The sequence below is a fragment of the Oncorhynchus gorbuscha genome, linkage group LG03, assembly GCF_021184085.1.
Source record: "Oncorhynchus gorbuscha isolate QuinsamMale2020 ecotype Even-year linkage group LG03, OgorEven_v1.0, whole genome shotgun sequence".
NCBI lineage: Eukaryota > Metazoa > Chordata > Actinopteri > Salmoniformes > Salmonidae > Oncorhynchus > Oncorhynchus gorbuscha.
In genome coordinates this window covers 86,987,656-87,131,509 of record NC_060175.1, presented here as the reverse complement: position 1 = coordinate 87,131,509, position 143,854 = coordinate 86,987,656, and the positions used below count along the sequence as shown (strand labels likewise).

At 44.8% G+C, this 143,854-nt stretch overlaps 6 protein-coding genes and 1 non-coding gene across 14 annotated transcripts; 4 read left to right on the top strand and 3 right to left on the bottom strand.

Moving 5' to 3' along the window:
* Nucleotides 1–42,094: 42,094 nt before the first annotated feature.
* On the top strand, nucleotides 42,095–88,271 carry LOC124022712 (nucleolar protein 4-like). Its single transcript, XM_046337421.1, has 11 exons — nucleotides 42,095–42,610; nucleotides 61,175–61,330; nucleotides 67,748–67,859; nucleotides 69,403–69,512; nucleotides 78,241–78,382; nucleotides 82,294–82,580; nucleotides 82,717–82,902; nucleotides 83,409–83,597; nucleotides 86,248–86,367; nucleotides 86,619–86,829; nucleotides 87,289–88,271. Exons 1-11 carry the CDS (start codon nucleotides 42,269–42,271, stop codon nucleotides 87,507–87,509), a joined length of 2,076 nt encoding a protein of 691 aa, XP_046193377.1. The 5' UTR covers nucleotides 42,095–42,268; the 3' UTR covers nucleotides 87,510–88,271.
* Nucleotides 88,272–101,647: 13,376 nt separating this feature from the next.
* ppdpfa (pancreatic progenitor cell differentiation and proliferation factor a) lies at nucleotides 101,648–105,177 on the bottom strand. The gene is made up of 4 exons (XM_046337420.1): nucleotides 104,998–105,177; nucleotides 103,047–103,228; nucleotides 102,715–102,808; nucleotides 101,648–102,551 (listed from the first exon to the last, which is right to left on the bottom strand). The coding sequence occupies exons 2-4, from the start codon at nucleotides 103,177–103,179 to the stop codon at nucleotides 102,425–102,427; spliced, it is 354 nt and encodes a 117-aa protein (XP_046193376.1). The 5' UTR covers nucleotides 103,180–103,228; nucleotides 104,998–105,177; the 3' UTR covers nucleotides 101,648–102,424.
* Nucleotides 105,178–105,593: 416 nt separating this feature from the next.
* trnae-cuc lies at nucleotides 105,594–105,665 on the top strand. Its single transcript has one exon. It is a non-coding gene; the product is annotated as a tRNA-Glu (tRNA).
* A 113-nt stretch (nucleotides 105,666–105,778) lies between these two features.
* LOC124022644 (tumor protein D53 homolog) lies at nucleotides 105,779–111,648 on the bottom strand. Of its 6 annotated transcripts, none has more exons than XM_046337418.1 (9): nucleotides 111,178–111,640; nucleotides 110,592–110,707; nucleotides 110,203–110,351; nucleotides 109,042–109,143; nucleotides 108,361–108,387; nucleotides 106,873–106,917; nucleotides 106,710–106,745; nucleotides 106,512–106,560; nucleotides 106,303–106,394 (listed from the first exon to the last, which is right to left on the bottom strand). In XM_046337418.1, coding segments are annotated over exons 1-8 (489 nt in total). In that variant the 5' UTR covers nucleotides 111,191–111,640; the 3' UTR covers nucleotides 106,303–106,394; nucleotides 106,512–106,559. The 6 variants fall into 6 exon arrangements, 3 of the variants coding, with proteins under 3 accessions (XP_046193375.1, XP_046193373.1, XP_046193374.1); XR_006836561.1 differs by having other exon boundaries at nucleotides 106,310–106,394; nucleotides 106,677–106,745; XM_046337419.1 differs by lacking the exon at nucleotides 106,710–106,745 and having other exon boundaries at nucleotides 105,779–106,394; nucleotides 109,042–109,108; nucleotides 110,273–110,351; nucleotides 111,178–111,648.
* Nucleotides 111,649–111,886: 238 nt separating this feature from the next.
* On the bottom strand, nucleotides 111,887–116,739 carry LOC124032124 (dnaJ homolog subfamily C member 5-like). Of its 2 annotated transcripts, XM_046344249.1 has the most exons (6): nucleotides 116,584–116,739; nucleotides 115,417–115,469; nucleotides 115,098–115,235; nucleotides 114,727–114,940; nucleotides 114,316–114,487; nucleotides 111,887–114,139 (listed from the first exon to the last, which is right to left on the bottom strand). In XM_046344249.1, the coding sequence occupies exons 3-6, from the start codon at nucleotides 115,211–115,213 to the stop codon at nucleotides 114,033–114,035; spliced, it is 609 nt and encodes a 202-aa protein (XP_046200205.1). In that variant the 5' UTR covers nucleotides 115,214–115,235; nucleotides 115,417–115,469; nucleotides 116,584–116,739; the 3' UTR covers nucleotides 111,887–114,032. The 2 variants fall into 2 exon arrangements, with proteins under 2 accessions (XP_046200205.1, XP_046200206.1); XM_046344250.1 differs by lacking the exon at nucleotides 115,417–115,469.
* A 624-nt stretch (nucleotides 116,740–117,363) lies between these two features.
* On the top strand, nucleotides 117,364–126,645 carry LOC124032123 (glucose-induced degradation protein 8-B homolog). Of its 2 annotated transcripts, none has more exons than XM_046344247.1 (5): nucleotides 117,364–117,438; nucleotides 120,240–120,373; nucleotides 120,571–120,767; nucleotides 123,211–123,408; nucleotides 125,380–126,645. In XM_046344247.1, exons 2-5 carry the CDS (start codon nucleotides 120,247–120,249, stop codon nucleotides 125,551–125,553), a joined length of 696 nt encoding a protein of 231 aa, XP_046200203.1. In that variant the 5' UTR covers nucleotides 117,364–117,438; nucleotides 120,240–120,246; the 3' UTR covers nucleotides 125,554–126,645. The 2 variants fall into 2 exon arrangements, with proteins under 2 accessions (XP_046200203.1, XP_046200204.1); XM_046344248.1 differs by lacking the exon at nucleotides 117,364–117,438 and adding an exon at nucleotides 117,663–117,801.
* Nucleotides 126,646–126,791: 146 nt separating this feature from the next.
* On the top strand, nucleotides 126,792–142,208 carry LOC124032122 (solute carrier family 17 member 9-like). Its single transcript, XM_046344246.1, has 13 exons — nucleotides 126,792–127,273; nucleotides 132,840–133,037; nucleotides 133,220–133,359; nucleotides 133,449–133,548; nucleotides 133,692–133,816; nucleotides 134,139–134,235; nucleotides 134,413–134,509; nucleotides 134,671–134,758; nucleotides 134,861–134,895; nucleotides 139,910–140,025; nucleotides 140,169–140,224; nucleotides 140,495–140,524; nucleotides 140,654–142,208. The coding sequence occupies exons 1-13, from the start codon at nucleotides 127,140–127,142 to the stop codon at nucleotides 140,821–140,823; spliced, it is 1,386 nt and encodes a 461-aa protein (XP_046200202.1). The 5' UTR covers nucleotides 126,792–127,139; the 3' UTR covers nucleotides 140,824–142,208.
* The last annotated feature ends 1,646 nt before the right edge of the window (nucleotides 142,209–143,854 follow it).

The window sequence follows — 143,854 nt, the reverse complement described above, 5'->3', positions numbered from 1 at the left end:
CCTTAAACCACCCTTCTGGTCAACAGGAGTAGATTGCTTCGGCCCCTTGATGATCAAGTTAGGTCGTCGTATGGAAAAGCGCTGGGGCATTCTATTCAAGTGTATGACAACCAGATGTGTCCACCTGGACCTACTGGAGAGTTTGGATACGGAAGCCTTCCTCATGGCCCTACGGCGGTTTATCTCCCGACGGGGGAAACCCTACGAGATCCTGGCTGACATAGGTACGAACTTCAAGGCAGGAGAAGCCAGGTTGGAGGAAGCCTTCAAAGCCATGGAACCCAGCTTCCAGGATCAGCTGATGGACCAACAAATCTCATTCAAATTTAACCCTCCAGGCGCTCCTCATTTTGGAGGAACATGGGAGCGAGAGATCAAATCTGTAAAGACGGCCTTACGAGTCGTACTAGGGGACCAAACTGTCACTGAAACGGTCTTGAGGACTGTCCTGATAGAGGTGGAAGGGATTCTGAACTCCAAACCCTTGGGATATCTCTCTGCAGACATCGCTGACCCCGATCCGGTTACACCGAATATGCTCTTGATGGGACGCCGAGATGCGTCACTTCCTCAAGCCATGTATGCTGATACCAACCTCGTCGGCAGACGCCGGTGGCGACACAGCCAAATCTTAGCTGACCATTTTTGGGCCCGATTCATTCGGGATTACCTACCAAGTCTACAGCACAGAGTGAAATGGCCAGCCTGGAAACTGGCCAAGTAGTAATGATGGTGGACCCTCAGCTGCCTCGAGCCTCCTGGCCGGTGGGCCGTATAACTAAGACCATGCCTGGGACCGATGGTCGTGGTAGATCAGTGGAAATCCAGGTGAAGAACCGGACATATATCCGGCCAGTTGCCCGACTGATTCCTCTCCCTGAGATAACAGAGGATGGGGAGCAATGAGCCTTTTTGAGGAATGTGGAAATTAACAAATTTCCGGGGTGGCTGTAGAAAAGGCCCATGGAGTTGGTGGAATACTCCTTTAATTAATTGCCATTTACTCAGCTGGGCCAGGGGCGCTTTAATTAGGTCAGGTGGAAATGTCCTACAGATCTCAACTCTATAAAAGGAGGAAATTGCCATCGCCTGATCTCGATGCTTTCTCTTCCCTAAATCCATCTGATCCAGAAGTTCTGTGCGTCCATGAATCCACGTAAGTCCACCGACTCTTACCTTTCATCTGAATGATCTGTGGTGATCGGGAGAGTGGGCCATTCAGTTATTGTTTATAGTTATCACCGCGGAGCGCGGCTTGGAGCGCACGCTTCAAACATATTGTGTAATGTGAATTGTTAATAATGACTGCTATGATTTGATCTTTGATTATTAATTTGATTGTATACATGTTATTTGTTTCCTTTGTGATGCAGCACAGACTACCAGTAAATATACCACTTTATGGTTAAAGGAATTCCTGCCTCAGTCTCATACATTCCTCTGTCACCTGACACGTGACCACCTGTTCACCTTCACTGTCAGTCATCCTACCTGTCCAGCAACCCACACAGATTCCACTAATCTTTCAATGGTTTTAAGAAAACCCCTGGCCCTGGGGGGGATGAAACCCCTGTCAAACTGCAACTACCTTATATTTGTGTCATGTTTTGTCATTGATAATTCATGCCTTGTCCCTGTTCTTCCCCTTCTATTCGTTTCCCTCTGCTGGTCTTATTAGGTTCTTTCCCTCTTTCTATCCCTCTCTCTCTCCCCCTCCCTCTCTCACTCTCTCGCTCTCTCTTCTCTCTATCGTTCCGTTCCTGCTCCCAGCTGTTCCTATTCCCCTAATCAATCATTTAGTCTTCCCACACCTGTTCCCGATCCTTTTCCCTGATTAGAGTCCCTATTTCTCTCCTTGTTATTCGTTTCTGCCCTGTCGGTTCCTTGTCTAGAATTCACCGTGCTGTGTTTGTGTATCGCCCTGTCGTGTCGTGTTTCCCTCAGATGCTGCGTGGTGAGCAGGTGTCTGAGTCTGTTTGGTTCAAGTGCCTTCCCGAGGCAACCTGCTGTTCACCTGCTGTTCAAGATCGAGTCTCCAGTTTGTCCTCGTCATTTCGAGTGAAAGTTGTGTTTTTTTGATTGTATTTACTTTACTGGATTAAAGACTCTGTTTTCGCCAAGTCGCTTTTGGGTCCTCTTTCACCTGCATGACAGAAGGAACCGACCAAGGAATGGACCCAGCGACTTCAGACGCTCGTAACAATGCCGTGGAGAACCTGGCCGCTCAGGTTTCCGACCTCTCTGGACAGTTCCAGAGTCTTCGTCTCGTGCCACCTGTTACTTCCTGGCCTGCCGAGCCTCCAGAACCTAGGGTTAATAACCCACCTTGCTACTCCGGGCAGCCCACTGAGTGCCGCTCCTTTCTCACGCATTGTGAGATTGTGTTCTCTCTCCAACCCAACACATACTCTAGAGAGAGAGCTCGGGTTGCTTACGTCATTTCACTCCTTACTGGCCGGGCTCGAGAATGGGGCACAGCTATCTGGGAGGCAAGGGCTGATTGCTCTAACAAGTACCAGAACTTTAAAGAGGAGATGATTCGGGTTTTTGACCGTTCAGTTTTTGGTAGGGAGGCTTCTAGGGCCCTGGCTTCCCTATGCCAAGGTGAACGGTCCATAACGGATTATTCTATTGAGTTTCGCACTCTTGCTGCCTCTAGTGAGTGGAACGAGCCGGCGCTGCTCGCTCGTTTTCTGGAGGGACTCCACACAGTGGTCAAAGATGAGATTCTCTCTCGGGAGGTTCCTTCCAGTGTGGACTCTTTGATTGCTCTCGCCATCCGCATAGAACGACGGGTAGATCTTCGTCACCAGGCTCGTGGAAGAGAGCTCGCATCAACGGTGTTTCCCTGCTCCGCATCGCAACCATCTCCCTCCTCTGGCTCTGAGACTGAGCCCATGCAGCTGGGAGGGATTCGCATCTCGACTAAGGAGAGGGAACGGAGGATCACCAACCGCCTGTGCCTCTATTGCGGATTTGATGGACATTTTGTTAATTCATGTCCAGTAAGAGGCCAGAGCCCATCAGTAAGCGGAGGGCTACTGGTGAGCGCTACTACTCAGGTCTCTTCATCTAGATCTTGTACTACTATGTCGGTCCATCTACGCTGGACCGGTTCGGGTGCTACATGCAGTGCCTTGATTGACTCTGGGGCTGAGGGTTGTTTCATGGACGAAGCATGGGTTCGGAAACATAACATTCCTTTCAGACAGTTAGACAAGCCTACGCCCATGTTTGCCTTAGATGGTAGTCATCTTCCCAGTATCAGATTTGAGACACTACCTTTAACTCTCACAGTATCTGGTAACCACAGTGAGACTATTTCTTTTTTGATTTTTCGTTCACCTTTCACACCTGTTGTTTTGGGTCATCCCTGGCTAGTATGTCATAATCCTTCTATTAATTGGTCTTGTAATTCTATCCTATCCTGGAACGTATCTTGTCATGTGAAGTGCTTAATGTCTGCCATCCCTCCCATTTCTTCTGTCCCCACTTCTCAGGAGGAACCTGGCGATTTGACAGGAGTGCCGGAGGAATATCATGATCTGCGCACGGTCTTCAGTCGGTCCCGAGCCAACTCCCTTCCTCCTCACCGGTCGTATGATTGTAGTATTGATCTCCTTCCGGGGACCACTCCTCCTCGGGGTAGACTATACTCTCTGTCGGCTCCCGAACGTAAGGCTCTCGAGGATTATTTATCTGTGTCTCTTGACGCCGGTACCATAGTGCCTTCTTCCTCTCCGGCCGGGGCGGGGTTCTTTTTGTTAAGAAGAAGGACGGTACTCTGCGCCCCTGCGTGGATTATCGAGGGCTGAATGACATAACGGTTAAGAATCGTTATCCGCTTCCCCTTATGTCATCAGCCTTCGAGATTCTGCAGGGAGCCAGGTGCTTTACTAAGTTGGACCTTCGTAACGCTTACCATCTCGTGCGCATCAGAGAGGGGGACGAGTGGAAAACGGCGTTTAACACTCCGTTAGGGCATTTTGAGTACCGGGTTCTGCCGTTTGGTCTCGCCAATGCGCCAGCTGTTTTTCAGGCATTAGTTAATGATGTTCTGAGAGACATGCTGAACATCTTTGTTTTTGTCTATCTTGACGATATCTTGATTTTTTTCACCGTCACTCGAGATTCATGTTCAGCACGTTCAACGTGTTCTACAGCGCCTTTTAGAGAATTGTCTCTACGTAAAGGCTGAGAAGTGCTCTTTTCATGTCTCCTCCGTTACTTTTCTCGGTTCCGTTATTTCCGCTGAAGGCATTCAGATGGATTCCGCTAAGGTCCAAGCTGTCAGTGATTGGCCCGTTCCAAGGTCACGTGTCGAGTTGCAGCGCTTTTTAGGTTTTGCTAATTTCTATCGGCGTTTCATTCGTAATTTCGGTCAAGTTGCTGCCCCTCTCACAGCTCTTACTTCTGTCAAGACGTGTTTTAAGTGGTCCGGTTCCGCCCAGGAGCTTTTGATCTTCTAAAAGAACGTTTTACGTCCGCTCCTATCCTCGTTACTCCTGACGTCACTAGACAATTCATTGTCGAGGTTGACGCTTCAGAGGTAGGCGTGGGAGCCATTCTATCCCAGCGCTTCCAGTCTGACGATAAGGTTCATCCTTGCGCTTATTTTTCTCATCGCCTGTCGCCATCTGAGCGCAACTATGATGTGGGTAACCGTGAACTGCTCGCCATCCGCTTAGCCCTAGGCGAATGGCGACAGTGGTTGGAGGGGCGACCGTTCCTTTTGTCGTTTGGACAGACCATAAGAACCTTGAGTACATCCGTTCTGCCAAACGACTTAATGCCCGTCAAGCTCGTTGGGCGTTGTTTTTCGCTCGTTTCGAGTTTGTGATTTCTTACCGTCCGGGTAGCAAGAACACCAAGCCTGATGCCTTATCCCGTCTGTTTAGTTCTTCTGTGGCTTCTACTGATCCCGAGGGGATTCTTCCTTATGGGCGTGTTGTCGGGTTAACAGTCTGGGGAATTGAAAGACAGGTTAAGCAAGCACTCACGCACACTGCGTCGCGCGCGCTTGTCCTAGTAACCTCCTTTTCGTTCCTGTTTCCACTCGTCTGGCTGTTCTTCAGTGGGCTCACTCTGCCAAGTTAGCTGGTCATCCCGGTGTTCGAGGCACTCTTGCGTCTATTCGCCAGCGCTTTTGGTGGCCGACTCAGGAGCGTGACACGCGCCGTTTCGTGGCTGCTTGTTCGGACTGCGCGCAGACTAAGTCGGGTAACTCTCCTCCTGCCGGTCGTCTCAGACCGCTCCCCATTCCTTCTCGACCATGGTCTCACATCGCCCTAGACTTCATTACCGGTCTGCCTTTGTCTGCGGGGAAGACTGTGATTCTTACGGTTGTCGATAGGTTCTCTAAGGCGGCACATTTCATTCCCCTCGCTAAACTTCCTTCCGCTAAGGAGACGGCACAAATCATTATCGAGAATGTGTTCAGAATTCATGGCCTCCCGTTAGACGCCGTTTCAGACAGAGGCCCGCAATTCACATCACAGTTTTGGAGGGAGTTCTGTCGTTTGATTGGTGCGTCCGTCAGTCTCTCTTCCGGGTTTCATCCCCAGTCTAACGGTCAAGCAGAGAGGGCCAATCAGACGATTGGTCGCATACTACGCAGCCTTTCTTTCAGAAACCCTGCGTCTTGGGCAGAACAGCTCCCCTGGGCAGAATACGCTCATAATTCGCTTCCTTCGTCTGCTACCGGGTTATCTCCGTTTCAGAGTAGTCTGGGTTACCAGCCTCCTCTGTTCTCATCCCAGCTTGCCGAGTCCAGCGTTCCCTCCGCTCAAGCGTTTGTCCAACGTTGTGAGCGCACCTGGAGGAGGGTGAGGTCTGCACTTTGCCGTTACAGGGCACAGACTGTGAGAGCCGCCAATAAACGCAGGATTAAGAGTCCAAGGTATTGTTGCGGCCAGAGAGTGTGGCTTTCCACTCGCAACCTTCCTCTTACGACAGCTTCTCGTAAGTTGACTCCGCGGTTCATTGGTCCGTTCCGTGTCTCCCAGGTCGTCAATCCTGTCGCTGTGCGACTGCTTCTTCCGCGACATCTTCGTCGCGTCCATCCTGTCTTCCATGTCTCCTGTGTCAAGCCCTTTCTTCGCACCCCCGTTCGTCTTCCCTCCCCCCCTCCCGTCCTTGTCGAGAGCGCACCTATTTACAAGGTACATAAGATCATGGACATGCGTTCTCGGGGACGGGGTCACCAATACTTAGTGGATTGGGAGGGTTACGGTCCTGAGGAGAGGAGTTGGGTTCCGTCTCGGGACGTGCTGGACCGTTCACTCATTGATGATTTCCTCCGTTGCCGCCAGGATTCCTCCTCGAGTGCGCCAGGAGGCGCTCGGTGAGTGGGGGGGTACTGTCATGTTTTGTCATTGATAATTCATGCCTTGTCCCTGTTCTTCCCCTTCTATTCGTTTCCCTCTGCTGGTCTTATTAGGTTCTTTCCCTCTTTCTATCCCTCTCTCTCCCCCTCCCTCTCTCACTCTCCCGCTCTCTCTTCTCTCTATCGTTCCGTTCCTGCTCCCAGCTGTTCCTATTCCCCCTAATCAATCATTTAGTCTTCCCACACCTGTTCCCGATCCTTTTCCCTGATTAGAGTCCCTATTTCTCTCCTTGTTATTCGTTTCTGCCCTGTCGGTTCCTTGTCTAGAATTCACCGTGCTGTGTTTGTGTATCGCCCTGTCGTGTCGTGTTTCCCTCAGATGCTGCGTGGTGAGCAGGTGTCTGAGTCTGTTTGGTTCAAGTGCCTTCCCGAGGCAACCTGCTGTTCACCTGCTGTTCAAGATCGAGTCTCCAGTTTGTCCTCGTCATTTCGAGTGAAAGTTGTGTTTTTTTGATTGTATTTACTTTACTGGATTAAAGACTCTGTTTTCGCCAAGTCGCTTTTGGGTCCTCTTTCACCTGCATGACATATTTGTTCATATAAATTATATTTAGACTAGATTAAGAGGGGGATTTCCTCTACCCAGACACATAGACAACAACCGATAGACAATATAATTCACATGGCTGAGCTTTGTTTATGCATGTTTGCATCATGCAGACCTATGCAACGGTAGACCTTATAAAATATTTACTCACGTCTGTCATCACTATTATGTTGATTGATTAATTCCAGTTAATAATATTGGATTAAAAACATATAGGCCGCCTAGCCAGCCCAATTTTGAATATAAACTAAATTTGATCACATTCACATTTTCTCCTGACACACAAATGGACTATAAATACATTATGTTACCAATTAGTTTACCCTGACCAGATGGACACGCAGAGGTTGAACCTCGCTTTTAATTCGCACCTTTTCTGCACCTTTTCCGTGTTCTTCAACAAAAAGTTTACAACATTTTCTAGTGTTGGCCATTCTACTATTCTGGCGGAGAAAACTGCACACGTGCTGGTAGCTAATGAAGGAAAATTTTAATAAATTGCACTAACTGGACACAAAAATAAAGTTCTAAAACCAAGAAAACAATTTATAATATACCTCTTCCATCTCCTGTATTTTAAAAAAACGAATTTGAATTGAATAATATCCCAAAAATTCTCACCTATCACTATTCACTCTTAATCTCTATCCAACAATGTCACCAAGATTCTCAACACATATAAACCCCATAATACTCTGTGGCACAATCCCAATACAACACACTAGGTTCATTCTCTGATCCTAATTTTATGATTGGATGGACAACATGTCAGTTAATACTGCAAACAATTTGATTGATTGGAGGACGTCCTCCTGAAGTTGTCATAATTACCATGTATGTCTATGGAAGGGGTGAGGCCTACGAGCCTCCTAGGTTTTTATACTGAAGTCAATGTAGCCAGAGGAGGATGGAAGCTAGCTGTCCTCCGGCTACACCATGGTTCTACCCCAGACAGTGCTTTTGAAGTTAGTGTATACCTTAACTGCAAAACAATGTATTTCAATCAATTATTTGGTGAAATATAAATATTTCGTCCTCACCAGGGTCTTGACCTGACTGCAGTTCAGCATCGTAACGGATTTCAGTGGAAAAATGCTCACCTTCAATGGCCACTAACACACTGAAGAAGTGTGCTCTTCATGGATGAATCCTGGTTTCAACTGTACTGGGCAGATGGTAGATGTTGTGAACAGAGTGCCCTATTGGTGGGGGGGGGTTATGGTATGGGCATGCATAAGCTACGGACAACGAACACAATTGCATTTTATTGATGGCAATTTGAATGCACAGCGATACCGTGACCAGATCCTGAGGCCCATTGTCGGGCAATTCATCCACTACCATCACCTCATGTTTCAGCATGATAATACACGGCCCCATGTCGCAAGAATCTGTACACAAGATCTGTAAACTGAAAATGTCCCAGTTCTACAATGGCCTGCATACTCACCAGACATATCACTTGTTGAGCATGTTTGGGATGCTCTGGATCTACGTGTATGACAACGTGTTCCATTTCCCACGAAGTTCACACAGCCATTGAAGAGGAGTGGGACAACATTCCACAGGCCACAACCAACAGCCTGATCAAATCTATGCGAAGGAGACGTGTCGCACTGCATGAGGCAAATAGTGGTCACACTATTTGTAAAATCTTTGAAATTGTTGTAAGTTTGTGTTTATATTTTTGTAGAGTCTTACTGCTGTAAGAACATTCAAAGATAAATATACAACGCAGAGAACTAGAGATCAAGAGAACTAAATATCAATAGAACTAGTTGTTTTTCTCTAATAGAGAACTAGAGATCTGTTATGCAGGTGAATGAGGACCCAAAAGCAACTTGGCAAAAACAGAGTCTTTAATCCAGTAAAGTAAATCTACAATCATAAAGCATAATTCCACTCGTAATGACGAGAACAGACTGGAGACTCGATCATGAACTGCAGGTTGCCTCGGGAAGGCACTTGAACGTAGCAGACTCAGACACCTGCTCACCACGCAGCATCTGAGGGAAACACGACACGACAGGGCGATACACAGCACGGTGAACAATAGACAAGGATCCGACAGGGCAGAAACGGAAAACAAGGGGAGAAATAGGGACTCTAATCAGGGGGAAAGATAGGGAACAGGTGTGGGAAGACTAAATGATTGATTAGGGGAATAGGAACAGCTGGGAGCAGGAACGGAGCGATAGAGAGAAGAGAGAGGGAGGAAGAGAGAAAGAGGGGAACGAACCTAAAAAGACCAGCAGGGGGAAAACGAACAGAGGGAAAAGCAAAATGACAAGACAAAATAAGACAAAACATGACAGTACCCCCCCACTCACCGAGCGCCTCCTGGCGCTCTCGAGGAGGAACACTGGCGGCAACGAAGGAAATCATAGATCACAAACGGTCCAGCACGTCCCGAGAAAGAACCCAACTCCTCTCCTCAGGACCGTAACGAAAAACGATAAAAAGGGAAACTAGGGTACTACTCAAAAAAAAAAAAAATGAGACACGGGTAGAGAACTGAAAGCTTTAGAGCAAACAGGACCAAACAGGCCAGGAGAGTAACAACTAGGGACAGACTGAGACACAGCAAGGGCAGGAACAAGAACAGGAGAGATGCGACGGCAGGGAACAGACTGAGACCCAGCAAGACCAGGAGCAGAAGCAGAAAAAAAATTACCAGACTTCTTCTGCGCGCAGTCTGAACACGCAGCCACGAAACGGCGCGTGTCACGCTCCTGAGTAGGCCACCAAAACCGCTGGCGAATAGAAGCAAGCGTACCCCGAACGCCGGGATGGCCAGCTAACTTGGCAGAGTGAGCCCACTGAAGAACAGCCAGACGAGTAGAAACAGGAACGAAAAGAAGGTTACTAGGACAAGCGCGCGGCGACGCAGTGTGCGTGAGTGCTTGCTTAACCTGTCTCTCAATTCCCCAGACAGTCAACCCGACAACACGCCCAACAGGAAGGATCCCTCGGGATCGGTAGAAGCCACAGAAGAACTAAAGAGACGGGATAAAGCATGAGGCTTGGTGTTCTTAGTACCCGGGCAATAAGAAATAACGAATTCGAAACGAGCGAAAAACAACGCCCAACGAGCATGACGCGCATTCAGTCGTTTGGCAGAACGGATGTACTCAAGGTTCTTTTGGTCAGTCCAAACAACAAAAGGAACGGTCGCCCCCTCCAACCACTGTCGCCATTTGCCTAGGGCTAAACGGATGGCGAGCAGTTCGCGGTTAGCCACATCATAGTTACGTTCCGACGGTGACAGGCGATGAGAAAAATACGCACAAGGGTGGACCCCATCGTCAGTATCGGAGCGCTGGGACAGAATGGCTCCCACGCCCACCCCGACGCGTCAACCTCAACAATAAACGGTTTAGTGACGTCAGGTGCAACAAGGATAGGAGCGGATGCAAAACGCTTCTTGAAGAGAACAGGACAACAATCATACGACCGGTGAGGAGGAAGGGAGTTGGTTCTGGACCGACTGAAGACCGTGCGCAGACCATGATACTCCTCCTGCACTCCTGTCAAATCACCAGGTTCCTCCTGAGAAGAGGGGACAGAACAAACAGGAGAAATAGCAGACACTAAACACTTCACATGACAAGAAACGTTCCAGGAAAGGATAGAATTACTAGACCAATCAAAAGAAGGATTATGACACACTAGCCAGGGATGACCCAAAACAACAGGTGTAAAAGGTGAACAAAAATCAAAAAGAAATGGTCTCACTATGGTTACCAGATACAGTGAGGGTTAAAGGTAGTGTTTCATATAATATACTGGGGAGAGGACTACCATCCAAGGCAAACATGACCGTGGGCTCCCCTAACTGTCTGAGAGGAATGTCATGTTCCCGAGCCCAGGCTTCGTCCATAAAACAGCCCTCCGCCCCAGAGTCTATTAATGCACTGCAGGAAGCTGCCGATCCGGTCCAGCGTAGATGGACCGGTAAGGTAGTACAGGAACTTGACGGAGAGGACCGTCTAGTAGCGCTTATCAGTCGCCCTCCGCTTACTGATGAGCTCTGGCCTTTAACTGGACATGAAATGACAAAATGACCAGCGGAACCGCAATAGAGACCGAGGCGGTTGGTGATTCTCCGTTCCCTCTCCTTAGTCGAAATGCGAATACCCCCCAGCTGCATGGGCTCAACACCTGAGTCAGTGGGAGAAGATGGTAGTGTCGGAGAGAGGGGAGACACGGTTAACGCGAGCTCTCTTCTATGAGCTCGGTGACGAAGATCTACCCGTCGTTCAATGCGAATAGCGAGTTCAATCAAAGAATCCACGCTGGATGGAACCTCCCGAGAGAGAATCTCATCCTTAACCTTAGCGTGGAGTCCCTCCAGAAAACGAGCGAGCAACGCCTGCTCGTTCCAGTTACTGGAGGCAGCAAGAGTGCGAAACTCTATAGAGTAATCCGTTATGGATCGATTACCTTGACATAGGGAAGACAGGGACCAGGAAGCTTCTTTCCCAAAAACTGAACGATCAAAAACCCTTATCATCTCCTCTTTAAAGTTCAGATAATTGTTAGTACACTCAGCGCTTGCCTCCCAGATAGCTGTGCCCCACTGCCGAGCCCGACCAGTAAGGAGTGATATGACGTAGGCAATCCGAGCTCTCTCTCTTGAGTATGTGTTGGGTTGGAGAGAGAACACTATATCACACTGGGTGAGAAAGGAGCGGCACTCAGTGGGCTGCCCAGAATAACATGGTGGGTTATTAACCCTAGGTTCCGGAGGCTCGGAAGACCCGGAAGTAGCTGGTGGCACGAGACGAAGATTCTGATACTGTCCTGAGAGGTCAGAGACCTGAGCGGCCAGGGTCTCAACGGCATGCCGAGCAGCAGACAATTCCTGCTCGTGTCTGCCGAGCATCGCTCCCTGGAACTCGAGAGTAGAGTAGAGAGAATCCATAGTCGCTGGGTCCATTCTTGGTCGGATCCTTCTGTTATGCAGGTGAATGAGGACCCAAAAGCAACTTGGCGAAAACAGAGTCTTTAATCCAGTAAAGTAAATCTACAATCATAAAGCATAATTCCACTCGTAATGACGAGAACAGACTGGAGACTCGATCATGAACTGCAGGTTGCCTCGGGAAGGCACTTGAACGTAGCAGACTCAGACACCTGCTCACCACGCAGCATCTGAGGGAAACACGACACGACAGGGCGATACACAGCACGGTGAACAATAGACAAGGATCCGACAGGGCAGAAACGGAAAACAAGGGGAGAAATAGGGACTCTAATCAGGGGGAAAGATAGGGAACAGGTGTGGGAAGACTAAATGATTGATTAGGGGAATAGGAACAGCTGGGAGCAGGAACGGAGCGATAGAGAGAAGAGAGAGGGAGGAAGAGAGAAAGAGGGGAACGAACCTAAAAAGACCAGCAGGGGGAAAACGAACAGAGGGAAAAGCAAAATGACAAGACAAAATAAGACAAAACATGACAAGATCAATGGAAGTAGTTGTTTTTTAGTTCAACATCTGTTTAGAATCTGTGTAGGGGTTCTAATTTGAACTCATAGCTATGTGTGGCAAGTTCTCATTGGTCCAAACTATCTATACATTGAAGCCTGAAACGGGATACTTTTTATTTGGCCATTGGCCCGATTTTACTGCAATGAATTCTAATCGGTCAACCACATGCTAGGTTTTGGTATAAATGTTGTTCAGTGGAGAAAAAAATGAAAACAGGAAAGATTCAACATTGACCAACAACTATTATTTGTTCTCTTTGAATAAATATATTTTTCTCCCCCGATCTGCTTTGGGGTCTGTGTCGAAGAATAACATCAACTGCTAACACATGGTGCCTTGACCCGGATGACCTGGTCTTGACCAAAAAACTCATCAACTGTGTGTTGATCCAGGAGAAAAAGGGAGGGTGGCACCCAACCCATATTGGGAGTCAACTCTTGATCTCCTGATTGACTGCATATTGCTATGTGATTCTAGACCTACATCATCTAAAAGAACCAAATCACGTTAATATTTTCTAAGTGCATGCAATTAGTGATACATATCGGTTAAAGCCCTATCAGTTAAAGGGGCGGCAGGTAGCCTAGTGGTTAGAGCATTGGGCCAGTAACCAAAAGGTTGCTGGATTGAATCCCCAAATCCCTGAGCTGTCAAGATAAAAATATGTTGTTCTGCCCCTGAACATGGCAGTTAAACCACTGTTCTCCAGTAGACCGTTAATGCCCTATCAGTTATAAGGGGTGGCAGGTAGCCTAGTGGCTAGAGCGCTGGGCCAGTAACCGAAAGGTTGCTGGATCAAATCCCTGAGCTGTGTGGGGGTTCATTTCTTTACGATCAAATGAGGAGAGACAAACGTATCACACAAGTCAGAGTTATACTAAATCTTTAATCACGTATTTCAATCAATTATTAATAAGGGAGCAGGTCAATAGAATGCACACATTTAAAGCGAATCGATTAAGTGCTCTACGATAATGATGGCTGGACATGGCTGGTCAACGATTCATGGTCAAATGATTCGTTGAGAACCACCTCTTTCAACCTACATGACGAAAAACAGATATATAAAATGGGTCACAAGGTTAAGATTTGTATGAAAGATACCTATAATACATAGCAGACAGTATCTGCTGTGTCAACAGTTTTTTTAATATATTTTTTTTAACCTTTATTTAACTAGGCATGTCAGTTAAGAACAAATTCTTATTTTCAATGACAGCCTAGGAACAGTGGGTTAACTGCCTGTTCAGGGGCAGAACAACAGATTTGTACCTTGTCAGGTCAGGGGTTTGAACTTGCATCCTTACAGTTACTAGTCCAACACTCTAACCACTAGGCTACCCTGCCGCCCCCAGTTTCATTGTGTAGAGACCAGTGTCTGGCCCCCCGACTCCAAACTGGAACCATCTCTTCCAGGTACAGTATAGAACAGAAACATTAACTCATGCTCTGGAATGCTCTTTAGGTTTTATCACCCAAAAGACATGGTAAATCTTGTCTGTCAGTGTTATCTCCCAGAGGCCCATCCTCAGTAGAACACACACACAATTTTACATTTACATTTAAGTCATTTAGCAGGCGCTCTTATCCAGAGCGACTTACAAATTGGTGCATTCACCTTATGACATCCAGTGGAACAGCCACTTTACAATAGTGCATCTAAAATCTTTTAAGGGGGGGGTGAGAAGGATTACTTTATCCTATCCTAGGTATTCCTTAAAGAGGTGGGGTTTCAGGTGTCTCCGGAAGGTGGTGATTGACTCCGCTGTCCTGGCGTCGTGAGGGAGTTTGTTCCACCATTGGGGGGCCAGAGCAGCGAACAGTTTTGACTGGGCTGAGCGGGAACTGTACTTCCTCAGTGGTAGGGAGGCGAGCAGGCCAGAGGTGAACGCAGTGCCCTTGTTTGGGTGTAGGGCCTGATCAGAGCCTGGAGGTACTGAGGTGCCGTTCCCCTCACAGCTCCGTAGGCAAGGACCATGGTCTTGTAGCGGATGCGAGCTTCAACTGGAAGCCAGTGGAGAGAGCGGAGGAGCGGGGTGACGTGAGAGAACTTGGGAAGGTTGAACACCAGACGGGCTGCGGCGAGTTGTAGGGGGTTTAATGGCACAGGCAGGGAGCCCAGCCAACAGCGAGTTGCAGTAATCCAGACGGGAGATGACAAGTGCCTGGATTAGGACCTGCGCCGCTTCCTGTGTGAGGCAGGGTCGTACTCTGCGGATGTTGTAGAGCATGAACCTACAGGAACGGGCCACCGCCTTGATGTTAGTTGAGAACGACAGGGTGTTGTCCAGGATCACGCCAAGGTTCTTAGTGCTCTGGGAGGAGGACACAATGGAGTTGTCGACCGTGATGGCGAGATCATGGAACGGGCAGTCCTTCCCCGGGAGGAAGAGCAGCTCCGTCTTGCCGAGGTTCAGCTTGAGGTGGTGATCCGTCATCCACACTGATATGTCTGCCAGACATGCAGAGATGCGATTCGCCACCTGGTCATCAGAAGGGGGAAAGGAGAAGATTAATTGTGTGTCGTCTGCATAGCAATGATAGGAGAGACCATGTGAGGTTATGACACAGCCAAGTGACTTGGTGTATAGCGAGAATAGGAGAGGGCCTAGAACAGAGCCCTGGGGGACACCAGTGGTGAGAGCGCGTGGTGAGGAGACAGATTCTCGCCACGCCACCTGGTAGGAGCGACCTGTCAGGTAGGACGCAATCCAAGCGTGGGCCGCGCCGGAGATGCCCAACTCGGAGAGGGTAGAGAGGAGGATCTGATGGTTCACAGTATTGAAGGCAGCCGATAGGTCTAGAAGGATGAGAGCAGAGGAGAGAGAGTTAGCTTTAGCAGTGCGGAGCGCTTAACAATAGTTAAGAATACTCTATTCTGTTGCATAACACAACCATTTGATGCATTTGATGCAATAAAAGTATTAGAGCGTAATCTTGCAATTTTTTCACCATAATCCCCCATTTTGAGAATCCTCTCAACTTCAGATATAATTACAAGATTTAAGAACATTCATTCACATGTAGAAAATGCATATATTCTACATTAACCAAGAAGTATAAAAGCAATAACTCATTGCATGGGTTCCAGCATGGGTTCCAGCACTGGCTCAGCCTCATTCCAAGAAACATAGCACTGTCTTGTCCATTCGTCAACCAGTATACCAGCAGCATAAGAGAAGTTTAGAACAGATCTCTCCCCATGCTCACTCCACGTGGACTCCTCTCACACTCCTGAGAAAAGACATGAGAGAAAAGCAGTTGAAAGCTTAAATCAGATGCTGTACACCGGTTGCTGGTTTCAAACTCAGTTCTCTCGGTAGAAGTGGTGCGTGCGGGCAGGGCCGTATTGAACGCCTTTGTCACTCTTCTTCAGCCAGCTAGAGGGGGGTTTTAGGTACACACACTGTTTGGTCCAATTATCTCTTCCATGCATTAAGATACCGTATGATGTCACTTTTCTTGATAACCCCGAAAGGACAGATCAGAACAACAGTTTAGTTCAGTTCATTAACGATATGATAAATTATTACTTTTACCAATTATTCTTAATACAAATGTCTAAACATAAGTCAAAGAGAATAACAGCACATTCTATTGAAACTATTCTTTCAAATTGGCTTATACTCCCCATCACACTGTCAACTTCATCACAGAGCCACAGGATCAGGAAGTTAGACCTATAACCCATCAGGAATAGAACAGAACAAACGACACAACAATACACTCCTTCACATATCACTCCATACACTCCTACACATGTAAGTCGCTCTGGATAAGAGCGTCTGCTAAATGACTTAAATGTAAATGTAAATGTAATGTGAACTTCAATCCAAAACCTCAGAGGACTGTTCCCTTCCCCATGTTTTACACATAACTCCCCATGTGAGTAATGTGTAAAAAAAACACTACTGGTCAAAAAATAAAACAAAATTACAAAAAAACAAATCAAATTAAAATCACTACTCTTAAGAACTCCATAAAGAAAAATAATTGTACCCATATGGTCATAGGAAAATAGATTTAAGGCAGTAATAAATAAAAAAGTGGCAGTAATAAAACCTCTCTTGAAAAAGCCAAACCTTGACCCAGAAAATATAAAAAACTATCGGCCTATATCGAATCTTCCATTCCTCTCAATTTTTTTAGAAAAGGCTGTTGCGCAGTAACTCACTGCCTTCCTGAAGACAAACAATGTATACAAAATGCTTCAGTCTGGTTTTAGACCCCATCATAGCACTGAGACTGCACTTGTGAAGGTGGTAAATGACCTTTTAATGGCATCAGACCGAGGCTCTGCATCTGTCCTCGTGCTCCTAGACCTTAGTGTTGCTTTTGATACCATCGATCACCACATTCCTTTGGAGAGATTGGAAACACAAATTGGTCTACACGGACAAGTTCTGGCCTGGTTTAGAGCTTATCAAATCAAATCAAATCAAATGTATTTATATAGCCCTTCGTACATCAGCTGATATCTCAAAGTGCTGTACAGAAACCCAGCCTAAAACCCCAAACAGCAAGCAATGCAGGTGTAGAAGCATGGTGGCTAGGAAAAACTCCCTAGAAAGGCCAAAACCTAGGAAGAAACGTAGAGAGGAACCAGGCTATGTGGGGTGGCCAGTCCTCTTCTGGCTGTGCCGGGTGGAGATTATAACAGAACATGGCCAAGATGTTCAAATGTTCATAAATGACCAGCATGGTTGAATAATAACAAGGCAGACCAGTTGAAACTGGAGCAGCAGCACGGTCAGGTGGACTGGGGACAGCAAGGAGTCATCATGTCAGGTAGTCCTGGGGCATGGTCCTAGGGCTCAGGTCCTCGGAAAGATATCAGTTTGTCTTTGTGAATGACAAATCAACTGTAAATTTCGGTGTTCCTCAAGGTTCCGTTTTAGGACCACTATTGTTTGCACTATGTATTTTACCTCTTGGGGATGTCATTCGAAAACATAATGTTAACTTTCACTGCTGTGCGGATGACACACAGCTGTACATTTCAATGAAACATGGTGAAGCCCCAAAATTGCCCTAGCTAGAAGCATGTGTTTCAGACATAAGGAAGTGGATGGCTGCAAACTTTCTACTTTTAAACTCGGACAAAACAGAGATGCTTGTTCTAGGTCCCAAGAAACAAAGAGATCTTCTGTTGAATCTGACAATTAATCTTAATGGTTGTACAGTCATCTCGAATAAAACTGTGAAGGACCTCGGTGTTACTCTGGACCCTGATCTCTCTTTTGAAGAACATATCAAGGCTGTTTCAAGGACAGCTTTTTTCCATCTACGTAACATTGCAAAAATCAGAAACTTTCTGTCCAAAAATGATGCAGAAAAATGAATCTATGCTTTTGTCACTTCTAGGTTAGACTACTGCAATGCTCTATTTTCCGGCTACCCGGATAAAGCACTAAATAAACTCCAGTTAGTGCTAAATACGGCTGCTAGAATCCTGACTAGAACCAAAACATTTGATCATATTACTCCAGTGCTAGCCTCCCTACACTGGCTTCCTGACAAGGCAAGGGCTGATTTCAAGGATTTACTGCTAACCTACAAAGCATTACATGGGCTTGCTCCTACCTATCTCTCTGATCTGGTCCTGCCGTACATACCTACAGGTACGCTACGGTCACAAGACGCAGGCCTCCTAATTGTCCCTAGAATTTCTAAGCAAACAGTTGGAGGCAGGGCTTTCTCCTATAGAGCTCCATTTTTATGGAATGGTCTGCCTACCCATGTGAGAGACGCAAACTCGGTCTCAACCTTTAAGTCTTTACTGAAGACTCATCTCTTCAGTGGGTCATATGATTGAGTGTAGTCTGGCCCAGGAGTGTGAAGGTGAACGGAAAGGCTCTGGAGCAACGAACCGCCCTTGCTGTCTCTGCCTGGCCGGTTCCCCTCTTTCCACTGGGATTCTCTGCCTCTAACCCTATTACAGGGGCTGAGTCACTGGCTTACTAGGGCTCTTTCTTACCGTCCCTAGGAGGGGTGCGTCACTTGAGTGGGTTGAGCTTTCAGCTCAACGATGGTGTCGCTACTGGGTAAGTTTAAGGGGTGAATGGAGCACATGGGGATGTGGTCATCCTGTCTGGGTTGGCGGCCCCCCTTGGGTTGTGCCGTGGCGGAGATCTTTGTGGGCCATACTCGGCCTTGTCTCAGGATGGTAAGTTGGTGGTTGAAGATATCCCTCTAGTGGTGTGGGGGCTGTGTTTTGGAAAAGTGGGTGGGGTTATATCCTTCCTGTTTGGCCCTGTTTGGGGGTGTCATCGGGTGGGGCCACAGTGTCTCCTGACCCCACCTGTCTCAGCCTCCAGTATTTATGCTGCAGTAGGGGGGGCTAGGATCAGTTTGTTATATCTGGAGTACTTCTCCTGTCCTATCCAGTGTCCTGTGTGAATTTAAGTATGCTCTCTCTAATTCTCTCTTTCTTTCTCTCTCTCTGAGGACCTGAGCCCTACGACCATGCCTCAGGACTACCTGGCATGGTGACTCCTTGCTGTCCCCAGTCCACCTGGCCGTGCTGCTGCTCCAGGTTCAACTGTTCTGCCTGTGATTATTATTATTTGACCATGCTGGTCATTTATGAACATTTGAACATCTTGGCCATGTTCTGTTAATCTCCATCCGGCACAGCCAGAAGAGGACTGGCCACCCCTCATAGCCTGGTTCCTCTCTAGGTTTCTTCCTAGGTTTTGCCTTTCTAGGGTTTTTTTCCTAGCCACCGTGCTTCTACACCTGCATTGCTTGCTGTTTGGGGTTTTAGGCTGGGTTTCTGTACAGCACTTTGGGATATCAACTGATGTACGAAGGGCTATATAAATAAATTTGATTTGATTTAGTGAAGCTATAAAAGTAGCGAGGCTATAAAAGTAGCGAGGCTACATACAGACACCGGTTAGTCAGGCTGATTGAGGTAGTATGTACATAGATAGTACATGTAGTTAAAGTGACTATGCATATATGATGAACAGAGAGTAGCAGTACCGTAAAAGAGGGGTTGGCAGGTGGTGGGTGGGACACAATGCAGATAGTCCGGTTAGACAATGTACGGGAGCACTGGTTCGTCAGCCCAATTGAGGTAGTATGTACATGAATGTATAGTTAAAGTGACTATGCATGTATGATTAACAGAGAGTAGCAGCAGCGAAAAAAGAGGGGTTGGGGGTGGCACACAATGCAAATAGTCAGGGTAGCCATTTGAACAGGAGTCTTATGGCTTGGGGGTAAAAACTGTTGAGAAGCCATTTTGTCTTAGACTTGGCACTCTGGTACCACTTGCCATGCGGTAGTAGAGAGAACAGTCTATGACTGGGGTGGATGGGGTCTTTGACAATTTTTAGGGCCTTCCTCTGACACCGCCTGGTGTAGAGGTCCTGAATGGCAGGCAGCTTAGCCCCAGTGATATACTGGACCGTACACACTACCCTCTGTAGTGCTTTGCGGTCAGAGGCCGAGCATTTCCCGTTCCAGGCAGTGATGCAACCAGACAAGATTCTCTCGATGTTGCAGCTGTAGAACCTTTTGAGGATTTAGACCCATGCCAAATCTTTTTAGTTTCCTGAGGGGGAATAGGCTTTGTCGTGCCATCTTCACGACTGTCTTGGTGTGTTTAGACCATTCTAGTTTGCTGTTTGAGTGGACACCAAGGAACTTGAAGCTCTCAACCTGCTCCACTACAGCCCCGTTGATGAGAATGGGGGTGTGCTCCGTCCTCCTTTTCCTCTAGTCCACAATCATCTCCTTAGTCTTGGTTACGTTGAGGGATAGGTTGCTATTCTGGCACCACCCGGCCAGGTCTCTGACCTCCTCCCTATAGGCTGTCTCATCGTTGTCGGTGATCAGGCCTACCACTGTTGTGTCGTCTGCAAACTTAATGATGGTGTTGGATTCCTGCCGGGCCATGCAGTCGTGGGTGAACAGGGAGTACAGGAGGGGACTGAGCACGCACCCCTGGGGAGCTCCAGTGTTAAGGATCAGCGTGGCAGATGTGTTGCTACCTACCCTCACCACCTGGGGGCGGCCCGTCAGGAAGTCCAGTATCCAGTTGCAGAGGGAGGTGTTTAGTCCCAGGATCCCTTAGCGTAGTGATGAGCTTTGAGTGTACTATGGTGTTGCACGCTGAGCTGTAGTCAATGAATAGCATTCTCACATAGGTGTTCCTTTTGTCCAGGTGGAAAAGGGCAGTGTGGAGTGCAATAGGGATTGCATCTGTGGATCTGTTTGGGTGGTATGCAAATTGGAGTGGGTCTAGGATTTCTGAGATAATGGTGTTGATGTGAGCCATTACCAACCTTTCAAAGCACTTCATGGCTACGGATGTGAGTGCTGCAGGTCTGTAGTCATTTAGGCAGGTTGCCTTTGTGTTCTTGGGCGTGGTCTGCTTGAAACATGTTGGTATTACAGACTCAATTAGGGACATGTCCGGAGCACACGTCTTGGTAATCCGTCTGGCCCCGCAGCCTTGTGTATGTTGATCTGTTTATAGGTCTTACTCACGTCGACTACGGAGAGCGTGAACACACAGTCGTCCAGAACAGCTGATGCTCTCATGCATGCCTCAGTGTTGCTTGCCTCGAAGCGAGCATAGAAGTGATTTAGGTCATCTGGTAGGCTCGTGTCACTGGGCAGCTCGTGACTGTGCTTCCCTTTGTAGTCTGTAATAGTTTGCAAGCACTGCCACATAAGACAAGTGTCGGAGCCGGTGTAGTATGATTCAATCTTAGCCCTGTATTAAAGCTTTGCCTGTTTGATGGTTCGTTGCAGGGCATAGCAGGATTTCTTGTAAACTTCCGGGTTAGAGTTCCGCACCTTGAAAGCGGCAGCTCTACCCTTTAGCTCAGTGTGAATGTTGCCTGTAATCCATGGCTTCTGGTTGGGGTATGTACGTACAGTCACTGTGGGGACGACGTCATCGATGCACTTATTGATAAAGCCAGTGACTGATGTGGTGTACTCCTCAATGCCATGGCAAGAATCCCGGAACATTTTCCAGTCTGTGATAGCAAAACAGTCCTGTAGTTAAGCATCTGCTTCATCTGACCACTTTTTAATAGACCGAGTCACTGGTGCTTCCTGCTTTAATTTTTGCTTGTTAGCAGGAATCAGGAGAATAGAGTTGTGGTTGGATTTACCAAATGGAGGGCGAGGGAGAGCTTTGTATGCGTCTCTGTGTGTGGAGTACAGGTGATCTAGAATTTTTTTCCCTCTGGTTGCACATTTAACATGTTGATGGATATTTGGTAGAGCTGATTTAAGCTTCCCTGTATTAAAGTCTCCAGCCACTAGGAGCGCCGCCTCTGGGGGAGTGGTTTCCTGTTTGCTTATTTCCTTATACAGCTGACTGAGTGCGGTCTTAGTACCAGCATCTGTCTGTGGTGGTAAATAAACAGCCAAGAAAAGTATAGCTGCGAACTCTCTCGGCAAGTAGTGTGGCCTGCAATTTATCACAATATACTCTACTTCAGGCGAACAAAGTCTAGAGACTTCCTTAGATTTCATGCACCACCTGTTGTTTACAAATATGCACAGACCGCCTCCCCTCATCTTGGAGTGTGCTGTTCTATCATGCCGGTGCAGCGTATATCCCGCTAACTGAATATCAATGTCGTCATTCAGCCACGATTCCGTGAAACATGGGATATTACGCTGTCCTGATATATAGCTTTTTTTTGCCATAAGATACGGTTGCAGAAACATTACGTACAAAATAAGTTACAAATAACGCAAAAAAAACCCCACATAATAGCACAATTGGTTGAGCGCCTGTAAAACTGCTGCCATTTCTTCCAATGCTATTTTGGACTACTGCAATGGACAATGTGATAGTGACAGGCACATTACCTCCAGGAACATCAGCACAGGTGGTGGAATTGGTGGCTTTGACAGAAGCATGCAAACCGGCTGAAGGTGTTACCCATGATTTTGGAAAAATATGGAAAAACAGAGGATTCATGACATCACTGGGCGCTCCTGTGAAGAATGGACCAGAGTTGATGGCGCTACTGAATGCTCTCCAGTTGCCTGCACAAGTTGCAATTATGAAAATGAAAGCACATGGAAATAATATTTACAGACAAGAGTAAAGGTAATGACCTGGCTGACAGAGCTGCCAAGGCAGCTGCCAAGTGAACACATCTGTCACCTAAACTGATTAGGAAATGCACCTTGGATGCAACACATTAGAGACATGCAGAGCAATGCACCAAAATATGAAGTGTGGGAATGGATGGCTGCAGTGAAAGAACTCAGTCAAGAAGGTGTGTGGAAATGCAACCTGAAATATGTTGTCATGTTTGTCAATTATTATCATGTCTTGTCCCTGTGCTCCCCATTCTATTCGTTTCCCTCTGCTGGTCTTATTAGGTTCTTTCCCTCTTTCTATCCCTCTCTCTCCCCCTCCCTCTCTCACTCTCTCGCTCTCTCTTCTCTCTATCGTTCCGTTCCTGCTCCCAGCTGTTCCTATTCCCCTAATCAATCATTTAGTCTTCCCACACCTGTTCCCGATCCTTTCCCCTGATTAGAGTCCCTATTTCTTCCTTTGTGTTCCGTTCCTGTCCTGTCGGTTCCTTGTTTAGAATTCACCGTGCTGTGATTGTGTATCGCCCTGTCGTGTCGTGTTTTCCTCAGATGCTGCGTGGTGAGCAGGTGTCTGAGTCTGTCTGGTTCAAGTGCCTTCCCGAGGCAACCTGCTGTTCACCTGCTGTTCAAGATCGAGTCTCCAGTTTGTCCTCGTCATTTCGAGTGAAAGTTGTTTTTTTTTGTTTGTATTTACTTTACTGGATTAAAGACTCTGTTTTCGCCAAGTCGCTTTTGGGTCCTCTTTCACCTGCATGACAGAAGGAACCGACCAAGGAATGGACCCAGCGACTTCAGACGCTCGTTACACTGCCGTCGAGATCCAAGGAGCCATGCTCGGCAGACACGAGCAGGAATTGTCTGCTGCTCGCCATGCCGTGGAGAACCTGGCCGCTCAGGTTTCCGACCTCTCTGGACAGTTCCAGAGTCTACGTCTCGTGCCACCTGTTACTTCCTGGCCTGCCGAGCCTCCAGAACCTAGGGTTAATAACCCACCTTGCTACTCCGGGCAGCCCACTGAGTGCCGCTCCTTTCTCACGCAGTGTGAGATTGTGTTCTCTCTCCAACCCAACACATACTCTAGAGAGAGCTCGGGTTGCTTACGTCATTTCACTCCTTACTGGCCGGGCTCGAGAATGGGGCACAGCTATCTGGGAGGCAAGGGCTGATTGCTCTAACAAGTTCCAGAACTTTAAAGAGGAGATGATTCGGGTTTTTGACCGTTCAGTTTTTGGTAGGGAGGCTTCTAGGGCCCTGGCTTCCTTATGCCAAGGTGAACGGTCCATAACGGATTATTCTATTGAGTTTCGCACTCTTGCTGCCTCTAGTGAGTGGAACGAGCCGGCGCTGCTCGCTCGTTTTCTGGAGGGACTCCACGCAGTGGTTAAGGATGAGATTCTCTCCCGGGAGGTTCCTTCAGATGTGGACTCTTTGATTGCTCTCGCCATCCGCATAGAACGACGGGTAGATCTTCGTCACCGGGCTCGTGGAAGAGAGCTCGCATCAACGGTGTTTCCCTGCTCCGCATCGCAACCATCTCCCTCCTCTGGCTTTGAGACTGAGCCCATGCAGCTGGGAGGATTCGCATCTCGACTAAGGAGAGGGAACGGAGGATCACCAACCGCCTGTGCCTCTATTGCGGAGTTGCTGGACATTTTGTTAATTCATGTCCAGTAAAAGCCAGAGCTCATCTGTAAGCGGAGGGCTACAGGTGAGCGCAACTACTCAAGTCTCTCCATCAAAATCCTGTACTACTTTGTCGGTCCATCTACGCTGGACCGGTTCGGGTGCTACATGTAGTGCCTTGATAGACTCTGGGGCTGAGGGTTGTTTCATGGACGAAGCATGGGTTCGGAAACATGACATTCCTTTCAGAGAGTTAGAGAAGCCTACGCCCATGTTCGCCTTAGATGGTAGTCATCTTCCCAGTATCAGATTTGAGACACTACCTTTAACCCTCACAGTATCTGGTAACCACAGTGAGACTATTTCTTTTTTGATTTTCCGTTCACCGTTTACACCTGTTGTTTTGGGTCATCCCTGGCTAGTATGTCATAATCCTTCTATTAATTGGTCTAGTAATTCTATCCTATCCTGGAACGTTTCTTGTCATGTGAAGTGTTTAATGTCTGCCATCCCTCCCGTTTCTTCTGTCCCTACTTCTCAGGAGGAACCTGGCGATTTGACAGGAGTGCCGGAGGAATATCATGATCTGCGCACGGTCTTCAGTCGGTCCCGAGCCAACTCCCTTCCTCCTCACCGGTCGTATGATTGTAGTATTGATCTCCTTCCGGGGACCACTCCTCCTCGAGGTAGACTATACTCTCTGTCGGCTCCCGAACGTAAGGCTCTCGAGGATTATTTGTCTGTGTCTCTTGACGCCGGTACCATAGTGCCTTCTTCCTCTCCGGCCGGGGCGGGGTTCTTTTTGTTAAGAAGAAGGACGGTACTCTGCGCCCCTGCGTGGATTATCGAGGGCTGAATGACATAACGGTTAAGAATCGTTATCCGCTTCCCCTTATGTCATCAGCCTTCGAGATTCTGCAGGGAGCCAGGTGCTTTACTAAGTTGGACCTTCGTAACGCTTACCATCTCGTGCGCATCAGAGGGGGACGAGTGGAAAACGGCGTTTAACACTCCGTTAGGGCATTTTGAGTACCGGGTTCTGCCGTTCGGTCTCGCCAATGCGCCAGCTGTTTTTCAGGCATTAGTTAATGATGTTCTGAGAGACATGCTGAACATCTTTGTTTTTGTCTATCTTGACGATATCCTGATTTTTTCTCCGTCACTCGAGATTCATGTTCAGCACGTTCGACGTGTTCTACAGCGCCTTTTAGAGAATTGTCTCTACGTAAAGGCTGAGAAGTGCTCTTTTCATGTCTCCTCCGTTACTTTTCTCGGTTCCGTTATTTCCGCTGAAGGCATTCAGATGGATTCCGCTAAGGTCCAAGCTGTCAGTGATTGGCCCGTTCCAAGGTCACGTGTCGAGTTGCAGCGCTTTTTAGGTTTCGCTAATTTCTATCGGCGTTTCATTCGTAATTTCGGTCAAGTTGCTGCCCCTCTCACAGCTCTTACTTCTGTCAAGACGTGTTTTAAGTGGTCCGGTTCCGCCCAGGGAGCTTTTGATCTTCTAAAAGAACGTTTACGTCCGCTCCTATCCTCGTTACTCCTGACGTCACTAGACAATTCATTGTCGAGGTTGACGCTTCAGAGGTAGGCGTGGGAGCCATTCTATCCCAGCGCTTCCAGTCTGACGATAAGGTTCATCCTTGCGCTTATTTTTCTCATCGCCTGTCGCCATCTGAGCGCAACTATGATGTGGGTAACCGTGAACTGCTCGCCATCCGCTTAGCCCTAGGCGAATGGCGACAGTGGTTGGAGGGGCGACCGTTCCTTTTGTCGTTTGGACAGACCATAAGAACCTTGAGTACATCCGTTCTGCCAAACGACTTAATGCCCGTCAAGCTCGTTGGGCGTTGTTTTTCGCTCGTTTCGAGTTTGTGATTTCTTACCGTCCGGGTAGCAAGAACACCAAGCCTGATGCCTTATCCCGTCTGTTTAGTTCTTCTGTGGCTTCTACTGATCCCGAGGGGATTCTTCCTTATGGGCGTGTTGTCGGGTTAACAGTCTGGGGAATTGAAAGACAGGTTAAGCAAGCACTCACGCACACTGCGTCGCCGCGCGCTTGTCCTAGTAACCTCCTTTTCGTTCCTGTTTCCACTCGTCTGGCTGTTCTTCAGTGGGCTCACTCTGCCAAGTTAGCTGGTCATCCCGGTGTTCGAGGCACTCTTGCGTCTATTCGCCAGCGCTTTTGGTGGCCGACTCAGGAGCGTGACACGCGCCGTTTCGTGGCTGCTTGTTCGGACTGCGCGCAGACTAAGTCGGGTAACTCTCCTCCTGCCGGTCGTCTCAGACCGCTCCCCATTCCTTCTCGACCATGGTCTCACATCGCCTTAGACTTCATTTCCGGTCTGCCTTTGTCTGCGGGGAAGACTGTGATTCTTACGGTTGTCGATAGGTTCTCTAAGGCGGCACATTTCATTCCCCTCGCTAAACTTCCTTCCGCTAAGGAGACGGCACAAATCATTATTGAGAATGTATTCAGAATTCATGGCCTCCCGTTAGACGCCGTTTCAGACAGAGGCCCGCAATTCACGTCACAGTTTTGGAGGGAGTTCTGTCGTTTGATTGGTGCGTCCGTCAGTCTCTCTTCCGGGTTTCATCCCCAGTCTAACGGTCAAGCAGAGGGCCAATCAGACGATTGGTCGCATACTACGCAGCCTTTCTTTCAGAAACCCTGCGTCTTGGGCAGAACAGCTCCCCTGGGCAGAATACGCTCACAATTCGCTTCCTTCGTCTGCTACCGGGTTATCTCCGTTTCAGAGTAGTCTGGGTTACCAGCCTCCTCTGTTCTCATCCCAGCTTGCCGAGTCCAGCGTTCCCTCCGCTCAAGCGTTTGTCCAACGTTGTGAGCGCACCTGGAGGAGGGTGAGGTCTGCACTTTGCCGTTATAGGGCACAGACTGTGAGAGCCGCCAATAAACGCAGGATTAAGAGTCCAAGGTATTGTTGCGGCCAGAGAGTGTGGCTTTCCACTCGCAACCTTCCTCTTACGACAGCTTCTCGTAAGTTGACTCCGCGGTTCATTGGTCCGTTCCGTGTCTCCCAGGTCGTCAATCCTGTCGCTGTGCGACTGCTTCTTCCGCGACATCTTCGTCGCGTCCATCCTGTCTTCCATGTCTCCTGTGTTAAGCCCTTTCTTCGCACCCCGTTCGTCTTCCCTCCCCCTCCCGTCCTTGTCGAGAGCGCACCTATTTACAAGGTACATAAGATCATGGACATGCGTTCTCGGGGACGGGGTCACCAATACTTAGTGGATTGGGAGGGTTACGGTCCTGAGGAGAGGAGTTGGGTTCCGTCTCGGGACGTGCTGGACCGTTCACTCATTGATGATTTCCTCCGTTGCCGCCAGGATTCCTCCTCGAGTGCGCCAGGAGGCGCTCGGTGAGTGGGGGGGTACTGTCATGTTTGTCAATTATTATCATGTCTTGTCCCTGTGCTCCCCATTCTATTCGTTTCCCTCTGCTGGTCTTATTAGGTTCTTTCCCTCTTTCTATCCCTCTCTCTCCCCCTCCCTCTCTCACTCTCTCGCTCTCTCTTCTCTCTATCGTTCCGTTCCTGCTCCCAGCTGTTCCTATTCCCCTAATCAATCATTTAGTCTTCCCACACCTGTTCCCGATCCTTTCCCCTGATTAGAGTCCCTATTTCTTCCTTTGTGTTCCGTTCCTGTCCTGTCGGTTCCTTGTTTAGAATTCACCGTGCTGTGATTGTGTATCGCCCTGTCGTGTCGTGTTTTCCTCAGATGCTGCGTGGTGAGCAGGTGTCTGAGTCTGTCTGGTTCAAGTGCCTTCCCGAGGCAACCTGCTGTTCACCTGCTGTTCAAGATCGAGTCTCCAGTTTGTCCTCGTCATTTCGAGTGAAAGTTGTTTTTTTTTGTTTGTATTTACTTTACTGGATTAAAGACTCTGTTTTCGCCAAGTCGCTTTTGGGTCCTCTTTCACCTGCATGACATATGTAGTGCCAAATGCACTCTTACCCTACTTGGTGACACAGATCCACTCTTTTGACACATTGGTGTGGATAAGATAATTAATCGCTTTGTGGGCAAATGGTGGAATCCTAGTGTGCGGAAAGTGGCTGACATGGCAAATTACAACATTTGTATGGAAAACAACACCAAGGGACGAGGGAAAGTACAGACACGACGAGCGACTGCCCCACCAGGATCCTTCATAAATCTACAGCTTGACTACATCACACTGCCCAAATATAAAGGGCCGGGAGATGTGTTGGTTGTTGTTGATTGTTTCCCACGATGGGTTGAAACCTACCCTACTAGGAAAGGAACTGAACAACACACAGCCAAAATCCTGATTCGAGAAGTAATTCCCAGATGGGGATTTCCGGACCAACTAGATTCAGACCAAGGCACTCATTTCACAGGAACAGTTTGTCAGGAGGTAGCTCGTCTTCTGAATATAGACTGGCAACTACACTGCCATTACCATCCTCAATCAAGTGGTCAGGTAGAACACACAAACCGGGTTTTGAAAGAAAGACTGTCAAATATGCATCAAGAAGGGATAACGTGGCTGGATGCATTGCCTATGGTCTCATGTAGTATACGGGGCACTCACAACAAAACCGCAGGTTTGAGTCCATTTGAGGTTGTCACAGGTCGACCCATGTCACTACCAGGCACGTCAGATTTTAGAAAGGCAGACGTACACATTGTGAGTGACACGATGCTTAACTACTGCATACAACTTTCTAATGCGGTAGGGGATGCAGACAGACAAGTGAAAAAGGCATGGGGAAAAACACTCGAGGGGAAACATGCCATAGTGCCAGGACAGTGGGTGATGGTAAACAAATACGTAACAGAAACATTAGGGACAAAATGGGAAGGTCCTTATCAAGTTTTGTTCATAACGAGGTCAGCAGTGAAAGTACAGGGCAAATCACAATGGATACATGGCACTCATTGCAAGGTTGTCCATTTTGATCACAAAGTGGAGCCTGGAGAATAAAAAATGAATTGTTTAGCTGTCGGGGGCCGATCTCGGGTGAAGAGGCATAGTAAGCCAATCAGAACCTGATAAGCTTTTATTTTGTACACCGCAGTCATCATGTTAGGGATATCTTCCAAATAATCGGGACATGCTTACTTATGGAGATCTAAGTGAAATATACATTTTTCCTGATACCAGGACATGTTAACTTTCACTCTTTTTCCCTCCGTTACAGATGACGAGGCTGCAGCAATATCCCCTGACCCGACTGCACCTAAAACAATACAAGGTCACCGGTGAAGTGTTTGTTAGAGATGTCCTTATCAACCAGTGGAACAGAAGAAGAATTCCTCACTACCGGCAGGCTGTCAGAACATACTCTCTAATAGTTATCTATGTGGGACTGATACCGGTGTGGAACAGCCGGTCAATCTTAAAGGACTCTGTGAATGATTACCTTGCCAATAGGATGATTGAATATTATTGTCTTGCAGACAAGTGGAAGATGTTAGAAATTATTTGTCTTGTAAGTTTCCTCCTAATACAAGATGTGGGTGGTGTTTTAATTTCTAACACAGAGATGAAATCAGTCAGAAAGAGTAGATTCACACAAACATAAAGGAGTCACACAGAAGGAGGAAGATTCGCACACCATGAAGAGTAAGCAAGGTGAGATCCATTTTCATGCATTTGGAAAGGAGGACACTAAATGTGATGTGGCTGCAACAGCCTTCGTCAGTGTTTTTAAAGTTAAAACAGTGCCACAACAATGACCCGATTATTAAACACTACAGAAGGTGGCTTATCACTACCCAAACTGCGCATGCAGCTCCCCTGTCCAACACAACCTGAGTGTGTTAACCCACAGAGACTTAATAAATGTGTGTTTAGCCATTGCTGTAAATGATTTGACTTTGAGACAAACACATGGTGCCCAAACACAGTTTGTTTGCTTGGCTGTGGTAGGCTTCTAAGGCAATAGTCTGTAGGAAAAGTTTGAATTAGCAGTGTTACTGTAGACATTGCTAATGCATACCATCAAAGAGTGAACTTTAAATGGATACTGCGAGATTCTGGTAATTAAGACATTTTTATACTTACCCAGAGTCAGATGAACTGGTGGATACCATTCTGGGTATGAAGAAAAACAGCTTAATTGTCAGAATCTTGCAATATCCCTTTAAGAAACAGAGGTAAGTATGTGGGCCTAGGTAATAACTTCTTTCAAACCCTCAGTTAAATAGAGAGGGAGGTGGAAGAGAATGGGTTGTATTCGTTAGTGCGAGAAAAAGGGAAGGGAAAGGGAGAGTCTTAAAAGGAGAGAAAACAGAGACAGGAGTCAGAGAGAAGGAAGGGTTGTGGTGTAGGATAATGCTTTAAGGATAAGCACTGACAGGTGCAATCAGACATGTCACATGTCCAGGCCAAAGTGGTTGTTAGTGTGACCATGGGGGGTCACTATAAGCATGTCACAACCAATCAGGGAGCTAGATTAGGGGTGAGGGGAGTGTTTGTGTCCCCACCACAGTGAACTTGTTATTGCCACGGATCAGAGCTGGGATTGACAGGGGAGAAGGGACAAACACAGGTGGCTGCGACAGTTGAAAAAGAGAGCCATGATAAAGTGTGAAAGTGTACCTGTGTATGTAAGACAAGCAGATGTATGGACATCTAAGTGGCTTTTTGTATGTACAGTATGAGATTAGGTAAGAGGAAGGGAAAGTTTGTGGCATTTGCATCATGTTTGTAGAGTAAAGAAATAACTTCTTATTAAAAAAAATATTATGAACAAAGGAGTAGTGAGGAAATGCAATGAACCCTTCACGCATCTGACAGAATTGGAACATATTCTTTGGTAAATATTTTTTCACAGGAAGTACACATAGGTATAGTATAAATGTTTTCTGGTAGGCCTTCTAACTGACCAGGAAGACTATTTCTTGTCCAACAGGATTTGTGATTTATTGTCTTGAGCTTGCCAACCCTTTCTACCAGGTGTTATGTCAAAGTTTAATGTGCTCTGGTAAGTGCGGGCAGGGTCACCAGGGTCACACACACACTTATAATATGTTGTGCATTATACCCTTCACAATGGCAGTGCAAAGAGAGTGTAAGGGGTTGGATTTGGCTTCACAGGAAGTGTGGAAGGTATGGTATGTGACGGGTTGTAAAACATTGGACTGTCTTTCCACTGGGATGGGGTTCAGAGGGGTCAGAAGCAGGAAAACGTCTACAAACTGAAACACAATTTTTCAGATCATGAACATTTGTATATAAATCGAATCACATTAAATCAAATGATATAGGTCACAAAGACATATTTAGCAGATGTTATTGTGGGTGTAGTGAAATGGTTTTGTTCCTAGCTCCAACAGTGCAGTAATATCTAACAATTCACAACAACAGACACAAATCTCAAAGTAAAAATGTTTAATTAAGAAATATATAAATATTAGGATGAGCAATGTTGGAGTGGCATTGACTAGAACACAGTAGAGTACAGTATATACATATGAAATTAGTATAACAGTATGTAAACATTATTAAAGTGACCAGTGTTCCATTATTTAAGAGACTGGATATTCCATGTCTATGTACATAGGGCAGCAGCCTCTCAGCTGCAGGGTTGAGTAACCGGGTGGCCAGCTAGTGATGGCTATTTAACAGTCTACTGGCCTTGAAAGATAAACGTTTTTTCAGTCTCTCAGCCCCAGATTTGACGCACCTGTACTGACATCGCCTTCCTGATGATAGCAGGGTAAACAGGCCGGACGCTGACATCAGGTGCTGTAAGTGTCCCGGTGATACTTTGGGCAAACTGCACCAACCTCTGGAGAGCCCTACGATTGTGGGCTGTGCTGTTGCCATACCAGGCGGTGATACAGCCCGACAGGATTCTCTCAATGGTGTATCTGTAAAAGTTTGTGAGGGTCTTAGGGGCCAAGCCGAATGTCTGTAGCCTCCTGAGGACATAGCTTTGCAGCCTAGAAAGGGACTTGATGCACACCTCAAAGACCTCCATGGCTCTGAGTCTCAGTTACAATGGGAACCACACAAGTCCCCCAAAAAGTACAGCCTGCACACATGCACATGCATGCACTTGAACACACAGTCCTCGCATTTTAGACTTCACTAAGACTTTAGGATTGTTTAACAGTGCCATCTATCGTCTTGGGTTCTGACTCACTTAATTCAATGAAACCCACGTTGTTGTATTTACACAGTATTGTAGGTTTTCCCCCCATGGTGAAATAAAATCACAGATGTTTTAAGAATTGTGATTCCCATGATTATATATAGATCAATTAAATATATAATACAGATGATAGAAAATATAATATTTATTATCAAATGTATTATCTATCCATTTTTATCTTTTGCTATTCTATAACCTTTTATTTCACACATTTGGCAGAATAAATCGGAAAGATTATCTGTAATGTCCAAATACTAGAAGTGAAAATTCTATTTCTCTAATGGCCAGAAGAAACTGGAGAATCTCAATGCAGGTGTTATTGGCTGAGTGTTTGCTGCATGGGTATAAATAGAATGACTGTATGTGTTTGTGGGGTTTTATCAGTTTGAAAAGTGTAGCTCTTCCAATTCAACAGCCTATGACACCTATTGCTTACTCCTTTCTCTCCTCTCCACAAAGTGCTTCCTGCGTATTAATATCGTGTGGTTTCCAACTGAAGATTCTTCTGTAGTCTATAGAGCAGAGCTAAGGCCCCCTCTTTGTGTTATCAGCCTCTCTGGGAGCGCAATTAGAGTTGAGTAAACAGACCCAGAGTTAATCAGCCTATAAGAGTCTCTTAAACAATCAGAGCCCAGCCCATTAACAGCTGCAATGGGGTTGGGGGAGAAATAATTGGCCTGCAATATATGCTCTAGCTCTTTGTCTTTGTGACACACACACACACACACACACACACACACACACACACACACACACACACACACACACACACACACACACACACACACACACACACACACACACACACACACACACACACACACACACACACACACACACACACACACACACACGTACACGCAAGAACAAGCACACACACACACAAACAATTACCAGACTATGCTCAAAGGTATTCAATATTTAATTTTGTTCGAAAGCATGAAAATAAATGTTCAAGCATAATTGTCTATATCTCCCTCTCTCCCATACCTCTTTTCGCTCCATGATTAACCAGGCCTATCAGCCTCTATGGTCTGTCATTTCCTGTTACTTAGTTACCAGTTGCCATGATTTGCCTGGGCCGTTTGTGTTTCCATGGTAACTGTGCCCATTCTGTTGTCTCCAGGCTGCATACTGGCTTTGCTGTCCCAATGGTTATGCAGGTGAAGGAGGACCCAAACGCGACTTAACAGAAACAGAGTTTATTAATGCTCAAAACCGAATAACTGAAATCCTCTAGATAGTAGAGGGGAAAACAACTGGAGAAGCGGCCACAGACTGCAGGTCGCTTCGGGTAGGCGCAGGCCGTAGTCAACTGAGACACCTGCTCACACGCAGCGTCTGAAGAAGGCACAAAACACGACAGGACAGGGTGATACACAATCACGGCAAAAAACACGACAGGACAGGGCGAAACGCAATTACAGCATGGAATACAAAACAAGGAACCGATGGAACAGGAACGGATCACAAAGGAATAAATAGGGAGTCTAATCAGGGGAAAGGATCGGGAACAGGTGTGGGAAGACTAAATGATGATTAGGGGAATAGGAACAGCTGGGAGCAGGAACGGAACGACAGAGAGAAGAGAGAGCGAGAGAGTGAAAGGGGAGGGGGAGAGAGAGGGATAGAACCAAACAAGACCAGCAGAGGGAAACGAATAGCATGGGGAGCACAGGGACAAGACATGACAATAAATGACAAACATGACAGTACCCCCCACTCACCGAGCGCCTCCTGGCGCACTCGAGGAGGAATCCTGGCGGCAACGGAGGAAATCATCGATGAGCGAACGGTCCAGCACGTCCCGAGACGGAACCCAACTCCTCTCCTCAGGACCGTAACCCTCCCAATCCACTAGGTATTGGTGACCCCGTCCCCGAGAACGCATGTCCATAATTTTATGTACTTTGTAAATAGGTGCGCTCTCGACAAGGACGGGAGGGGGAGGGAAGACGAACGGGGTGCGAAGAAAGGGCTTAACACAGGAGACATGGAAGACAGGATGGACGCGACGAAGATGTCGCGGAAGAAGCAGTCGCACAGCGACTGGATTGACGACCTGGGAGACACGGAACGGACCAATGAACCGCGGAGTCAACTTACGAGAAGCTGTCGCAAGAGGAAGGTTGCGAGTGGAAAGCCACACTCTCTGGCCGCAACAATACCTTGGACTCTTAATCCTGCGTTTATTGGCGGCTCTCACCGTCTGTGCCCTGTAACGGCAAAGTGCAGACCTCACCCTCCTCCAGGTGCGCTCACAACGTTGGACAAACGCTTGAGCGGAGGGAACGCTGGACTCGGCAAGCTGGGATGAGAACAGAGGAGGCTGGTAACCCAGACTACTCTGAAACGGAGATAACCCGGTAGCAGACGAAGGAAGCGAATTGTGAGCGTATTCTGCCCAGGGGAGCTGTTCTGCCCAAGACGCAGGGTTCCTGAAAGAAAGGCTGCGTAGTATGCGACCAATCGTCTGATTGGCCCTCTCTGCTTGACCGTTAGACTGGGGATGAAACCCGGAAGAGAGACTGACGGACGCACCAATCAAACGACAGAACTCCCTCCAAAACTGTGACGTGAATTGCGGACCTCTGTCTGAAACGGCGTCTAACGGGAGGCCATGAATTCTGAATACATTCTCAATAATGATTTGTGCCGTCTCCTTAGCGGAAGGAAGTTTAGCGAGGGGAATGAAATGTGCCGCCTTAGAGAACCTATCGACAACCGTCAGAATCACAGTCTTCCCCGCAGACAAAGGCAGACCGGTAATGAAGTCTAAGGCAATGTGAGACCATGGTCGAGAAGGAATGGGGAGCGGTCTGAGACGACCGGCAGGAGGAGAGTTACCCGACTTAGTCTGCGCGCAGTCCGAACAGGCAGCCACGAAACGGCGCGTGTCACGCTCCTGAGTCGGCCACCAAAAGCGCTGGCGAATAGACGCAAGAGTGCCTCGAACACCGGGATGACCCGCTAACTTGGCAGAGTGAGCCCACTGAAGAACAGCCAGACGAGTGGAAACAGGAACGAAAAGGAGGTTACTAGGACAAGCGCGCGGCGACGCAGTGTGCGTGAGTGCTTGCTTAACCTGTCTTTCAATTCCCCAGACTGTTAACCCGACAACACGCCCATAAGGAAGAATCCCCTCGGGATCAGTAGAAGCCACAGAAGAACTAAACAGACGGGATAAGGCATCAGGCTTGGTGTTCTTGCTACCCGGACGGTAAGAAATCACAAACTCGAAACGAGCGAAAAACAACGCCCAACGAGCTTGACGGGCATTAAGTCGTTTGGCAGAACGGATGTACTCAAGGTTCTTATGGTCTGTCCAAACGACAAAAGGAACGGTCGCCCCCTCCAACCACTGTCGCCATTCGCCTAGGGCTAAGCGGATGGCGAGCAGTTCACGGTTACCCACATCATAGTTGCGCTCAGATGGCGACAGGCGATGAGAAAAATAAGCGCAAGGATGAACCTTATCGTCAGACTGGAAGCGCTGGGATAGAATGGCTCCCACGCCTACCTCTGAAGCGTCAACCTCGACAATGAATTGTCTAGTGACGTCAGGAGTAACGAGGATAGGAGCGGACGTAAAACGTTCTTTTAGAAGATCAAAAGCTCCCTGGGCGGAACCGGACCACTTAAAACACGTCTTGACAGAAGTAAGAGCTGTGAGAGGGGCAGCAACTTGACCGAAATTACGAATGAAACGCCGATAGAAATTAGCGAAACCTAAAAAGCGCTGCAACTCGACACGTGACCTTGGAACGGGCCAATCACTGACAGCTTGGACCTTAGCGGAATCCATCTGAATGCCTTCAGCGGAAATAACGGAACCGAGAAAAGTAACGGAGGAGACATGAAAAGAGCACTTCTCAGCCTTTACATAGAGACAATTCTCTAAAAGGCGCTGTAGAACACGTCGAACGTGCTGAACATGAATCTCGAGTGACGGAGAAAAAATCAGGATATCGTCAAGATAGACAAAAACGAAAATGTTCAGCATGTCTCTCAGAACATCATTAACTAATGCCTGAAAAACAGCTGGCGCATTGGCGAGACCGAACGGCAGAACCCGGTACTCAAAATGCCCTAACGGAGTATTAAACGCCGTTTTCCACTCGTCCCCCTCTCTGATGCGCACGAGATGGTAAGCGTTACGAAGGTCCAACTTAGTAAAGCACCTGGCTCCCTGCAGAATCTCGAAGGCTGATGACATAAGGGGAAGCGGATAACGATTCTTAACCGTTATGTCATTCAGCCCTCGATAATCCACGCAGGGGCGCAGAGTACCGTCCTTCTTCTTAACAAAAAGAACCCCGCCCCGGCCGGAGAGGAAGAAGGCACTATGGTACCGGCGTCAAGAGACACAGACAAATAATCCTCGAGAGCCTTACGTTCGGGAGCCGACAGAGAGTATAGTCTACCTCGAGGAGGAGTGGTCCCCGGAAGGAGATCAATACTACAATCATACGACCGGTGAGGAGGAAGGGAGTTGGCTCGGGACCGACTGAAGACCGTGCGCAGATCATGATATTCCTCCGGCACTCCTGTCAAATCGCCAGGTTCCTCCTGAGAAGTAGGGACAGAAGAAACGGGAGGGATGGCAGACATTAAACACTTCACATGACAAGAAACGTTCCAGGATAGGATAGAATTACTAGACCAATTAATAGAAGGATTATGACATACTAGCCAGGGATGACCCAAAACAACAGGTGTAAACGGTGAACGGAAAATCAAAAAAGAAATAGTCTCACTGTGGTTACCAGATACTGTGAGGGTTAAAGGTAGTGTCTCAAATCTGATACTGGGAAGATGACTACCATCTAAGGCGAACATGGGCGTAGGCTTATCTAACTCTCTGAAAGGAATGTCATGTTTCCGAACCCATGCTTCGTCCATGAAACAACCCTCAGCCCCAGAGTCTATCAAGGCACTACATGTAGCGCCCGAACCGGTCCAGCGTAGGTGGACCGACAAAGTAGTACAGGACTTTGATGGAGAGACTTGAGTAGTTGCGCTCACCTGTAGCCCTCCGCTTACAGATGAGCTCTGGCTTTTACTGGACATGAATTAACGAAATGTCCAGCAACTCCACAATAGAGGCACAGGCGGTTGGTGATCCTCCGTTCCCTCTCCTTATTCGAGATGCGAATCCCTCCCAGCTGCATGGGCTCAGTCTCAAAGCCAGAGGGGGAGATGGCTGCGATGCGGAGCAGGGAAACACCGTTGATGCGAGCTCTCTTCCACGAGCCCGGTGACGAAGATCTACCCGTCGTTCTATGCGGATGGCGAGAGCAATCAAAGAGTCCACATCTGAAGGAACCTCCCGGGAGAGAATCTCATCCTTAACCACAGCGTGGAGTCCCTCCAGAAAACGAGCGAGCAGCGCCGGCTCGTTCCACTCACTAGAGGCAGCAAGAGTGCGAAACTCAATGGAATAATCCGTTATGGACCGTTCACCTTGGCATAAGGAAGCCAGGGCCCTAGAAGCCTCCCCACCAAAAACTGAACGGTCAAAAACCCGAATCATCTCCTCTTTAAAGTTCTGGAAATCGTTAGAGCAAACAGCCCTTGCCTCCCAGATAGCTGTGCCCCATTCTCGAGCCCGGCCAGTGAGGAGTGAGATGACGTAAGCAACCCGAGCTCTCTCTCTAGAGTATGTGTTGGGTTGGAGAGAGAACACAATCTCACACTGCGTGAGAAAGGAGCGGCACTCAGTGGGCTGCCCGGAGTAGCAAGGTGGGTTATTAACCCTAGGTTCTGGAGGCTCGGCAGGCCAGGAAGTAACAGGTGGCACGAGACGTAGACTCTGGAACTGTCCAGAGAGGTCGGAAACCTGAGCAGCCAGGTTTTCCACGGCCTGGCGAGCAGCGGACAATTCCTGCTCGTGTCTGCCGAGCATGGCTCCTTGGATCTCGACGGCAGTGTAACGAGCGTCAGAAGTCGCTGGGTCCATTCTTTGATCGGTTCCTTCTGTTATGCAGGTGAAGGAGGACCCAAACGCGACTTAACAGAAACAGAGTTTATTAATGCTCAAAACCGAATAACTGAAATCCTCTAGATAGTAGAGGGGAAAACAACTGGAGAAGCGGCCACAGACTGCAGGTCGCTTCGGGTAGGCGCAGGCCGTAGTCAACTGAGACACCTGCTCACACGCAGCGTCTGAAGAAGGCACAAAACACGACAGGACAGGGTGATACACAATCACGGCAAAAACACGACAGGACAGGGCGAAACGCAATTACAGCATGGAATACAAAACAAGGAACCGATGGAACAGGAACGGATCACAAAGGAATAAATAGGGAGTCTAATCAGGGAAAGGATCGGGAACAGGTGTGGGAAGACTAAATGATGATTAGGGGAATAGGAACAGCTGGGAGCAGGAACGGAACGACAGAGAGAAGAGAGAGCGAGAGAGTGAAAGGGGAGGGGAGGGGGAGCACAGGGACAAGACATGACAATAAATGACAAACATGACAATATTTTTATTTGTTTAACACTTTTTTGTTTACTACAGGATTCCATGTGTTATTTCCTAGTTTTGGTGTCTTCACTATTATTCTACAATGTAGAAAGTAGTCAAATATAGAAAACCCCGTGAATGAGGAGGCGTGTCCAAACTTTCGACTCATACTGTATATTTTATAGAAATAAGTACATTTAAAAACATAATTAGATGAACTGAGATTGTTTGTTTGATTTCGCAACCCTGAGCTCGCCACCATTCCAGATCAGTAATCTAAAGTCTGGTGGTCCAGAAGTTAGATGACTAATTTCTGGTCCATGATACCATGTCTGAATAAACAGGTAACCCAATCTCCCCCACCAAACTGATAGCAGGAGTTCTAAAGAATGACCTCCAGGTGGCAGCAGTCAACAGATCGTCTCTCTGAGAGTGGTGTATCATATGGAGAAGATCAGCACAGAAAGAAGAAGGTGCACTTACCAGTATGTTTGGGATCAGCACGCAGAGCAAGGTTAACTTGTCATTCTAACTGAGACTGATTCAGCAGCCTCTTATTCTCTCATTCAGTCTCACACTGTCTGTCTCCATCCATCTCAGCCACACTCTCTCTCCTCTCTCTCTCTCTCTCTCTCTCTCTCTCTCTCTCTCTCTCTCTCTCTCTCTCTCTCTCTCTCTGTGTCTTTTTCTCTTTTGTTCTCTCTCTCTTTCTCTCCCCATCGCTCTCGCTCTGTCTCTCTCTCTCTCTCTGTCTCTATGTTTCTCTGTTTCTCTCTCTCTCTGTCTGTCTCTCTCTCTCTCCCTCACTGCCTGACACACTGTAAGCTCAGCCTGTCAGTACCAGAGTCACCCCTGGCCACCCCCGGGGTGGAGAATTGTAGTGGGGGATAGTGGCAATAATCCCAGCACCATATCGCCTCATTAGGAGTGAGAAAGTGTGACTTCCCACCTGCTGAACCTCATTTGATTGTGGAATGGGGTGCTGGACCAGGTTAAAGGTCCTCCCAGTCAGAGGTCTTGTCTTGTGTGCGCACGTGCCTGTGTGTTTGTGTCATGTATACTCGCCCGTGTCTGTGCTCAGTGATGGTGTGTCTATGTTTAATCCAAATTCATTTCAGGTTCAAGTATACCAAACCCACACACACGTGCCTTTGGTTATGTGATTTATCAGATTGAGCAGCCTTTACATCAGTGTTCCTGTGACATCAAGAGTTAACAAACAAGAAATACTGTGAAACAACTTGGCATCTCAAACCAGGTCCCTAGCAGATGCTGGGACTTATGTAGCCTTGAGCCGGGCCATTCAGTGGGCTGGCTAATCCACTCAACCTTTACTAATGCAGGCCAGTCCTGCCAGAGAGATATGTATCAAAATAATACCACATTAAGAAACTAAAAGAAATAGTCTCATCTGTGTGCGGCTGGGTAAAACTCTCTCTCTCTCTCTCTCTCTCTGTCATGCAGGTGATAGAGGACCCAAAAGCGACTTAACAGAAACAGAGTTTATTCAAGTCCAAACAGGGAATAACAGAAATCCTCTAGTCTGTAGAGGGGAATAACAAGAGAAGCGGCCACAGACTGCAGGTCGCTTCGGGTAGGCGCCGGCCGTAGTTGACAGAGACACCTGCTCACACGCAGCATCTGATGAAGGCAAAAAACACGACAGGACAGGGCGAAACACAATCACAGCACGGTGAATACTAAACAAGGAACCGACGGGACAGGAACGGAACACAAAGGAATAAATAGGGACTCTAATCAGGGGAAAGGATCGGGAACAGGTGTGGGAAGACTAAATGATGATTAGGGGAATAGGAACAGCTGGGAGCAGGAACGGAACGATAGAGAGAAGAGAGGGCGAGAGAGTGAGAGAGGGAGGGGGAGAGAGAGGGATAGAAAGAGGGAAAGAACCAAATAAGACCAGCAGAGGGAAACGAATAGCATGGGGAGCACAGGGACAAGACATGATAATAAATGACAAACATGACACTCTCTCTCTCTCTCTCTCTCTCTCTCTCTCTCTCTCTCTCTCTCTCTCTCTCTCTCTCTCTCTCTCTCTCTCTCTCTCTCTCTCTCTCTCTCTCTCTCTCTCTCTCTCTCTCTCTCTCACACACACACACATTGTTATTTGGTCAAGGACCTATTGAATGAGTTGACGCTGTTCATTATTCAGTGTTAGGATATGGAGGCGAGAGCAGAGGGGTGGTATTATTGTCCAGAATTCCGTTGTGTGTTGGTGTGAGTCAGGGAGGGAGGATGGAGAGATGAGGATGGGGCATCCCACCTCTGCTGCCCTGCTGTCATGGCAACAGGAGCAGTCTCCACCAGCAGCAGTCCCAGCATGGTTCTACAGAGGCCTCACACACATATGGACACAGAGAACACACTAGAACATTATAGGACACTAGCCAGGCGAATGCCAAAACATAGAGAGCATTAAGAGCATTTTTACCTCAGATCGGAGTCTATTGAACTCCATGGATTTTCTTCTGGTCAATGTGTGTGGAATAACACATAGACAGACAGAGTTGATACTTTACATGCTCGTGAATCTCTCACTGTAGGCTATGTGCAATAGTTATAATTTTTGGGTGGGACAGATGCACAATTTATATTTCCTATAGGTCTATAATTCAATCTTCTGTACGGACCAGATCTGATATCAGTCTATTTTCGTGAGTGAAGATAAGAGACTGTTTTCTCATGACCACCAAATTAACAGTGTATATTTAAGATGTCTTATTCATATTTGAGGAAATTCTTCAAAGAATCATAGGTCTTCATTGATGCAGAGGCGTCGTCCGTGTATCGGACATTCTACGATTAGGCTGCTGCCTATATAATGCACCTTGTAATTCCCTTACAGATAACGCCTTTAAATTAACCAAAAATGCTTGGTTTTACAGGTTGCCTTTATATCCTATTGCTTCTTTGAGAATATAATTTCTACGGAACGTCCTATAGGCGGTTCGGGATGGTGCACGCGCAGGTCCCATTCAAACAGGTGGGAAGCAGGGAAACATCCCCGGTGCGCGTGACTGGTTGTGATGATGGGATAGCCTACATGGCTCAATACCGAGTAGCCTAAATGTTTGAGAATTGTCACGGTTTTCACTTGAGTCTGCATTGAGTCTGGTTTTCCCTCATCCTTTGTTCTTTATTGTTTAGTGAGCACTGTGTTTTTTTTTATCCATATCTCAGCTTCCAGTCAAGAGACGATTTACGCACAGGTGGGAAATACCCGCTCTATAGGACAACCCCCTCCCTCAATTCCTCATCGGAATATGTGAGCAAGTGACATTTTGCCGTTGCGGTTCGGGACAGCAGGCAACGCGTCTCCGCAAACAGGTGTGCAGCTGCTGCCCGAATCAGTTTCCTACGCCTTTAATCCAGTTTAAGGAGAAATCATCCCATTTGCGGAACCATCCTCCTCGACGCGGGACGGGCAGAGGAGGGGTACATCTGCATTTTAGTAGCCTAGCTATTATAGCCTATTATTTGAAGGGACAAACGTGTTACAAGAGCGAACGCTATGGCAACAAAAAAATCATCATGCACTGATATAACGAAAAGGAGCCAGAGTCCCGTCGTTTTAGAGGTTGAGATGTTCCGTGAATTTCAGGACTGGTGCCTCCGGACATATGGGGACTCGGGTAAAACAAAGACCGTCACCCGGCGAAAATACAACAAAATCATGCAGACATTGTTGCAAAACGAAGAGTCGGACAGCATGTATGTCGACAATAGTCACATCAATGCTAAATTCAAATTCTGGGTGAAGTCGAAAGGGTTTCAGGTCGGGAGCAACATCCTCGGGGAGCACAAGAAAGGAGCGTCAGGGAAGCCGGTCCTATATGTCCCGGTCAAGTCAACGGTAAAGTGTGCGTGTTTGTGTGTGTATGCGCGCGGTCGCATGACACGTCCCATGCCATCAGTTAAACCTAGGTTATTTGATTTCACCACAACCACATGTACCTGTCATAGGCTATTTGATTACAACTTTTCAGTGTTTGGTTTTCCCTCCTCACCCTAACCTATTCACAGACTCTAACCTATTCCGACTCTCATCCTCTGAACAGAGCAGTCTTACTCCCATCCCCATCAGCTGCCATAGCAACGCCGGTGCATAAAGAGGCAAAATCGCCAGTGTGGGGTATCTTTCTGTGCTCGTCTCGCGAATGACTTGGTTAATGTTCTGTTAACGAATCGTTATCATTATTTTTTTATTATGAAATGTAACCTTTATTTAACTAGGCAAGTCAGTTAAGAACAAATTCTTATTTACAATGGCGGCCTACACCGGCCAAACCCGGACGACGCCGGACCAATTGTGCGCCGCCCTATGGGACTCCCAATCACGGCCGGTTGTGATACAGCCTGGATTCGAACCAGGGTGTATGTAGCACTGAGATGCAGTGCGTTATGCTACTAAGCAGTATTTATGAGTTAATAGCCCATTCACAAAACAATGATAAAAAGTAGGCATATATCTAGTAGCCTATGTCTGGTCCAGACTCCTGCCATGTAGGACAATTGAGTGAACGCGCATACTTTGGGTGCCAGCAGCGTGCCCAAATGGGGGATGTCGGGGGGTTGGTATGTCCCCTGGAGGAAGGAGGGCATTGTATGGAAGGTGCAGGAGAGGGTTTATAGATTATCCAAATATTTGATCATGTTCACCTTTACCTTGTATGATAGCATAAATCCACAAAAGCCATCCTATTTTCAATGGGGATGGCTAATTGTGCACCATAAGCCTTGAACATCCGAACCTAAATGTATTGTAAACATTAGCATATTTTTTTAGTTTGAATGTCTTGAACTAATTGACAAAAATTAATTTCTATTGACAAGATGGTCATGCTATGAAAAGCAAAACTATCTATAGTTACAGTAGGATATGTGTGCACCCCACCACTTAGCATTGTCCTGTGCAGGATAGATGCAGATCGGTCCACATGCACTCCTTGCGCTGGTACACTACATTGCATGTATTTTTATGACTTTCTCCCCCTTAGTGCATTTATTCACATTCATCAAACGTTCTATTCTGATGTTAGCTTATAGGTAGATAACAGTGATATTGCATTTGTACAGTGTTTGACATGAGCGCAGTAACCGTGCGTATTTGGTCTTTGAGGGTCTCAGGCAGGAACAAAAGTGTAGGCTATTCAGCATCAGTATAATAGCATCCTCCCTCCATTAAAGTTAAAACCACTTCTGTTTAGGATTTAAATTCGAATGATTTCACCATTTGATCATCTCATACAATAGACATTGATTTGGATTTTGTTCATCCTGTGTTAATCTAAGGTGATAATCTAAATGATTTATTTAGGTAGGCTATTTTTAGGGTTGGAGATGGATGGATAGCCATTCTGATACAGTGATTGTCTAGGATGACTGACCAAAGGTTAAGAATACATACACCATTTAGGCACAGTATAGTAGAGGTTTTGTGTGTGTTCAGTGTCGATTGAGATTGCCACCATTTTAAATGATGCCTTCAGGGAATCACACCAACCCCCACCATGGTGTTGGGTCAAGCTCTCCAAGGACCCTTAATACTAGTGTGAACAAAAGACTCAAATTACAATATCAGTACCACTAAGGTGTGGGTTATTTAACTGATTCTTCCTCAGGTGTGTTACCTGTGTAAATGCATAGCCTTTATTTTTCTGCTTAATTAAACACTTATTTCCAATAGCTTATATTGTTTTCATGATAAAGCCTCTTGGCAGGTGCATCTAGAGTTTGAGATTTAGTTTTGTTTGTCTTTATTTTTTTCTGTCTTTGATGATGGAGTGTTACATTCCCTTTTGATGATGGCGCATTACATGACCTTTTGATGATGGAGCGTAGCATTACCTTTTGATGATGGAGCGTTACATGACCTTTTGATGATGGAGCCTAGCATTACCTTTTGATGATGGAGCATAGCATTACCTTTTGATGATGGAGCATTACATTACCTTTTGATGATGGAGCGTAGCATTACCTTTTGATGATGGAGCGTTACATGACCTTTTGATGATGGAGCGTAGCATTACCTTTTGATGATGGAGCGTAGCATTACCTTTTGATGATGGAGCATTACATTACCTTTTGATGATGGAGCGTAGCATTACCTTTTGATGATGGAGCGTCACATTACCTTTTGATGATGGAGCATTACATGCCCTTTTGATGATGGAGCGTAGCATTACCTTTTGATGATGGAGCGTCACATTACCTTTTGATGGTGGAGCGTTACATGGCCTTTTGATGATGGAGTGTAGCATTACCTTTTGATGATGGAGCGTTACATTACCTTTTGATGGTGGAGCATTACATGGCCTTTTGATGGTGGAGCGTTTTTATCTATCTGCTATTTTACCAGGTGAGTTGACTGAGAACACGTTCTCATTTGCAGCAACGACCTGGGTAATAGTTACAGGGATGAATGAGCCAGTTGTAAACTGGGGATTATTAGGTGCTCGTGATGGTTTGAAGGCCATATTGGGAATTTTATCCAGACACTGGGGTTAACACCCCTACTTTTACGATAAGTGCCATGGGATCTTTAATGACCAAAGAGAGTCAGGATTACCCGTTTAACGTCCCATCCGAAAGACAGCACCCTACACAGGGCAGTGTCCCCAATCACCCCCCTGGGGCATTGGGATATTTTTTTTCCTTTTTTTTAGACCAGAGGAAAGAGTGCCTCCTACTGGCCCTCCAACACCACTTCCAGCAGCATCTGGTCTCCCATCCAGGAACTGACCAGGACCAACCCTGCTTAGCTTCAGAAGCAATCCAGCAGTGGTATGCAGGGTGGTATGCTGCTGGCGTACCGCCAATGCCAATGTTATTTTGATGATGGAGCGTTACATTACCTTTTGATGATGGAGCGTTACATTACCTTTTGATGATGGAGCGTCACATTACCTTTTTCTTTTGTGTTTGTTATCGATGACATGATAGATTTTTGAGCAACAACATTTATTACCCAAAGGAATCAGTCTTTATGTGTCATTATGTCACATTATAGTTATTAAATGTCCCTTTTTTCAACACTTTATCAATCTTACATTGCTTGTGGGCCACAGCCTTTTATTTTGACACAGATTGATGTCCAAGGAACAAACCCAGAAATGGCTAAACTGAAGTCAATCTGTAAGGGCCAAGTTTGTAAATGTACAGTAACTTGATCTACAGGACTACAAGGTTGGAGCCTGGGCAGGGAACAATGTTTTACTCCATGCATGAGTGAGAAGAGCATGCAAATCATGTTATAGAGGACTATGTGGGATTTACAGTCCTACTAAATGAGAGTATTCCTGAATATCACATATGTAATTATTGATGGGAAAAAGCAGTGAACTCCCCCATGTCCAGCCCCCACCTGTGCAAAACTCCACAACAAAGAGAGAAACATAAGCAAACACAAGGCAGTAATTACAGCATTAATTAAAGTAGGAAGTAGAAGGTCAAATAGTGAAATTGAGGTACAATTAGACATGAGAAAGGTCCATGTGTATCAATGTGAGTGTGGAGGGGGTTTGTGTGTCTGTTCTCTTGTCTGTCAGCCAGTGGTATGTCATCCTGGACTGTTCCCTTAATGAGTGGTTGATAGTGTATCATTTGATTTAACGGTCATGTGCTATCAGTCCTCAGATCTCCTTCTCTTCTTCATTCTCTCACTCTGTCTGCTTCAGGCCTACGCCATGTGCCAACCAAATAAATACACACAAGGTACGCCTAGACCTGCCCTCCCTCTCTCTCTCTCTCTCTCTCTCTCTCTCTCTCTCTCTCTCTCTCTCTCTCTCTCTCTCTCTCTCTCTCTCTCTCTCTCTCTCTCTCTCTGTCTCTCTCTCTCTCTCTCTCTCTCTCTCTCTCTCTCTCTCTCTCTCTCTCTGTCTCTCTCTCTGCCTCTCTCTGTCTCTCTCTCTGCCTGTCTCTGTCTCTCTCTGTCTCTGTCTCTGTCTCTCTCTCTCTCTCTCTCTCTCTCTCTCTCTCTCTCTCTCTCTCTCTCTCTCTCTCTCTCTCTCTCTCTCTCTCTCTCTCTCTCTCTCTCTCTCTCTCTCTCTGTCTCTCTCTCTCTCTCTGCCTCTCTCTGCCTGCCTCTCTCTCTCTCTCTCTGCCTGTCTCTGTCTCTCTCTGTCTCTCTCTGTCTCTCTGTCTCTCTCTCTCTCTCTCTCTCTCACACACACACACACACACACACACACACACACACACACACACACACACACACACACACACACACACACACACACACACACACACACACACGCACACACACACACACACACACACACACACACACACACACACACACACACACACACACACACACACACACACACACACACACACACACACACACACACACACAGACAGAGAGAGAGAGTACAAAACCACAATGCCCAATGCCCCCCGGGACCACTCCTGTGTGGTGGGGGTGTGTTTCCACAGCATGTGCGTTGGTGGCCTCTCTGCAGCTGCTCTTGGGGTCTGCCAAGTTTCACTGTGGGGTCTAAACGAGGGGGTGTGACCGGGGATGGCATGGTGGTTGATGGGCAGAAAGGAACCTGTTTTCAGTTGGTGTAAACACAGAGATAGTTATACAGGTTTGCCCAAGAGTGGAAGGAAGGAGACAGATACTGACTAAAGGGAATTGTGGATTTAAACAGTTTTGCAGCATGGGCCTAGTGTAATCTTAATTTCAGACAGTTGATGTGATTGTATGGAATCTCTATCTCTCTTTCACACTCTCTGTCTCTGCCTATATCCCAGTCCTCTCTCTTGCTCTCCGTCTGTATGACTAATGCTGCATTTAAGTCATGTCGGAAACTGAGACATCTCCGAATTGGTTACTAATTGTAGAACGATGATACCCGAGTTTCCAACTTGGGAAGTTTTAGAATCAACCAATAAGAAGCTCTAGCAAATAAGTTACGTTCGTTTTAACTCGGTAGTTCCGAGTTTCCGAAATATGTAGTGTTGTGTTGGCTCTCGTGTCCTGATGTGTGTTTTGTCCTATATTTTTATTTCATGTATTTTTATTTTTAATCCCAGTCCCTGTCCCCATAGGAGGCCTTTTGCCTTTTGGTAGGCCGTCATTGTAAATAAGAATTTGTTCTTAACTGACTTGCCTAGTTAAATACATTTTAAATGAAAAACTAAAATGTTGTGAACGCAGCAGAACAGCCCGTGCTTAGAGAATCCAGCAGGACTCAGTGTGGGGATGCAACTTCGTTTAACTCTCATTATGTCGTGATTAGAGCCCAAGCAGAGAGGAGGTGAATATAACCATAGATAGACCATGGCACGGTGAGACGCTCTGCAGTCATAGACTACTGTAGACATGCACACTGTAATGGTACATTCACACACCATTATTACTTCATTAATTCATACCGGCCTGTTATTTTTAGTTATACATTATTATTAGCAGATATAAAATACTCTGCCACCATATATAGTATAGTCTAACACTAATCTGGTTTGCACATATAATCATTTATTCAGCAATAGGTGTGCCCTCCATTTCAAAGAGGAATGTTGTGTTAATTTCTCTTTTGTTGCTCAGAGTATGGCAGTGAATTCTTTTTAATGGATGAGAGCTGTTGTTTTTTGTTGCCATGCCAACAGCAACCTGTAAATATCTCTATCCCTCATTCACAGTCTGGGTTTGGTAGGACTTTCTCACCACACACAGCACAGCCTTAGGCATGGGACTCCATATGTAAGCTACCCTTGTTGAGACTAAGGTTGTAGGAAGTGCTGTCATAAAGGACATAAAGGTTTAATTGAGGTCTTAAACACTCTGTAATCCTGTAACCCAGTGAGCTGTAAACCAGTGAATATATTATTGTAACTTAATGAAAGACAACAGAAAGAAAAGGCTGAGCGGTGTTGGAGTAGTTGAGTATGTCCCCCCCCCTGAGGCAGACATGGAACGGAAATTAAGTACGAAATATTTGTGTTCTGCCATCAAAATGGAGCATGAACATCATCATTATTATCTGATTAATTATTCCACTTCTCCTGAGATCTCCCCTCTGTTAGAAGGGCACAGAGTCAAAAGAATAGTGCTCCTTTCATTCAACAACATTTGCATTAATGCTAACAGTTTTGCATGGCACAACTCCAGCATAATCTAGCCATTGTTTTATCCCCCCTGTTTAGTCTCTATGGATTGTCACATGGGTTATTAAGTCTACACCAAATGCTGAATACTTTACCCAAAAACACCACTTCACCACACCTGGCGAGATGGGGGAGAATTTACCTTAAAGCGGCAATCGGCAGTTGAAACAATAATAAAGTGTTCTCCCCACCCCTGTTTCTGTAAAAAGCTGCGGGATAGGGCTGGAGAAATGTAACCACTCTCATATTCATAGACTTAACTATGGGTGCAAGGACTGGCCATCCATGATATACTGTATAGCATAATTATAGCTTTAACCATGTTTTGAGGCTATATAATGTTTGTTTGCATTTGCTTTGTATCAAACCTTGGAGTGAAATAAGTTTATTTTTTGGGTTCTGATGGGGAACGACAGTTGAACTAAGCTCATGAAACATTTATAGGTTAATATCATGGGGTGGCAGGTAGCCTAGTGGTTAGAGCGTTGGACTAGTAACCGAAAGGTTGCAAGATCCCCAAGCTGACAATGTAAAAATATGTAATTCTGCACCTGAACAAGGCTAGGCTGTCATTGAAAATAAGAATTTGTTCTTAACTGACTAGCCTAGTTAAATAAAGGTAAAACAAATATTCTTCAAGAATAAATGGATACATTTAATTAATTCAGATGTCCAAAAATGAATGAAGCAGATTGCCCCTTTAATATAAAAAGGACAAGGCATTATAATAAAGACTGCTTTTGATGTTGATGTTTCTGCAACAAGGCCTCTCTCAAACCATATCTCCAATTTACCTACTTTTTTAGTAGTGATTGTGTGCTGTGGTTATTTGAGTGCTTCTTTGGCCATGGGGGAATGCCTCTAGGGCCTCCTCAATCTGATCCCTATACAGTTAATTTTACACATAATAAAAATAAATATAATAAAATATATTGAATTTGGGCCCTCAGTTTCCCCTAATAAATTATGTGCAAGGTTCCTCTGCTTTGGATGTAGATGACACACATAGACACACAATTTAACCACTTTTTTGTGTGAATGAGGCCTCTTCTAGGACAAGGGAATTTGATAGCTATACATATTTGAAGCCAATGTGTTCCTAGCCTTTTGATAATATTTTTGTAATTAATCTCTAGTAAGCTGTGCATGGAGTGTGATATCACAGTGGGTTCATATGTGAGTGTGTGTGTTTTTGTGTAAAAATATGTATGTTACTGTGTGTGTGTGTGTGTACAAAGAGGGGGTCGTTGATCGCCCTGCTCGGTTTTCCTCCTCTAAGCACCCTCTCTGTTGCCATGGAGAGACAGTTCTTTGCTCCCATAGGAGGAGAAATTAACACAATTTTTAACTGGTCTGGAGGCCTCGCCCCTGTGTGGGAGAGAGTTTGAGCTCTACTCCAGATCGCAGCACACACACACACACACACACGCACACGCACACGCACACGCACACGCACACACACACACACACACACACACACACACACACACACACACACACACACACACACACACACACACACACACACACACACACACACACACACACACACACACACCTTGTGGACTATGCTGAATAAACAGACAGAGGAGCATTTAAACACAGAAACATGAGCATGCGCAAACGCAAATGCACACAGACACAGACAGACACTGACACACACACACACACACACACACACACACACACACACACACACACACACACACACACACACACACACACACACACACACACACACACACACACACACACACACACACACACACACACACACACACACACACACACACACACACACACACACACACAGCCTTACGACTCAGTGTTGAATCTTACTACTACACTCTGTAGTACTACTGTAATTTTCTTATGCAGTAATAGGACCAATATTTAACAAACTACATCAGAGTAACATAAATAGAAAATATATAGTATTATGTAGTAATAACACAATGATAAAAGGAATGTGTTAGGCCCAGATTGCAGAAGAAATGTGTAGTACATCAGAATGTTCCATTTGGGGGTGGTGACTGGAACATCAACAGAGTCTGGAGAACAGAGTGAGCAAAGGAACAGGGAGAAAAAAAGAGAAAGGGAGGAAATAAAGGAGGGTGGCTGACAGAAAGAGGAGAGGGTGAAGGTACGTATTAAAAAGAGGGTCAAGGAGATTATGTTTTATATCTTTTTCACCCTATTAGGTTGTCCTAGTCCCTTAGTCCCTTCCTCGCTGTGGCACCCCCCTTCTACCCCCTCCCCGCTGAGGACACTAGGGCTTTCCTATTTATGCATCTATTACCTCGCTGACGGGTTTACCACGATGAGATGGGACTTTAAAAGGCGACCTGTTGTCACATCTGCAATGAGATAATATGAGTCATTGGCGCTGTTGAAACAGCCATCCTTTACCACAACTGTCCTTCTTTATTTCTTTAACCAACTGCATTGAGGCGGCAGGTAGCCTAGTGGTTAGTGTTGGACTAGTAACTGAAAGGTTGCAAGATCAAATCACTGAGCTGACAAGGTAAAACTATGTCGTTCTGCCCCTGAACAAGGCAGTTAACCCACTGTTCCTAGGCCGTCATTGAAAATAAGAATGAATTTGTTCCTATCTGACTTGACTAGTTAAATAAAGGTAATAAAATATATAATTACAGCTATCTTTTCATGTACTGTAGCTTTTTATATCTCATAATTATTCATTAGTTTACACATAAACTACCAGGCAAAAGTTTTAGAACACCGACTCATTCAAAGGATTTTCTTTATTTGTACTATTTTCTACATTGTAGAATAACAGTGAAGACATCAGAACTATGAAATAACACATATGGAATCATGTAGTAACTGTCCAGGCTCAGGAGAAGACCCAGACCCAGACTGTTTCGAAGTAACAAACGTTTATTACAAAAAGAGGGCAAACGACAGGTCAGGGGCAGGCAGAGGTCAGTAAATCCAGAGCAGTGTCCAAAAGGTACAGAATGGCAGGCTCAAGGTAAGGGCAGGCAAAGGTCAGTAATCCAGGGAGGTGTGACAAGGTACAGAACGGCAGGTGGGCTCAGGGTCAGGGCAGGCAGATTGGGAAAAAAATGGGGAAACTAGAAAACAGGAACTAGAGAAAGACCGGATCAAGGGAAGATCGCTGGTAGGCTCGACGAATCAAAACGAACTGGCAACAGACAAACAGAGGTGTAAATGCACTGGGGATAATGGGGAAGATGGGCAACACTCGGAGGGGGTGGAGACAATCACAAAGACAGGTGAAACAGATCAAGATGTGACAGTAACCAAAAAAGTCTTAAACGAATCAAAATATATTTTATATTTGAGTTTGGCTGCTTATCCTTCACTCTGCTGTCTGACTCATCCCAAACCATCTCAAATTGGTTGAGGTCGGGGGATTGTGGAGGCCAGGTCTTCTGACGCAACATGCCAACACTCTCCTTCTTGGTCAAATAGCCCTTGTACAGCCTGGAGGTGTGGCACACTTAACCAGCATGGCTACCACAGCATTCTGCAGCAATACGCCATCCCACCTGGTTTGGGCTTAGTGGGACTAGCATTTGTTTTTCAACAGGACAATTACCCAACACACCTCCAGGCTGTACAAGGGCTATTTGACCAAGAAGGAGAGTGATGGCATGCTGCGTCAGAAGACCTGGCCTCCACAATCCCCCGACCTCAACCAATTTGAGATGGTTTGGGATGAGTCAGACAGCAGAGTGAAGGATAAGCAGCCAACAAGTGCTCATCATATGTGGGAACTCCTTCAAGACTCTTGGAAAAGCATTCCAGGTGAAGCTGGTTGAGAAAATGCCAAGAGTGTGCAAAGCTGTCATCAATGCAAAGGGTGGCTATTTGAAGAATCTCAAATATAAAATATGAAACACTTTTTGGGTTACTATATGATTCCATATGTGTTATTTCCAAGTTTTGATGTCTTCACTATTATTCTACATTGTAGAAAATATTCAAATTAATAAAAACCCTTGAATGAGTAGGTGTTCTAAAACTTTTGACTGGTAGTGTAGCTATACTGTACCTGTAGTATTGCTGCTGGTGGTATTTGAGACAACATATAACTGTAAATCCTATGATGTATGTGGTGTGATCGCTGTAGGGCTTTATAGTGTTTGCTCTCCCTACTCCATTGAGGATAAAGTGCCCTTTCCATTTGAAATGTTTGCTGTGTTTTTCTCCCTTCCTCTCTCCTCTGGCCTGTCTGTGTGACCCAGCTGCCTCCAGCCCCCCGACTCGTCTGTGTGCAGGACTGCTCTCTCCTCTGGCCTGTCTGTGTGACCCAGCTGCCTCCAGCCCCCCGACTCGTCTGTGTGCAGGACTGCTCTCTCCTCTGGCCTGTCTGTGTGACCCAGCTGCCTCCAGCCCCCCGACTCGTCTGTGTGCAGGACTGCTCTCTCCTCTGGCCTGTCTGTGTGACCCAGCTGCCTCCAGCCCCCCGACTCGTCTGTGTGCAGGACTGCTCTCTCCTCTTCTCCGCTCTCTCCTCACCTCCTGTTCTCTCCTCCTCCGATTCAACCCCTCCAGTCTCCTAGCAACAGAGCTGTTTGGAGCGGGACAGGGAGAGGAGAGAGAGAGAGCGAGATAGGAGGGGATGGGGAGAGCAAAGTCCTATGGGATTAGAAAGATGGGGAGAAAGAGAGAGGGGAAGAATGAGAGAGAGAGAGTTGGAGTTGAGTGTTGATAGGTTTATGTGGTGATGGTGATTAGGGCTGCTGACATCTCTTCCTCCTGTAAAACGCTGTGATGCTGATGAGAACACATAGTTACACAACCATTCAACAGCTGGTCTCCTCCAGCAACGCAACATACACCTTGTGGACTATGCTGAATAAACAGACAGAGGAGCATTTAAACACAGAAACATGAGCATGCGCAAACGCAAATGCACACAGACACAGACAGACACACACACACACACACACACACACACACACACACACACACACACACACACACACACACACACACACACACACACACACACACACACACACACACACACACACACACACACACACACACACACACACACACACACACACACACACACACACACACACACACACACATCCAAAATGGATGGCTGTATTGACTCTGGGTTGATTCCTGCCAAGGGTGATGGAATCTTTGCTGTACCACAGTTCACTCAAAAACAAGGAGGCATAAGAGGCAACAACAGCTATTGGAATCTTAGTTAGTGAGATATAAAGTGTTGCTGTGTTAGAGGACAATAGCAGATCTAACACTGGTAGATGTCCAAGTATGTGCAGTACAGAAGCATCCTAGGTTGTATTATTATTTGGAGAGAATGCAACAAAAAAAAATAGCTCACTCACTATTTCTGTCCTGAATAATGATGATGTCATCAGGAAAATGAGACAGGAGTGATGATGATCAGGATTGTTAGCATTATCATTAGGCTATTACATTTAGAACATGCTGACAGGGAAGGAGAGTGGCGAGAGAGAGAGAGAGAGAGAGAGAGGAGTGGGGCCGGATTAAAACAAACCTGCTCTGGGAGCTGGTTTTAGTTGCCATGGCAACGATCATTACCTTGCACTTGGGAGAGCAGGAGGAAGGAGAAGGGGAAGAAAGAATGAACGGGACAGAGGGAGCGACGAGGAGAAGGACACAGTTGGAGGAAGAAGAGAGAAAGAAACGTCAGATAGCAGGAACAGGATAAAAATGTCTAAGGAGAGAAAAATAGTGAGATTCCTCAGTGATGCAAGAGGAGAACTTTCTGAACTCTGGACCCTCCTCCGGGAACACTAGAACACATCCCCTGACATCTCACAGCTAGTCACAAAGCACAGCTTTTGGAACCTACATTTGTGCTGTCTACCAGGAACTCAACTAGATGGATATAATATTCCATTATTTTGTATCAATGACCTCATCTTCTATTCAGAGCTATAAACCATGCACATAAGCCTCAGTTCACATGTTCTTTTGTTTACATAAAACGCATTTCTCAAGGAAATAATACACCAAATCAACCTACATGAGGAAGTTATAAAGAATAGAGACAAATGTAACAAGGAGATACAGAAAAGTTGAGGGAGAAAACCCAGCGGTGACCACGCGAAAGAAAGCCCATGTGGTGGGTAGGCTATTAAGCAGAGAGGCCGCTGTCGTAGCTATGTGAGTTCCAACCACACCTGCCCGAGAGAGAGAGAGATTGTGGCAGTTTCTATGGTTACGGGGTCAGCTACATGGGAAGCAGGGTAGCTGCTGGGGGCTGGCTGTAGGAGTAGCTTTCTGCATTGGACAGGACTAGAGGTGGTGTTATTTTTAAACACTGACTGCAGGGGTGAGGTGGTGTTGGTGGTGCCCATCAAATGAAGCCCCAGACATACATCTCACTCTCTCTCTCTCTCTCTCTCTCTCTCTCTCTCTCTCTCTCTCTCTCTCTCTCTCTCTCTCTCTCTCTCTCTCTCTCTCTCTCTCTCTCTCTCTCTCTCTCTCTCTCTCTCTCTCTCTCTCTCTCTCTCTCTCTCTCTCTCTCTCTCTGCAGTGGAGCAATCTCAAGAGTGTGTGTAACAGAGAAAGAGACTGACTCTGCAGGGGTGAAGAAGCACTGCTAAGGGGAAGCTAATCTGGCAGCTAATTCCCTAAACACAAAATAAATCAGTACCCACCGCAGTACACGAGACCCAGTGCTATCCCCAGTCTCAGCAGTGCTCTGGACAGTGAGTGGGTGATGATACCAAGAGCCAGAAGCAGCAGCCTGGATCAGTGACATCTGTCAGGAGACACTCTGTTAGGCTAGCCCCAGACACAGACAGGCAGCCAGCCTATAGAGCTGGGATCTACATAGACACAGACAGGCAGCCAGCCTGTAGAACTGGGATCTACATAGACACAGACAGGCACCCAGCCTGCAGAGCTGGGATCTACATAGACACAGACAGGCAGCCAGCCTGTAGAGCTGGGATCTACATAGACACAGACAGGCACCCAGCCTGTAGAGCTGGGATCTACATAGACACAGACAGGCACCCAGCATGTAGAGCTGGGATCTACATAGACACAGACAGGCAGCCAGCCTGTAGAGCTGGGATCTACATAGACACAGACAGGCACCCAGCCTGTAGAGCTGGGATCTACATAGACACAGACAGGCAGCCAGCCTGTAGAGCTGGGATCTACATAGACACAGACAGGCAGCCAGCCTGTAGAGCTGGAATCTACATAGACACAGACAGACACCCAGCCTGTTGAATTGGGATCTACATAGACACAGACAGGCAGCCAGCCTGTAGAGCTGGGATCTACATAGACACAGACAGGCAGCCAGCCTGTAGAGCTGGGATCTACATAGAAACAGACAGGCACCCAGCCTGTGGAGCTGGGATCTACATAGACACAGACAGGCAGCCAGCCTGTTGAGCTGGGATCTACATAGACACAGACAGGCAGCCAGCCTATAGAGCTGGGATCTACATAGACACAGACAGGCAGCCAGTCTGTAGAGCTGGGATCTACATAGAAACAGACAGGCACCCAGCCTGTGGAGCTGGGATCTACATAGACACAGACAGGCAGCCAGCCTGTAGAGCTGGGATCTACATAGACACAGACAGGCAGACAGCCTGTAGAGCTGGGATCTACATAGACACAGACAGGCAGCCAGCCTGTAGAGCTGGGATCTACATAGACACAGACAGGCACCCAGCCTGTAGAGCTGGGATCTACATAGACACAGACAGGCAGCCAGCCTGTAGAGCTGGGATCTACATAGACACAGACAGGCAGCCAGCCTGTAGAGCTGGGATCTACATAGACACAGACAGACACCCAGCCTGTTGAATTGGGATCTACATAGACACAGACAGGCAGCCAGCCTGTAGAGCTGGGATCTACATAGACACAGACAGGCAGCCAGCCTGTAGAGCTGGGATCTACATAGAAACAGACAGGCACCCAGCCTGTGGAGCTGGGATCTACATAGACACAGACAGGCAGCCCGCCTGTTGAATTGGGATCTACATAGACACAGACAGGCAGCCAGCCTATAGAGCTGGGATCTACATAGACACAGACAGGCAGCCAGCCTGTAGAGCTGGGATCTACATAGAAACAGACAGGCAGCTAGCCTGTAGAGCTGGGATCTACATAGACACAGACAGACACCCAGCCTGTTGAGCTGGGATCTACATAGACACAGACAGGCAGCCAACCTGTAGAGCTGGTATCTACATAGACACAGACAGGCAGCCAGCCTGTAGAGCTGGGATCTACATAGACACAGATAGGCACCCAGCCTGTAGAGCTGGGATCTACATAGACACAGACAGGCAGCCAGCCTGTAGAGCTGGGATCTACATAGACACAGACAGGCACCCAGCCTGTAGAGCTGGGATCTACATAGACACAGACAGGCAGCTAGCCTGTAGAGCTGGTATCTACATAGACACAGACAGGCAGCCAGCCTGTAGAGCTGGGATCTACATAGACACAGACAGGCAGCCAGCCTGTAGAGCTGGTATCTACATAGACACAGACAGGCAGCCAGTCTGTAGAGCTGGGATCTACATAGGCACAGACAGGCACCCAGCCTGTAGAGCTGGGATCTACATAGACACAGACAGGCACCCAGCCTGTAGAGCTGGGATCTACATAGACACAGACAGGCACCCAGCCTGTAGAGCTGGGATCTACATAGACACAGACAGGCACCCAGCCTGTAGAGCTGGGATCTACGTAGACACAGACAGGCACCCAGCCTGTAGAGCTGGGATCTACATAGACACAGACAGGCAGCCAGCCTGTAGAGCTGGGATCTACATAGACAGACAGTAGCACTGGACATCTCAGGAGAGCTGACCCAGTGGTGATTTTTCCTGCACCCTGTTTGAGTTGCTCCATATTCTTCTCTCCTGTGTCCTGATCCATATTACTCTGCTGAATCATACTCACTGTTCTCAATGCTTGAATAAGAAAGCTATCTTGTTAACATTAACACTACGAGCCCTGCATCAGCTAATAGGGGGTTAGGATATTTTCAGATTTTCATGACTGTTATGTTTCAGATATATCTTTCCATATAGAACTGATACACACACGTGCATGTGTAAAGGACATCACACTGCTTGCTTAGTGAGTACACTCCCTCCCGATTGGGCTCACAGTTGGTGCGAACTCTGTACCTCTGCTTTGCTAGCACACTTGACCGCCCTCCTGAAGTTCTTACCAGTCGGCGCCACACTAAAAGCTAGCTATTTGCTGTCGATAGGGGGGACATTTCAGGCTGAGGAGTGTGTTTCACACATCAAATCAAATCAAATCAAATTTATTTATATAGCCCTTCGTACATCAGTTGATATCTCAAAGTGCTGAACAGAAACCCAGACTAAAACCCCAAACAGCAAGCAATGCAGGTGTAGAAGCACGGTGGCTAGGAAAAACTCCCTAGAAAGGCCAAAACCTAGGAAGAAACCTAGAGAGGAACCAGGCTATGTGGGGTGGCCAGTCCTCTTCTGGCTGTGCCGGGTTGAGATTATAACAGAACATGGCCAAGATGTTCAAATGTTCATAAATGACCAGCATGGTCGTATAATAATAAGGCAGAACAGTTGCAACTGGAGTAGCAGCACGGTCAGGTGGACTGGGGACAGCAAGGAGTCATCATGTCAGGTAGTCCTGGGGCATGGTCCTAGGGCTCAAGTCCTCCGAGAGAGAGAAAGAAAGAAAGAGAGAATTAGAGAGAGCATAAGTGGGGTGGCCAGTCCTTTTCTGGCTGTGCTGGGTGGAGATTATAACAGAACATGGCCAAGATGTTAAAATGTTCATAAATGACCAGCATGGTCGAATAATAATAAGGCAGAACAGTTGAAACTGGAGCAGCAGCACGGCCAGGTGGACTGGGGACAGCAAGGAGTCATCATGTCAGGTAGTCCTGGGGCACGGTCCTAGGGCTCAGGTCAGTTGAAACTGGAGCAGCAGCACGGCCAGGTGGACTGGGGACAGCAAGGAGTCATCATGTCAGGTAGTGCTGGGGCATGGTTCTAGGGCTCAGGTCCTCCGAGAGAGAGAAAGAAAGAGAGGAGAGAATTAGAGAATGCACACTTAAATTCACACAGGACACCGAATAGGACAGGAGAAGTACTCCAGATATAACAAACTGACACTAGCCCCCCGACACATAAACTACTGCAGCATAAATACTGGAGGCTGAGACAGGAGGGGACAGGAGACACTGTGGCCCCATCCGAGAACACCCCTGGACAGGGCCAAACAGGAAGGATATAACCCCACCCACTTTGCCAAAGCACAGTCCCCACACCACTAGAGGGATATCTTCAACCACCAACTTACCATCCTGAGACAAGGCTGAGTATAGCCCACAAAGATCTCCGCCATGGCACAACCCTACGGAGGGCGCCAACCCAGACAGGATGACCACATCCCCATGTGCTCCATTCACCCCTTAAACTTACTCAGTAGCGACACCATCGTTGAGCTGAAAGCAACTGTAGATCTGGGTCACGGCACCATCTGTAACAGAAGACCAGCTGCGAGTACCATTTCCTCCCAAGTTGGACGTACCTGATGCGAAATTGTGACCTCTGCCTCGCTAGCACACGTGACCACCCTCCTCAAGTCTCTTACCAGTTGGCGCCACACTAAAAGCTAGTGCTCACACACACCCTTACAAAAAAAACACATGAAACAAATCACGTGAAAAATAAAAAATACATCTATATCATATGAGTGAGACGTGGTTCTGGGACAAGTGTGAAGTTTCAGCTTTTTTTCCCTCATGAAAAAAAAGTTCCACCTTTTCCTTTTTTTTCCACTGGTTTCTTTTTAACCACATTCAGCTACATCAGGTCTCCCATCCATGAACCATGCTTACCTTTAGAGGCAAACTAGTAGTGGGATGCAGGATACTATGTTTCTGGAATGAATTTGCCAAAACGTGCAACTGGAAAAAAGACAGCGAAAGCAAAGGCCAGTGTAACCTAACCAAAGATGGGGAAAATTGCAGGAAAGAGGGAGACGTTTTATTTAATCATGTCATCATTTTAAAAAATCAATGATTACATTTTTTAGGGCAACCATTTATATTTTATTTGTTCTCACATTTCGAAATTATTTCCTTGAAATGTTTTGTTTTTGCTATCAATATTTTGGGTTTTATGTTTTGCTTTCAATATCATTATTTTTGTTTGCAATAGTAAGAATTTTGTTCTCGACTTCAGAAGTTTGCTTGATATTAATGGCACAAAAGTAACTCACTCACTAGAAGATTGCACCATATAATAACACTATTACGGCAATCCTTAATTGAAACAATAACAAAGTGTTTTCCCCACCACAGTTTTAGTAACAATCTGAGGGATGAGACTGGAGAAATGTCCTTCTCTCAACCAGTACACTACACTATGGATGTCCATGATAACGAAATGATACTTTTAAGCATGTTTTTAGGCTATGCAGTGGTTGTTTACATCTATTTTGTTTCAAACATTGTAGTAAAACATTTAATATGTTGGGTTCTGATGGGATGTAACAGTTGAATTAAGCTCAAGAGGCATTTATACATTATATTCTTCAAGAATCAACGGGTACATATCATTCATTTATATGGATGTAGCAACTAAAGATGACCCCTTTGACAGGCAGTGACCTTCATACAGCAGAACTATGTCACCATTTGCACATGATCCATTAACCTACCCCCCAAACATGTATTCGGTCGACTGTTCTGCAAATGTCCTGCAAAATCGTTGCCTTTGCCCACATTTGGGCTTTTTAGATGTGGTCACCCCAATTCCACCAGTGGAAACATTGCTACTGTTAACACCATCTTTTCACATGTATGGAGAATAACATTATTTCAACCAAACATGTGAATCTGTAATTCCACCTGTCAAAGTGAGATTTGTTACACAGTTGGAGTTTTCTTACATGTAAAACGGAAAATTAGATTTTCACATTTGCAGATGAAATTCACATGTGAGGTGAAAACATGTTATTCTCCTCACGTGAAAAAGTGGTTTTAACATGTGAACTCTAAATTTAATACATGTGAAAATGCAATTTGACATGTGCTTTTTTTTTTGTAAAGACACACACACACACACACACACACACACACACACACACACACACACACACACACACACACACACACACACACACACACACACACACACACACACACACACACACACACACACACACACACACACACACACACACACACACACACACCACACATACACAGGCCTCAGCTTCCTCAGGCAGGGTACTGAATGTTTCACTCTCTGTCTTCCAGTGTGCAGATGCAGGCTCGGCCCAGGACAGCTTGTCCCTGAAGAGGGTGGCAGTGGTAGAGGACTTCTTCGACATCATCTATGCCATGCATGTGGAGATGGGTGCTGACCTTGGTAGAGCACCTAAACACGCTGGCCAGAAGAAGACCTACAAAGCGGTAAGAAGCCGTCCCGCAAGTGATTTATTTTGTCCCTCCAAAGTATTTAGAAGGAAAAAATCTATATATGTTTTCTTTTTGGGGGGGGTAGTTGTTGCAAACAACTATGAAAATCAACCAGTATTCTGCTAAGAATGAGTTTCATTTAGGAAATCTGTTCACCAAGTATTCACACAAATGAAAAAAGAGACATATGTGATTGTGTCTCAATGTAATCAAGGTGTGAAATGATTGTTATTTTCAAATACAATCTGTTTGGGGCTTAGTTGTGGTCAATTTGCAGTGTACAAATTATTATAATTATGATACGGCTCCCTCCTCATCCGCACCGACAAAAATCGGCCCTTGGTTGAATCTAGTTGCCTACCCCTGCTAAAGACTGTACTAAAACATATTCCTCCAATTCTCTTAGAGACTGCCACATAAAATAGACATTTTATAGACTGGCTATTTCTTATTCATAGCATCAGTAGCTACTAAGGAAAAAATGCATCCTCAACTGGAGACAAAAGTAAAATCCATATATACCACATAATCAACAGCATATGCATTCCTATATTAAATTGTTCTATGGTGTATCTGTATTCACCCAGTCCTAGTGTATTCACCCAGGGTATTCACCCAGTCCTAGTGTATTCACCCAGTCCTAGTGTATTCACCCAGTGTATTCAGCATCTAGTTAGGTCTGAGATGCCATGTCTGTGTCTGAAGCTGGGGGGTCTTTGTCTGTGTTGTGAGATAGTTTTTTGGAAGCATGGCTGTTACACCCCCCAGGGACCAGGGCCTTTTCTCCCTCGCGCCTCTCGCCCCTGCCCCGTAGAGAGGTCCTGTCATGTCTCATAGTACGTACCCTTTTGAGAAGGCACTGAGCGCCATTGGGGCATAATATGAAGCTGTCACTGTGGCCTTCTGGGAAGTGCAGATTCCTCTGGGTGGCCTTTCCTTCTCCTCTGCCTCTGGGGGAAGGAGAGAGGGGGGTGAGCTGGGCACCCCTGCTGCCTCGCCATGGTCACATGAAGGTCGCCTTGTTTAGCAGGGAAATGCCAGGGGGGGCAGAGAAGCAGAGATAAACAGGGAAGGGAGCTAGAGCGTGAGAGAGGGAAATATACAGCCAGGTCTGAAATGATTGGCACCCTTGATAAAGATGAGCAAAAAACACTGTATAATATAAATAATACAAATACTGAGCTATGTTGTATGATACAAAAAGTGGAAAATTATATTATTTTATACTAATACAATTGCTCAGAGAAAGAGACTTAGTTAATTAAACAAGTAATAAGAACAATCACAAAAATGTGTTATGAGATTGGGAGAACACATTGGGAGGGATTTTAGACCATTCCTCCTTATAGAATCTTCCCAAATCCTTGATATCCTTTGTCTGCGCTTATGGACTGCCGGCCTCTTCAATTCAAACCACAGGTTTTCAAGTCTGGACACTGAGATGGCCATTGCAAAATGTTGATTTTGTGGTCTATTAATACTTTCTTTGTGGATTTTGATGTGTCTTTGGGATTATTGTTTTATTGTTATTGACTTGTTAATTGTTTACTCCATGTGTAACTCTGTGTTGTCTGTTCACACTGCTATGCTTTATCTTGGCCAGGTCGCAGTTGCAAATGAGAACTTGTTCTCAACTAGCCTACCTGGTTAAATAAAGGTGAAATAAATAAAAAAAAAAAAAATAAATGTTTTTCTGGAAGATCCACCTGTGGCGAATTTTCAGCATCCTGGCAGAGGCAACCAGGTTTTTGGCTAAAATGTCCTGGCACTTGGTTAAATTCATGATGCCGTTAACGTTAACAAGGGCCTCAAGACCAGTGGAAGCAAAATAGCCCCATAGCATCAAAGTTCCATCACCATATTTTACAGTAGTTACGAGGTACTTTTCTGCATATGCTTCTGTTTTTCAACGCCAAACCCACCATTGATGTGCGTGGCCAAAGAGGTCTATTTTCATGTCATCTGACCGTAGCATCGCCTGGATATCTCATACCTACACTGTACTGTAAAATGTGGTGTTGGGTCTTTGGGGCTATTTTGTTTCCACTCGTCTTGAGGCCCTTGTTTTTTTATTACTTGTTAAACAAAACCTCTTTATCTGAGCAATTGCAATAGTATAAAATAAATCATGCTGCCAATCATTTTGAACCTGACTGTATATGAGTCAGCTACACCTGAGAGATAAAATGAGGAGGAGAAAGGCCCCAGCTCTGACCATTCGGAAAGTATTCAGACCCCTTCCCCTTTTCCACATTTTGTTACGGTTCAGCCTTATTCTAAAATGGATCAATTTAAAAAAATCCTCATCATTCTACTCGCAATACCCCACAATGACAAAGCGAAAACAGGTTTTTCGAAAAACGATAAATACTTTATTTACATAAGTATTCAGACCCTTTGCTATGAGACTCGAAATTGAGCTCAGGTGCATCCTTGAGATGTTTCTACAACTTGATTGGATTCCACCTGTGGTAAATTCAATTGATTGGACATTATTTGGAAGGGCACATACCTGTCTATATAAGGTCACACAGTTGACAGTGCATGTCAGAGCAAAAACCAAGCCATGAGGTCCAAGGAATTGTCCGTACAGCTCAGAGACAGGATTGCGTCGAGGCACAGATCTGGGGAAGGGTACCAAAACATGTCTGCAGCATTGAAGGTCCCCAAGAACACAGTGGCCTCCATCATTCTTAAATGGAAGAAGTTGGGAACCACCAAGACTCTTCCTAGAGCTGGCCCCCCGGCCAAACTGACCAATCGGGGTAAGGGAGGATGATCGAAAACCCGATGGTCACTCTGGCAGAGTTTGTCTGTGGAGATGGGAGATTAAGTCCCCAAGAACACAGTGGCCTCCATCATTCGGGGCGGCAGGGTAGCCTAGTGGTTAGAGCGTTGGACTAGTAACCGGAAGGTTGTGAGTTCAAACTCCCGAGCTGACAAGGTACAACTAAACATGAACATAATACAAAACAACAAACGTGAAAAACCAAAACAGCCCTATCTGGTACAAACACAGAGACAGGAACAATCACCCACAAACACACAGTGAAACCCAGGCTACCTAAATATGGTTCCCAATCAGAGACAATGACGAGCACCTGCCTCTGATTGAGAACCATATCAGGCCAAACATAGAACTAGACAAACTAGACATGTAACATAGAATGCCCACTCAGCTCACACCCTAACCAACCAAAACATAGAAACATACAAAGCAAACTATGGTCAGGGTGTGACAGTATCCCCCCCCTCCAAGGTGCGGACTCTGGCCGCAAAACCTGAACCTATTGGGGAGGGTCTGGGTGGGCATCTGGCCACAGTGGCGGCTCTGGTGCTGGATGTGGCCCCCACTTCACCGTAGTCTTATTCCCCCACCTTGTCCGCTTCCGTGGCCTCCTAGCCACGGCGACCATATTTAATGACACTGGACTGAGGGGCAGCTCGGGACAGAGGGGCAGCTCGGGACAGAGGGGCGGCTGCTCGGGACAGAGGGGCGGCTGCTCGGGACAGAGGGGCGGCTGCTCGGGACAGAGGGGCGGCAGCTCGGGACAGAGGGGCGGCAGCTCGGGACAGAGGGGCGGCAGCTCGGGACAGAAGGGCAGAAGCTCGGGACAGAAGGGCGGAAGCTCGGGACAGAGGGGCAGCTGCTCGGGACAGGGGCTCTGGCGCCTCTGGGCAGAGGGTCTCTGGCGCCTCTGGGCTGAGGGGCTCTGGCGCCTCTGGGCTGAGGGGCTCCGGCGCCTTTGGGCAGAGGGGCTTCGGCAGCTCTGGGCAGAGGGGCTCCGGCAGCACTGGACAGGCGGGAGACTCCGGCAGCGCTGGAGAGGAGGAAGGTTCTGGCAGCGCCGGAGAGGCGGGAGACTCCGGCAGCGCTGGAGAGGAGGAAGGTTCTGGCAGCGCTGAACAGGCGGGAGACTCCGGCAGCGCATGAGAGGAGGAAGGCTCTGGCAGCACTGGAGAGGCGAGGCGCACTATAGGCCTGATGCGTGGTGCTGGCACTGGTGGTACTGGGTTGAGGACACGCACAGGAAGCCTGGTGCGGGCAGCTGCCACCGGAGGGCTGGTGCGTGGAGGTGGTACTGTGTAGACCGGACCATGCAGGCGCACTGGAGCTCTTGAGCACCGAGCCTGCCCAACCTTACCTGGTTGAATACTCCCGGTCGCTCTGCCAGTGCGGCGAGGTGGAATAGCCCGCACTGGGCTATGCAGGCGAACCGGGGACACCATGCGCAAGGCTGGTGCCATGTAAGCCGGCCCAAGGAGACGCACTGGGGACCAGATGCGTAGAGCCGGCTTCATGGCATTTGGCTCAATGCTCACTCTAGCCCGGCCAATACGCGGAGCTGGAATATACCGCACCGGGCTATGCACCCGCACTGGGGACACCGTGCGCACCACAGCATAACACGGTGCCTGCCCGGTCTCTCTAGCCCCCCGGTAACCACAGGAAGTTGACGCAGGTCTCCTACCTGGCTTCGCCATACTTCCTGTGTGCCTCCCCCCAATACATTTTTGGGGCTGACTCTCGGGCTTCCATCCACGCCGCCGTGCTGCCTCCTCATACCAGCGCCTCTCTGCCTTCGTCGCCTCCAGCTCTTCTTTGGGGTGGCGATATTCTCCAGGCTGTGCCCAGGGTCCTTTTCCGTCCAATTCGTCCTCCCATGTCCATTCCTCCTCGCGCTGCTCCTGCTGCCGCTTCTCCTGCTGCACCTTGGGGTGGCGACACTCCCCTGGTTTTGCCCAGGGTCCTCTCCTGTCGAGGATTTCTTCCCAAGTCCAGAAGTCTTTATTTCGCTGCTCCTGCTGCTGCCCGTTACCACGCCGCTTGGTCCTGTTGTGGTGGGTGATTCTGTAACGGTTTTCTTGAGGTGAAGGAGAGGTGGACCAAAATGCAGCGTGGTTTCTATTCATGTTTTTTAATAAGACAACTAAACTTGAACATAATACAAAACAACAAATGTGGAAAACCAAAACAGCCCTATCTGGTGCAAACACAGAGACAGGAACAATCACCCACAAACACACAGTGAAACCCAGGCTACCTAAATATGGTTCCCAATCAGAGACAATGACGAACACCTGCCTCTGATTGAGAACCATATCAGGCCAAACATAGAACTAGACAAACTAGACAGGTAACATAGAATGCCCACTCAGCTCACACCCTGACCAACCAAAACATAGAAACATACAAAGCAAACTATGGTCAGGGTGTGACACCGCCCAGCCAAACTGAGCAATCGCGAGAAAGGCCTTGTTCAGGGAAGTGACCAAGAACTTGATGTTCACTCTGACAGAGCTCCAGAGTTCCTCTGTAGAGATGGGAGAACCTTCCAGAAGGACAACCATCTCTGCAGTACTCCACCATTCAGGCCTTTATGATATGGTGGCTAGACGGAATCCACTCCTCAGTAAAAGGCCCATTTGGAGTTTGCCAAAAGGCACCTAAAGACTCTCAGAAACAAGATTCTGATGAAACCAGGATTGAACTCTTTGGCCTGAATGCCTTGCTTCACGTCTGGATGAAACCTGGCACCATCCCCATGGTGAAGCATGGTGGTGGCAGCATTATGCTGTCAGAATGTTTTTCACCGGCAGGGACTGGGAGACTAGTCAAGATCGGGGGAAAGATGAACGGAGTACAGAGAGATCCTTAATGAAAACCTGCTCCAGAGCACTCAGGACCTGACTGTGGTGAAGGTTCACCTTCCAACAGGACAAGGACCCTAAGCACATAGCCAAGACAACGTAGGAATGTCCTTGAGTGGCCCAGCCAGAGCCTGGACTTGAACCCGATCAAACATCTTTGGAGAGACCTGAAAACATCTGTGCAGCAACGCTCCCCATCCAACATGACAGAGCATGAGAGGATCTGCAGAGAAGAATGGAGAAACTCCCCAAATACAGGTGTGCCAAGCTTGTAGCGTCATACCCAAGAAGATTTGAGGCTGTCATCACTGCGAAAGGCGCTTCAACAAAGTACTGAGTAAAGGGTCTGAATACTTATGTAAATGTAATATTTGCAACAACAAAAAAATGTATCCTGTTTTTGCTTTGTCATTATGGGGTATTGTGTGTAGATTGATGGGGAGGAGAGAGGGTGATTTAATCCATTTTACAATAAGACTGTAACGTAACAAAATGTGGAAAAAGTCAAGGGGTCTGAATACTCCAAATGCACTGTAATTAGATGGTAGAGTCAAACGGTCACGGCTTCGGCAGTAGACAAGAGAGAGAGAGAGAGGTTGTTGCAGTCCTTGAGAGAGGATTCCTTCCTCATTCCTCACCATGCCACATAACACAGCATTAACATAATCATTGATCCCAGGCTTTAATAACAGTTCATGCCTCCTTTGCTCCTGCCCTTCCTGACCTGTGCTTTGTCCTCTGACCTTTCCCCTGGCACAGATAGCGGAGACATATGCCTTCCTGCCCAGGGAGGCAGTGACACGCTTCCTAATGAGCTGTGGAGAGTGTCAGAAAAGGATGCACATCAATCCCAACACTGCAGAGTTTAAAGGTAACTAACTTCCCAGTCAACTGGTTCCTTTTGATTCATTTACTGTATATATTTATTCAGTCATTAAATCCTTGTTTGAAAAGAAAGGCCTCTTTCAATGTGATATCTATCTGAATAGCAACAATGCCAAATACTTTTAATGCATCATTATAACATGTATCACCTTCTTACTGCCTTTGTTTAAATTATGAATTGCAATGCTACCACAAATAATGAAATATTAAATTGACTGCTAGTACATTTATAGCTCCATATTCGTTGTGTTTCACACCCTCAACTCAATGTCCAATATGTCGTTTCAATATATCTTAGGTCTCTGTGTATGTTTCGTCAGCCAATTAAAGGTGTGGACTTTGGTTGAAAGCAGAGGCCATCAAGTGATGCAAGAAAGACCCAAGAGGTCCTAAATTATGAAAGAGATGTTCCAAAAGACGTAGCATGGGGTCCCTCTAGTGGCCATGGTGGGGAACACAGACGGCCTCCGATTTAGTTTACAGCATAGTCGTCAAACTCATTCCACGGAGGGCCGAGTGTGTGTGGGTTTTCACTCCTTCCTTGTACTTAATTGATTAATTAAGGTCACTAATTAGTAAGGAACTCCCCTCACCTGGTTGTCAAAAACCTGCAGACACTAGGCCCTCCATGGAATGAGTTTAACGCCCCTGGTTTACAGCATTAGAACAGCAGTCCATGACTCCAGATCAAATCAAATCAAAGTTTATTGTCACGTACACAGGTTTGCTGGTGTTATAGCAGGCGCTGCGAAATGCTTATGTTTATTGGCTCCAACAGTGCAGTAGATTGTATCTCAAATAGAATAAAAAAATCAAAAAGAGAAATCAAAACAAAAAATCAAGAAATATAGAGTACAATTAACAATCCAGAGTAGATATATTAGAGTGAGCATGTGTCAGAATCCAGAATATAAATGTGTTGTGTATAGACAGTACACCATTTGCAAAGGAAATATTAGGATATGCTATTTTGAGAATACAGTATATACTGTACATACACAGTGAGAAAACAACAGTATGTAACAGAATATGAAAAAGGGCCACAGTGCCTACTGGTTGTCATTATTGCCTTTTAATCAGAGACTGCTTCTAATTAAGATCAGAGAAACCAGAGAAACCAGATCAGATGAATGAACTCTCTGGTCAAAGAAAACCAATAGACAGTGCAGGGGAGTATCAGAGACCAAAGGGCACGTGGGAGAAGTCAAAAAGCTCTAATGGCATGTCTGTTTGGTTTGAGCCATGAGAGTTTTGTTCAGTTAAAGTGGTACAAAAGAGATCATACCTGGCTTGCTTGACTTGATTGTTTGTTTTCGAAAAACATCTTACTGTATCTATCTCTATGTCAGTGAAGGCTGCTGAGTGGAGGACGGCTAATAATACTGGCTGGAATGGAGCAAATGGAATGGCATCAAACCATGTGTTTGATTTATTTGATACCATTCCACTTATTCCGCTCCAGCCATTCCCACGATCCCGTAATCCCCATTAAGGTGCCACCAACCTCCTGTGCTCTATATTCTGTACAGAAAATGATCGACCAGCATCCCTGGTCCCGGACCTCATTGACTACAACATGCCCCTGACGGCCACCTACCTGAAACAGATGAAACTACAGTGCATGACTGCCAATGAGCGGGTAAGGCATAGTGTGTGTGTGCGTGTGTGTGCTTGCATGTGTGTGAATGCTGAGCTGTGTGTGAGTGAGAAAGAGAGAGGGGGAGAGAGAGAAAAAGAAGAGAGAGTGACAGTGGTGTGTGTGGGGGGGGCTGATTGAGAGAAATCATCAACATGTTTCACATATCCACAACTTTCTATTGCTTTGTGAGTTGGAGAGACACTGAGAGGTTTACATCCTCTGGAACCGGAGAACCCACTCAGCTGTCATTTTTTGCAAAAATAGAATCACAGATAGACTCAGTTCATCATCTTTGTCTAGAATTTCCCATTCAGCACAAGGCATAGACCTACTAGAAATGATAAAAAAGTGCTAACATTTTTTTTAAAGATGCAGAGGTGGGAATCAACAAATTAACCAAACAAAGCATAGGAGGAAGCAGCAGATTTACCAATCAAAATCTAAAGACACCAAGAGATTAGACTGTATGCCACTGTAGGATACTGAACTCACTGTACTGTGATAGTGACATCAGAGGCAACGCTCCGCCTTGTTCTCCTCCAACACTGGACTTCAATGCACACCCGTGCAGTAGGATTTTTGTGAAATCACCAGAAGGATAGAAGTGTTATTGACAAAGAGAGGAAGCATGTATTATACAACTTGCTGTTTTTTATTTAGGTGAAAACCAGGACCCTATCTAGGTAAGAGCTATTCCCTGTGCTTAAAACCATGTTTAGTCATGTGCATTTTACACATTTATATTTATTTACAATATTGACAATAATTTGATCCATTGGCTAGTGCAATATTATGCCTACTAAACATATTTTTCAGATATTGTGGTGATGCAGCTCACTGTCCGTTTTGAATGAATCTCGCCTTTGCGTGCCCAGATGACATTATGACCGCAGGGAATGTTAGCTTATGTCATTATGATGTCACTTTTCACAGCTTTTGTTTGGAGATTGTGCATGTTGTTTAGACATGCATAAGTGGCTAAATTAATCTCTATATCTCTCTTCCACTCTCTCAATCTCTCTCTCTCCCCTCTCTTCCCCTCCTCTCCCTCTCTTTATTATGTCATGCATCACTAATAGAGCCTTCGGTAAATGCCTCAGTCCTCTACAGAACCCTCAGAGGGATGTGTTGTGTTTCCTCAGGAGGATAGCAGTGTGTGCTTAGTGCTTATTGTACTGTACTGTATGTGTGGGGTTCTGCCAAACGCGTTCTCTTGCATTCATGATATATGCAAGGTTTTTATTCAGAGGCATTAGCAAGTGTATTCATAAATTAGCTAACCCCATCGGCAAAACCCCTGGCCTGGAAAGAGCAGATTTTGTTTTCATCATGCATATAAACCAGGCTGTTTGTAAATTGCCTAAATTACCAGATTAAGTTAGCGAGATCAGGCGGTTTGCAAGGCTAGTTTGTAAGTACCGGTAACCACTTTACCAAAGTATTGGTCATTCATTCTACAAGAGGGCCAAAAGCATGTTGATTGGTGGCGACAAGACAACACTGAGATGTTGACAGAGACAATATCAAATATGTAGGTATTGTGGAGGTTGTTTCTCTGTGTTGGGTTGCTTCTCTGTGACTAGGTACTCCAGTGTATTGCAGAATGTTACATTCAGAGTTGTTGTCCTCCCTGTTGGTAGAGGTTCAGTAGCAGGTAGCCTGGTGGGTAGGAGCGTTGGGTGAGTAACCCAAAGGTTGCTGGATTAAATCGCTGAGCCAACAAGGTAAAAATCACTCTTTCTCTTTCTGAGCAAGGCAGTTTACCCCCAACGACAACTGCTCCCTGGGCGCTGATGAGGCGCTGATGAGATGAATGTTAATTAAGGCAGCCCCCCCACACCTCTCTGATTCAGAGGGGTTGGGTTAAATGTGGAAGATACTTTTCACTTGAATGCATTGATGTACAACTGACTAAGGACCCTTTCTCCCGCTATATAATTAAATAATGTTCAGCACCATCATCGTCGTAGTCTGTGTGGTTGTTTTTTATTTTCCTCAAGCTCTGGCAACTAACCCACTCTGGTCCACTCCTGTCTATGTTCCGCTATAGTGAGCATGTTTGAGGTTTCTTCTTTCCACAGTTAAAAATAGCAGTACTGCAAGACACATTATTTAACAGGGAGATTTTTTCCCTCATTCTTACCCTTTTGCTACCAAAGTTCCACAGTGGTGTTGGCAGTGTCGGGAGAAAATGGCGTTGGCTAAACTGTGACTGTGTACAGTGCTTTCTATTGACATTTGTAATAATGCATATTATTATGTGTGTTTGACATGTGTACTGAATGCTCGCTCACATGAAAATAGTGTATGTGATTTTACTCCTGTAGTCTGCTGCTCTCTACAAGTTAGTGTGGGAGAGGTGGGAAAATGATTGTTATCGATCAATAATGACAAACTTCCTGGCATTGACAACGTAGATGGAAAGCTAATGAGGATGGAAGCTGACTCAATTAACACTTCTATCCGTTGTCTTTAATGTGAGTCTAGAGGAAAGCCTTTGTCGACAGGCCTGGAGGGAAGTCAAAGTCATTCCGCTATCCAGTGGCGTTTTTCGCTTGTACGGCTCCCTGGGCGGACCCCCCCCCCCTCGCCAACCAAAAAAAAGAGCACCATTCTGCACTAACTACTATTTTTATTCAGACATTTGGAATAACACAAATCAATAACCATAATATTTAAAACTATATAAATATTTTAAAAATATATACAAAAATAAGACTCATAAATATAAAAAAAAGTAACAATGACAAATAGAAACACATTTGTGTTGATTTGGCACTCGAGAATCAATACATTACCCATCCCTCAACACTGTCAATCAAGAGTCAAGACTAAACCAATTCATCTTGGTGGTGTGCGGACTGGCTTTATATTATTCTCAACGATTTTGCTCAAACCATATAAAAGATGCAACAATATGTCTGTGAATGTCACAATCGCCTGGAGTGGTGAGTGCAGAGTCAAATGCAGAGAGCAGAGGAACTGGGGAAACCATCTTTATTGGATTCCCAAACGAATGCCCAAAACAATAGGCGATAAATAGACAGAAAAATAGGCCGACCCAACACAGGGCACAAACGGACAGGAACACAAACTCGCACACCATGACTAACAGAAAACAATCCCGCCTAACAGGCTTAAATAGACATGAATCAAGAAACAAAATAAGAGACAGGTTCAACCAATAAGACCAAACAAACAGAAAAGGAAAAAGGGATTGGTGGCGGCTAGTAGACCGGTGACGACGACCAACGACTGCCGCCCGAACAGGCAGGGGAGCCAGTGAAACTATATATTCACAGTGTTATAAATTAATTGTGATTTACAGTGGGGCAAAAAAGTATTTAGTCAGACACCAATTGTGCAAATTCTCCCACTTAAAAAGATGAGAGGCCTGTAATTTTCATCATAGGTACACTTCAACTATGACAGACAAAATGGGGGGGCGGCGAATCCAGAAAATCACATTGTAGGATTTGTAATGAATTAATTTGCAAATTATAGTGGAAAATAAGTATAAGTTTTGTCAATAACAAAAGTGTATCTCAATACATTGTTATATACCCTTTGTTGGCAATGACAGAGGTCAAACGTTTTCTGTAAGTCTTCACAAGGTTTTCACACACTGTTGCTGGTATTTTGGCCCATTCCTCCATGCAGATCTCCTCTAGAGCAGTGATGTTTTGGGGCTGTTGCTGGGCAACACGGACTTTCAACTCCCTCCAAAGATTTTCTATGGGGTTGAGATCTTGAGACTGGCTAGGCCACTCCCGGACCTTGAATGCAACTCATTCTTTGTCCTCCAAACACGACGAGTTGAGTTTTTACCAAAAAGTTATATTTTGGTTTGATCTGACCATATGACATTCTTCCAATCTTCTTCTGGATCATCCAAATGCTCTCTAGCAAACGTCAGACGGGCCTGGACATGTACTGGCTTAAGCAGGGGGACACATCTGGCACTGCAGGATTAAAAGCGTCTGCTAAATGGCATATATTATTATTATTATTATTATCATTTTGACCCCATGGGGTGAGATCTTGCATGGAGCCCCAGATCGAGGGAGATTATCAGTGGTCTTGTATGTCTTCCATTTCCTAATAATTGCTCCCACAGTTGATTTCTTCAAACCAAGCTGCTTACCTATTGCAGATTTTAGTCTTCCCAGTCTGGTGCAGGTCTACAATTTTGTTTCTGGTGTCCTTTGACAGCTCTTTGGTCTTGGCCATAGTGGATTTTGGAGTGTGACTGTTTGAGGTTGTGGACACGTTTATTTTATACTGATAACAAGTTCAAACAGGTGCCATTAATACAGGTAACGAGTGGAGGACAGAGGAGCCTCTTAAAGAAGAAGTTACAGGTCTGTGAGAGCCAGAAATCTTGCTTGTTTGTAGGTGACCAAATACTTATTTTCCACCATAATTTGCAAATAAATTAATAAAAAATCCTACAATGTGATTTTCTGGATTATTTTTCTCATTTTGTCTGTCATAGTTGAAGTGAACCTATGATAAAAATTACAGTTCTCTCTCATATTTTTAATTGGGAGAACTTGCACAATTGGTGACTGACTAAATACTTTTTTGGTTTTTTGCCCCACTGTATTTGGTAGCATTTCGTAGTGTGACTAATTTTACTAATTGCATTAGCACTGTATAAAGTTAGAGGTGCTCTTTTTGATAGATTCCCCTGCTCATTTCTCTGTAAACAAAGGGCACTCAACATGTACTGCACTGACACAAGAAATTGATAATTGTCACGCCCTGACCTTAGTATTCTTTGTTTTCTTTATTATTTTGGTTAGGTCAGGGTGTGACATGGGTGATATGTGTGTTTTTGTCTCATCTAGGGTGTTTGTACTGTCTAGGGGTTTTGTAGATTTATGGGGTTGTTGACATCTAGGGTTTTATGTAGGTCTATGGTTGCCTAGATTGGTTCTCAATTAGAGGCAGGTGTTTATCCTTGTCTCTGCCTGGGAACCATATTTAGGCAGCCATTTTCTTTGGGTATTTCTTGGGTTATTGTCTATGTTATGTTGCATGTTAGCACAGTTTTTATATAGCGGTCACGTTCGTCTTAATCGTTTTGTTGTTTTTGTTTAAGTGTTCTTCGTGTTCTTCATTCAATAAAAAATAATGTATTCACACCACGCTGCGCTTTGGTCCCCTCCATACGACGATCGTGACAGAATAACCCACCAACAATGGACCAAGCAGGGTGGTAACGGACAGCAGCAGCAATCAAAGGACTTCTGGACTTGGGAGGAGATTCTGGATGTCAAAGGACCCTGGGCACAGCCAGGGGAATATAGCCGTCCCAAAGCAGAGCTGGAGGCAGCGAAAGCAGAGAGGCGTCGGTATGAGGAGGCAGCAGCATGGTGGCGCGGCTGGAAGCCCGAGTGGCAGCCCCAAAAATTTATTGGGGGAGGGCACACGGGGAGTGTGGCGAAGTCAGGTAGGAGACCTGCGCCAGCTCCCCGTGCTTACCGTGGAGAGAGAGGGCGCTGTACTGCGCAGGAACTGTGTTATGCGGTGGAGTGCACGGTGTCCCCGGTGCGTGTGCATAGCCCGGTGTGGTACATTCCAGCTCCTTGTATTGGCCGGGCTAGAGTGGGCATCGAGCCAGGCACCATGAAGCCGGCTTTACGCATCTGGTCTCCAGTGCGTCTCCTCGGGCCGGCATACATGGCACCAGCCTTACGCATGGTGTCCCCGGTTCGCCTGCACAGCCCAGTGCGGGCTATTCCACCTCGCCGCACTGGCCTGGCTACGGGGAGCATTCAACCAGGTAAGATTGGGCAGGCTGGAACTCCAGATCTCCAGTGCGCCTTCTCGGTCCGGTTTATCCGGTGCCATCTCCACGCACCAGCCCTCCGGTGGCAGCCCCCCGCACCGGGCTTCCTGTGTATTGCCAGAGCCCAGTTCTCCCTGTTCCTCCTCCCCACACTCGCCCTGAGGTGCGTGTCCTCGGTCCAGTACCACCAGGCCTACAGTGCGCCTCGTCTGTCCTGAGCCGCCAGATTCTCCCGTCTGTCCTGAGCCGCCAGAGTCTCCCGTCTGTCCGAAGCCGCCAGAGTCTCCCGTCTGTCCTGAGCCGCCAGAGTCTCCCGTCTGTTCTGAGCCGCCAGTGTCTCCCGTCTGTCCTGAGCCACCAGAGTTTCCCGTCTGTCCTGAACCGCCAGCCAGACAGGAGCTGCCTGAGCCGCCAGCCAGCCAAGAGCTGCCCGAGCCGCCAGCCAGCCAGGAGCTGCCCGAGCCGTCAGCCAGCCAGGAGCAGCCCGAGCCGTCAGCCAGCCAGGAGCTGCCCGAGCCGTCAGCCAGCCAGGACCTGCCAGAGCCATCAGCCAGCCAGGAGCTGCCAGAGCCGTCAGCCAGCCAGGAGCTACCCTTCAGTCCTGAGCTACCGTTCAGTCCTGAGCTACCCTTCAGTCCGGAGCTGCCCCTCAGTCCAGTGGGGCCCTTTAGTAGGGTTGCCAGTCCTAGGTTGGCGGCGAGGGTCGCCGTTCCTAGGAGGTTTAAGTATTCTTTGTGTTTTTCATTCAATAAAGAAGAATGTATTCACACCATGCTGCGCTTTGGTCCCCTCCATATGATGACAGTGACAATAATAAGAAGATTGTGGGAGCTGTACTGTGAGATTTCAGTGCAGCCTTTGATAATATTGATCATAATCTGTTGTTGAGTAAATTGCTTATTTTTATGTAAGCTTCTCAAACATGTAAAGTGTGTACTGCAAGGCAGCTCTCTAGACCCTCTACTCTTTTCTATTTTCCAATGACCTGCCACTGGCATTAAACAAAGCATGTGTGTCCTTGTATGCTGATGATTCAACCATATACGCTGTCACGCCCTGACCTTAGTATTCTTTGTTTTCTTTATTATTTTGGTTAGGTCAGAGTGTGACAAGGGGTGGTTTGTTGTGTTTTGTTCTGTCTAGGGTTTTTGTATGTTTATGGGGTTGTTTACTACTCTAGTTGTTTAGTATGTCTATGGTTGCCTAGATTGGTTCTCAATTAGAGGCAGCTGTTTATCGTTGTCTCTGATTGGGAACCATATTTAGGCAGCCATATTCCTTGGGTAATTCGTGGGTGATTATCTATACTACGAGGAGAAGTACCGAGGGGAAAGGACTCTGCAATGGAAGCAGGTGGAGAAAGCACAGGAGGAACGGCGACCTTATGAGTGTACAAGGCTAGCACGGAAGCCCGAGAGGCCCCCCAAAATCTGAGGCGGGCACACGAGAAGATTGGCTGAGTCAGGTAGGAGATCTAAGCCAACTCCTTGTGCTTACCGTGGGGAGCGTGTAACTGTTCAGGCACCGTGTTATGCAGAGATGCGCACGGTGTCTCCAATGCGCTATTCTAGCCCGGTGCTCTCTATTCCAGCTCCTCGCATTTGCCGGGCTAGAATGGTCATCCAGCCAGGACGTATTGATCCAGCTCTATGTTCTGGATCTCCAATGCGTCTCCACGGACCAGTGTATCCAGTGCCTCTTCCCCGCACTCGACCTGAGGTGCGTGTCACCAGCCCAGTACCACCAGTGCCAACACCACACACCAGGCCTATAGTGCGCCTCGGCAGTCCAGTACGCCCTGTTCCTCCTCCCCGCACTTGCCCTGAGGTGCATGTCTCCAGTCCGGTAACACCAGTGCCGGCACCACGCACCAGGCCACCAGTGCGCCTCCAGGGTCCAGTATTCCCTGTTCCTGCTCCTCGCACTTGCCCTGAGGTGCGTGTCTCCATCCCGGTACCACCAGTGCCGGCACCACGCACCAGGCCTATAGTGCGCCTCGGCAGTCTAGTACGCCCTTTTCCTCCTCCCCGCACTCACCATGAAGTGCGTGTCCCCAGCCCGCTACCACCAGTACCGGCACCACGCACCAGGCCTACAGTGCACCTCGCCAGTCCATAGCGTCCGGCTACAGTACCCAGTCCAGAGCGTCCGGCTACAGTACCCAGTCCAGAGCGTCCGGCGACAGTACCCAGTCCAGAGCGTCCGGCTACAGTACCCAGTCCAGAGCGTCCGGCGACAGTACCCAGTCCAGAGCGTCCGGCTACCGTACCCAGTCCAGAGCGTCCGGCTACAGTACCCAGTCCAGAGCGTCCGGCTACAGTACCCAGTCCAGAGCGTCCGGCAACAGTTTACAGACCGGAACCTCTTACGACGGGCCACAGACCGGAACCTCCCACGACGGGTGACAGTCCTGATCCCTCCAGTCCGGCGCTGCCAGAGTCTCCCTACAGTCCGGCGCCGCCAGAGTCTCCTGCCAGTCCGGTGCAGCCACTCACTCCAGAGTCAATCATCAGTCCAGTGGCGTCCTCTAGTCCGCCGCCGCCAGAGTCTCCCGCCGGTCTGGCGCAGCCACTCACTCCAGACTCGACCATCAGTCCAGTGGCGTCCTCTAGTACGGGGTCGGTGGTGAGGGTTCCTGCTCCAGAGACATTACGTAAGTGGGCCGAGTCAGAAGTGGAGTGGGGTCCACTTCCCTCACCAGAACCGCCACCTCGGAGTTATGCCCGCCACCTCGGAGTTATGTCGGACCCCAGTAACATTAGCTGTTGCCATTGGCATCGGCTAATTCGGATCGTAATAAATTAAATACAATCAAATCTTCAGCAGCCTATTCAATCGTCCTCAGGGACGAAATCCTAATTTGAGAAATGTCTAAATTTTCTCTCTCTCTCTCTCTCTCTCTCTCTCTCTCTCTCTCTCTCTCTCTATTCTCAGGATGAAAGTTCGGTGAGCAGTGAGGACATGGATATGGCTGAGCCCACGTGGGTCTCTGCTGAGCGTCCCCCTGTCCCTGAGCTCAGTCCCCCCAATGGAGGGATGGTACACAGCCCACAAGCCGCATTGAAAGAGGAAGACGGTACGTCTTTTTGTGTGTTTGTGTGTGTGTTTGTGCGTACTGTATGTTTGTTTGTTTACAGTATGTCCCTGTTTTCATTGGTTGAGTGTGATTTGGGATGTACAGTCGTGGCCAAACGTTTTGAGAACAACACAAAGATATATTTTCACAAAGTCTGCTGCCTCAGTTTGTATGATGTCAATTTGCATATACTCCAGAATGTTATGAAGAGTGATCAGAAGATCAGATTGCAAAGTCCCCCTTTGCCATGCAAATGAACCGAATCCCCCAAAAACATTTCCACTGCATTTCAGCCCTGCCACAAAAGGACCAGCTGACATCATGTCAGTGATTCTCTCGTTAACACAGGTGTGAGTGTTGACGAGGACAAGGCTGGAGATAACTCTGTCATTCTGATTGAGTTCGAATAACAGACTGGAAGCTTCAAAAGGAGGGTGGTGTTTGGAATCATTGTTCTTCCTCTGTCAGCCATGGTTACCTGCAAGAACACACGTGCCATCATCATTGCTTTGCCCAAAAAGGGCTTCACAGGCAAGGATATTGCTGCCAGTAAGATTGCATCCAAATCAACCATTTATCAGATCATCAAGAACTTCAAGGAGAGCGGTTCAATTGTTTTGAAGAAGGCTTCAGGGCGCCCAAGAAAGTCCAGCAAGTGCCAGGACCGTCTCCTAAAGTTTATTCAGCTGTGGGATCAGGGCACCACCAGTACAGAGCTTGCTCAGGAATGGCAGCAGGCAGGTGTGAGTGCATCTGCACGCACAGTGAGGCAAAGACTTTTGAAGGATGGCCTGGTGTCAAGAAGGGCCGCAAAGAAGCCACTTCTCTCCAGGAAAAACATCAGGGACAGACTGATATTATGCAAAAGGTACAAGGATTGGACTGCTGAAGACGGGGGTTTTCCGATTGTTTGGGGCATCCCGAAAAAAGCTTCCCCGGAGAAGACAAGGTGAGCGCTACCATTGGACCTGTGTCATGCCAACAGTAAAGCATCCTGAGACCATTCATGTGTGGGGTTGCTTCTCAGCCAAGGGAAGGGCTCACTCACAATTTTGCCTAAAAACACAACTGTAACGGCGTTCGTTTGTCGAAAGAGAGTCGGACCGAAATACAGCGTGGTGTAATGAAAGAACGACGATACATGAAATAACTTATAATAAACAAAACAACAAACGGAACGCGAAAACCTATTACAGCCTATCTGGTGAACACTACACAAAGACAGGAACAATCACCCACAAAATACACAGTGAAACCCAGGCTACCTAAATATGGTTCCCAATCAGAGACAACGAGAATCATCTGACTCTGATTGAGAACCGCCTCAGGCAGCCAAGCCTATGCTACACCCCTACTCAGCCGCAATCCCAATGCCTACAAAACCCCAATACGAAACACAACATATAAACCCCATGTCACACCCTGGCCTAAACAAATAATTAACGAAAACACAAAATACTAAGACCAAGGCGTGACAGAACCCCCCCCTAAGGTGCGGACTCCCGGACGCACCTCAAAACCATAGGGAGGGTCAGGGTGGGCGTGTGTCCATGGTGGCGGCTCGGGCTCGGGACGTGGACCCCACTCCATTAATGTCTTAGTTCCTCCCCTTCGCGTCCTGGGATAATCCACCCTCGCCGCCGACCATGGCCTAATAGTCCTCACCCAGAACCCCACTGGACTGAGGGGCAGCTCGTGACTGAGGGGCAGCTCAGGATTGAGGGGCAGCTCGGGACTGAGGCAGCTCGGGACTGAGGGGAAGCTCGGGACTGAGGGGCAGCTCGGGACTGAGGGGCAGCCCTGGACTGAGGGGCAGCCCGGGACTGAGGGGAAGCCCGGGACTGAGGGGATGCCCGGGACTGAGGGGAAGCCCGGGACTGAGGGGAAGCCCGGAACTGAGGGGAAGCCCAGTACTGAGGGGAAGCCCAGTACTGAGAGGAAGCCCAGTACTGAGAGGAGGCCCAGTACTGAGATGAAGCTCAGGCAGGTAGTAGGCTCCGGTAGATCCTGGCTGGCTGGCGGATCTGGAAGAGACTGGTTGACTGGCAGATCTGGAAGAATCTGGTTGACTGGCAGATCTAGAAGATCATGGCTGACTGGCGGATCTAGCTGCTCTATGCAGACTGGCAGCTCTGGCTGTTCCATGCAGATTGACAGCTCAGGCTGCTCCATGCAGACTGACAGCTCAGGCTGCTCCATGCAGACTGACAGCTCTGGCTGCTCCATGCAGACTGGCAGCTCTGGCTGCATCATGCAGACTGACAGCTTTGGCTGCTCCATGCAGGCTGGCAGCACCTTGCAGACTGGCAGCTCCTTGCAGACTGGCAGCTCCTTGCAGACTGACAGCTCTGGCTGCTCCATGCAGGCTGACAGCTCCTTGCAGACTGACAGTTCCTTGCAGACTGGCAGCTCCTTGCAGACTGACAGCTCCTTGCAGACTGTCAGCTCTGGCTGCTTCATGCAGACTGTCAGCTCTGGCTGCTTCATGCAGACTGACAGCTCTGGCTGCTTCATGCAGACTGTCAGCTCTGGCTGCTTCATGCAGACTGACAGCTCTGGCTGCTTCATGCAGACTGACAGCTCTGGCTGCTCCATGCAGACTGGCAGTTCAGGCTGCTCAGAACAGGCGGGAGACTACGACAGCGCAGGAGGGAAGGAAGGCTCTGGCTGTGCTGAACAGGCGAGGCGCACTGAAGGCCTGATGCGTGGTGCTGGAACTGGTGATACTGGAGCGAGGACATGCACAGGAAGCCTGGTGCGGGGAGCTGCTACCGGAGGACTGGTGTGTGGAGGTGGCTCTGGATAGACCGGACCGTGCAGGCGCACTGGAGCTCTTGAGCACCGAGCCTGCCCAACCTTACCTGGCTCGATGCCCACTCTAGCCCGGCCAATACAAAGGGCTGGTATGAACCGCACCGGGCTATGCACCCGCACAGGAAACACCCTGCGCTCCATAGCATAACACGGTGCCTGCCCGGTCTCTCTAGCCCCCCGGTAAGCACAGGGAGTTTGCGCAGGTCTCCTACCTGGCATAGCCATACTCCCTGTAAGCCCCCCCTCAATACATTTTTGGGGCTGACTCTCAGGCTTCCATCCGCGTCGCCGTGCTGCCTCCTCATACCAGCGCCTCTCCGCTTTACCGCCTCCAGTTCTTCCTTGGTGCGGCGATATTCTCCAGGCTGAGCCCAGGGTCCTTTTCCGTCTAATATCTCCTCCCAAGTCCAGAAGTCCTTTGATCGCTGCTCCTCACGATTAACAAGGAGAGTTGGCTCAGGTCTGACTCCTGACTCTGCCACTCTCTCCCTGAGCCCTCCCCCAATACATTGTCTTTCCTATAGCCCTCTTCGCACTGCTCCAGCGAATCCCAGGCGGGCTCCGGCACTCTCTCTGGGTCGACCGCCCACCTGTCTATTTCATCCCACGTCGTATACTCCATGCTTCTGCTGTCCATAACGTCCTCCCTTCGCTGCTCCTGCTGTCGCTGCCTGTAACCACGCCACTCGGTCCGTGTGTGGTGGGTGACGAAACACAACATATAAACCCCATGTCACACCCTGGCCTAAACAAATAATTAACGAAAACACAAAATACTAAGACCAAGGCGTGACAACAACAAGAAGTTTCCTCCAGTTTGGTGATGAACAATGCCTTTTCCAGCATGACGATAACTCAGTGCCTCGGGGAACAAAACATCGATAGATTGTGTCCATGGCCAGGAAACTCCGCAGACCTTAATCCCATTGAGAACATGTGGTCAGTCCTCAAGAGGTGGGTGGACAAACAAAAACCCACAAATTCAGACAAACTCCAAGCATTGATTATGGAAGAATGGGCTGCCATCAGTCAGGATGTGGCTCAGAAGTTAATTGACAGCATGCCAATCGCTCGCTCGCTCTCTCTCTCTCTTTCAGATGACGACTCTGAGAGTGCCAACGGACTGCCATCCCTGACCCCCCTCGAGGCAATGGTTGTGGGCAGTGTCCCTTCAGATGGTGTGGCTCCATACAGGGAGGTGACTGAGAACGGGGTGAGTGCTCCCCTGGACTTTAGCACCACCACCTCCTCCTCTTCTTCCTCAGAGGACCAGCAACCAGTCAATCTGACTGACAGACTGCTGCCTGTGGGGAGCCCTGTTGGGACGCCCTACTCAGCTGACGCGACGAGGAAGTCCCCTGGGAAACCAGACTACGGCAACAAGGTAAGGACAGAAAATCCATTTGAATATGGTGTTGTGGCGATAGCCACACCAGATGTTTTATTACAACTTGAATGCTGTTTTGTGTCCTTATCTGTGGCAATAGTAACCGTGTTTGTGTCTTTGTGGGTGTTTACAGTCTCCTCAGCACCGCCCCGGAAGCTATGACTCATTGAAGACGGAACTGAGCATGAGTGCTGAGGACCTGACCTCTGGGCGTGCTCAGATCATCGATGATGATGATGACGATCATGACGACCACGATGACAGTGACAAGATCACTGATGCTGAGGGAATGGACCCAGAGAGGCTGAAAGCATTTAATGTAAGAGTATCATCGCAGCTGTCACAACTAAATATATACTTCAAGAAACTGAAGAAATTGGCCTTTATGCAACACAATTTGTCTTCATGTAACCCAAATATCTACAAAGAAGTTAAGTTAGCACGTTTTCAAAATAATATAAATGTCAGAGAGAAAATGTAAAATGGCACTGCTCAACCTTATTGTGCATTTTGAATGTTTGTTTTGCATTCACTATATCTTCTCTCCTCTCATCTCTCCCCCTCTTTATTTAATGCCTGTCCTTTACTTTGCACCCTCTTTCAAGCTCTACCTCCATGTTTACTCCCCCACTTCTGCTGTTGCTCTTGTTGTCTGTTTACACATACCCCTCCTGCTTCCCCCTACTCTACACCCCCTCCTCCTATCTCCCCTCTACACCTCCCATCATCTCGTCTCCCTTCTAAACCTATCTTCCCCCTTTCTTCCCTTATACACCCAATCCTCCTCGCTCTCCTCCCTTCCCCCCTCTATCTCTACCCTCTCAGATGTTTGTTCGCCTGTTTGTGGATGAGAACCTGGACCGCATGGTGCCCATCTCCAAGCAGCCCAAGGAGAAGATCCAGGCCATCATCGAGTCATGCAGCCGACAGTTCCCTGAGTTCCAGGAGCGCTCCCGCAAGCGCATCCGCACCTACCTCAAGTCCTGCCGCCGTATGAAGAAGGTTGGTTTTGAGGTAGGCACTGTTCCCCTCAGTATCCTCCCCATAGTCCCTAGCCCCCCTCCCAAATCAAATCAAATCAAATGTATTTATATAGCCCTTCGTACATCAGCTGATATCTCAAAGTGCTGTACAGAAACTCAGCCTAAAACCTCAAACAGCAAGCAATGCAGGTGTAAAAACACGGTGGCTAGAAAAAAACTCCCTAGAAAGGCCAAAACCTAGGAAGAAACCTAGAGAGGAACCAGGCTATGTGGGGTGGCCAGTCCTCTTCTGGCTGTGCCGGGTGGAGATTATAACAGAACATGGCCAAGATGTTCAAATGTTCATAAATGACCAGCATGGTCGAATAATAATAAGGCAGAACAGTTGAAACTGGAGCAGCAGCACGGTCAGGTGGACTGGGGACAGCAAGGAGTCATCATGTCAGGTAGTCCTGGGGCACGGTCCTAGGGCTCAGGTCCTCCGAGAGAGAGAAAGAAAGAGAGAATTAGAGAGAGCATATGTGGGGTGGCCAGTTCTCTTCTGGCTGTGCCGGGTGGAGATTATAACAGAACATGGCCAAGATGTTCAAATGTTCATAAATGACCAGCATGGTCGAATAATAATAAGGCAGAACATTTGAAACTGGAGCAGCAGCACGGCCAGGTGGACTGGGGACAGCAAGGAGTCATCATGTCAGGTAGTCCTGGGGCATGGTCCTAGGGCTCAGGTCCTCCGAGAGAGAGAAAGAAAGAGAGAAGGAGAGAATTAGAGAACGCACACTTAGATTTACACAGGACACCGAATAGGACAGGAGAAGTACTCCAGATATAACAAACTGACCCTAGCCCCCCGACACATAAACTACTGCAGCATAAATACTGGAGGCTGAGACAGGAGGGGTCAGGAGACACTGTGGCCCCATCCGAGGACACCCCCGGACAGGGCCAAACAGGAAGGATATATTAGTAGATGGTAGTCTTATGATCTTACGAAGGGGGGTTGATTGTAGAGTGGACTTTATTAGTTGCCATATATGACAATGACTTCAAGTGAAATCCCAAGTTCAAGAACATTGGAAAACAGCAGCACACGAACATGCCCAAACCATCATTTCTAGCTCAGAAGCCCGAAAAGAACAGCACGTCATGGCTGTGATTTGTAACAGACTTCAAACATTGGCCTATTCTACAAACAGAGCTGATGCTCCAGCCTGGTGTGTTCTCATACAGACGATCAGAGACGCGCTGGTCCATTCTTTCCAAATGCCTTACTGTTCGATCTGGGAACTATAAGTGTGGAAGATGTGCTCAATGCAGTGGCGATTATAGCATGTAAATCTTGGTGGGGCAAACAAAATTTAAAAAATTGGGGATGCATGCCTCCAAAGCCACTACAAAACACTGAAACAATAGATTAATTGCACTATAACGGTGACAAACTCTGCCCATAAAGCTGTCCTAACAGTAGAGTCCCAACAGCAGTCCCAACACCTTACCACTGTTACATCTGGCTATCTTGTCTGGCAGCGAAACAGTTCATTCAGCCTAATTTACTGCCTTTAAAAAAACAGCTGATATGGCTGACTTGCTTAAACAAATGTGGTTCCTAATGACAATTGAGATATATAAACTATGGCATAAGGGGACGAAAAGCGGATAAGAGGCAATCCGTAATTCCGATTAAGACATTAATGAGCGAGCTAGGACGGACGTAGTCAATACAACTATTTGTTCAACACTTGTCATGTACAGCTACAGAATTCAGAACATGGCCATTCTTTTCTTACAGTGTTCTCCCTGTACACCAAGTCAGAACCGTAGGATAAATAAAAGGGGGCATATAAGCAGACAATGAAAGCTCTTACAATATTCAATGATGACATATCTCTAAAACAGGTTATAGGTTAGCTAGTTTTTTTTCCCAAGTTCCCAGTTGTCTTGAACTCACTGAAGTCAGATTTCCCAGTTACGAGTTAACAGTTGTTTTGGGTGTTGCAGAAATCATGCTGGATTGACAGCATGGCCAATGTTGAATGTTTACCATTTTAAGCTTGTAAAAGAGACCCTTAAACTCAGAATTAGAACCACACACCCACTCCACTGTATAGCAGTTTGTATGCAGCTTTTTTAACTTAATGATTTAGATTTTTTTTTACATTGTTTGCAAAGTGATATGTAGAATGTATTAATGCCAAAATAACATGCAAAACAGTCAAACCCAACCCAACCCAAGCAGGTTTTGCCTGCTTTGCATGTTATTTTGGCATTAATACGTGTATATATATTTTGGCATTAGTACGTGTCTACATATTTTCAGTTTGTTTTAGTTTTTTGCAGCTAAAAATGTGGTGCACAAAACAGAATGACGTGTCGCCACTGGTTCAATGTAACAACACTGCAACCTGTAAATACTTCCCACACCCTCCCACATGCTCTTGATTCTCTGATTTAGAAACATTTTGGAGTGCCACAGTTTCCCAGTGTTCTTGAACTTGGAATTTAATTTGAAAGGGGTTGATTGTTTGTAGAGACTGGGATGGCCAGGATTTGTAGAAAGCTATCATTTTGTATCTGCCAATGTAAAATTTCAGAATCAAGTTTCATGAACATGCATAAATATTCACTCATTCACACATGAATATTATACTGCACACCCTTAACACTATTGTCTGTGCTGTCAGACACGGCCCACACCCCCACACCTCACCTCTGCCATGGCAGAGAACATTCTCGCTGCTGCTTGTGAAAGTGAGACACGCAACGCTGCCAAGAGGATGCGACTAGATGTCTATCAAGGCCCTGTGAGTGTACATGTATATATATATGTGTTCACAGAATGTTTGTATTGTATTTGTTAATTCATGTTATTTTGGAGTGTGTTTGTTTATACATGACAGTAAATGAAGTCCATGTTCTTCTGTCAGTAACATCATTACCAGTATGTACATACAGTAGATTCAAATACTGTATATCTTGCTAAAAATGTACATGTTCTTATTACTATGTTATTTTTCCTATTACAGTTTAATAACTATTGTAGCTACTCCTGTAGGAGGAACCTGCTACTGCTGATAAGAATGGCTCCAGGGACCCGGCCTCAGTTGCCTCCTCAGGCTTCTCCCTGGCTGCCTCAGCCTACTCCCAGTCCCAGGACCCAGTATACACCAACGGCACCAACAGGGGCCTCAACTACAGCTTCCGCAGTTACGGAGCAATGAGCAACAACCTGCCAACCACCGGTGCCACCACCACACAGACCAATGGTAATTAGCTTCTACCCAAGTCCTAGACTGAGATTCAGTTAGAATGTGTTTTTGTACTGTATGTACCTGTATCTATATTAGTGTGATTATTGATTGCCTATATTGTATATAAATAATTGGTAACACTTTATTTGGATAGTCCATCTGTAGATGCTCAACAGGGTATCTACAGACTATCAGTCATTTTTTAACGAACTATCTACTAGCCCCAACCTTAACCCTTACCCTAGCCCTAACTCTAACTCTAACCTTAACCCTTACCCTAATGTTTTTCTAAACCTTACCCTAACCCTAACCTTAGGAAGCAGTTGCATAGCAACAGCTAGTTTGTTGACAGTATGACCATCTGTAGAGCATCTACAGATGGACTAATCTAATAAATTGTGACCCAGTAATCTTGTGCTTTCTTTTCTGTATGGGGTTATCACACTTAAAGTACACTATCATTTCTCTCTCCAGGTCCCACTGATCTCAGTATGAAGTCTGTGGCTCCTACATCCTCTTCCTCCAGTTCTAACAGTCACAGTGGTCAGGGTGGAGGTGGGGGAGGTGCCTCGGCTCAGCTCAGCCCCCCTGAGGTCACAGCGGTGAGGCAGCTCATCGCCGGGTACCGAGAGTCTGCCGCCTTCCTGCTCCGATCTGCAGACGAGCTGGAGAACCTGATCCTGCAGCAGAACTGAACCATAAACAGGCCAGACCGGGCGAACTATGCCGTGCCAAGACCCGTCTCCCCAGACTGTCTGTCTGTACTATCACCCTCAGTCAAACACATTCAGACAGACAGACACTTAATTAAGAGTTTAACTGAGTAAAGTGTCAAAGTAAAGACTAGGAGTAAAACTGCATCGCACAATTGGGCCATACAGATAATAGATACTGTATATGGTCACAGGAATGCAAAGAATTTACACAAATATAAAATCCATACATTCAAACTAATCTTAGTGCCCAGTTAGCTTTTTACATTCCCATAACAAACCTACTCCTCACCCACTTCATTCATACCCCAGAAACACTGCAAAGTCACCTCCTTCCATGGATTTTCTTTCTAAACTGAGGAGGTATTTGTCAAACATGAATTATTGCTTCATATTTGGCATTATGACACTGCTCTGTTAACCTCAACAGTAGTTTTTAAAGTTTGAAGGTTTAGGTATGTAAAGTGTGATCATAGAAAAGGGGGATGTTAAACCTGGAGGGTAAAGTACTGTAATGTGTCCAAACCTACAGGCTTTGGATTGTAGGCAAAAGGTTAATGCTTCTGGCAAAAGTGTGTAACAGGGTGCAATATGGAAGATAATCAGTAAATGCAAGCCAATTTCCACATACTCAGTCTTTTTGTGGGACTTTGTGCAAAGGGAGGTCTTCTTAGTGTACCTCTACCTCCTCCTCATGCTTTTAGTCTCAGCATGATGAGCTAGTAAAACATTCCCCCAGAGATAGCAGATATACCACAAAACGTTACTGGGAGCAGTAACGTAACTTGCCAATCAGGAATGCTGTGTAAAAAGAAAGTATGTCTCATGGCAGCACTGTAGCTTCATTGTTGTCTGTTCTGAAAGATGCTCTTCTTTATCTGGAACCTCATAACTGAGGCCTTTCATTGACTGGCACCAATCAGACAGATGTGAATAGGACAGAACCTGATATACAATGATAGTAGACTTGAGGTCAATGAACCTTTGTTCAGTAATTTGAGTTCATTTCAGATACTAACAGTTTGGGTTGGTTTAAGTCAGACAGATATGAACAGCATATGGTCGTCTCATGGAAATGTATGGTGAATGCATTGTGCTCCTTGTAACGGCTGTTGGTCTGCTATAGAGAAAGATTTCCCTCAAAATCCCACCATATTCTCTCCACCTCAACTCCTTTTTCTTACCGGTCTTTGCATTTCTCATTAGCAGAAATTATGACATAAAACACACGGTTTAAAAAAAGAAGCAAAAGACAATCTTGATCATGTGTGATGGCATCACAGTTTACTCAACAGTTCCTTGCTATGGTGTGTGTACTGTATGTGAGAGCAGCACAGAGTACTGTAGCCGTAACATCCTCTCTATCAACATACTTTGACAGGCCAGTCATTTGAGCACTTTGTCCTAAGTGGTCGTTTTATTGTTGGTAAACGTTGGCATTATTTTGGTTTGTTGTGTAAGTGAAGTGGAGTTGCCCTTTCAAAGCTCTTTAGTAAAAAAAAATGCTCTGTACACTTAAATTATTTTAAGTAGTCAACCTGGTCAGCACCTTAAACAGTGCATTAGGAAAGTATTTGGACACCTTGACTGTTCCACATTTTGTTATGTTACAGCCTTATCCTAAGATTGATTACATTGTTTTTTCCCCCTCATCAATCTACACTCAATACCTCATAATAGCAAAGTAAAAAACATGTAATTAATTACATATTCAAAACTGAAATATACATTTACATAAGTATTCAGACCCTTTACCCTACTTTGTACTTTGTACAAAGTACTTTGTTGAAGTACCTTTGGCAGCGATTACAGCCTCAAGTCTTCTTGGGTATGACGCTACAAGCTTGGCACACCTGTATTTGGGGAGTTCCTCCCATTATTTTCTGCAGATCCTCTCAAGCTCTGTCAGGTTGGATGGGGAGCGTCGCTGTACAGTTTTTTTCAGGTCTCTCCAGAGATGTTCAATCGGGTTCAAGTCCAGGCTCTGGCTAGGCCCCTCAAGGACATTCAGAGACTTGTCTCGAAGCCACGACTGTGTTGTCTTGGCTGTATGCTGAAGGTCGTTGTTCTGTTGGAAGGTGAAACGTCGCCCCAGTCTGAGGTCCTGAGCATTCTAGAGCAGGTTTTCATCAAGGATCTCTGTGTATTTTTCTTTGTTTTTCTCTGTTTATCTTTCCTTCGATCCTGACTAGTCTCCCAGTCCCTGCCGCTGAAAAACATCCCCACAGCATGATGCTGCCACCACCATGCTTCACCGGAGGGATTGTGCCAGGTTTCATCCAGATGTGATGCTTGGAATACAGGCCAAAGAGTTAACTCTAGGTTTCATCAGACCAGAGAATCTTGTTTCTAATGGTCAGAGTCCTTTAGGTGCCTTTTGGCAAACTCCAAGTGGGCTGTCATGTGCCTTTTATTGATGAGTGGTTACCATAAAGGCTTGATTGGTGGAGTGTTGCAGAGATGGCTATCCTTCTGGAAGGTTCTCCCATATCCACAGAGGAACTCTGGAGCTCTGTCAGAGTGATCAAGTTCTTGGTCACCTACCTGACCAAGGCCTTTCTTCTCCGATTGCTCAGTTTGGCCGGGCGGCCAGCTTTAGGAAGAGTCTTGATGGTTTCAAACTTCTTCCATTTAAGAATGATGGAGGCCACTGTGTTCTTGGGGACCTTCAATGCTGTAGAGATTGTTTGGTACCCTTCCCCAGATCTGTGCCTCGACACATGCACTGTCAACTGTGGGACCTTATATAGACAGGTGTGTGCATTTCCAAATCATGTCCAATCAATTGAATTTACCACAGGTGGACTCCAATCAATCTCAAGGATGATCAATGGAAACAGGATGCACCTGAGCTCAATTTCTAGTCTCATAGCAAAGGGTCTGAATACTTATGTAAATAAGGTGTTTCTGTTTTGTTTTTTTATGTGCTAAAATGTCAAAATACCTGTTTTCGCTTTGTCGTTATTTAGTATTATGTGTAGACTGATGAGGAACATGTTTTATTGAATCCATTTTAGAATAAGGCTGTAACGTAGCAAAATGTGGAGAAAGGGTCTGAATACTTTCCGAATGTACTGTAGATTTGTCAGATAATTCATATAAGAGAGGAATGTATTTCAGTGTAATTTATAATAAATGATGTCAGCAGCACATATATCTACTACATTGCTGTGACGATGATCATTCCAAGAACAGGACAGTCTAAAATGACATGCACAAAATCATCTGTAATTTATTTATTGTCACCATCCATGACATAATTTGACTTCTTTATTATATTTGAAATGTATAATCTATTGCAAGTTTGGAAGCACTTTACAGCTCAGGATAAAACAACACGGTATATATTTGTAACCGGACATTGTTACAGAACAATCATACTTGATTCTCATGTTCAATTTACACATTTAAGATACACATGCCTGACAATGGGTTGATCATGGTGGTCTATGATGAGAGCTGATATGAGTGTGTGTTTTACTTTTTAGTTTGGATGTCTGTATTGATTTAAATGTAGATGATTTTTGTCCACTAAACTGATCATCTTATGGATAACATATTGTGGAAATCATTATTAAAATGCACAATATTGGGTTTTAAAGTACATGGCAAGAATCAGCCAATCCCACAGTCTTAACTAAATCACTTCAATCTGAATTTTTACTAGCAACACAAGAGAAGTGCTGTTTTAAAAGAGAATTATATTTTGCACGCATCAGACTTCAGAAATGTTATTTTCGCGAGACTAGTCAGGCTTTAGAAACTGTTATTTTGAGCTCAGGTGTGTGTACACATTTGAATGCAGGTTAAAATAAATATTTGAATAGACTCATTTGGATGAATCAACTTGATAGCACCTTTTTTTCAAAGAGTGTAGGTACAGCTATCTAGAACATACTGTACAAGAATCCTTTAAATAATCATTTGTGGTTCCAGGGTAGAACCCTGTTGGGTTCTATGTAGAACCTTTTCCCCAGAGGGTTCTACATGGAACCCCAAAAAGTTCTACCTGGAACCAAAAAGAGTACTACCTGGAATCAAAAAGGTTTCTCCTATGAGGACAGCCAAATAAGCATTTTGGAACCCTTTTTTCTAAGAGTGTACCCACTGGGGCACCCACTGGCTGAATCAATGTTGTTTCCATGTCATTTCTAGGAAATTTCGTTGAACCGACGTGGAATAGATGTTGAATTGACTGTGCCCAGTGGGTAGAGTTCTGTCCTGATACACTCAAATGTCTTCCATGTCTCCTTCACCTTGCCCCTATTTTACTTTTGGCCAGCCATAAGCTCCAACAGCCATCAGTAAACTGCCATCGTCACTTAAATTGACATTTTAGTCATTTAGCAGACGCTCTTATCCAGAACGACTTTACAATTAGTGCATTCATCTTAAGATGGCTAGGTTAGACAACAACATATCACAATGCAGATACACATTATGTTATTGATGCCGGGTTGATCTAAATTCACCTTTCTAACTAACGCATCACTTTTCTTTGTGTGTCCAGAAAAGGGTCTCTTCTTAATGTGTCTTAAGACTACGAGCTACATTTTCATGTGTGTGCTGCAGTTACTGTGATCAATGAAACACAACCATTTGTAGACATATTTTGTTCCAGTGGATTTCTCGTTGCATTGGCAGGACAATTTAATGTATAGATGTTTTATAAAAATGTAGCGTAAAAGCCCTAGTAACTTGTGGATTGCTGATGTGGTCAGATATATGTATAGCTGTACAAAAGGTTGTAAAAGAAACATTTTAAACCTAAATCATTTTTCTGTGGTGTACAGCACGGTTCCAGAAAATGTATGTGGTTTCAAGTTCAACCCTTGCCTGTTTTAACAGTTGGTGGTGCTCTGTAAAACTTCTATTGTTCTTGATATTATTTTATTTGTTACTTCTCCTGCATTAGCCAGAGACTGTAGTTCTGTGCAGGGGGTTGTAATGTACTGTATACCAATGTGAAGCTTTGTATTTTTTCTTTCAGTTTTTTTGGACTCAGTGAAAGTGTGATGTTTACATGTACAGATTTTTCCAAATACTTTACATTTTTGTCCATGATATTTTCTCACCTACCCTTCCTGTTTAAATTTGCTCAGACATTTATTTAGTGCATTATATCAAATGCAGACAGATGTGACTGCTTTGAAAGGTGGTCAGATGACATTCACATGGTCGAAGTGAGGCTAGACTAAGACAACCAGGTTGGGGTTGGTATCTGGTGATGGCTGATAGCATCAGACTCTTTAGGGATTGAGGAGTGAGAGTGAGCGTCATGCCAGTTCAAAGTGCACCATGAATAGCCTACCTCTGTCTGAGATTTATCAGTAGCATAATGATAAACAGATTCCTATTGAACGATTGCAGATAACCCAGCCACCTTTTCCCTTCTGAATAGCCGTGTTTTAACAAGCTCCTGGCGGGTGGAGTCAAATGGATTCATTAGCATGTAACTCAGTCACTGAGCAACATAATATAATGGTAGGAGGATCACAGTAGTTAAAACGCAATGGTAGCCACTCATTCTATGATGGTTCTATTGTGATCACATTCCCTGGTTGTTATAGGGTACACTTTGACCTCTCGTAACAGCTCCTCAATGATGTGATGTAAAAGCCATTCCCCTCTCCTGGTCCTCAAGGGGGAACACAAGAACCTCAGGAAACGCTGAATCTCTGAGTTTATTTTTGTTCCATTATGATATTTAATGATGACAGTAAAGTCTCTCTACCTGTTACCATAACATTTATATGAAACGTTTATCATTGTTTTGTACATTTATCATTGTGATTTAAAAGTGGAGCTTTTTCCAGTACATGTGACTGAATATTTAGATTTTTTTGGAAAAGTGTTTATAGGTATAAATATTAATTAATATATGTGAAGCGACTAAAAAGACAAAAGAAAACATTTTCATCTGTTTGTTTCATGCAAAGCCGCCCAGGCGGGATTTTCTCTGCCTCTTACATATCACTAATGATGAGGGACTTGTTCTTGTTTTGAAATAGCGCTTTTTCAGTGTAACATCAACGCTACGGTAAAAAATGTTGGTTACCAACAGCAGGATTGCAAGCTTCTCTTCAGAGAGGTCAGTAACTGAATAAAACCGAAACTTGGCTACTTTGATACATTTCTTGGATTGGGAATGTAGTGGAGACAATGTTTGAGGGAGATGGATATGGAGAGATAAAGTTGGAAAGATGGAGTAACCTTGTGGATAGTTGTGCTCTGTTGCCATGGTGAGGCCTTCGTTCTCTTTATATAGATACTGTATATAATAACCACAGAATGACCAGGTGAGGATCCAGCTGTACATAATCATTTTCAATGTCACTATCTGAGCTGCTGCACCTCCTGAATGTGCCTATATCCACTGACTCCAACACAGTTATAAAGATTTGTCCATACTCTGTCACATTTACCTTTGCCATGCCAATCACTCTTTTTAAATTAGTTGAAGTACATAACTATTCACTGTCTCCTTCCAAGGCCTCAAATACGTTTAAAATGTGTATACTTAATCTGTCACGTAGAGATAATTATGCAGCATTTCCAGTCCATCCGGCTCTGGAAGCCAGTAGAATGATGAGGTCATAAGATGCAAAACATCAAACAACACCTGAGAATGAGGGAACAGAGTAAATGACTCTCTGCTTCGGGGAAGGTCTTCTAACCGTGTACCACTATGCAAAGAACTGTAGTGACAGCCTAAGTCCACAGGAGGTCAGCAACGGGTCAGAAAGCAGCAGCAGGGAGACTGAAAGTCCAGTCCATTTAAACTTCAGCAAACCAACAACAGCCACGAGGGCGCAGCATAGAACAATGGCCAACTGACAGTAACAGCACTGACTGCAGATTTGTGGGATTTTTTGACGAGCTTCACAGATGCTTTAAGTGTGCCCATACATACAGCATCTGCTAATAGCCTGTGTGTTTGAGTGAATTACCTCAGTCCAATCTTTTTGCAATTGACTAAGTTAGTGTGTGTAAAGTTATTATCAGGTGTATCCATTCCAAAGAACTGAGAGTATTCTGCATCATGTGAAGAAATAATCTCAATAGTATTTCCCTAAAATGCAATCCTTCATTTAAATTAGAAAATTACTTCATTTCACAGGCCTCTTCAGTTCTAATGGGGTCCTGAGCAATGGCCTAATTAAAGACGTATTTACATTTAATGGCGACTGAGTAGAGGTTTTGAACGAATAGGTTACATGTTTCTGGCTGCCTACGGTTACATGTCTGGCTAGGATCAAAATGCAAAAGCTATTTCACACTCAGAGCACGGAAATGGACCAAGCATCCAGTTGGAGGGAGAACTTAGTCCTGTCTTGACTTGGCGAGAAGGTACCAGAAGTATGGGCTGGATTTCCCACTACCATGTTTCACATGCAGCAATTTATCAGACCTGTGATGCTGATTGGGGTTGCGTTATAACTGAATTATAACAATAACTTGCTTATTCTTAGAAACATATTCTTAGAAACATATTATTACAGCGCTATAACACTAACTTACTATTTGTATTACACAACTTATTCTCCAGAGTTTATTCTTTAAAACTTTAGTTTCCCAGAAACATGTGGAGGTGACCTAAGTGGTAGTTTACTGCCAGGAGCCCTCTGTTGTTGACGCTTAAAGACGTAACTGAGCTTATCAATCATCAATCACTTCCGGAATCTCTGTGTTTATGTTTAAATTTCACATTGGGACACGTGTAAATACTCAATACATGATCCCAGTGTGTACACATTCTCCCTGCGTTCAGAGATTGGTGGCCCTAGCCACAAACCAACTGAGACAGTGATACAAACAATGTGTTCTTTCCTACTCATAATACTTATAGGTTACTGGTTTATTCTTTTTAAAGGGTTAAATGGGAGACCTTGGCCTTGGCTTTGACCTTGGCCTTGGCTTTAGCCTTAAACCTAACCCTAACCCTTACCCTAGCTTCATGTCCACATCCCAGTTCCATCCTAACACTAACCTCAACCCTAACTCTAACCCTAGCTTCATGTCCACATCCCAGTTCCATCCTAACACTAACCTCAACCCTAACCCTTACCCTAGCTTCATGTCCACATCCCAGTTCCATCCTAACACTAACCTCAACCCTAACCCTTACCCTAGCTTCATGTCCACATCCCAGTTCCATCCTAACACTAACCTCAACCATAACCCTTACCCTAGCTTCATGTCCGAATCCCAGTTCCATCCTAACACTAACCTCAACCCTAAGTCTAACCCTAGCATCATGTCTACATCCCAGTTAAACCTAAGACTAACCTCAACCCTAACTCTAACCCTAGCTTCATGTCTACATCCCAGTTAAACCTAAGACTAACCTCAACCCTAACTCTAACCCTAGCTTCATGTCTACATCCCAGTTCAACCTTAACCCTCAACCTTAAACCTAACCCTAACAAATCATATTAACATTTATTTGTTTCATACACAGTTTAGCAGATGTTATAGCGGGTGTAGCAAAATGCTTATGTTACTAGCTTCTAAATATGCAGTAAAATGTCAAACAAGTATACAAATAATTAATAAAAAATACAAAAAACACCCAACCAGAGTAATATTAATGATGTGTCCCACTCCTAATAGACTCCATGTTACTGTAACATTCTGTGTGATGTGGAGAACCCCATCATCCCACATCCCCTCCGTTCCTCCACCTCCCAACTCTACTGTGAAAGTTTGGAGGCTGCATTCTAGCTCAGTAGATCTAGTGGGTCACAGCTCAGACTCGGCCAGGCAGCTATAGGTTTGCCCCAGATTCCCCTTATATCACTGAGCCCATGATGAGAGACTGTCTATCTGGGACTACCGGGCCTGCTGCCACACAAGGCCCAACCTGATACCACATATAAAAATGACATCTGAACCCACTCACCTCTTACCCACTTTACGTAATGTCTGTTTCTCTGTCTGTTTGTCTTTACTTCTCGCCCTTTCATACTGTAGTGAAAGTGCTATTTGTGTCTCTCTATCTCTCAACCCCCCCCCCCGTCCGTCCGTCCGTCTCTCTTTCTCACCTGCTGTGCTCCCCTAAACTTTGAGCAGGGTAACCTACAATATCCTCTGTCCTCTGAGGTAAAATAAGGAGTGCCAGTCACAGCGTATGCTCGGACCATGCGTGTGCTGGATGCGAGATTCCCATGTCTGTAGGTGTGACAGATTTAGAGACTGGAATATAATTAGAAAGGCTAAATCCGGAATAGCAACAGGGAGCGCAGGGGGAGGAGGGTGCGTTGAGTGTATTTGTTGAAGGTTATGGTGTTTGTTGAAGCAATGGTATTTAGGTGCTTAGTCTTTAAATCACACATTGACGCAGGTCAGGTGCTCTTTGTCAGTCACATGTTTAGTTATGTTCCAGGTTATTGTTTTGTTTGAACCCATTTTAAACTGTTAATAAGGATTGCTCCTACCGTTTTTCTGGCCTGTAATGTTCATTTCCTGTGTTCCAGTGGCTGAGTAAGATAAGTTCAAGATTATTTTCTTAAAGCTCTCCCGGTTGTACAATGGCTTCTCAAACTGTAACGGAGGGGGGGTTAGAGTTCATGTTTTTTAATAAGAGAAACTAAACATGAACACGAATGACAAAACAACGAACGTGGCAAAACCCGAAACAGTCCTATCTGGAAACAGTCCTAAAGTGGTGATCCTAACTGGCCCAAGACAGGGAATAGGGGAGGGTCTGGGACAGGCGGGAAACTCTAGCGGCTCTGGACAGGCGGGAGACTCTAGCGGCTCTGGACAGGCGGGAGACTCTAGCGGCTCTGGACAGGCGGGAGACTCTAGTGGCTCTGGACAGGCGGGAAACTCTAGCGGCTCTAGACAGGCGGGAGACTCTAGCGGCTCTGGACAGGCGGGAGACTCTAGCGGCTCTGGACAGGCGGGAGACTCTAGCGGCTCTTGACAGGCGGGAGACTCTAGCGGCTCTGGACAGGCGGGAGACTCTAGTGGCTCTGGGCAGGCGGGAGACTCTAGCGGCTCTGGACAGACGGGAGACTCTAGCGGCTCTGGACAGATGGGAGACTATAGCGGCTCTGGACAGACGGGAGACTCTAGCGGCTCTGGACAGACGGGAGACTCTAGCGGCTCTGGACAGACAGGAGACTCTGGCAGCGTGGTTAGAGTTCATGTTTTTTAATAAGAGAAACTAAACATGAACACGAATGACAAAACAACAAACGTGGCAAAACCCGAAACAGTCCTATCTGGAAACAGTCCTAAAGTGGTGATCCTAACTGGCCCAAGACAGGGAATAGGGGAGGGTCTGGGTGGGCATCTGTCCACAGTGGCAGTTCTGGCGCTGGACGTGGACCCCACTCCACCATTGTCTTTGTCCACCTCCTTAGTGTCCTTTAAGTGGCGACCCTCGCCACCGACCTAGGGCTAGGAACCCTAACAAAGGGCCCCACTGGACTGTGGAGCGCCTCTGGACTGAGGGGAGGATCCTGGCTGACTGGCGGCTCTGGAGGATCCTGGCTGACTGGCGGCTCTGGCAGGTCCTGGCTGACTGGCGGCTCTGGCGGATCCTGGCTGACTGGCGGATCTGGCGGCTCCTTGCAGACTGGCGGCTCCGAGGGCTCCTTGCAGACTGGTGGCTCTGGCGGGTCCTTGCAGACAGGCGGGAGACTCTAGCGGCTCTGGACAGGCGGGAGACTCTAGCGGCTCTGGACAGGCGGGAAACTCTAGCGGCTCTGGACAGACGGGAGACTCTAACGGCTCTGGACAGACGGGAGACTATATCGGCTCTGGACAGACGGGAGACTCTAGCGGCTCTGGACAGATGGGAGACTCTAGCGGCTCTGGACAGACAGGAGACTGGAGAGGAGGAAGGCTCTGACAGCGCTGGACAGGCGGGAGCACCTGTAGGGCTGAGACGGAGAGACAGCCTGGTGCGGGGGGCTGCCACCGGAGGACTGGTGCATGGAGGTGGTACTGGATAGACCGGACCGTGCAGGCGCACTGGAGCTCTTGAGCACCGAGCCTGCCCAACCTTACCTGGTTGAATGCTCCCTGCCAGTGCGGCGAGGTGGAATAGCCCGCACTGGGCTGTGCTGGCGAACCGGGGACACCATGCGCAAGGCTGGTGCCATGTACGCCGGCCCAAGGAGACGCACTGAAGACCAGATGCATAGAGCCGGCTTCATGGCACCTGGCTCGATGCCCACTCTAGCCCTGCTGATACGAGGAGCTGGTATGTACCGCACCGGGCTATGCACCCGCACTGGGGTCACCGTGCACTCCACAGTCACCGTGCACTCCACAACATAACACGATGCCTGCCCGGTCTCTCTTGCCCTCCGGTAAGCACAGGAAGTTGGAGCAGGTCTCCTACCTGGCTTATAATAATAATAATATTCACCACACTTCCTGTGTGCCTCCCCCCAATACATTTCTGGGGCTGACTCTTGGGCTTCCATCCGCGCCGCCGTGCTCATTTAGCCAACTCCATTCTCCTGTAACCCTCCTCGCACTGCTCCAGTGAATCCCAGGCGGGCTCCGGCACTCTCCCTGGGTCGACCGCCCAGGAGGACCAAAATGCAGCGTGGTTCGAGTTCATGTCAAGAGAAACTAAACATGAACACAAATTACAATACAACAAACGTGGCAGAACCCGAAACAGTCCTATCTGGTGCAGAGAACACAAAGACAGGAAACAACCACCCATAAACCCCAACACAAAACAAGCTACCTAAATATGGTTCCCAATCAGAGACAATGACTAACACCTGCCTCTGATTGAGAACCATATCAGGCCATACATAGAAACGGACCGACTAGACACACAACATAGAATGCCCACCCAGCTTACGTCCTGACCAACACTTTAACAAGGAAAACACAAAAGAACTATGGTCAGAACGTGACACAAACCTTATTTTCTTCTGTTTAGTTTCACGGTCAGTCTGCAAGACAAAACAACTACTGTTTAGTTCATCTGGTTCAAGACACCTGCACTATCAACTTCGATGTTGACAGATTGTTGATTCCTCTCCAGTTATAGATCTGTCAGCATGGCAAGAATGTGAAAGTGTATTGCGCATGCGTACAGAATATCTTTGGTGCATAAATGAAACGCTTAAGCGACCGCAATAACTATTGGGTGCTATACATATCACACTGTGCATCACAACATGTACTGTAGGCTATGTCACAACATGTAACATGTATGTACAGTTGAAGTCCGAAGTTTACATAAACTTAGGTTGGAGTCGTTAAAACTCGTTTTTCAACCACTCCACAAATTTCTTGTTAAAGAACTATAGTTTTGGTAAGTCGGTTAGGACATCTACTTTGTGCATGACACAAGTCATTTCCCCAACAATTGGTTACAGGGTGGATGTATTTCAAGGCCTACCTTCAAACTAAGTGTCTCTTTGCTTGACAACAGGGGAAAATCAAAAGAAATCGGCCAAGACCTCAGAAAAAAATGTGTAGACCTCCATGAGTCTGGTTCATCCTTGGGAGCACTTTCCAAATGCCTGAAGGTATCACGTTCATCTGTACAAACAATAGTACGCAAGTATAAACACCATAGGACCACGCAGCCGTCATACCGCTCAGGAAAGAGACGCATTCTGTCTCCTAGAGATGAATGTACTTTGGTGCGAAAGTGCAAATCAATCCCAGAACAACAGCAAAGGACCTTGTGAAGATGCTGGAGAAAACAGGTACAAATGTATCTATATCCACAGTAAAACGAGTCCTATATCGACATAACCTGAAAGGCTGCTCAGCAAGGAAGAAGCCACTGCTCCATAACCACCATACAAACTACGTTTTGCAACTGCACATGGGGACAAAGATCATACTTTTTAGTGAAATGTCCTCTGGTCTCATGAATCAAAAATAGAACTGTTTGGCCATAATGACCATTGTGATGTTTGGAGGAGAAAAGGGGAGGATTGCAAGCCGAAGAACACCATCCCAACCGTGAAGCATGGGGGTGGTAGAATCATGTTGTGGGGGTGCTTTGCTGCAGGAGGGACTGTTACACTTCACAAAATAGATGGCATCATGAGGGGGAAAGATTATGTGGATATTTTGAAGCAACATCTCAAGACATCAGTCAGGAAGTTCAAGCTTGGTCGCAAATGGGTCTTCCATATGGACACTGACCCCAAGCATACTTCAAAAGTTGTGGCAAAATGTCTTAAGGACAACAAAGTCCAGGTATTGGAGTGGCCATCACAAAACCCTGACCTCAATTCTATAAAGAATTTGTGGGCAGATCTGAGAAAGCGTGTGCGAGCAAGGAGGCCTACAAACCTGACTCAGTTACACCAGCTCTGTCAGGATGAATGGGCCAAAATTCATCCAACTTATTGTGGGAAGCTTGTGGAAGCCTATTCGAAACATTTGATCCAATTTAAACTATTTAAAGGCAATGCTACCAAATACTAATTGAGTGTATGTAAACTTCTGACCCACTGGGAATGTGATGAAATAAAAGCTGAAATAAATCATTCTCTCTACTATAATTCTGACATTTCACATTCTTAAAATAAAGTGGTAATCCTAACTGACCCAAGACAGGGAATGTTTACTATGATTAAATGTCATGAACTGTAAAAAAAAATATTTAAAAAATAAATAAGAGTTTAAATGTATTTGGCTAAGGTGTATGTAAACTATATGTAGCCTGTATGTAATATATAATAATAATAATAATATATGCCATTTAGCAGACGCTTTTATCCAAAGCGACTTACAGTCATGTGTGCATACATTCTACGTATGGGTGGTCCCGGGGATCGAACCCACTACCCTGGCGTTACAAGCGCCATGCTCTACCAACTGAGCTACAGGACCACTTGTATGTAAGAGCCATGTCTACAGGTCTCTTTTGCTAAATAGATGTTCTCAATGAGAATAACTTGTATAACTATACAGTAGGTTCAATTAAATGGTTAACTACAGTAACTGGAGTAAGCATTGTTGATGACTTCAGTCAGTGTAAAACTAGTGAACTCTTCCCATTAACTCCATGCTTTAATGAACAATCCTGAAAGTGTATTTTATTGGATCCTTGTTGATATAACTAGGTGTTGACTCCACCATGCCAATATGTTGAGATCATAGAAAGACCGTATCAAAAATATAGTTGACATTCACTTTTATTCCCAAGAGATTGTACAAAACAATATGACTGGAGTAATGCAGAATGTTCCACAGTTGGTTGATATATATTTCAGAACAGAACAGGTGTAATGTATTATATGAGCCATCGTCTTTATAAATTAGCTGTTGCTAATCACATTGCAGCCTAACCGGGTTCATTCCATTCAGCAAGTACATCAACACGTTGTAATACAGATTCTACACATCAGTAATGACATGAACAAACCTGACAATGGAGATCTCAGGATTGTTATCGGGTTACATATTGTGGATGCCAGAACTGCTCCTTCTAAAGTCTGTCTACCCTCTTTCAGAGCCATGGCCATTTCACATGTTCAATATAGTGGCTATTAGTTATAGGAATATTCACTCTTGTTATAGAGTAAGTTATTATAAACTACACTTTCTCACTAACTAGGCTAATCAGGTGAAATAACTAGAGAGCAATTTCTGCCCTAATCTTTTCTGTGTGTAAACTTTATATAGACTAAAATATATATTTAGGGACTTTAAATACAATTCAAGAAAAATGTATTAAATACTTTGATTTATTTAACAGCAAAAAGCATGATATCAGACAGACATTTGGGGAAAAAAATGGCTTTTTTAGTCTTTAATTATAAAAAGATATAATATATTATTTATAAACAAAGAGGGAGGAAATGCAGCCTCCATCACTAAAATGTAAAAAAAAGTAGTCTCCGCTGCCTCCATCTCCATGGGGTGGTGAGGAGTGGGATGTTGAGGAGAAGGAGTTAGGAGGGTGGTGGGCTCCCATGTTCCATCTTCCCAGAGTCACTGCTTTCACTGAGCTGCCTCTTCAACACCATCTCCCTGGCAATACAAGTCACCTGACCGTTGTTCACCGTGTACGTTCCACTCCTGCAACAAGAGGGAAATATTGTTTAGACAGAGGTACATGGCTACAATTAGTAACAACTGGTTACTCAAAATTAGACATACAAAGAAAGGAGAAATCAAGCACAACATTTAAACCATGCATGGATTTGATCCATTTATGTGACTCTTAGGTTAGTGAACTCACTTCTGTTCAGATCCAACCATGCTGCCAGGCTGGTTCTGTTTGTTTGCAAAGAAGAAAGAAGACCACCAGTGACCAGAGTCCTGTCTCTGCAGACCTAAGAAAAATAATACAAAAGGAAGATTAGGAACCTGGTCAGATCAAGTTGCACAGAGAGATAGAGGATATGTTCCTCAATAAATTTGTCAGAGAGAGTGAGTTGAAATGCACCCCTTTCCTTACATACTGCACTACATTTGACCAGAGCCCCAAGGGCCCTGGTCAAAAGTAGTGCACTATGTAGAGAATATGGTGCCATTTCAGAGGCACCGTTGCAGTATTCTGATCATCTGTACCTGGGGGGTGTGGAATGACTTCGCCAGCATACTCAGAACTGCCACAAGAGCTGTTGCTAGAGGTGGATCCTATGCGCCTTCTGTAGTAATCATGGGTGGCGATGAGAGAGCCGGTAGATGGAATTGCTGCCATTTTCTTCGACCTTTCCTTCAAAAACGCTCAAAGATGGAAGATGGGAAACCTAAGGGAGAGAGAGGAAAGGAGAGAGAGAAGAATGGATTATTACGAGTGTGGAAACAGGAACCTTGCAAGCAGAGGCAAGTGATACTGGGATGAGCCAAATAATATTGTCTATGAATGCTGCATGCTAGATCTCACTGAATGTGCCATAACACAACATCCTGAACAAAGACAAAAAGCTGTGCAAAAGCCTTTGTGCAAATTGACAACCTATTTCATGATTACTAGCATCATCCATTAACAGAAGCATATCATTAGCCTATTATAGGCAGGTCTCAATGTTGGCTTAGAGAGGTGATAGAGGTCAACAGTTGAGAGTCTGATTTCAACACCATGTTCTGAAAATAACTGGACAGTGCGGTGCCCGGGTTTGCAGGTATAATGTCCCAACTTCCGGGAACCTAGCCAGGTAACAGAGTGCTGTGCACCAGCTAGGTGCGTGGCAGGCCTCAACACTGGCGCTAACCACTACAGGACCTCTAAGGTACTGACTAAGCCACTCGAAAAACAGAATATAGCAGTAAGCAGGACTATACAGGAATCAAAAACCTTTTTCCAAGAGAAAGGTTGCCAACAGTTCAACTGTGGTAAACACTCACACTGACATCTCAAACACTGCAGTGGAATGAAACATGCCAAAAATGTGATTTTACTCCCCAACCAAACTACATTACTATAAGCAAAAGTAAATAGTTTACTGAGAAGCAACCTCATGATTACATGGTCGATGCTAAGTCAGTTCTAACATGTCCAAACCGGTCCAAACAGGACAGAAGCTCTTGTCCAGATGGCTGGGGATTGCCAGCCTAATTCTCATCTGTGCTACATAGGCAGTTGCAAAAAAAAAAACTCTCAAGGATAAACCAATTCCTTTCGCACAGTGGAAAAAGAAAGTTTAAATAAATGTTTACTGCTGTGGGGCACATTAGATGTGTGAATGTGCATCTGCATTACATATTATATTCATACTGTACTCTAGACAAGGCTCAATCTTTATAAGTACTGCTGTACACACTTTTAATATTCATATATTGTCCAAACTGTATATAATGTCCATACTGTATATACATATATATTTATATTCCGGACTCTGACATTGCTCATTCTGATATTTTTTGTATGTGTGTATATTGTTAGGTATTAGTGCACTGTTGAAGATAGAAGCATAAGCGTGTCGCTGTACCTGTGATTACATCCACAATGTATATGTACAGACCGATAAAATTAGATTTGATTCATGCCAACAGGATCTGTGCTATCCCAGGTTCCTTGGGATGTCCCTACCCTATTGAAGTTTAAATGTAAAATGGTTAAGATTAGGTTATGGTTAAGGTTAGGGTAAGGGTTAGGGTAGGGAGGTCCCAAGGATACTAGGGAGCAAAGACAATGCCAGCAGGGGACCAATACAATATAACCTCACGTGCAGCACAATAAATGACAGTGACACTGGCAGGTGCATAATAAACAACAGACCATCCAGATAAAATATAGATGCAAAGAGACTAAAACATCAGCAGTCAAAATCCACATACCACATACTTATTACATTATTAAATACAATGTGAAATGTACATTTGTAATGATTAGTGCCAGGACAATAAATACAATCTAATTTAGTACCATAGCTCTTTCTTTAATAGGTCAATATATAGGATTGGAAACACATTGTCCATTATTAGACAATATAGGTTATACAATTGACATTGAAGATGGCATAGTCAGAGGCCCATATTGTTTGCCTTTATCTAAAAGCAATCAAATCAATCTTACCTTTTTGTTTGGTGATGCTGCAAAACAACAAAGGATTGAGAATGAGGGTCGGTTGGCAAAGATCAGTGAATTACACTAAAGGACTCTTATTGCCCATTTGTGGGTATATTCTCTGAAAGGACCCTTCAAGGTCTTTATTGTGTCGTCAGTGTAGGAATAGGCAGGCTACTGAAGAGCGAAAGGCAGGTAGCTTTATACGGTGCAGGATATGACGCCTACTGGACGAGCTGCTCATGGGCGTGGACAGGGCCATTTTATACAGCGTTTGCACCAGGCAAGGCAAGCACTCAATGAAATCGCAATCATTGGTTGCAATGCCCTTGCCACGTTAATTCTGTGGAAACAATTAAAAAAACACGAAGAACTGAGCATAAGTCAGCGAACATTAACCCAGTGAATGTTCTGATTCACTGTTTTCATTGGTTTTTCTAGTTATGGCGTGGAATTTCGCATTTAGGAATTGATCATAACTCTAGCAGAGCATATGCCATGATGTCATTATCAACATTTTTATTTTCAGTATTTGTAAGATGTTTGAAATCAGATATAATATCTAATCTCTTGTTCAAGGTTAAAAACTATAATTTTATCAACTTTCCCTGGTGGTCTAGTGGTTAGGATTCGGCGCTCTCACCGCCGCGGCCCGGGTTCGATTCCCGGCCAGGGAATACGTTTTTCTTTGACAAAAATGACTGTTACTGTGAAACAGCAATAATCACGTTTGTGTATCTCGTTAGGCTAACCGTTATGTTATCCAAAATCATTACACATGAGACCAGACCACATATAATACGTTTTAATTAAAAATTCTCAAAGTACAAAAATACTTCACTGTATGTACATTTGGGATTGTTATCTAAACCTCACGTAGCAGGATATAAGTCAACAGTAATATTTTCCTTCAATCAACAGGACTATATAAATAGCTGGATATTGGAAATACTATTTAAACATTTTAAATGAATGAATGGTTGGAACCAACACTGACAAAGCTATACAAAATGCATTACTCCTATCTCACAACTGAAGCTACATTCTATAAAATTGTAGAAAAACATTTGTACCTCGATGACATTCAATTCACAGTATGACATTTTAAACCCCCCCCCCCCCCCCCACTCCAACAACAACAACAAAAAGTTAAATATCTCTGCATAGCCCACACGGAATCCATAGAAACTGTATTTGGTCATTTATTCATTCATCAACATCCTACAAAATGTTTAATGTCTGATGGGGTAGTGTGGACAATGACATCAGGTGAAAGTGATTAAAGGAGTATAGATGGAAGAGGGAAAATTAGGTGGATTATGTTAGAAGGAACCATTGTTCTGAGATGGGCTTCTGCCAAACCCAGAGATATTTCCGTCATTCCCTCGACTTCCGGACACCTTGTTCTGTGTGAGAGACAGGAAACAGTAGAGAGATGAGGAATTGAATATCAAAGACGAGACAATACAGTATTTTCTGATCTTTGTGCTTGTTTGTGATTGTGAGAGACCACAGACACTAACCTTCACGCTTCCCACCATGTCTTCAAAGGACTTGAATGTATTGGAATGTCTAAGGCAGAAAGATAAATGATCTCTAAAACAATTTAAATCACTTTGAGGTAGAGAACCATTTCAGGTTATACGATTCACTGAAAGATAAATCAAACTAAATGTAACTTTTTTTACTTGCAGCATTAATGTAATTATAATCTCGTTCACCAGAGTCTTCCTCCCCAAGCGCTGTTCGCAATTAGCCTGGGGATGAGGTTAATATAATTCAAATGTCATTCACCGCCTATGGAGGTACTGCAGGAAGTAGTAGTAGGGCAGAATATCAGGGATGTCAGAGAGTGAAACAGGCGGGCCCAGTGTCTTACCTTACCTCATACTCATAGCAGGCACACTGATGGAGTGGCCCAAGGAGGGGCTGGTGTTTCAGAGAGCAGAAAGAGAGACAAAGAGAGATGAGTAAGAGCAGTACAGCATGTAGTAGGGCAGGCCTACAGCAGTACAGCATGTAGTAGGGCAGGCCTACAGCAGTACAGCATGTAGTAGGGCAGGTATACAGCAGTACAGCATGTAGTAGGGTAGGCCTACAGCAGTACAGCATGTAGTAGGGCAGGTCTACACCAGTACAGCATGGAGTAGGGCAGGCCTACAGCAGTACAGCGTGTAGTAGGGTAGGCCTACATCAGTACAGTGTGTAGTAGGGTAGGTCTACACTAGTACAGCATGTAGTAGGGTAGGCCTACAGAAGTACAACGTGTAGTAGGGCAGGTCTACAGCAGTACAGCATGTAGTAGGGCAGGCCTACAGCAGTACAGCGTGTAGTAGGGTAGGCCTACAGCAGTACAGTATGTAGTAGGGTAGGTCTACACCAGTACAGCATGTAGTAGGGTAGGCCTACAGCAGTACAACGTGTAGTAGGGCAGGTCTACAGCAGTACAGCGTGTAGTAGGGTAGGCCTACAGCAGTACAGTATGTAGTAGGGCAGGCCTACAGCAGTACAGTATGTAGTAGGGCAGGTCTACACCAGTACAGCATGTAGTAGGGCAGGTCTACAGCAGTACAGTATGTAGTAGGGCAGGCCTACAGCAGTACAGTAAGTAGTAGGGCAGGCCTACAGCAGTACAGTATGTAGTAGGGCAGGTCTACACCAGTACAGCATGTAGTAGGGCAGGCCTACAGCAGTACAGCGTGTAGTAGGGTAGGCCTACATCAGTACAGTGTGTAGTAGGGTAGGTCTACACTAGTACAGCATGCAGTAGGGTAGGCCTACAGCAGTACAGCGTGTAGTAGGGTAGGCCTACAGAAGTACAACGTGTAGTAGGGCAGGTCTACAGCAGTACAGCATGTAGTAGGGCAGGCCTACAGCAGTACAGCGTGTAGTAGGGTAGGCCTACAGCAGTACAGCATGTAGTAGGGCAGGTCTACAGCATGTATTAGGTCAGGTCTACAGCAGTACAGCATGTAGTGGGGAAGGTCTACAGCATGTAGTAGGGCAGGCCTACAATAGTACAGCATGTGAGCAAGAACAATAGATAATATCAGTAGCAGCTTAATTAGGTGAAGGGTGAAAGGTCAGCAACATTAACATGCATCTATCAGCAGTTCACTCAGGTCTAAACGAATGCAACACTTCACCCAGTAGTTAGTTATAGTTAACTAGTTAGTTAGTTTATGTAGATCACTCAGGTCTAAGGTAATATAGTATTGCAGGGCCGAGGAGCCTGGACCCCGAGGCTAAAGCTAATGCAACAGTCTGAGAATACATCACATTGAAATCAAGATGTTTTATCATCACAAAGCTTCAGAGGTGAGACAATCTGGTGCAGTAGGCTGGAGTCCAAGGCACTCCTACTATCCTTACCGAGGTGGGCTTGGCAAAGGCAGTGCTCTATCCGGTAAGTGTGCAGCATCACAGGAAAGAGATGGGGATGGAGAGATGGGTCAGATACAGTAAAAGAGGCCACATGGAGGTGTAAATTGGCAGTGCAGTGTATGTGTGTGCGTGTGCGTGTGCGTGTGCGTGTGCGTGTGCGTGTGCGTGTGTGTGTGTGTGTGTGTGTGTGTGTGTGTGTGTGTGTGTGTGTGTGTGTGTCTGTGGGTTTGTGTGTGCTTGCCATTAATGGAAAGCAAAAATGCATCACATCGGTAGCTACCCTTTACACAGGCTCCATTTAAAGGCTTTGTAGGAACAGTACAGTAGATAAACAGATATTGTTGCCAACTAAAACAGGCTGATCTGATTGGATTAAGGCTGTTGTTTTCTCCCTGGCATTAATAAACAAGTCCGGATGAAGAAACCTTTGTCCTCAACAAATGTGTCCTGTGAAGATGAACTGCATGAAAATAGCTGAATATACAGTATTTAGCTGGATTAAAAAGATGGATGGATAATTTAACAGATTAAGAAAAGAGATGACGAATATGAAAGGTGGCCTCAATAGTGGACAGATTCATTTTAGAGGTGTCAAAGGAAGATGGAAAGAATGGGAGGATGTATGGGAAGATAATAAAAGAGTAAAGGGAAGGCTGAGGGTGAGGGTACCTCATTTCTCCCAGTCTCCTTGTGATGGCCACACCCATTGTGGACATGGCAGCAGTGCTGATCTGTCCTGCATGAGAAATAGTGTCATGGGTCATCTTATACCTAGAGACACAGAGAGGGAGAGAGTGTTGACTAGATGAAGTGCCATGAGTTTTTTTTATTGTTGAAAAGGGCAATTCACAATCTCTATGTCACGGAGGTACTGTGTTCAATTACCCAATAAGTGGTATTCTATTCATATTTGTATATCGACCACATCCTCAAGTTCCACTTTTGTGTCTCCTCCCATTCCTTAAAGTAGATTTAGAATTGGAACAACAAAAAGTAACATCTCTGAGAGAACCTCACAGTAACGAGCTCCGTGCAGCAACAGCAGCAGCAGGACAAATTGAGTGAGCATGGATGGACATTTACGTTTGAGTTATTTAGCAGACGCCCTTATCCGGAGTGACTTACAGTAGTGAGTGCATACATTTTTCGTACATCATCTTCATCCCTGTCCTAGTGCATATAGCAAGATACTCCCACCCCCTCTGTTTTCACCAACTGAAGTGCTTCCTCCCTGGCCAGGCCAGCCATAGCCTGTTGTGTTAATGCTACTGCCAGTGTTAAGACAGGCTATTAGACAGGCTATTAACAGGAATCTGATCCTAGTTGACCTCAAAATCCCATCAGCTGTCCCCACATATTACTTGTTAGTTGACATGTGAGAACAACAACACTTTTGGAAAACCCCATCTTAGAAAACACTAAGTACCAAACATGAGAGTGCCTTTCAGGAGTACCCAGAAACTATGACGCCAGGCTAAAACAGGGTGCTGACATTGCATGCTTTTCCACAACATTCTGCCAGAAATAATAATAGCTACAATAGCTTCTTTGGCAGGCATGGTTGTTGTTTGACCTTTGCCCAACTTTTACTCACATTAGGTCAGAGTCAAAACCTCCCTGGTTCATTTGGCTCTTCATTAGTTTGAAATCTATTTACAGTTTTGGAATGCCTTCAATTCTGATACTATTCTGATGCTATATCTGATGTATTATTGTGAAGCTCTTTCTAATACCTCAGGTTATTTTAAGACATTTTTCTGGTGGTGGTGATGGTGTATAGGTGGTTGAAGCAGCGTGATATCATGATGGCATCTCACAGGAAGTACTTACATGTTGGAGGTCTGGACTTCATGCCAGCCTTTGGACATGTTGTGTTTAATCTCACTGAAGGGGCCCATACCCAGCTGCCTCTTGATGTCCAGCGCATATTTCTCTTTGGCCAACAGCACCTGCCGCAATGTCTGTATCTCATCCTCTGTCTGAGCAGAACAAAATGACAGAAAAGTTTACCTTCAAGGAACCAGAGGTAGTAATAATAATTGGATTGGAAATGATTCTATGACTTGTCTTTTTGCATTAATTTGGGTATGATGCTAAATGAAATCTTTACAAAGTATTATCCTAAGAGACACATTGATCAAACATGAGTATGACAATGTCTGACAACATGAGGAATGGGACAAAATGGCTACGCTGGACAGACACAGAGGGAATAGTACCTTTGCTAGCTCCATCTTTAAATCATCCTCATCCTCCTCTGATAGACCGTTAGTCAGACCATTTCTTGATATTCCAATGGAAATGTTCCTTGGTGAAACATTCTCCCCACTGCAACCTTTTAAAAGAGTATAGATGTTACGGTCTGAAATGCAAACCATAGATGCTTAGGCATACATTTTCGATCCGTTGTTGACATTAATTACAGTAGCTACTGGCCATTCAAACATGCAGTTAATCTTCATGAAGTAAATAATACATGTATGTAGTCTAGTCATGAACGACACGTTAGAAGGACAGGCCGAAAATGTCCTGAACAAATGTGTAGCTACATCATGTAGGCCAGCCACTGTGTTGACCCAGTACGTTGTACTCATTTTCGCCCAGTGCGCTGTCCATGGTAATGAATTATATGGCTACCTGTAGATCTAACAATAACATTGCGTGTGGCCAATCACGCATAGCAGTAGAGGCTAGGTAGTCTAATATAACGTATTGTACCTACCCGCGTGATTCTGAGTAGGATCTCAGTTGTTAATTAAACAATTGAACAATCTAGACTTAGTAAATTAAATGTAACCGACTTACCTTGCCTATTCATGATCAGCAGACTTATGAAAAACTCTGTTTCACCTGGTACGTATTTTCCGTGTTCAAGCTAACGTTGCTCTTGCTAAATGGAGTCCAATCCCTACTCGTCGATACTAGATCTCTCAAATGCTTCTCTATGCTCAAATGCAGCCTCACGCAATGGTTTACATGCCTAAGCCATTTACAGAAAAGCGAAGAAAACACTATAATGTAGTCTTATTGGAAATGTAATGTTGTTTATTCAAGAGAAAAAAAGCAACCTATAATTAATTATAAGAATGAGTTACTCTTCCGCACGTGAGAGTGTGTGTGATAATGAGGAATGAGCTCCGGTTAGGTAAACAATAGGTATTTGTATACAGAAGATGCGCCACATTGATAATCGATGCTATTTTACAGTATAAGCTACTTTCCCAATTAATGTTGTAAGAACGTTGCTGCTAATGCGGGAAACTCAATTTGGGCACCTGTGCAGATTGCTGGATCTTTGGGAAAATATCCATCAGGTGGTAAAATGAGCGAGGGCGCGAAACAGAGGATTCACAGCACGGGCTCTGTCTCCATCTACTGGCAGTATTAATGCACCAAGCCGCCTTTCATATTCTAGTGTTGGCTTATTTGAAGGTCCCGGTCGGCCTAAGAGAATCATATATTTGTAGCATACTGTAGAAGCATGCGAATTGAAATGATAAAGAAAACAACAGTAAATGTTCAGGAACATTTATTTAACAACAGCAGATCAATGACCCACTTTGTTTTCTTTCACACACACATTACCATGCTACAACATAAAGGTCCAGATTTATACGTAATATTTAAGTGTATGTACAACAGACCTTAACCATTAAACCATGCGTTGCAAAATTTAATGGCCACATCAAAATAAAACATCCTATTTATAACTATAGCCGTTCATCATCAAAACATGACAAAATATGTTAACTTAAATAAAATAAAGTTCATAAAATTGATAATAAAATTATCATTATACTATATACTATGTCATCTGTATCGATACATTTTTATGGAACCATTTCCTGATCATTGGTCCAATAGTTTTTTGAACTCACATTGCATTCAACTCATTTAACAATTAGCATTTTCCAACATCTCAACGAAGAAGCGATAACAGGTAGGAATATCTATGGGGCGGTTTCTGAGGAGGGCACAGCAAACACTGTAAAAGGACCACACACGTCAAACAACCATACCATCAAAAGCAGAGGGCAGATGAGAGGAGCTCAGACATCCATTGTAAACCATTGAAACATAATTGGCATTAATGAAACAAACAAATTAAGATAATGGCAGGTTATGCATTAGTTACACTTTACATATATTTAGTTGTATATATTTATATTAAAAACATAAATCTATTCTGGTTATAGGATAAGAGCTGCCTGTGGTAGTGCTAGCCCACTGATGAAATTACTTATGACCTAAGAAAGTACCAATATCGACACTCAAAATTCAATGATGGTAAAAATAAATTAACAAAGCATTGGACAATTACAACACTTCTGAATTCCCTACAACAGAATGATAAAAAACAAGATAAGATTCTTCAAATGCTCCCAACTTTTCCCTACACCCATACAGTAGTCTTTTTGATCACATCTAAACATAAATGAACAGTGCTTGGAATGAAAACATTTCCCCCTCTAATTGGATCAGGTCATGGTCCTTGGGTTAGACAGTGTGGGGTAACACTCAGAACCACAAGAAAATTAAGCACAGGTAAAACATCAAATAACTTGATATTGAGAACAACCACTCAAATGTGCAGAGACGTGTTGCTCAGAGATGTCTGGGTCACATCCCAACAATCCAACGGGACTGTGGGTGGCACAGTGGCAAGTAAAACTAAACCAAATATACATGACTACATATGTTAACAAACCTGTGTGTGATATTTATCTTCTGGTGTTAGTCAGTTCTTCGATGCAGGGAAGTCAGGGGCAAGATTACAAGCATTCAATTCAGATTTTAGGGGCAGGACAAAGCGATGCTTCCTTCACACAAGAACAGACCAAACCAAGCCAGTTAAATTCAAGACCCACTAAATGTTAAGAAAGCAATGTCATCATCAGTATTTCATGATATTGCTGTCATAAAATGCAGCTTGTGTGCCCTGCCCTCCCTTTCCACCCCTTTACATGCACAGATCTCAGCACAGTATAACCACAATGCAATGGGCACAAACACAGGTAAAGAGGAGTCTAAATCTATGGATTTAAGTTCCTAAAGAAAATGAGCTGTGTTTATAACTGGCATCAGCTGATGGCAATTTTAAACTGAGAATTGTCTAGCTCTATTTTGAATGTTTAATGATGATGTCATGCAGCAAAGACAATGAACAGAAACACCTCACTATCCACAACCTCCCTGAACCGAACCTCTCTTATCAGTGAGCAAAAACATAAAGTAAACTGTTCCCCAAATGAACCACACTCACATGTGTGCACCAACAGTATGAAAAAAAATAATGAAGGCAATTATTTATTTAGCTCAAAACAGTGCATGCTACAAAATTACATGAAATATGGATAGGGGACTGTGGGGTTGGAGGTTTGTGAGGTCAAAGGCCAAAGTATATGAAAGAACAAACGGAAGGGAAGCAAATGTTTTCTTTCTCTTTCTTCCTACATTGAGGCGGGAGTGGACCACTCTGGAGCGGGTGGAAAGGGGAGGTGTATCTTAAAGAGTTCTGTATGTGGGCCACGCTCACTCCTCCATCTCCTATCCAGGACTTGGCTCTCTTAGTGAAGTTTAAACAGATTGCCCTTCTCGTTCATCCTTTTAAGGTGGAACAGGGTAGCAGGCAAGGCCACAGGCCAGGACAGGGGTGGGGTTTAGTTGAAGCCCATGTCGGTCTGATAGGTAGAATGGTGACCATCTGACGTCAACTGGGTGGTCTCTGTCGCTGATGGCTGCACCAAGATTGCTTCACCACCAGCCTCTGTCAGAGAGAGAGAGCGACACACACACACACACAAACAGTAAGATATACATGGTCAGTAATGATGGCACTCCATAGTAAATTACCATGCAATTGAAACAAGTCAATGGTCAGTGATGAAGTGATTTGGGTTCATGCAGAAACATGTTTCTTACACAATAAGCAGTCGATCTCACCTCTCTCATCAGACTGCATCTGGGCCTCCAGGTCCTCAGGGGACACATAGAAGTCAGGCTCCTGGCCCTCTGGAGGCCGCGGTTTACACTTCCCACAGCAGCAGTTACAGCAGCAACACAGGCAACAACAGAAGTAGCAGCCAGTGGCCAGGCCACAGAACACAAACAAGGCCTGCAGAGAGAAAACAAGGCAGTGTGTGTGTGTGTGTGTGTGAGAGAGAGAGAAGTGTAAGAGTGATCAAGAGAGTGTGGCAAGAAGATAAAACAATAACAATCAAGGAAAACAGTGTTAGAGAGGCTTTGTTTTGTTTTTACAGGGTTTGTGTTATAAAATATGCCATTTAATCTTTAACACAAAGTCAATTCTACATGTCGACCCCCCACCTCCCTATAAGCACCTCGCAGTCTCACCTTAGCCCACCAGCTGGACAGGACAAAGTAGGTGTTCACGTTCTCCTCGCCAAACTGCTCAGCCACGTACAGTCCCAGGGAGCCGTACTTGTCATAGATGTTCCGCTTGGTGGGGTCGTTCAGAATGGCATGGGCATTGTTGATCTCCTTAAACTTGTCAGAAGCTTCCGGGTTATCTGGGTTCTTATCAGGGTGGAATTTCAATGCAAGTTTTCTAAGAACACATAAGAGTGAGAATCAGATAGTACCAATTAACAAAATATAAGACTATATTTATACGTGGCACAACTCTAGAAAATAATGTGGCTATATTTTTATTGATGAGTATTAGTATAACTGATACAGTAAGTGGCTGCGCCTCTCTGACTGACCTGTAGGATTTCTTGATATCGTCGGGAGTGGCTAGCTTGTCAATGCCAAGCACAATGTAGAGTGATTCACCAGAGGTGGAGAGTGAGCGCTGCCTCGCCTGTTCTTGTGCTGCCATGATGCCTCGCGTCCTTCACAATCTGAACACAGAGAAAAGGAAGGATTGCACATGTTTATTTACCAATGAGTCATCATTACACTATTTTTCAGCCTATAGCACCCTGTGTGTTGACTGAAGCAGTGTATTTTTCATTCTCACAAATATGTGGTTCTGCCCCAAAATCACTAAATACTCCCACACTCCAGGAATCTATTGCACACCTTATATCCCTACCGCCACTCCAAAATGGTGTACTCTCAGCAGGGTTCCTACCCTGTAAGAGGAAAGAGTAGAGTAAATCATCTCGCTGTGAACCTAGATGCCCTCTTCCTTTCGACAACAGATCAGACAACCTAGTCACATATGCTTACTGTATATCTATTGGGTTTCTACTTAGAATAGGCCTACAAATGCCAGGATCCTGTAGCTATTACTAAATCAATAACAAATTCACTTACATGAGATATGAGTGTTGTCATTCTCAGTCACTCAGTGTCTAATTGAGAACCGAGGTCTCACACAAATCCCTGATATTAATTGCAATGTGTACCCTTCGGAGGTCTCTTTTCAAAGTAGCAACTCTGTCAACTCTCTCACTGTCAAATGTTTAGATTGTTGATAGGAAATCTGTAAGAAGTTAACGACAAATCACAAACATCAAGATGCTACAGCTTCAGACTGCACAAGGGCATACAGCATTCAGAGAACCCCAGGGGCCTACAGTATTCAGAAAACGTCAAGGACCTTCTGCAGTGATGGTAAGGCCAAAATGCTTAATTTTGAGCATTTTCCATCATAGGCCTGTCCCTGAATAAAAAAAGACATCTCAAGTAATTAGTGTAAATGGTGAGACTTTATGTGATGTGGTCCTGGGGAGGAGAATCGTTATTGACTTCCAAGGAAGCAGCTGACCATAGATAGGCTAGATTTATTGAGATGGCGCACTAGCCGTAAAATACCCTTTCTTCAACCTCCAGACAAACTATTACAATTTTTAGGCCATGACACAAATGACTGACCAAACAAATTGTCACAATAAACGACAAATGTAAAACCCGTAAGCTCTGAGGCTGTTAAAATCCGTACACTATAACGCTGTTCAAATAAATGGAATACATGATCATCATTCATGGAATGTCCGTTTGCAATAAGGACAACTAGAATATTATGATATATATATATATTCAGGATTATTTTTTGAATCTGTAGCCTAAATGCGATGCTTGGAGCGATTAATCTATGTAGCTGCATCAGCACTGCGCAGCATCCATGTTGGTTTGTTGCTGGCCTTCTCTAACTGCAAGACAGGACTCGCTCAAATCAGCAGTAATTTTCAAGGGCAAGGGGAGAATAGGTTTAAAAAATAAACAATCCACATCAATGCTTACCTCTTGAAGTCGGCTTTGATGCGCTGTATAGGGAAATGATCCAAAGAGATATAATAACAGTGTCTGATTATGGTTTCATCCCAGAGAACCGCGCGTACTCACCAAACCCAACCATGGACAGCTGCAGCAGTATACTGGCCCCGCCCCCGAACACCTTCCAATCGACCTGCGCGCCGCACGATCATTGATTGGGATGCCCCTCAGCCTTGTTACTGCATTATAAACTAATGTTTACTAAAAATAAATGAACATAGCTACAATGTGATGAAGTCATTTGCATTTGAAGGACTTTTGAAGAGATGTAATACAGTAAAGTAGGCATAGGTGATTCTCAACCAGATACCCCCTCAGAGAAAACCCAAGTATGCCTACCCTTGCAAAAAAAAAAAAGTGCAGCAACTGTAGTCGACTGTGGTATTTTGGATGCAGTAATTGCAGAATAACGGCAGATATACTGCACTCTAACTGCAGTTATATACATCTGACTGCAGTACGTTTTCGTCAGGGTACGCTAAGAAGTAATACCTGTCTTTGCTTTACTTTTTCACATTGCGTTAATTCCACAGAACATACTTTCGAGTTACACCAAGGTATATACAATGAGGTGAACGTTTAGAACCTTGCAGCCCAATTCTACAAGACATAAAATATCCGTTCCACAAAATACATTTCTATCTGAAAGTTTTTGCAACGTTGAACCCCTCTGAACAGACCCCATCACTGCTACTGTTCCTTGGTAACCATGACATCATTCCACTGGCCAATCATAGTTTTGTTTCCCCAAATCACGTTCGGTTTTCGTGATTCACGCGAGAGAGCTTGAAGCAACTACACATCCGTAGCCGATTTTTACAGGTATATTTAATTGAACAATAAAGCTGACTACTATATTTGATAGCGATAATATATATATTATTATGTATCGTATTGTACTCTTCACTCATGTTACAATTACATGTTGGTGGGTGATGCACCAACAACCTAATGTTCGCTAGCCATCTAGCTAGTATCAACACAACAAATAACGATAGTTAGCGAGCTAATTTCAGACTAAATGGTTTGGTGTGTGAGACCAGAATATTCGCTCTGTTCCTCGCATAGATGGTAGATATGATATCATTGTTAATAATAGCCCGCTAACCTTTCGAATTTAAAGGATTTAGTTAGCTACATAACTAACGTTGTTTTGTTCTTCAAACACCACTCGACCACACCGAGGTAAAGTTGGTTTTATATTCACACATTCGAACATTCATCCTAAGCCATTTACACATGTACAAATCAATAACTAATTCACCGTTTGTCACAAACATCAAACTCGGTATGATTTATTCTATAAATGTATAGCATACTTTTGCAACCTTTTTTTTGTCGTTGGAAAAATTCCAGTTTTGATTGGATAGAAATACATAAAATATATCAAATGTAATTTAAAGAAGTATAAATCAATAAGTAATTCACCATTTGTCACAGAATCATCAAACTAGGTATGATTTGTTTTTCTATGAATGTCTAGTGTACTATTACAACCTTTGATTTGAATAAACATTCCAGTTCTGATTTGACAGAAATACATTAACATCTATAAAATGCCATTTAAAGCTATATAAATCAATAAAGTGTTCACTGATTATGACAGAATCATCAAGCGAAGTATGATATTTTCTATAAATGTCTAGCATACTTTTACAACCTTTGTTTTGAGGAGAAATTACAGTTTTCATTTGATATAAATACATACAATTTATACAATTATATTTAAAACTGTATAACTAACTAATTCACCATTTGTCACAGAAACATCAAACTATATATGATTTATTCTATAAATGTTTAGCTTACTTTAAAAAAAACGTTGTTTTGAGTAAAAATTCCAGTTTTGATTTGATAGAGGGCATGTAGTACGTCTAGAGGGCATGTGGTCAAAGTTCTAACGAGTCTGTTATACCCTATTAGAAATTCTGCATCTTCAGTCATATTAAATTAGATTACAGGAAAAAACTACAGGATGAAGGGGTCAGGCCTTACTAACAAAGAACACAGGTGAATGGATCAAGAGAACCAAGATGATCAACATGGACGTTCCACAATGGAGATAAGGAAAACTAAGAGTGAACCATAACATACACTAACATTCAAAAGTTTGGGGTCACTCAACTGGCAGCTTCATTAAATAGTACCCGCAAAACACCAGTCTCGACGTCAACAGTGAAGAGGTGACTCCGGGATGCTAGGCAGAGTTGCAATGAAAAAGCCATCTCTCTCTGTCCAGTGTCTGTGTTCTTTTACCCATCTTAATCTTATTTTTATTGGCTAGTGAGATATGGCTTTTTTCTTTGCAACTCTGCCTAGAAGGCCAGCATCCCGGAGTCGCCTCTTCACTGTTGTTGTTGTGACTGGTGTTTTGCGGGTACTAATTAATGAAGCTGCCAGTTGAGGACTTGTGAGGCGTCTGTATCTCTAACTAGACAGTCAAATGTACTTGTTCTCTTGTTCAGTCGTGCACCTGGGCCTCCCGCTCCTCTTTCTATTCGGGTTAGAGCCAGTTTGCGCTGTTCTGTGAAGGGGGAAGTACACCGCGTTGCACAAGATCTTCAGTTTCTTGGCAATTTCACGCATGGAATATCCTTAATTTCTCAGAACAGGAATAGACTGACGAGTTTCAGAAGAAAGTACTTTGTTTCTGGACATTTTGAGCCTGTAATCGAACCCACAAATGTTGACGCTCCAGACACTCACTAGTCTAAAGAAGGCCAGTTTTATTGCTTCTTTAATCAGAACAACAGTTTTCAGCTGTGCTAACATAATTACAAAAGGGTTTTCTAATGATCAATTAGCCTTTTAAAATTAGCTAACACAATGTGCCATTGGAACACAGGAGTGATGGTTGCTGATAATGGTCCATATAAAATCTGCTGTTTCCAGCTACAATAGTCATTTTCAACATTACCAATGTCTACACTGTATTTCTGATCAATTTGATGTTATTTTAATGGACAACAAATGTGCTTTTCCATGTTTCCATGTTGATCCTCTTGGTTGTCTTGGTCCTCTTGATCCATCCACCTGTCTTCTTTGTTAGCCAGACCTTACCCCTTCAATCTGTAGTTTTTTCCTGTAATTTAATTTGAAATGACTGAAGATGCCGAATTTTATGTCAGGCCCCTTCTAATAGGGTATAACAGACTCGTTAGAACTTTGACCACACGCCCTCTAGACAGACTACATGCCCTCTATCAAATCAAAACTTGAATTTTCCCTAAAACAAAAGTTGTAAAGTATACATTCATGGAATAAATCATACATAGTTTCATGTTTTTGTGACAAACTGTGAATTCGTTATTGATTTATACAGTTTAAAATGGAATATGATAGATTTGATGTATTTCCATTAAGTCAAAACTGGAATTTCTACTCAAAACAAAGGTTGTAAATGTATGCTAGACATATATAGAATAAATCATATCTAGTTTGATGATTCTGTGACGTGGTTAATTAGTTATTGATTTTTACATTTGTAAATGGCTTTTAGCGAATGTCTGATGAATGTGTGAATATAAAACCAAATTTACCTCATCCTCGACCACAGTCCTTCTAGACATGTCGGTGCAATTACTACTTGCTAGCTAACATATTTTTTTATTTAAACTTTGCAGGATCCCAATGTCAATGATGAATTACGCGGAAAAGTCAGAAGATATTACTAAAGATGAATGGATGGACAAACTCAACAATGTACACATACAGAGGGCGGACATGAACCGGCTCATTATGAATTACCTTGTGACAGGTATTCCACGATTCACACTTTTGTGTCAGTTGCTGCTAAAACAACCTCCAATCTGAACCGCTCTCTATCCCAGTTAACCTTTCTGAATCTTCAGCTTGTCTCTACTTACAGAAGCAGAATCCCACATTTTACCTTGATCTATCCAGTTGATTTTTCTGGTGATTTTGATGGTCTCACTCTTGTCTGTGTTTGTGCAGAGGGGTTTAAAGAGGCAGCCGAGAAGTTTCGGATGGAGTCTGGGATCGAGCCCAGTGTGGACCTGGACTCTCTAGATGAGAGGATAAAGATTAGAGAGCTGATCCTGAAGGGACAGATACAGGAGGCCATCGCACTCATCAACAGCTTACACCCAGAGCTGCTTGACACCAAGCGCTACCTGTACTTTCACCTGCAGGTAAGGATGCCCTCAGGGGACTGATTTAGGATCAGAGCTTGTCCAAGACAACAACATCTATTGTGGATGTTCATTGCCCACACCAAAACACTTGATAAAACGTATATTTCATTCCTTTGCCAGCGGCATACCAAATCAAATAACATTTTATTTGTCACATACACATGGTTAGCAGATGTTAAATGCGAGTGTAGCGAAATGCTTGTGCTTCTAGTTCCGACAATGCAGTGATAACCAACAAGTAATCTAACTAACAATTCCAAAACTACTGTCTTATACACAGTGTAAGGGGATAAGGAACATGTACATAAGGATATATGAATGAGTGATGGTACAGAGCAGCATACAGTAGATGGTATCGAGTACAGTATATACATATGAGATGAGTGTGTAGACAAAGTAAACAAAGTGGCATAGTTAAAGTGGCTAGTGATACATGTGTTACATAAGGATGCAGTCGATGATGTAGAGTACAGTATATACATATGCATATGAGATGAATAATGTAGGGTAAGTAACATTATATAAGGTAGCATTGTTTAAAGTGGCTAGTGATATATTTACATAATTTCCCATCAATTCCCATTATTAAAATGGCTGGAGTTGGGTCAGTGTCAATGACAGTGTGTTGGCAGCAGCCACTCAATGTTAGTGGTGGCTGTTTAACAGTCTGATGGCCTTGAGATAGAAGCTGTTTTTCAGTCTCTCGGTCCCAGCTTTGATGCACCTGTACTGACCTCGCCTTCTGGATGATAGCGGGGTGAACAGGCAGTGGTTCGGGTGGTTGATGTCCTTGATGATCTTTATGGCCTTCCTGTAACAACGGGTGGTGTAGGTGTCCTGGAGGGCAGGTAGTTTGCCCCCGGTGATGCGTTGTGCAGTCCTCACTACCCTCTGGAGAGCCTTACGGTTGAGGGCGGAGCAGTTGCCGTACCAGGCGGTGATACAGCCCGCCAGGATGCTCTCGATTGTGCATCTGTAGAAGTTTGTGAGTGCTTTTGATGACAAGCCGAATTTCTTCAGCCTCCTGAGGTTGAATAGGCGCTGCTGCGCCTTCTTCACGACGCTGTCAGTGTGAGTGGACCAATTCAGTTTGTCTGTGATGTGTATGCCGAGGAACTTAAAACTAGCTACCCTCTCCACTACTGTTCCATCGATGTGGATAGGGGGGTGTTCGCTCTGCTGTTTCCTGAAGTCCACAATCATCTCCTTAGTTTTGTTGACGTTGAGTGTGAGGTTATTTTCCTGACACCACACTCCGAGCGCCCTCACCTCCTCCCTGTAGGCCTTCTCGTCGTTGTTGGTAATCAAGCCTACCACTGTTGTGTCGTCCGCAAACTTGATGATTGAGTTGGAGGCGTGCGTGGCCACGCAGTCGTGGGTGAACAGGGAGTACAGGAGAGGGCTCAGAACGCACCCTTGTGGGGCCCCCGTGTTGAGGATCAGCGGGGAGGAGATGTTGTTGCCTACCCTCACCACCTGGGGGCGGCCCGTCAGGAAGTCCAGTACCCAGTTGCACAGGGCGGGGTCGAGACCCAGGGTCTCGAGCTTGATGACGAGCTTGGAGGGTACTATGGTGTTGAATGCCGAGCTGTAGTCGATGAACAGCATTCTCACATAGGTATTCCTCTTGTCCAGGTGGGTTAGGGCAGTGTGCAGAGTGGTTGAGATTGCATCGTCTGTGGACCTATTTGGGCGGTAAGCAAATTGGAGTGGGTCTAGGGTGTCAGGTAGGGTGGAGGTGATATGGTCCTTGACTAGTCTCTCAAAGCACTTCATGATGACGGAAGTGAGTGCTACGGGGCGGTAGTCGTTTAGCTCAGTTACCTTAGCTTTCTTGGGAACAGGAACAATGGTGGCCCTCTTGAAGCATATGGGAACAGCAGACTGGTATAGGGATTGATTGAATATGTCCGTAAACACACCGGCCATCTGGTCTGCGCATGCTCTGAGGGCGCGGCTGGGGATGCCGTCTGGGCCTGCAGCCTGCATCCAACTGCTAGCTTGCTTCGTAAGCTAAGCAGGGTTGGTCCTGGTCAGTCCCTGGATGGGAGACCAGATGCTGCTGGAAGTGGTGTTGGAGGGCCAGTAGGAGGCACTCTTTCCTCTGGTCTAAAAAAAATATCCCAATGCCCTAGGGCAGTGATTGGGGACATTACCCTGTGTAGGGTGCCGTCTTTCACATGGGACGTTAAACGGGTGTCCTGACTCTCTGTGGTCACTAAAGATTCCATGGCACTTATTGTAAGAGTATGGGTGTTAACACCAAGTGTCCTGGCTAAATTGCCAATCTGACCCTCATACCACCTAATCATCCCCAGCTTCCAATTGGCTCTCCACAGTAACTATTCCCCAGGTCATTGCTGTAAATGACAATGTGTTCTCAGTCAACATAAAACACCCCTCTCCATTTCTTCTCTCCTTCCCCTTTTCCTCTTTGTAGCAACAGCACTTGATTGAGTTAATCAGGCTGCAGGAGACAGAGTCTGCATTGGAGTTTGCCCAGACACAGCTGGCAGAGCAGGGGGAGGAGAGCCGTGAGTGCCTGACAGAGATGGAGAGGACGCTGGCTCTTCTTGCCTTCGACAACCCAGAAGAGTCGCCCTTTGGAGACCTGCTTAACATGATGCAGCGACAGAAGGTGTGTCTATGTGTGTGGCCTATCATCTGTATAATTGTTTATTAGGCTATTATAAACAGGGTGGTTCGAGCCCTGAATTCTGATTGTCCGACAGCTGTGGTATATGAGACCATATACCACTGGTATGACAAAACATTTCAAATTACGTTGATAACGAGTTGATAATAGCAATAAGGCACCTCAGGGGTTTGTGGTATATGACCAATATACCACGGCTAAGGGCTGTATCCGGGCACTCCGCGTTGTGTCGTGCACGTTGCGTCAAGCTAGTGTAGTGTAAAGAGGCTATAATTAAGCAATAAGGGGCATGGTATATGACCAATATACCACGGCTAAGGGCTGTATCCGGGCACTCCGCGTTGGCTCTACTCCAAAAATCAAACAATGACTATGAGATTAAAGTGCAGACTATCAACTTTATTTTGAGTGTATTTTCATCCATATCGGGTGAACCGTTTAGAAATGACAGCACTTGTTGTACATAGTTCCCCCATTTTAGGAGAGGAAAAGTATTGGGAAAAATTCACGTATGTGTATTAAAGTAGTAAAAAAAAATCATAGCACGCAATGACTACATCAAGCTTGTGACTGAAATGTGGTGGATCCATTTGCTGTTTGTTTTGTGCCCAATAGTAATGAATGGTAAATAATAATGTATTGTGCATTTTGAAGTGTTTCGAAACATTCTATTCTTATTTACAATAAAGGTGACTCCAAAATGCACAATTCATTACATACATTTACATTTTTACATTTAAGTCATTTAGCAGACGCTCTTATCCAGAGCGACTCATTATTTACCATGAATTTCTATTGGCACAAAATAATATGAAACACAACCAAAACAAACAGAAAATGCATCCAACAAATTTGTGGAGTCACAAGCTTGATGTAGTCATTGTGTGCTATGAATATGGGACCAAATACTAAACTCTTTACTTCTTTAATACACATATAAGTGAATTTGTCCCAATACTTTTCCTCCCCTAAAATGGGGGGGGACTATGTACAACAAGTGCTGTAATTTCTAAACGGTTCACCCAATATTACATTTACATTTAAGTCATTTAGCAGACGCTCTTATCCAATATGCTCAAATTAAAGCTGACAGACTGTACTTCATAGTCATTGTTTTATTTTTAATCCAACCTTTTGAAGTATTGAGCCTAAAGAAGGAACAAAAAGAAAACGCTGTCCCGATAATTAGAGGTCACTGTATTTTTATATGGTAAAGAGACCGATCTAGCTTAAAATCGCTCTTTCCCAAGCCACCTCCATAGGTAGTGTGGGACATGTGTACCCCCTCTACGTGGTATAGTGTTTTAATTTTTTTATTTATTGTACCTTTATTTTACTAGGCAAGTCAGTTAAGAACAAATTCTTATTTTCAATGATGGCCTAGGAACAGTGGGTTAACTGCCTGTTCAGGGCAGAAAGACAGATTTTTACCTTGTCAGCTCGGGGATTTGAACTTGCAACCTTTCGGTTACTAGTCCAATGCTCTAACCACTACCTTCCTGTGTAAAGACAATGCTTGATGCCACATGCAAGAATGACCTTAATTATCTTAATTCCAGGAGACAGTGTTTTTGTTGTTAGCCAAATTGAAAATGCTTTTAAAATGTCCACACATTTGTGAATCATTGCATTAATCAAGTGTGCAACATGGTTTAGATCCTTATTTTGTTTGTCTATATACTATGGTATTTACAGTATGCTAATAGCTGCAAACACACATGAAGCAGGAATGTGGCTTTGGCCACACCACATCCAATATTAATGTAAAGATACTGTAAACAGATAAGTTGCAAATCTGATGTTGAAGAGTCAGCTCTCACTACACATATTTTACTAATGTAAAGAAAGAGCCTTAATGTGCATGAGTAAAAGGGTCTCTTTTTGGGGGTGTTCTGTGTGTGACTGTATTCCTGTAATTTAAACACCTTTCTTTCCTTTCTCAATGCAATTCAGGTGTGGAGTGAGGTGAACCAGGCTGTGCTGGACTATGAGAACAGGGAGTCAACACCCAAACTGGCCAAGCTACTCAAGCTGCTGTTATGGGCTCAGAACGAGCTGGACCAGAAGAAAGTCAAATACCCCAAAATGACAGACCTCAGCAAAGGCACTATTGAGGATCCCAAGTGAAATGAACGAGCAGTGACATGGACTACCACACTTCCTTTATCCTATTTATAAGCAGTCAATGACTGGATGATAACGTAATAATAACATATATTATATACCAATATAAATACTTTTTTCATGTTGCATATATGAGAGGACTTAATTGATTGTGCAAACAGTATATGGCTGTATTTTAAAAAGTGACAACTGCTATGATGATATAAACATTCAACAGAGTACCCACATTTATAGACATTTTGAAAGACAAATTTTAATTGCTGGTTTATATTTGATTACCTGAAAAATAAGTATTATTCACTTTTACTTGAGTATCATGGTGAGTTCTGAGTATCATGTTGTTTTATTTGTTTTTAAGCCACTGGGTTGCCACGTTGAGTTTGGGAGTTATGATTTTATACATATAAGGTAGAGTTTACGACTAAATTAGACTCATGTGTAAAGGAAAGAGAGGAATAGGCTATACACCACTTTTTCTAGATAAAGGGTTTGGATTAAGTGGAAACTGTGTTACCCGGCCTTTTATCTACTGTACTTTGATAGGTTATAACCGGTCTTCTGGTATTAACGTGTCTACTGCTGAATGACATTATTGCTTACATGGAAATACGGGTTTCTTTTAAATGGTTGGCTGAGTTTACATTCCCTTCTGTCTTTGAAAGACACATGGAGCTCTGCCTTGTTTTGTTGAGGATTGAAAAGTTGTAGATGGTGGAAACCTTGACCTTTCACAGTAGAAGGGCTGTACTTATTTCTCTCCTATGGGAGTAGAGAGAAGTTCAGTACACATGACCAGTTTGCTATTAAGAGTTAGTTACCATTTAGAATTTGTACATTTACTGCCCAGATGCATGTAGTGTAATGTTGTTGAATTGGTTAAGGTCATTACAGAAGCACTCACGCCTTGTTTATGTTATGTGGGAGTTGAAATATTTGTTTATTTTGTACCTGCTGCTAAATGTCCAGTCTTCATTTCATACAACTTTTTATTGTACTGTAAGACAATCTGATCATAGAGACTACAGATAACTCCCCTCTTATTATTGGACGTTTTTTGAGGTAATATTTGCAGATATGGAAATAAACAATTATTTTGAGTGACAGTTTTATTGAAATACGGCCTTATACAGTAGGTCATGTTTGACAATCCATTAAGAGCATTGTTTCCTGCATTGTGTAGCCTTGCTGCTCAGGTTAATTTATTTATTGTGAATGTGCAATTTCGGCATAGAAGTGATGAATAGTAGGTCACCAGTTGAAGCATTGGCTCACTACTGCAGCGGTCGTGGAATCTGAGGGCGCGTTTTAAATTGTAAACCCTCGCGATCACACATTGTTGATTGGCTGCCGCTATTTACAAACGAGACGAGCTGGAACGCGTTCTGTGTTGCACTGATTGCAAGAAACCAGTCATTCAGCCAGCCAAGCTGTCAGAGAGATATGCATGTTTCATGTTGCCCACTAGTTTTACCTGTCCAGCTTGTTTCCCAAGGCTGTGTCCATATTTTATTCAATCAAAGCGCACGTTTCCCGACGAAATCTACGTATAGAGCTGTGGACGGTGAATTTGAAAATACACCAGACATTGAATGGCATTGTGGCAAATATTTGGTGAAACTAAACATAACTTGGAAGTTCCCGGGAAAAATATTCCTAACAAAGTATTCGCACACAATGGTTCGGAGGGAGAGGAACCACAGCGGCAGACTGCGATATGGCCCAGGTAAGGAGTTGGATTATGCTTTCGGTGCTTTGCCTATGGCAGAAGCTGAAAACGTCTTCACTGTAGCGGTTACGTGGTGAAAATAGACATGTCAAGCAATGTTTTTTTAATAATACATAAAAGTCTCAAAGGTATTTGGTATTGAAATATACAGTCGTGGCCAAAAGTTTTGAGAATGACAAATATTAATTTCCACAAAGGTTGCCGCTTCAGTGTCGATATTTTTGTCAGATGTTACTATGGAATACTGAACTATATTTACAAGCATTTCATAAGTATCAAAGGCTTTTATTGACAATTACATGAAGTTGATGCAAAGAGTTAATATTTGGGTTTACAGTGTTGACCATTCCTTTTCAAGACCTCTACAATCTGCCCTGGCAGGCTATCAATTAACTTCTGGGCCACATCAGACTGATGGCAGCCCATTGGAATTTGTCAGAATTTGTGGGGTTTTGTTTGTCCAACCGCCTCTTGAGAATTGACCACAAGTTCTCAATGGGATTAAAGTCTGGGGAGTTTCCTGGCCTTGGACCAGGAAAGTACAGTCAATGTTTTGTTCCCGAGTCACTTATCACTTTTGCCTTATGGCAAGGTGCTCCATCATGCTGGAAAAGGCATTGTTCGTCACCAAACTGTCCCTGGATGGTTGGAAGAAGTTGCTCTCGGAGGATGTGTGTAACGGCGTTCTTCGTTTGTAGAAAGAGAGTCGGACCGAAATGCAGCGTGGTGGTTACTCATGTCTTTAATAAATGAAGAGCGATACATGAAATAACTTCTACAAAACAAAGGGAACGTGAAAACCTAATTACAGCCTATCTGGTGAAACTACACAGAGACAGGAACAATCACCCACGAAATACAAAGTGAAACACAGGCTACCTAAATACGGTTCCCCATCAGAGACAACAAGAATCACCTGACTCTGATTGAGAACCGCCTCAGGCAGCCAAGCCTATACTAGACACACCCCTAATCAACCACAATCCCAATGCCTACAAAAAACCCAATACAATAAACCCATGTCACACCCTGGCCTGAACAAATAATTAAAGAAAACACAAAATACTAAGACCAAGGCGTGACAATGTGTTTGTACCATTCTTTATTCATGGCTGTGTTCTTAGGAAAAATTGTTAGTGAGCCCACTCCCTTGGCTGAGAAGCAACCCCACACATTAATGGTCTCAGGATGCTTTACTGTTGGCATGACACAGGACTGCTGCTGCTGCTGCTGGTAGTGCTCACCTTGTCTTCTCCGGAAAGGGGATTCATCAGAGAAAATTACTTTACACATGTCCTCAGCATTCCAATCCCTGTACATTTTCCAGAATATCAGTCTGTCCCTGATGTTTTTCCTGGAGAGAAGTGGCTTCTTTGCTGCCCTTCTTGACACCAGGTCATCCTACAAAAGTCTTTGCCTCACTGTGCGTGCAGATGCACTCACACCTGCCTGCTGCCAATCCTGAGCAAGCTCTGTACTGGTGGTGCCTCGCAGCTGAATCAACTTTAGGAGACGGTCCTGGCACTTGCTGGACTTTCTTGGGCGCCCTGAAGCCTTCTTCACAACAATTGAACTTGAAGTTCTTGATGATCCGATAAATTGTTAGGTGCAATCTTACTGGCAGCAACCATGGTGGACAGAGGAAGAACAATGATTCCAAGCACCCCCCTCCTTTTGAAGCTTCCAGTTTGTTATTCGAATTCAATCAGCATGACAGAGTGATCTCCAGCCTGGTCCTCGTCAACACTCACACCTGTGTTAACGAAAGAATCACTGACATGATGTCAGCTGGTCCTTTTGTGGCAGGGCTCAAATGCAGTGGAAATGTTTTTGGGGGATTCAGTTCATTTGCATGGCAGAGAGGGAATTTGCAATTAATTGCAATTCATTTGATCAATCTTCATAAGATTCTGGAGTATATGCAAATTGCCATCATACAAACTGAGGCAGCAGACTTTGTGAAAATGTATATTTGTGTCATTCTCAAAACTTTTGGCCACGACTGTACATATATATTTATATATATTTAAGTAATAAGCCCCGAGGAGGTGTGGTAAATGGCCAACATACCACAGCTAAGGGCCATTCTTAGAATGACAACGCGGACTGCATGGACACAGCCCTTAACCGTGGTATATTGGCCATATATCACAAACCCCCGAGGTGCCTTATTGCTATTATAAACTGGTTACCAACAATTAGAGCAGTAAAAATAAATGTTTTGTCATACCCATGGTATATGGTCTGATATAACATGGCTCTCAGTCAATCAGCATTCAGGGCTCAAACCACACAGTTTATAAATACACTGCTCAAAAAGAATAAAGGGAACACTAAAATAACACATCCTAGATCTGAATGAATGAAATATTCTTATTAAATACTTTTTCTTTACATAGTTGAATGTGCTGACAACAAAATCACACAAAAATTATCAATGGAAATCAAATTTATCAACCCATGGAAGTCTAGATTTGGAGACACACAAAATTAAATTGGAAAACCACACTACAGGCTGATCCAACTTTGATGTAATGTCCTTAAAACAAGTCTAAATGAGGCTCAGTAGTGCGTGTGGCCTCCACGTGCCTGTATGACCTCCCTACAACGCCTGGTTATGCTCCTGATGAGGTGGCGGATAGTCTCCTGAGGTATCTCCTCCCAGACCTGGACTAAAACATCCTTAAGCTCCTGGACAGTCTGTGGTGCTACGTGGCGTTGGTAGATGGAGCGAGACATGATGTCCCAGATGTGCTCTATTGGATTCAGGTCTGGGGAACGGGCGGGCCATTCCATAGCATCAATTCCTTCCTCTTGCAGGAACTGCTGACACACTCCAGCCACATGAGGTCTAGCATTGTCTTGCATTAGGAGGAACCCAGGGCCAACCACACCAGCATATGGTCTCACAAGGGGTCTGAGGATCTCATCTCGGTACCTAATGGCAGTCAGGCTACCTCTGGCGAGCACATGGAGTGCTGTGCGGCCCCCAAAAGAAATGCTGACCCACCGCCAAACCATGCTGGAGGATGTTGCAGGCAGCAGAACGTTTTCCACAGCGTCTCCAGACTGTCACGTCTGTCACATGTGCTCAGTGTGAACCTGCTTTCATCTGTGAAGAGCACAGGGCACCAGTGGCAAATTTGCCAATCTTGGTGTTCTCTGGCAAATGCCAAACGTCCTGCACGGTGTTGGGCTGTAAGCACAACCCCCACCTGTGGACGTCGGGCCCTCATACCACCCTCATGGAGTCTGTTTCTGACCGTTTGAGCAGACACATGCACATTTGTGGCCTGCTGGAGGTCATTTTGCATGAATCTGGCAGTGCTCCTCCTGCTCCTCCTTGCACAAAGGTGGAGGTAGTGGTCCTGCTGCTGGGTTGTTGCCCTCCTACGGCCTCCTCCACGTCTCCTGATGTACTGGCCTGTCTCCTGTTGGCGCTCGCATTGATGTACTATCCTGGATGAGCTGCACTACCTGAGCCACTTGTGTGGGTTGTAGACTCTGTCTCATGCTACCACTAGAGTGAAAGCACCGCCAGCATTCAAAAGTGACCAAAACATCAGCCAGGAAGCATAGGAACTGAGAAGTGGTCTGTGGTCACCACCTGCAGAACCACTCCTTTATTGGGGGTGTCTTGCTAATTGCCTATAATTTCCACCTGTTGTCTATTCCATTTGCACAACAGCATGTGACATTTATTGTCAATCAGTGTTGCTTCCTAAAGTGGACAGTTTGATTTCACAGAAGTGTGATTGACTTGGAGTTACATTGTGTTGTTTAAGTGTTCCCTTTATTTTTTTGAGCAGTGTATATATAAATAATTTTGAATTGCTTATGTTAAGTAAACCAGATGGCACCATTTTCTTGTTATTTTAATTACGGATAGCCAGGGGCACACTCCAACACTCATGTCAGGATTTGGCCAGGGTTGTTCCGGTTTTTGGTCACTCGATGCCCCCATTGTGCCTTTTGACCTTTTGTTTTCCCTTGATCCCCATTATTATTTGCACCTGTGCCTCGTTTCCCCTGATTGTATTTAAACCCTTTGTTTTCCTTTGTTCTTTGCTCTGTTCTTTGCTCTGTGTTTGTATGTTAGCACCCAGCCCTAGTACTCTGAGAACTCTTGTTGATCCCGGTGGACTCTCTTGTGGAATTCTTTTTTTTGTTCTTGTTTGTTTTTTGAGTATCTTTTGAGGCTTTTTGTGCTTTACCTTCCACCTTGTGGATTTACCTTTTTTGTCTTGGAGGATTACCTTTGTTCTTGTAGGATTCCTTTTGAGGTTGTGGAGTTACATGTTTTCCTGAAGAACTTCACTTTTTACTTCATTAAATACACCGTCTCAAGTACTGCTGTGTCTGCCTCATCTTCTGGGTTCTGCCGACTATTCGTGGCTCAGTTGGTTAAGTGACTGTTTCTCACTCCGGAGACCCGGGTTCGTAACCGGGTCCTGACAACTCTGGCATAATTTACAAAGGGAAGCATGTCTGTTTAGTGAGTCCATTTAGTGAGTATTTTTACTTAATTACTTTACACCAATGTAAACACTTATCTTGGGTTCAATATGTGTTTCGGTAGCCTGGTCCCAGATCTGTTTGTGTGATCATGTCAACTCCCTGTCATTCCAGTGACAAGGAGCTGACAGGATAACACATACATATCTGGGACCAGGCTAGAGTTTCTGTGTGTTCACAACATTCACAATGGTTGTTAGAAGCTCCAATGTGAAAGTAGATTTAGATCTTGGTCACACTTACAATTAATTTGCACATATTTGTAGTTTTTTACTGCTCTATGTAACTTAACAGAAGTATCTAATATTAAACTAGATCCCTGTTTGTCTTTAAATTAGTCATCACACAAAATATAATAAAAAATATTTTAGCTTGCTCTGTCTGCTGAAACTTTTATCCAATGCTGGTGGCTTCATTAAGGCCACTACTTGATGTAGTCAGAAAAACTGGTTTGCTGTCTTCTCTACTGATACATAGTGCTGAGCTATTTATGCTTTTTGAGGTTGGTTCATATTCAATATATTTTTTAAACACCCTGTAACTACTTCCTACGGCTATGCTCTATGTCACCTCACTGTCTGCATTATTCTTGAGTAGAATAAATCAACTCAGACCAAGACAAGTAAATGACCAATGGATTATTGTGATTGTAGTTAATTACCAAATGTGCACAATATTGGTCTGTTGGAAACTACAACTCCCTACTACATAGCACAGTTCAGGCTGGATCTTTATCTCTAGAGAAACTATGCGATGTGCGCATTGAGTTCACAAAATATATATTTTTAAACAAAATGGAATTCAAATCATTGAACTGATGTCAGTCAGTTGTTGTTTAAAAGTTGTTTAAAAAACGAAAAGTTGTTTAAAAAACGAAAAATAACTGAAATGTTGGTTAATCGCTCAGCACTACTGATACATGATGTTCTGTAGGGGATGAAATGATAATAGACCAATTATCTGTTTTCTTTACATATAGTGTAATGTAGATTATCAGTATTCTCATCCATCATTACCTCTCCCTCTCTTTCTTGCTATTTGCCCCCAGACCATTGGCTCAAAAGTGGACAGTGATGCTCTTCTTGGGCACGTGTCTCCTTTACTGTGCCAGGATGGCCATGCCAATCTGTGCTGTCAACATGGCCACCACATTTGGCTGGAGCAAGACTCAGTCGGGTGTGGTAATGGGGGGCTTCTTCTGGGGTTACTGCTTCACTCAGGTGCTGGGAGGTCATGTCAGTGACAGGTGAGTCAACCTCTGGTGGTCTGAATGAGAGAAACAATGGCTACCTATTGGGATTGGGATTTGTATTATTTGAGCTTGAGTGATTGCCTGTTATATAATGTCCATGTTAGAAGCTGGAAATCACATTTCTTGTGTGCTGTGAAGACTGCTCTGACTCTGCTCATGATTGTTTGTTTTGCCAGAATTGGTGGTGAACGGGTCCTACTTCTTGCCACTACATCCTGGGCTTCCATTACAGCATGCACCCCTCTGTTGGCGCAACTGGGCATCAGTTCCCTCACCTCCATGACGGTGGCCAGATTCCTTATGGGGCTATTACAAGGTGAGAGGGTGGAAACAGAGAAAGTCTCTACCCTCTGTCTCCTCTTTTGGAATGGTTTGGTAACTTTGATAACAGCTGCTTTCTCTCAGGTGTCCACTACCCCTCTTTGGCCAGTCTTTGTTCCCAACGAGTGGATGAAGGGGAAAGAGGCTTTCAGATGAGTACCATGGGCAGTGGCTCTTATATGGGGTAAGTTATACATGTAATAACTGAACACAGGTCTCTAATTATACCAACATCCATCTCTGATTTATAATTTAATCATAAATAGCTTCATCTGAAATATGTTCTAAATGCTTCTTCCTCATTGTGCTTCTATGCTTGTGAGTCAGAACACTGATGGTGGGAGGACTGGGGTCCGTGATGTTGGAACGCTATGGCTGGGAGAGTGTGTTCTATGGCGCTGGTCTGCTCTCGGGACTGTGGTCATTGACTGTGTGGAGATTTCTACTGAGAGGTATTCTAGGGTAGCAATATAATAATCTATAGAACTGGTGCTTTGTGCATGAATATATTTTGTTTTAAAGAATCAAAAAATGTGCATTGGATGTGTTGTATGTAATAATTGTTTCATTGAATTAAGTGGTTGTTCTAGGTTCTAGATTTCATATGAGGTAGGCTTCTATAATATATTTCTAGTTTGAAAGTATCTACAAAATGTAATGCATGTATTATACATGTTAGTTGTTTCACTGAATGACGTGGTTGTTATGTATGATTCAAGAGGTTGGCTGCTATAATCATACTGCTTTATATGGTAATGTGTGTTTCGGTTGCAGGTCAAATGAACACAATCCAAGTGCTGTCAAGCCATGGATCCAGTTCGGGTCTGTCAAAGAAACGCTGGCTAAAAATGTTCAAACAGCCCTCTGTGTGGTACAGCTTACATTTTTGCATATATTGAGGATATATATATTGTGGATGTAATACAGTATGGCACGTGGATGTTATGCAAATGTTTTGCAACTTCTTGTATTTACCTTGATGTTGCCTGCTTGCCTGGCTCTATTGCTTTTTTTAGTCTCTTGTTCTCCCTCTTTCACATCTCTTCAGTGCCATGGTCTTTGCTCACCTATGCTTCAGCAGTACTTGTTACTCATTGATGTCATGGCTACCAACCTTTTTCAAAGATACATATCCGCACGCCAAGGTATTAAACCTTTATCTCTTCAGCCACTTTCTTTACCTTATATCCAAAAAAGCATGTCTTACCTATACTGGCCTTCTTCACCCAAAATAATAAATAGTGTACCCATTGCAATTTAGTGTAATCTGTATTGTAACTCATACTTCTAATATATGTTATTCCAGGGATGGGTGTGTAACGTAATTCCATGGTTGGTTGCAATCGCGTCTGCGCTCCTTGGAGGCATAATTTCGGATCACCTCATTCAGCAGGGTACAAGAATGACAGATTAGAGTACAACATGTGTTTGTTTTGCTGCTTCCTTAGTAAGTGATTGAAGCCATTTCATAGTAACAGACTTGTTTTTTGTTCTAGGATTTCGAACATCATCTGTTAGGAAGATGATGCAGGTAAGCCTACCTGGTTTAGAACCGCTAACTTCTATTCTTGTGTAACTGAACCCAATATTCAGTGGTTTGTGGACAGAGAAAAAGTACAGGTATACATAAGAGATTTGTTCAGACAGGTTAGAGCTCCCCATTTTCATGCCAGACAAGGCAATCAGACATATCCTTGGGGCTCAGGCAATTATTTCCCCTGACTAACATACAGTGAGGTCTGGAATTATTGACACCCTTGACAAAGATTAGCAATAATGACTGTATAAAATGGATAATGAAAAAACTGTTAAAAAATTATTATAATAATTTAAACATTTGCTCAGAGAAAGATAATACTTTTTTCTCAAAAAGTTAGGGGTGAAAATTATTGACACCCTTAAAGATTCTTATAAATAAAGTAGTCAAAGTTTAGTCTTTGGTCCCATATTCCTAGCACGCAATGAATGGCAACATCAAGCTTGAGACTCTACAAACTTGTTGGGTGCATTTGCAGTTAGTTTTGATTGTTTCAGATTATTTTGTACCCATTAGAAAGTACTTGTAAAAATGTATTGTGTAATTTTAGTCACTTTTATTGAAAATAAGAATTAAAAAAACTTCTACATTAATGTGGATGATACCATGATTATGGATAATCCTGAATGAATCATGAATAATAATGATTGAGAAATACAGAGGGTCAAAGATCATACCCCTAAGACATTATCAATAACAGGGGAGGTTAGCATGTCTTATCTGTGACACTCTGTAACTTTCTCACGATTCATTCAGGATGATCCGTAATCATGCTATCATCCACTATAATGACATACAACATAATGACATACAACAATATATATTTTTTTCTCCATTTTATTTCACCTTTATTTAACCAGGTAGGCTAGTTGAGAACAAGTTCTCATTTGCAACTGCGACCTGGCCAAGATAAAGCATAGCAGTGAGAACAGACAACAGAGTTACACATGGAGTAAACAATTAACAAGTCAATAACACAGTAGAAAAAAAAGAGTCTATATACATTGTGTGCAAAAGGCATGAGGAGGTAGGCGAATAATTACAATTTTACGGATTAACACTGGAGTGATAAATGATCATGTACAGGTAGAGATATTGGTGTGCAGAAGAGCAGAAAAGTAAATAAATAAAAACAGTATGGGGATGAGGTAGGTAAAAATGGGTGGGCTATTTACCGATAGACTATGTACAGCTGCAGCGATCGGTTAGCTGCTCAGATAAAAGATGTTTGAAGTTGGTGAGGGAGATAAAAGTCTGCAACTTCAGTGATTTTTGCAATTCGTTCCAGTCACAGGCAGCAGAGAACTGGAACGAAAGGCGGCCAAATGAGGTGTTGGCTTTAGGGATGATCGGTGAGATACACCTGCTGGAGCGCAGGTGACATTAATGACATGAAATCATTTGAAACACGATCAAAACAAACAAGCTTGATGTAGTCATTGCGGGATAGGAATATGCTACCAAATACTGAACTTTTGACTACTTTATAAGAATAGTTAAGGATGTCAATCATCTTGATCCCTATGTTTTTGAGAAATTATATAATTTCCCTTTTTTTAATCATACAATATAGCTCAGTATTTGAATTATTTATTTCATACAGTCATTATTGCTCATCTTTGTCAAGGGTCTCAATAATTTATTATCTGACATAACAGGATTAGTTGAAAGTTTTCACCCCCATTGGCATTTTTCCTATTTTGTTGCCTTACAACCTGGAATTGACATGGACTTTTGGGGGTTGTGTCATTTGATGTACACAGCATGCATACCACTTTGAAGATGCAAATAGTTTTTTTCTTGTGAAACAAAGAAGAAATAAGATAAAAAACTGAAACCATGAGCATGCATAACTATTCACCCCCCCCAAAGTCAATACTTTATAGAGCCACCTTTTGCAGCAATTACAGCTGCAAGTCTCTTGGGGTATGTTTCTATAAGCTTGGCACAGTTAGCCAGTGGGATTTTTGCCCATTCTTCAAGTTCCAGCTCCTTCAAGTTGGATGGGTTCCGCTAGTGGACAGCAATATTTAAGTCATACCACAGATTCACAATTGGATTGAGGTCTGGGCTTTGACTAGGCCAATCAAAGACATTGAAATGTTTCCCCTTAAACCACTCAAGTGTTGCTTTAGCAGTATTTTCAGGGTCATTGTCCTGCTGGAAGGTGAACCTCCATCCCAGTCTCAAATCTCTGGAAGACCAAAACAGGTTTCCCTCAAGAATGTCCCTGTATTTATCAGCATCCATCATTTCTTCAATTCTGACCAGTTTCCCAGTCCCTGCCAATGAAAACCATCCCTGTGGGGATGGTTTTCTCGGTGTGATGAGAGGTGTTGGGTTTGCGCCAAACATAGCGTTTTTTTTTGCCAAAAAGCTCCATTTTAGTCTCATCTGACCAGAGAACCTTCTTCCATATGTATGGGGAGTCTCCCAAATGCCTTTTGGCGTACACCACACGTGTTTGCTTATTTTCTTCTTTAAGCAATGGCTTTTGTTCTGGCCACTCTTAGGTAAAGCCCAATTCTGTGGAGTGTACGGCTTAAAGGGGTCCTATGGACAGATACTGCAATCTCCTCTGTGGAGCTTCGCTGCTCCTTCAGGGTTATCTTTGGTCTCTTTGTTGCCTCTCTGATTAATCCCCTCCTTGCATGGTCCATGAGTTTTTGTGGGTGGCCCTCTCTTGGCAGGTTTGTTGTGGTGCCAAAATATATATTTTTTTACAATGGATTTAATGGTGCTCCGTGGGATGTTCAAAGTTTTGGATATTTTTTCATCACCCAACCCTGATCTGTACTTCTCCCCCACTTTGTCCCTGACCTGTTTGGAGAGCTCCTTGGTCTTCATGGTGCTGCTTGCTTGATGGTCCCCTTGCTTAGTGGTGTTGCAGACTCTGGGGCCTTTCAGAACAGGTGTATATTTACTGAGATCATGTGACATATCATGTGACACTTAGATTGCACACAGGTGGACTTTATTTAACTAATTATGTTGTGACTTATGAAGGTAATTGATTGCAACATATCTTATCTAAGGGCTTCATAGCAAAGGGGGTGAATATATACAGTTGAAGTCGGAAGTTTACATACACTTAAGTTGGAGTCATTAAAACTTGTTTTTCAACCACTTCACAAATGTATTTTTAACAAACTATGTTCTTGGAAGTCGATTAGGACATATACTTTGCATGACACAAGTCATTTTTCCAACAATTGTTTACAGACAGATTATTTCACTTATAATTCACTGTATCACAATTCCAGTGGGTCAGAAGTTTACAAACACTAAGTTGACTGTGTCTTTAAACAGCTTTGAAAATTCCAGACAAATATGTCATGCTTTCTGATAAGCTAATTGACATCATTTGAGTCAATTGGAAGTGTACCTGTGGATGTATTTCAAAGCCTACCTTCAAACTCAGTTCCTCTTTGCTTGACATCATGGGAAAATCAAAAGAAATCAGCCAAGACCTCAGAAAATGAATGTGTAGACCTCCACAAGACTAGTTCATCCTTGGGAGCAATTTCCAAACTCCTGAAGGTACCACGTTCATCTGTACAAATAATAGTATGCAAGTATAAACACCATGGGACCACACAGCCGTCATACTGCTCAGGAAGGAGACTCATTCTGTCTCCTATAGATGAATGTACTTTGGTGCACCAAGTGCAAATCAATCCCAGGACTAAAGCAAAGGACCCTGTGAAGATGCTGGAGGAAATAGGTACAAAAGTATCTATATCCACAGACAAAGATCGTACTTTTTTGAGAAATGTCCTCTGGTCTGGTGAAACAAAATAGAACTGTTTGGCCGTAATGACCATTGTTATGTTTGGAGGAAAAAAGGGGAGGCTTGCAAGCTGAAGAACACCATCCCACCGTGATGCATGGGGGTGGCAGCATCATGTTGTCGGGGTGCTTTGCTGCAGGAGGGAGTGGTGCACTTCACAAAATAGTTGGCATCGTGAGGCATAAGGACCACAAAGTCAAGGTGTTGGAGTGGCCATCACAAAGCCCTGACCTCAACCCCATAGACAATTTATGGGCAGAACTGAAAACGTGTGTGCGAGCAAGGGGGCCTACAAACCTGACTCCGTTACACCAGCTCTTTCAGGAGGAATGGGACAAAATTCACACAACTTATTGTGGGAAGCTTGTGGTAGGCTACCCGAAACGTTTGACCCAAGTTAATCAAAAGGCAATGCTACCAAATACTACATTTACATTACATTTAAGTCATTTAGCAGACGCTCTTATCCAGAGCGACTTACAAATTGGTGCATTCACCTTATGACATCCAGTGGGACAGTCACTTAACAATAGTGCATCTAAAACTTAGGGGGGGGTGAGAGGGATTACTTCCTATCAACTTCTGACCCACTGGGAATGTGATGAAAGACATAAAAGCTGAAATAATTAATTCTCTCTACAATTGTTCTGACGCTCCACTTTTCAGTGTTTTTTTTTGAGAATTTTTGAAACAATACATTTTTTTCATTTCAATTCACCAATTTGAACTATTTTGTGTATGTCCATTACGTGAAATTCAAGTAAAAATCCATTTAAATTACTGGTTGTAATGCAACAAAATAGGAAAATGCCAAGGGGGGTGGATACCTTTGTAAAGCACTCCATCTCTTGAAATGGGGAATTTAAGTTAAAGTGGCACTCCAGTCTATTTTTCATTTCTTTATCACCTGATTTACTTTACAAAAGGTATTGACATTGCACAAGTGTGTGGGGGGGGTGCTTTTCCTCTTTAGTTCTCTATTGTTCCTCAAGCAAGGGTGAGGCTGACATCACAGATTCCCATCAAAATGACTCCTTAAATGCCATACTCCCTTGAAGTTTGCACTTGTGTCTAAAAAACACAATTTTGTACCCTTCAATGTGTGTACTTTACTGTCTTTATACTTTGGTTATCGCTTTTCAAAATGAAATGTTCATAAATCGCTAGAGGACATCTTTAAACAAGTCGATCAGTGTGTTTCTCTCTCTCCTCATACAGTTCATGTCCATGGGTGTGTCCAGTGTGTTCCTCCTGCTACTCTGCAGGCCACTCTCATTCCCTTCCGCTGTGATCTTTGTCTCTGCTGCTGTGGGCCTGGCCACCTTCAACAGCAGGTTTGTTTCTGTGTGTGTTCATGTAACATTATTCAATCCACATAATAGAGGTATACCCGTATTACTGGATGAGAAGGGTAACTTCTCATCCAGTAATATAGTTATTAGTATACTAACCCGTTGCCATTGTCCCCATGTGCTAGTGGTGTGTCTGTGAATGTACAGGACCTAGCCCCATCGTGCGCTGGAGCCTTGTTTGGTCAGTTTTTAAAAACAATTTTAAAATTGAACCTTTATTTAACTATTCTTATTTTACACTGACGGCCTACACCTGCCAAACCCGGACATCGCTGGACCAATTGTGCCCAGCGTCGTCTGGGTTTGGCCGTTGTAGACCGTCATTGTAAATAAGAATTTATCTTAACTGGACACTGTCAGTGTCTTTGGGTATCATTGTCTTCCTGTTCCATTTTGATTGACAAACAAATATTTTGTTCCCAAAAATGAATATATATTTTTTTCTCCACAGGATTTATGAATATGTGTGGAGCTTTCACAGGTAGGTATTAAATATCAATCCCCCATGTATACTGTACATCAGAATGATATAATGTTCACGGTTAAGTGTATTATAGGCCTATGTACTGTATTTGACTGTGTAAATGAGACCAGTTTGTGTATCCCACAGGTCTGGTGCTGGTCTATGTTTCTGGATACCTGATTGAGGTCACAGCTTCCTGGGGTTACGTGTTCTTACTCTTCACAATGGTGAATACCATGGGCCTCGGAGTATTCCTCATGTTTGGAGAAGCCAACCGTGTGGACTTGTGGAATTTGTCCGAAGTCACTCGTGTATGACCCACACAAAGACACTGCCAATAACTTAGTGTGTATATCTGTGTAGGATATAATGTCAGTCTAACAAAATGGTTTGTGTAGAGAATTGCAGGCCTAACTACAATGTGCCTGTGAAAAATGACTTGTTTCTGACATGTTTTAAATTATGCCTTCGTGCACCAGGTCTGAGAATAAGATGGTTTAAAATATTTATAATTCAATGTTGCTTCACTTGGTAGAACTTTGAAAACATTATCTATTGTCCCTGAAATTGAAAAGCGAAACAAGACAACAGTAAGCATGTCATCCCCCATGAATGATGCAGCGACCCCCATTGGACCAATTGAGATATCTTGTGTGACTAACACATTTTAGTTGACCACAGATGAGCTTTTATATATCTAACAATGAAAATAAATTTCTTTAAAAATGGAGGGCAGTTAGCCTGGGTACCAGTCCAGGACTTGACATTCAGGTAAATTTGCCAGTGGCACACTGGGCCAGTACCAAGTGAAAACTATTGGCCTGAATTTTAAAATTACTGACCCAGGCCAAGATATCAGGAAAGCACACAGAATTTAAATCTGGGTGATTTCACGTTTAATTTGCAGTTTGGGCAAATACCTTATATTATAGCCAACCATAAAATCACATATTTATTTACACTGATTGTTTGGAAAACAAAAATAAAACCATGCCCCCCTCTCAATGATGACATATAGGCTATATTAAACCATTTAAAATGTAATATTCCCCTCCAAAAATTAGCCTAGTAACATATTGATGAAAAGCAATATCTTTAGATGGTCTATATGATCAGGCAGGTGTGCTATTTTAGCAATAAGCATGATCAACTGTCTGACCCATTATCATGGCTATATGGCTGAAGCATGAGGTTGCTTCTCTACATGGTTTACCCCAAAGGGCTAATCATTAGCTATGTCACAGACTAAATATGACCTTGTTGCTTGTATTATATTATTGTATAATGTCTTTAAAAAAACTCCCACTGGCATTCATAAAATCATGTAATTGTTGTTTATAAATAGTGTAATTGTGTGAACTGTACAGTTAATAGAGGCCTACGTAAAACATGCAAATGGCTGACGCGCTTCACGCAGTAACTTTTTAAAATTGTCATGATAGACACTAAAGATTGTAAAACGCTGTCAATTGGAGGTGAGAAATAAATTATAGCCCTGTAACGCTGGGATCCCGCTTTTTTCAATAATTTCCATCAAAACGGTTGTATTTTCCAGAGATTGCATTTAAGATTGTTGCGCAGAGACTGGGTTTATTAGAACAGATTTATTTCTGCGCAGCAATCAGCAGTGTCTATAGTTCTGCGCTCTTGCCACCTGACAGTTGATATTCAACGAATAAATAAACGACATTGCTCATGAACAGCTTCGGGAATTAATCTGATTTTTAAACAATTATATAGGCCTAGACTACAGCATAGCATTATTACAATATTGATTTTTGTATTTAACCAACAAGTGATTTGTGTAAATAGGCTAATGTTCATGTATTGACAAGCAAGCAGCTCCATAGTGTAGGCCTACATGGTCCGTGGACCTTACATAAACCTTTATTTGCTAATAATGACATCCCTATGTCTGATATGAAAAAAGATTGAAAGGTGGAGGACTTTTGAATGGCGTACGGATGTTCAACAATGAATTGATGGGCTTCCCGCCTCTACTTAGACGGGTGTATCCAGGAAGTTGAGGAAGGGCGTCACTTGAGATGAACAGGGAAGGCTTTGACATTATTGACACCGCTTGGAAGCAGGTTGATAACAAGTGTGAAGCGTCAGTTGTTGGGAAGATTGTGAATGTATGATTACAAGTAGTTTATATAGCCTATATATATATTTTTTAAATGTAGTCTACTGTCCCAAGCGGGCCATATGAAAGCTTGATTAACTGGCCAGGTCAGCCGGTAGCCCTGAATGTCGAGTTTTGCAGTCTCTAGCTAATCCACTCCTTATATAGCCTATACTCCCATGTCATGTGCCAAATAAAAAACGCCACCTGCTGGAGAAGACAGATTTTGTTCCGAGTTATCCCTCTCGCTTAGCCTATTCCTCTCTGGTGTGATATTAGCTCCCGCCTTGGGCCAATTAGTGTAATTTTGTAAATGCAGGATTTCAATGGAAAAACGCATAATTCACCCACCTTTCGTAAACATCGGGCCAGTGCTGTCCGAGATATCTCGTGTGACTAACAGATGGAGAGACAGAAGGACAATGGAGACCGATCCACAATCCCTCCCCGATTTAACCTTGGGGGACAATAAACAAAGCTAGTAGAAAGCAACTTCACGAGCATCAGTGCAGTTTCAGCACCATAGCCAGTGGAGAGTGACTATGGTAATGACAAATCAGCAGGTGCGACACATCATTCGGGGCATCCTGTTTTGAGCCCCACCTGTTTAGCCCCCCCCCCCCAAAAAAATATGTCTATTTCTACCGTAGCTTTGATGGGACTGATCATGTCAACATCATACTTTCAATTTCCTAGCTAGCAAGCTAGACAAGCAGTCATCATCATGAATAAAGTCGACAATGTACTGGCAAATCCTTTCAAACCTTGTCATATGAAGAGAAAGTATAGCTAAAACGTAGCTATTGGACATAAACAATACACAACAAGTTGGAAATTGCAAATGTAGTATGACCTAAAAAAAGGACGCGCGACAACGAGGTTCAAGCTCTAGCCTGTTTATTAACCTAACCCTCGCATGTCCTACATAGATACCGATACCCGCAAGGGACATCCTACTACATCTTCCCCTCTCCCTTGAACAAGAACTCAACATGCATAACCACTGAAGTGACTGTCCCACTGGATGTCATAAGGTGAATGCACCAATTTGTAAGTCGCTCTGGATAAGAGCGTCTGCTAAATGACTTAAATGTAAATGTAAGTATAACTGAAATGCAATTTGGAAACCAGTATTATTCTCTAGCATGCTACTTCCCATCCTGAAACAGTATGAAAGCATTAAATCACACAGTATGAACATTAACTTAGGTACAGTCTCTTTT

Bases quoted from the DNA above. Each gene is read 5' to 3' on its own strand.
- LOC124032122 (XM_046344246.1), top strand. From the start codon at position 127,140: ATGGCATTGTGGCAAATATTTGGTGAAACTAAACATAACTTGGAAGTT. The intron at 134,510-134,670 runs GTATTAAACCTT...ATGTTATTCCAG, and splicing joins ATACATATCCGCACGCCAAG to GGATGGGTGTGTAACGTAAT. The intron at 140,026-140,168 runs GTTTGTTTCTGT...CCCATGTGCTAG, and splicing joins CTGGCCACCTTCAACAGCAG to TGGTGTGTCTGTGAATGTAC.
- LOC124022712 (XM_046337421.1), top strand. From the start codon at position 42,269: ATGGCAACAAAAAAATCATCATGCACTGATATAACGAAAAGGAGCCAG. The intron at 67,860-69,402 runs GTAACTAACTTC...TATTCTGTACAG, and splicing joins CAACACTGCAGAGTTTAAAG to AAAATGATCGACCAGCATCC. The intron at 86,830-87,288 runs GTAATTAGCTTC...TTCTCTCTCCAG, and splicing joins CACCACCACACAGACCAATG to GTCCCACTGATCTCAGTATG.
- LOC124032123 (XM_046344247.1), top strand. From the start codon at position 120,247: ATGTCAATGATGAATTACGCGGAAAAGTCAGAAGATATTACTAAAGAT. The intron at 120,374-120,570 runs GTATTCCACGAT...GTGTTTGTGCAG, and splicing joins TATGAATTACCTTGTGACAG to AGGGGTTTAAAGAGGCAGCC. The intron at 123,409-125,379 runs GTGTGTCTATGT...AATGCAATTCAG, and splicing joins ACATGATGCAGCGACAGAAG to GTGTGGAGTGAGGTGAACCA.
- ppdpfa (XM_046337420.1), bottom strand. From the start codon at position 103,179: ATGGCAGCAATTCCATCTACCGGCTCTCTCATCGCCACCCATGATTAC. The intron at 102,809-103,046 runs GTACAGATGATC...TATTTTTCTTAG, and splicing joins AGTCATTCCACACCCCCCAG to GTCTGCAGAGACAGGACTCT. The intron at 102,552-102,714 runs GTGAGTTCACTA...CTCTTGTTGCAG, and splicing joins ATGGTTGGATCTGAACAGAA to GAGTGGAACGTACACGGTGA.
- LOC124022644 (XM_046337417.1), bottom strand. The intron at 106,918-108,360 runs GTAAGGATAGTA...CTGAAACACCAG, and splicing joins CCTTTGCCAAGCCCACCTCG to CCCCTCCTTGGGCCACTCCA. The intron at 106,561-106,872 runs GTAAGGTAAGAC...TTTCTGCCTTAG, and splicing joins GTGCCTGCTATGAGTATGAG to ACATTCCAATACATTCAAGT.
- LOC124032124 (XM_046344249.1), bottom strand. From the start codon at position 115,213: ATGGCAGCACAAGAACAGGCGAGGCAGCGCTCACTCTCCACCTCTGGT. The intron at 114,941-115,097 runs GTCAGTCAGAGA...ATGTGTTCTTAG, and splicing joins GATATCAAGAAATCCTACAG to AAAACTTGCATTGAAATTCC. The intron at 114,140-114,315 runs GTGAGATCGACT...TCTCTCTGACAG, and splicing joins GATGCAGTCTGATGAGAGAG to AGGCTGGTGGTGAAGCAATC.